This window comes from Punica granatum, chromosome 4 (assembly GCF_007655135.1).
Source record: "Punica granatum isolate Tunisia-2019 chromosome 4, ASM765513v2, whole genome shotgun sequence".
In the NCBI taxonomy this organism is placed as follows: Eukaryota; Viridiplantae; Streptophyta; class Magnoliopsida; order Myrtales; family Lythraceae; genus Punica; species Punica granatum.
Genome location: NC_045130.1, coordinates 29008578 through 29149584, shown reverse-complemented (window position 1 = coordinate 29149584; position 141007 = coordinate 29008578). Strand labels below are relative to the sequence as shown.

Here is a 141007-nt window from a genome sequence, read left to right as displayed (position 1 = left end):
AAATTGAAAAGGGATGTTACCCCAACCTCTTTTTTCTGCCTCTTTTAATATAGACTATAATTCTTTTCTGGATAGCTTAAAAAGGGGGATGAAGTCGAAAAATAGCAGTGGGGAGGACAGGACTATTTCGGGAGATTTTCTTTCTCGTTTTAGCGCGAATTGGTTGCGACTCAGAGTGTATTCACACTACTAAAATACAAGCAATTAGTGAGGGACTTAGAGAGGGATCCCTCGCTAAGTAGCCCTATCTAATCCCTTGCTAATCCGCCGGCAAAATATTCCGCCAGTAAAGTATTCCGGCGGATTAGCGAGAGAAACTTAGCGAGGGATCCAATCCCTTACTAGGTCCCTCACAATTTGACTCCGAGTTCATGATCGACATCGTCTTCTTCGACTGTCCCGAAGTTCGTCTTTCCTGACCTCGAGTTTGGTTTCGCCTTCATCTCCGAACAATCCGTCCTGAGGTACAAATTCCCATCACGGATTTGGTCGGGTCATGTAAATTTGTACTTTAGGGATGATAAAAATAATTCCTGGGACGGTTTTGGTTTGGTTTGACCGGCAAGGTGCTGTATTGAAATCACATTTTGAAACAAAGTCCAGCTTTTCTTCCGTATGTATTCATATACAAATACGTAGTAAGCACTTTCTTTCTTTACTTGTGGACTGGAGATGTTTGTCTGTTGTTTTTTTTCTTTTTCAATACGAATTTTGTCGCGTCGCTTGGGAGAATTAGAATGGTGCAACCAGAGACTTAACAGGGCAATTATCGATTCTTTGATTGCTTTACATCAAGTCAACAAGGCCCTTTCCTGCCTGATCACGTCAAAAACTGTTCAGACACCTAATTGGTAACACCTGGGATGATCCAAGCATGTTAGGAAGCGGTTTCAAGAAATTGATGTGTCACTAGCCGGCTCCACCGACATAAAGCTTGTACCACGGCCTCGAAAGTCCGCGGAATTAAACTGTGGCTAGGTTTCCAATTCAAAAGCAAAGTGTGTCTTGGACAATTCACAGCTCAGGGATTCAGCCGCTATGAGTTCTCCACTAAATATCCACGCACACGTCTGTATCGGAAAATATATAAGCAGCCCGCGAGCTTGCTAAATATTCTCGGCCAAGTCAACTCGATGAATGGAGTTGCAATAGGATAAAGGTCACTTGAATAAGTGTACCCAAGCTTTTGAGTTGCGATCTTCGCCTTGAACGCCCGCAAGCTCCAAAATCAGAAGTGGTTTCGAGCAACGGGGAATCAGTTGAAGGAAAGATAGTACAAGAATTGAAAGTGTGGTAAAAGAAGTGCACTAAATGAAAGTTCTTGAAAGGTAAAAGTGCAAGGAAAATAAAGAATAGGTAAATCGAAGTGCGAGAAATTAAAAGATAAATGAACGGTACGATTGATATGTTGGTCGGGAACCCTTACAATAAACTTCGACACACGTATTTATATGCGTTTACATGAAATGCTAAAAAATATAACGTAATCAGATACACCTATAAAATACGATTTCGAAATATTATTTAAAAGAGAAATTGACTACTTAAACAACCTAAAACCAATAAGATGGGATATTCTAAAAATATCGAAAAATATATCCCGATTATTCAGCTTCCTAAATCAAAGATAGCACGAAATATCACATACTTGATTTCCAACTACGCTACCGCCACCTTGATCTCTTCTCCCCACCGCCTCTGATGATGGGATGGACATACATATATATATGTCTTCATAATGGATCAGTATTGGGCTTTCTTGAATGGGCCTCTCTTTCACTTGGACCAACAATTAATCCGGCCCAAGCCGTGATGATCTCAGTCCGCTTTCTCAATCTGGGATCACCATGTCCAAAACCCAGGAAAATCATCGAAATTACCAATTACACGTCATGATTCGGCAATACTCACAAAACACAGAAAATAGGTGTAAATAATACTCTCCACATGTCTAATCGCGCAAAAGCTAATTGAGCGGGACTTGATATGTATAATAATGACTTGCCACACGAGCTCAAAATATGATGAACACCGAAAAGGATGAAGGAATGACTGCATCTCACGGTTGGATAGCCATTATAGTCTTATATGTTGTGGACATAACCGTGAGCCACGAAAATAGCACTAATGGCAGCAATTCTAAACCTCTGTTTCAACTTCACTTCATATTCAATTTCGAGCTACGTCTGATCCGAACTGGGAAAAGCTCGAAACATGAAAGATGTAGATCTCTCTATTTGCTTTCCGTAGCATCTGGAATCACCTCAATTCAAGCTCCGTAGAAAAATATATGAATTTTCATGCAAAACTGCGCGAATATGGAAATAATGGCCAAGAATAAGACGATCGGCCACCTCGTCCTCGATCGTGGCCTTACTGAGCATCTGTAGCGCCTGTGATCACATGTCTGCGAAGACAATCTTAGTTGACAGCATTATCTAGGCCGTAATTCGGCCCAATCTCCGAATTCACTTGTTCCGTATCCACTTCAAATGTTGCTTGAAAGGGCGGTACTCGGGTTTAATGGGAAGCCGATGCTCGACAAAATCACGGCTCAACACTGGCATCTCCGAATACTCCCATGTAAAGCAATCCTTAAACTTGTGAAGAGTATCAATAATTCGAAGCTTACGATCATTGTCAAGAAGTTGACTTACATAGGTAATTCTTGGGTTTTCCTCGGTACCCAGTACCTTTTCCGAAGGGTCTTGTATCTCGGCTTCAAGGTACTCGACCTTGCCCTTCGTCTCTTGTAAGTCCTCCCACTTCAGCTCTGGTGGGGCCTTCGAAATTTCAGCCTCTCGAGCTTCTTCCACATAGAAGGTTAAGAGACGTTGAATGGCAGTCGTGGCTCCGACCGCCATCTTATCGCCGTGAGTCGGCATATTCATTCTACCTCCTCGATAACAGGCATAGTCCTCAGCCGGGGTGCAACAAGCAACATGGGCCGACTCATAGGAATTATGGGATTGAAGGATACTTGATGCGACTCAAGCTTTCTCATGTCTGTAACTCTAATCGGCCTACCGAATGCATCAATACCTTCAAAAAGAATGAGGCCGACTTCTTCATCGTAGTACCTAGCTTCCGGAGCAAGAGAATCGATAGAAAATGACCTTGGCTCAGCTAAAACAACCCCGCGAGCCCTTCCGTTCCATTAGACCATCTTCGATCCCACCTTGATGTCAATTGAAAAAACTGTGCTGGTCGTAGATTATTTAAAGTCCATGATCATCACTCTCGTCTTTACGAGATCCTCGTCCGTGTGGTTATATCTAGCCACGGTGCTCATCACGTCCACAGTAGCTTCATGGTTGATCATAACCTCTGGAACTTGCTCAAACACAAAGCTTTGGCCATTCTCTTTGTTCTACTCCTCAGCTAGTAAAATCTTGCTAACTGGGGCTACCTATTCTTCATTCGTCTGTTGATCCATATCTAGCTCCCTCTTCAAGGGAAGCCTCTCTCCTAGGCGCTTTCCTTGATCAATGCGACCTTGTTGGTCGGCCATTTGTCGTCGCTGTTATTCACGGCGTTTTTGTGATCCAGTTAAAGGTTGAGGATCCTTTGGATGTTGAACCCTCTGCCACCTATTCTCGAGAACGTTTGCAGGCGATACGACGGGCCTTTCTTTAGCCAAAACACGTTGGATAATGGTGCACAACGCTCTCAGCGCAACATCCGAATGCATCCGCCTTTCACTTAAACTTCAGTAGCGCAATTCAGCTATGGAATGATGGACTTCTCCATGATTTGCAGCTCTGATTGGCAGCTCATCCTTAGAGTAAACATCATGAGGAAGCCCTGATTACTCCTTGGGAGCTGCTAGACTCGCGCCCAATCCCCGAGCCTTGCTTGAAGATGCAGGCTCAGCCTAAAAAATGCCAGTTTTGGCTTTGTGGTCAGCTCATTCCGCTCTTGAGCTTCCAGACCAGAGTTGAATGCACCCTTTTGCGAGATCGAGCAAACGCTTTATAGCTCCTTGACCACGGGCTGAGGCAAAGATTCAACCCCTCGAGCCTTGCTTGAGGACCCAAAATCGAACATGCACACAACTCCTCCAGAATTGGAGTTCTTGTATCTCGAATCTTGTGGTGGAGGCTGGAACTTACGCTCAACCTATCGAGTTTTAGAGTTCTCGTATCTTGAGTCTTGAATATTAAAGCCATCATACCTTCGCTCCCGAAACATAGGCTCGGACGTACGCTCGACCCCCGTGCTCTACATGCGGATCCAGGAAGGGACATATACCCGACCCCCTAGGTGTTGGAGCTCCTCGAATCTTTCTCGACTTCAAGTGGCTTTTTACCCGCTTGACTTCTACTTGTGCCGCTGCTCTGTGAAGTCCATTTCCCATTATTACGGCTCGTTGGTTCGACGTACATTGCTACCACAAGGCAACCTGGTGAAACTAGTGACCTGAACTTTTCTTGGAACACCGACTTGGAGCAAGTCCAACGCAATCTTTTCTTAATATTCTGCTTACGGAGTAGCCTAATAACTTCCTTGATGGTCTCCAACTAGAAATCTTCTTTCGATTTATGCTTTGGCAAGATGAACCCCAAGTCGGCCGGGCCAGCAAATGTAGGAGCCGTGGCCAGAGAAGGGTCGGAATCGACTTTCATAGGTTTCTCTTTACTGCCTCTGATAAACTTCATTGATGGAGAGGAAGAATTCTCATCCTCAAGACTTGATTTACCCACATTGATTCCTATACCGGCATAAGCTTGATCTTCAAAATTGGCTCGAGCTGATTTATGCTCAGCCTCTTCTCCAAGTTGACACTCCATTTTAGTGTCATCAACCCCCCAAGGCTCAAGTGCATCAACTCCCGATGAAAGCTGTGAAGAATTCGCCGTGCACCACTCTTCTGGCGAATCGATCTTGGCGGATCGATCTCATATTGCATCGACGATCTATGATCGACCGTTTCCTCTTCGATTAGATGTCCCTCACATGGAGGCTGAGTTGAAACTTCCTCCGTTTATTCAGTTTCTCATGAATCCTCTAACTCAATATGAAGGGATTGAGTTAGCTCATCCATCCTACCCTCTGAGAGTCAGTCGTGAAAATCTTAACCGACTTCTTCCTTCGGTAAGGACAATGGTAATGATAGAATGGATGGAGCTCGCACCGGAGGAAGCTGAATATGTACTAGAGGCTGAGCCTGTGCTAGAGGCTGAGCCGACGCTGGAGACTAAGTCCGTGCTGGAGGCTCAATTACAACATAGGGTGCCACATTAGTCGTGGTTCATTGCACAGGGTGCTAACCCGAATGAACTTGGATAGCCAACCGAGTTTGATGTAAATTCGACTGACTTTGAGATGGATAAAACTCGGCCAACAGGGGTACCTTCTCGTGAAGCAACTGTTGAATCTGAGGCTTTACGTACTGCTGCTGATGTAGATTAACCTGCCCTTGAGGCGGCAGATTATGGGATGTCACGGGTTGTTGCACTAGCATCGGCAATATGTGTCGAGGTCGAGCAGTAGCAGGAGGTTGAACATCAACAGGAGGCTGAGCTTGTGGGAAAGGTTGAGCCACAACAAAAGACGCCATATACAGCATGGTGTGGATGACATAAGGTTTCCACGGCTGGTTTTGGATGAAAGATTGAGTCGGACAAGGATAAGGATCGATTACCTGGGGTGTTTTCCCGTGTTGCGGTTGTTGCATGTCTGCCTCCGTACTTAGACACGTTTAGCGCCGTCGGCTGGTCTGTCGCTTGCGGCACTGAAGGGAGTACCTATGTAGTTGAGGCAAGGGTCTCAGTTAGGGTGTAAGCCGAGACCGTACGAGCACAACTCACCTAGTTAAATTACCCATACAGCGTGAAGGATGAGGGATACCACTTCAGGTACCACATTCCGATTGAGTATCTCATAAGGTTCGAGACTCAATGATCAGACGAAGGAGCTACCTTGGCGTCTTTATTGGTGATCATACTCAACTCCTTGTTAATCCTCTTCTCCTTCCCGTAGGTGTCATGTGAGACCGGTCTTTACCAGACATGCATACATATACATATACATATACATGTTTACATAGTATACATGCATATTATTTATTATAATTTTTGTGGCTAAAGTATCATAAATATTTAAAAAAAAAAAAGAGAAAAGGGGGTAGCAAGAGGCCCCACGTGGCCCTCAGTATTTCCCCAGTAAATCCACCGCCATTGACTATTTCTTTTCCTTTCTTGCTTTGTTTTTCTGCTGAAATGGTTGAAGAAAGAAACAGAGCATTAGAGTACTAAAGAGAATGAGAGAGAGAGAGAGAGAGAGAGAGAGAGTTGAGTTAAGAGGATACGGTGGAGAAGGAGAAGAGGAAGGATAAGTTCGGGGGAGTTCTTGATTGTAAGTTGATTCTCCATACTTTAGACATCTTCATTGCTGAGTATAGAGGTTGATTAGTTCATATTCAGTTCATTTCAGCTCAGGTTTAGGTTTGGTGTGTTGGGACAAACGTGTTTAGTTTGCTGTAAATTTGTTATTAGTGAATTGGGCGACCTTATGCACTGAGTTTGCAGGTAGATTAGGGTCTTACTTCAGTTCATTTCAGCTCATCTCAATCTATGTCTGATGTGTTTTCAAGTTTAGTTGATGAAGCTAGTTGAAATTAATTAGCGGTCTGTGTTGCAAGTTTGCATTCATGGCATAAGCATTCTTATTTGTCGAGTTTAGAGGCGGATTAGGTCATATTTCCTTTTGTTTAGCTGAGCTTATGTTTCCATGTGTTGCAAAAAAAAAAAAGAATTAGTTTATGCTCCAGAAATGTTCTTCTTGGCTTGGGCGTCATTGATCATTAGGCTCACCTATAATTAGGGGCTTAATTTAGTTCAAGTAAGCTTAGTTTAAGAAATATATTGTTTCTGGAATTTACTTAAGGAAGTGGGCTATTCATGATTTGCTTGGGTAAATTCAGAATGTTGCCATAATGAAAAGATGATATATATACGTATATATATGTACATGTTGCTAAGTTGAGTTGACATTTGTGTGAATTGGTTCTGTGAAAGTTGAGTGAGATTGGTTCTAATTACTACAAAGGTCATGGTAAGTAATATGATTGATACAAACATGTGTATTTTGGTATGAATTATCCTTGTTGAGTTGAATTTCATCACAAGAAGTCCATGGACATATTAAGTTGGAAATAATAAGAATATGTATATTGATTTATGCGGGATGTTCTAACTATGTCTATAATTTATAGGAGCCGAGGAGACCGAGACTATACACCCGGAAGGCTCGACTCGTTGAGTTATCATTTTGGGGGTCTTTGTGAGTATTTTTATTCCACTATAGAATGAAACTAAATCTTAAATTAAATATATAAATGCTTGATTGATTGAAATAAGTTAAATGAGGATAGTATGAGATTTCAAGGAGTTACCGTAAATGAATTCGGTTGATTGCGATGTGGTGAAATTATTGGTTGTAGCCATGGGACCACTGATCTGGCGGTATATAAATAGGACGCCTAGACCGCTGATCCGACGGGATATAAAAAGGGACGCCTAGACCGCTGATTCGGCAAAATACAAAAATGGACGCCTAGACCGCTGATCCGGCGGGATATAAAATGGACGCCTAGACTCCTACTGCCGGAGGATAATAGGCAGTCCCCGCTTATGAGAAATAAAAGGAGGAGTTGGTGGATATAAGTGCGGGGTCACGGTACCGTCGTAACTTTGTCGCAAGGATTGCGACCCTATGACTACTATTGCTTGTTGCTTAGAATGATTGTTTGAATTATGTCATATTGAATTGGTCGATAAGAGAAGGTTTCAGGTTGGAAAGTAGACACATATACCACTAGAAATTTTAAGATAGATGATCTTACTATAATTGTATTGTGAATGCATAAATAAGTTTGATGCTTCATTCTGTTGTGGAATTTAATACTCACTGAGATGCAGCTCACCCCCTGCATATATTTTTCAAATGAGTTAGAAGCTAGACTAACCGCTCAAGACATCTTTTGGACAACGGGGATCAGCGCAGAGGATCTTTTCGCAGTAGGGCCCACTCCTAGTATAAGTAGTAAGTTCTTGTAGAATGTTATAGTTATGTTACGACCTGAAACTTTTGTTTAGTTGGGTTAGTGATATAGTTGTGAAAAAGTACTCCCTTGAGAGTCATATACATATAAGAACTTCCTGAATTGGTTATACGCTTTTGTTTAGCTTGCTAAATTGGTTAAATATTTTGGGAGGTGGAAAGCAGGTTATAAATGAATTGTTTATGTGATAATGGATATCGAGAAAACATAAGAGCAACTCTACTGAAATTTCGGGTCATGACATGTCATCTCGGCTTTGTTCCATAGCCAAAGGCGAATCTAACTTCTCATCAAGATATTGGATGTAACATTTGATTTGGCCATTGATTTGCTTCATAAACTTCAACACCCACTCAAGCATGTTCTCCTTAGACGGCACAGGGTCGTCCACACCTTTATGAGAACGAGTTACCATCTTGAAATCTAGCACTTCTTCGGTGGAAAAGCGTGTCCCACCGGGCGTGTCAAAAAGATGTTCACGTCAAAAATAGTTCAAAATCTAATTGGCAACACGTGGGATGATCGAGGCGTGCCAAGAAGCGGTTCCAAGATATTGACGTGTCACTAGCCGGCCCTACCGATGCAAAGCATGTATCACTGCCATAAAAGTCCGTGGGATTGAACGACAGCTGAGTTTCTAATTCAAAAGCAAAGTGCGCCTCAAATAATTCACTGCTCGGGGATTCAACTGCTATGAGTTCTCCACCAAATATTCGCACATAGATCCGTATCTGAAAATATATAAGCGGCCCGCGAGCCTACTAAATATTGTCGGCCAAGTCAACTCAATGAATTGAGTTGCAATAGGAGAAAGGTCACTTGAATAAGTGTACCCAAGCTCTTGAGAGTACCTTCGGCCACCGTTGCCAAAAAAAATTGCGATCTTCACCTTAAACGCCTGGAGCCTCCAAGAACGGAAGTGGTTCCAATCCACGGGGAACCGGTTGAAAGAAAGCTAGTATGAGAATTGAAAATGCGATAAAGAAAGTGCAATAAACGAATGCGTTTGGAAGGTAAAAGTGCAAGAAAAATAAAGGATATATAAAAAACAAAGTGCAGGGAAGGAAAAGATAAGTGAATGGTACGATTGATATGTTGATCGAGGGACCCTTACGACGAACTTCGTTACATTTATAGGCATTTACACGAAACCCTAAGAAATATATAGTAATCAAATACGTCTGTAAAATACAATCTCGGAATATTATTCGAATTAGAAATTGACTTCCTAAATATCCTAAAACCTATAAGACACTAATTTGCTTGGTGATAAAACCTAACTTAATTTAACTTAACTTAACTTTACGCTCAATTTATTAAAACAATCATTACATTTTTATATTTTTCTTTAGACCCATAAGACACTGCTTTATTTGGTAATAAAGCCTAACTTAATTTAAGTTAACTTAAATTAATTAAATTTTTACTTAAATTCAACGACACAATCGTTATTTTTTTTAATCTTTTTCTTCAAATTTTCTTTTATACTTTTTCTTATCTATTATTTAAATTAATTTTTTAACACTAATTTCTTTCAATTATTCAATATTTTTTCCTCAATTTCAATATTTTTTTCCTCAATCTAACAGTGCAATCATTATTTTTTTATTTTCTTCATCAAATTCTTTCACATACTTTTTCCCAACTACTTTTGTTTTTTCTCTCTAAATCAAATTTAATCAAATTTAATTTCAATACTAAATCCAATAGAGATATTTTAAAAATATCGAAAAATATATCCTGATTATTCAGGTTACTAAATCAAAGATTGCACGAAATATCACATAGTTGATTTCCAACAATGCTGCCGCCACCGAGATTTCTTCTCCTCACCGCCCCTGATGATGGAATGGACATACATATACATATATACATACATATATATATATATATATATATATTTCTTCATAATGTATCACCATTGGGCTTTCTTGAATGGAACTCTCTTTCACTTGGACCAACAATTAATCCGGCCCAAGCCGTGATGATCTCAACCCGCTTTCTCTATCTCGGACCAACATGTCCAAAATCCGGGAAAATCACTGAGATTACCAATTACACATCACAGCTCGGCAATACTCACGAAATACGGAAAATAGGTGTAAATACTACTACAATTGATTCTTTTACATCTCCGGAAGTTCAAAATCGATAGGTCATTATATTTTGAACCATGCTGAATGTAGAATCCTTGACTTCTAAATCAGTGATCATGAAACGGAACCTAACATAATGGCGTACGTTAATTTCTTGCCATTTCATAATAGATTACCTATAGGAGGCATGGGGCCAGATCGAGGCCTCCGACACCGATGTGCAGCCATAAAATTCTTAGGTCAATCTATCTATTATTTGAGTGCTTACATCAAGTCAACATATCCCTTCTTTCCTGCCATGTAAGATTTTAATTTTTCCATAACTCCAAGAGCTCGAAAGTGACAGGGTCATTAAATTATTGAAAGTGGAATTTGCAAACACAGGGCAGAAAATTTATCATTTTCACCGAGGGTTAGTTCAGGTTGTTTGACACCTCTTCTCCTTAAGCAAGATCTTTGGTTTGAGTTTCGTGAATAAAAAGAATTTACAATCGGGAGAGTTTTATTCCTTATCATGGTTGTTAGAATCACGATTCAAATCGTAGAATCTTACGATTCTACGATTCAAGGGCTAGCTAGCGATTTCGATTCTGTGGCATGAATCGGGAAGATAGGATCGTGGCCGAATCGCTATTCGAATCGCAGAATCATAGAATTGAACCGATTCAACGATTTTGGTTTCAACCCAAAGTCGTATGTCCCCTCTCACTCCCTCCTCATCTCTCTCATTGTGCGACAGTATTGCTCATTGGTTCTCTTATTTTATGAAAAGTTTGAAACTTGTCCCTTGGCTGTAAGTGATAGGGATTTGGAAAGTTTCTGGAACTGCTTCGAATTGGGTTTCGACCAATTCCTGATTGCCATCTGGTTTGAGATGATTTAGGCTGGAAATTTTTTCGACTTTTTTAGGTCCAGAGAAAGATGATTCCAAGAAGGGACAAACCAAGAAGAAGTTAGGAAGGAAAAGCAGCTTCGCCTATAGGATCCGTGACCATGGTATTATGTCAATTTTCATTGGAGGTTGTTATAGTGAGAACGTTCTCTTGTAAAGACTAAGCACCATCTGATTTTGATGAACGAAGTAGGAGGCAGCAAGATTTATCATTTGATGTTTACTTCAACTATTTCTAATATGGGATTTGGTACGTGTATATATATATATATATATATGCTGCTTTTTTTAATTAGATGTAAAATCTTACTATTCACGATTCCACGACCCTCGACCGATTCTAGGTAGAATCACGATTCTGGCAACTTTGCTCCTTACTGAACTGACTAGTCCTAAACCTATATAAGAAGGGCTGATTGGGCTTTTGGATACGGGTGGTGCTGGAAAAAAATTTTAAAAAAAATTTTAATGATGCCTTTGGTTTCAGAGTTAAAGTAACTTTGATTTTGATTGTGGAAAAGGACAAATGTTGTGTAGTGTGTTGAGTTAAAGTTAAAGTTAAAAGTTTTTACTTGGGAAATGTGTATTTTTGTTGTGTAGTGGGTTGAGTTAAAGTTAAAGTTAAAATTTTTGTGATCTTAACCCTGAAATCAAACGGGTAACTTTCTTTCCTACCACGGTTGACTTCTCTGCCAGAGGTCTCAACACGGAAGCTGAAAACATAATGGCAATTTCTTAGTATGTTAGCTAGAAGACATTTCAACACCATCTTATACGAGAGCTGAGCTACCATATTTCGTCAAACACTAGAGTCTTCTTAGGCAACTTTCAGGATGTCCCGATCGATCTTCAACATTAAATGAGGTTTCTTGCATGTTCCACTGTATTATGGTCACTTCTATCTTCATTATTATTATACCCTCTTTGATGCAAGATTTTTGTGCATCCATGGATGCACTTAAAACAATCCCAACCGATGACTGCGGGCGACAAGTTAGTCAGTTCCAGCCGGGATTCTTCATTACGAAAACCCGAGCAACCATTATCTCGGGATTTGGTCCTATAATATCCCAAGTAGAACGGTTGTTGGGGTTGCAAATAGTGATACATTAACCCCTTGATGGCTCACCAGGTATTTTGAAGATCGAGGATGGGAATCTTGTCATCCAAGATAACTCAGGAGGAGCAATTTGGTTGTCGTATACTCGAAATCTATCCTCGAGAGCAGCATAATTGCAAAGCTCCTTGATTCAGGAAACTTGGTTTTGAAAATATGATAATTTGCAGAGCTGTGCTACTTCACTGGAAAGAGTCAGCCATGGCCGTCATACAATGGAGACTGAATTTTGTTTCTGAGAAGATGGGGTCAAAACAGAGATATGGGTTGAAGTGGCAATGAGTTGAAGAAGACGAACAAATTGTGCCAAAAAGAATATATATAAAAAAAAGGAAAAAGACATTTTTGATCCTATAAATTTAGGTTTCGGTCAATTTTAATCTTCTAAGTTTTAAAAGTGCCGAATTAGTCCTATGTATTTGCTTCGTAAGGCAATTTTTGTCATTTTAGTAACTTACAGGACCAAAAATATCATTTTCTCAAAACTTACAGGACCATATTTTAATTGAAAGTCACCTTATAAGACCAAAAATATCATTTATAAAGTTTATAGGATCAAAATTATCATACGGAGTAAAAGTATAGGGTTAATTTAGTAGTTTTGAATCTTATAAAACTAAAATTAACTGAATGTCAAACTCATAAGCCCAAAAATATATTTTTTATTAAAAAATTGTTCTTTATTTAGTTTTTGAACTAAAAAGAAAAAATACCAGATCTTTTCCATCCTCATATGTGCTTTTGCGGGTATTCTTAGCTTGAGAACAGCGTGGGAAAAGTATATTTCTATTCGCGTAGGTTTGGTCACTTTTTTGATTTCATCCTTTTTCTATTTTATTTTTCGTTATTTTCATACTTTACCTTATAGCGTTATTTTTCAATTTTGGTCCTTCCATCAACTCTTCTATCTAATATGCTGAGTTGGCTTACCTAGAATGCCATGTCAGTGACAAGTCATCCATTTTTCATTTCATCTTCCTCCAATTGAAACAAAGAGAGCAATCGAAACTAGTGAAACTCCATTCATTCTTCTCTTTTTCCGATTTATCTTAACAATGTCATAGAAAAGAAAAAATATATATAAAGGCCAAAAAAAGGGAAAAAGTAAAAATAAAATAAAATAAAATAAAAGGAAGAACAAGATCAACAGGTTCAACATCTCTTCTATATAATATACATATGTATTTGCGGAATCACCTTTAATGCAAAGAATTTCTGCTTCAAAATAATACGTATATGAGGATTCAATTTCACATTACACTTTGCCAAAGTAAAAAGAAGAAATGGCAGAGGAAGAAGTATGTTTCCAACATTTCATCATGCTCCTCGAATTTTTGTTGTGGGTGCTTTCAAGTGGGCATATTACCTCTTTTGGCCGTTTCCAATAAGATATTTGTGTTTCTCTTCGAGAAGGGGTCCCCGCCTGTTGTTTTTGTCCTTATTATTCTTAATCAGATTTGATATACATAAATTCAATTTCGTGTTTTTGTTCAAGAAGGGATTCAACATATCTTAGCTCGGGTTTGATAAATTCACCTCTTAATTCAATTTCTTATGTCTGTTCAGGTAAAAAATTTCTCGTTGCTGCTATTGCTTGTGTTTTACTAAGGAAGCGGACTTCAACAAAATTTGATTATTATTTGCAATGCAATAATGGAGTGGAATAAATTCAACATTTCATTTGCACAGAGACGCGCGCGTCGCGGAGGCGCTTGTGCCCACTCTCCAGCGGGGCGCGTCTCCGGGCAGGTAGGAGATTGGGGGCAGCATCCTTGCTGCACAGAGTCTCAGCAGTGGGGGGGGGGGGGGGGGGGGGGGGGAAGGGGGAGATAGGAATGGGTCACGGATTTGACCACGTATGCACGGGAAGGACATAAAATCGCCAGCTTTCCGTCCACCCTTTGACGAAAAGTTACATTATGCTGTCTGGTGAAATTTTTTTAAAATATCATCTCATTCGATGGAATGGTCACAGTATATGCTATATAACTAAAAAATCAAAAAATAATATAACAACTATTACAATCAATTTTTTAATAGAATTAACATTCATATATATATATATATATATAATTTTGTCTTTTTTATCATTTAATAATAAATTTTCATATTTATTTTTTTAATTATTATTATAATTAATTTTTAATAATAAATTTCTTATTTATTATTATTTATTTTGTCCGTACACTAATGGAATTATGACTGGCAATATTTTACACAACACGATAACACGACATAGATACGACACGAAGTTAAACGGGTTTGGATTGGACATTTTTTATAATCGGTCTAAATGGATCAAACCTGTTTAAACACAGTTAATAAGCATGTCTTATCGGGTTGAACCCGTATAACCAGATTATACACGATTAAACCTATTTATTTTGACATGTTTAATCGTGTTACTATAATCATATAACCCGTTAACCCATACATGTATTTGAATTTACCAAAATATGCTTATATAATTCTAACTTCCGAAATCCCTAACCTAATTTCCTTTCCTTTCTTTCATCCAATCCAACACATGTCGTGTTAACGTGTACACATGTCGTGTTAACGTGTTCGAAAAAAACGAGTTAATCGGATAAACATGTCGTGTTAATGTATCCGGGTAATTAAGTTAATCGGATAAACAAGTTGTGTTAACGTGTCCGGATAACGTTTATAATCGTGTCGTGTATACGTATATCTATTATGACACGTTTCGATAAACGAGTTTAAACGTGTCTAAACGGGTTGACACGAATATAAACGTGTCATGTATGGATTTCCAAAACCTAATCCGTTTAATAATCATGTCGTGTACGTGTTATGATTTCGATGACACGAATCCGTTTAGACACGACACGATATGAATTGCCACCTGAATAGAGTAGAATTGAAATCTACTCCAGAACCAAATGAAATAGGTTACGTTAATCGTGTCTCACACGAAAGCCCGAAGTTTACGCTGGCGGATCTCTTTTCCCTTTCTCCTGCCGTTCCATATACGAAAAGTCAAAGTTAGAGCAAACTAAAAGACACATACCTCCCACCAAGAACCCAGCTTCGACTGGGTTTCTTGTTCTGTTTACTTCTTTTAATAACCTTTTCTTTTTTAATTTTCAATTTTCTTAATTTTTCACTTTTAGTGATACCATGATGTGGCAATTACAAATCTGCTAGAAAATGCAAATGCCACGTCAGTTACAAATCAGAATAATTGATGATTATGATATAGATCTGAAACGAAACTGAAAATTCGTGTTTTTTAAGGTAAAATAAATTGGCGATAGATGTGAGGGGAACTAGTAACTGCATACTTTTATATGTAATTTTCGCTGAAAAATATTCAGTAGACATCTGCATCTTATTTGATTTTATTTATTTTTAGTAATTAAAATTTCAGAACATATTTTATAAATTACCAGAACTGATTTGTATATATTTGCAAAATTAAAATTTCAAATAAAATTTCGAAAAATTCAGAAGGTATTCATTGATGACAGTATCTTATCAAATTATATTATTTTGAAGAATTTAAATTTCAAAGATTCGGAAGATTATCGCATGATCTTATCAATTATATTTACTTGTGCAATTAAAATTTTAAATAACTATGAAAATATAAGAACTAAAAATGGAGATAATTCCCATCTAGGCGTTGTAGATATACTTTTTCTCTTGTTAACATGAAATGAGGAAAAAAACTATCTATTTACTGTCAGAATAGTCTTGTCTAATTTTCAACTCCACTGTTCTTCGCTTTTTTTAATTTATATTTCTTTATAGAAAGTTGTAAACATGTCTACAAATATCTAAAGTTATTTATAAAATTTTATTCATATGTTTCTGATAAGTGAGAACAGATCAAGTCCGTCTCAATATTAGAAAACACAAAAGTTCTTGGAATTGGAGGGAACGGAATTACGAACTCAAATGTTCGTCATTATATTAAAGTAAGAGATATTTCTCAATTCCACAAATTAGAATTGCAAAAAAAAAAATGAAGAATAGTTGATGATGATGATGATGATGATTAAATACTGTAATATAAATTGCTTATTTTGATTAGTCATATTGACTTAGTGCGAAATCAATGAAAGAATAAATTAATTGACATAAATAAATAAATGAGTCTATTAAGAAAAGATAAAATAATAAATAAAACAATATAAAAGAAAGAGGACGTATGATCAAAACCATATGATCATCATTCATCAAAACTTAATGCTATAAAAATAAAAATAAAAATAAAAAATGCTGTTCGCCATCTGATCAAGGAAAATAACTATTAGGTAGAATGCCCTAACCTCCCCTCAATTTTGAAGAAATCACATTAGCCTCATTTGTTAAAAAATAGACACTCAGCTCCATTTGACTTATTTGATCAAGCTATTATTTTTGGAAAAAGTATCAATTGGGTTCTTAACTTATGAATTTTTCCTTTCAAGGCGATTATTTTTTATCAAATAGAGTAACCAAATTACCTAAAATATTTGTGTAAGGCCTCTTTGATATATTCTTAAAGGCCATAATTTATTATCGAATAAAGTAACCATATTACATAGAATATTTGTATAAGGCCTCTTTAATATAGCTTTAAATTTTAGAAATAAAAAATTGAAAAATAAAAATAAAAAAGAATCTGGTCAAAAAGGGGGGAGAAAGGCCTCCAGTAATGTTTCCAAGGGCAGTGGTCATTAAACGAAACAAACTCAAATAGCATTGAGTATAATACTCGTCAAAACAAAAATCAACTTCAGATACAAACTCACAATCACGTAGAACAAATTTGGATATTTAGAAAACCTGCATTTTCGGGCCCTATCAGATTTTTCCAAAAACCCAATAACCGAATTAAGTTATGAAATTGTCCGAAATTGAAATATGGTATTCAATTTTTGGGTTGGGTTAGGTCTCGATTTTCGGCTTTTTACTTTCATCGTTAGTGCCCGACAACTGGCCACCCCCATCCCTCTTTTTATTTTTCCTCTCTGATCGAAGATTTTAACTATTTTTATTATTTATTTTTGAATTTTTACTCAATAAAAATAAAAAAATAAAAATTATAAGGATAATGTATGAATATTTTATGCAATGGGAACCTTATTCAATAAAAAAAATAGTGTATGGACTTAAAAAGAATATGACCCTAAATAGTATTCTCCCAAAAAATAGTAATTTGGTCAATTAAGTCAAATGGGAATAAGTGCATATTTTTTTCGCATATGGGGTTAAGGGTCATTTCTCCAAATTACAATGGAGATTATTGCATTTCACCTTAACTATTAATAAGGGACTAAGCGAGGTCGAAATGGACTTTTTAAGTTCCACCATAAGATGTCGATGAGTTCATTTGGGAGTGTTGTAAGAGGTTAAACAAGCGATTTTCCGCCATGCTTTAAGCAGAAGTGGTGTTTTGTGAGTATTTTTAAAACCAAGGTTTTGACTAATTTAGCAAGTGTAAATGCAATTTTCTCTAACAAATTGATAGATGCTTATGAAAATTGATTTTGCTTATTATCTATTTTAAGCACCTAATTTCAACATTTTTAAATTGGTGACTCCCAAATACTTTAGTTTATACTGAAAATAACACTTATTTTTCAGTAATTATGTCTCAGCACTTTTCCATCCGTAACAACACTCCCAAACGAGGCTGAGTTGGAGTATAAACTTGTGTGATTCTTGGTTTTGCGGAATCTATACGCTGGTTTAGTACAACAAACAATCCCATAACAACCACAAAATCTAATTATCTAATTTATGAAAATACTAATTTTTTAAAGAAATTAAGATTTATTTACGATGAGTTTTATTTAATTTTTCGTGAATACTTTTAATGTTTATTTGAAATATTTATTTATTAATTAAATGTAATAATTTTAAGGGGTTTTTACTCCAAATGGCTCATGGTTTACCCATTTTGTCAAATCTATCATATGTTTTTTTTGTCAAATCTATCCCATGGTTTACTTTTTGCATCAAATCTATCCCGACGTTATCTTTTCCGTCAACATCTAATGGCCGTGCTGACGTGGCAAGTGGAGGGATAGTGGACCACACTTGCCACGTGGGCGCCACGTCAGCACGGCCATTAGATGTCGACGGAAAAGATAACGCCGGCATAGATTTGATGCAAAAAGTAAACCATGGAATAGATTTGACAAAACAGTTAAACCATGGGCCATTTTAGGTAAATTCTCATAATTCTAATCCCCTTCTCTTTTACATATTTATACTAGTTATTTTTCACCTTAATTTTTTTTAACTATACTAACCCGCACACGCTAAGCGGTGTGAGATTATTCTCATGTTTTATGGCTGTTTTTTACCTGACTTTTTGAATCCTTTTAGAATATGCTTATTTATTTTTTCTTAAATTCACTGTAGAAGATAATGGAGGAGAATCTTGAAGAAATAGAGTAGTAGGTTATTTTAAATTTTTTAGTTTTCAATTTCTTCCTTGGAAATAGGAAAGATTTTTGTAGTTAGTGTATATATAATAAAGTTTTACATCAGGAAAAGTGTGGGCGGTAATAAAATGAAGTTTTCCCTTGAATAATAATATATAAGATAAGTTTATATATATATATATATATATATCAATATATCCATAATACTTTCATCAATACAAACACGTGAAATATAGTTCAAGAAATTTAGTACTTTTTCCACTAAAAAAAATTTATCAAATTAATTGTGTTAATTTAGTACTTTTTCCAATTTTAGTACTTTTTCCACAAGAGATTTAGTACTTTTTCCAATTTTATTTGGATTGTTCTTTATTTTTAATTTTCTAAACTTCACAATCTTTTATGTAGTGTTATTTTTTACTTCGTCACATATATTTATAAAATTAATTGTGTTAATAGAATTCTCCAGTGTAAACATGTTTGGAAGGATGAGAGAGGTGCAGCCAGACAATTCAACTACCCATTATTTGAGTACTTACATCAAGTCAACATCCCTTTGTTAAGCCATGTGAGAAAAGGAGAAATCCCACAGTGGCAACCAAAGGAGAATTTCATGGTTTATATGGACTTAATTCCATCATTTACAATTCGAGTTTTTAGATTGGAAATTGGTTTAAGTCCTTATAAGCCCCATGAAAATTTAACATGGTATCAGAGAATTCGATGGGTTATATGAAACTGCAAACATAAGGGCATTTTCGTAGTGGGAGGACATTTCAACATACAGAGCTGAGCTGCCCTTTTCCATTCAGCACTACAGAGCTATTAACTTAGGCAATTTTTGGGGAGTTCGGATCAAGCCCGAACATCAAATGACATTTCTTGTGTGTTCCACCATATTCTGGTCACTTCTAGCCTCATTATTGATGCTAGATTTTTGTGCGTCCATGGATTCACTGAACCAATCCCAATCGATGAGTGAGGACGAGACGTTAATCTCCCCCGGAGGAAAGTTCCAGCTGGGGTTTTTCAGTACAGACAACTCGAGCAAACGTTATCTTGGGATATGGTTCTATGATATTCGAATTAGAACGATCATTTGGGTTGCGAATAGAAATAAACCCCTCGAGAGCTCACCAGGCCTTTTGAAGATCGAGCATGGGAATCTTGTCATCCAAAACCACTCCGGACAAGCGATTTGGGCGTCGAATACTCAGAATTTATCCTCAAGCAGCACAACTGCAAAGCTCCTTGATTCCGGAAACTTGGTTTTGAAATACGGTAACTCCGAAAGTTACCTCTGGCAGAGTTTCGATCATCCTACTGATACAATGCTGACGGGAATGAAAGTTGGTTGGGACTTCAAGGCCGGAATGGAGAAGCAACTTATGTCATGGAAGAGTGCACTGGATCCTTCTCTGGGACAATTCTCCTTCAAATTGGATCCCAGTGGATTTCCACAGGGTAAGATGTTCGAGGGCAACATCACGAGGTATTATTCTTGGAGATTGATTGCAATGTCGTAGTAACTCCTCCCCACCCCCCCCCCCCCCCCCCCCCCCCCCCGGCGATTGCATGGTGACTTCGTTTCCTATTATTGTCATTTTTCTCATATACAACTGCAACTGATCTAAATTTTGCGCTTGTACTTCTCTTTTCATAAATATGTATTGAAGTATATCACATATTAGGATTACTATGTTCTTTTTCCAATTATTCTGGTGCATGACATGATCGCAGAGCAAAATCAAATGCTATTAATGATTTAAATGTTACAGAAGATGATTTAGGGCAGTGACATGATAAAAGAAAGGTCTTGCAGTATCTATGTTAATGCCTCACTCCAGTTCCTGTCTTAACATTTTAACAGGTATAGGAGCTTTCCTCATTTCGGCAGTGTCCATGCAGCTTTCAGTTCAGCCTACATCCCGAAATTGGTAAATGGTTCTGAGGGAGCGTACTTCTCGTATGATCTTCGTGACAAGAACACATTGCAAAGATATCTCTTGAATTACACAGGCAAGCTCCAACATTACATATGGATGATCCAAACACTTGATTGGATGCTTCTATATGAGTTACCAAATGATTCGTGCGATGAATATGCAAAATGCGGTCCTAATGCAGTCTGCGTCGAAGCAAAATCTCTCCGTACATGTAAATGCCTTCCGGGTTATGTGTCCAAGTCAGCTGAAGGCTCAGACACGCTCAACCCATGGTACTCGGGTGGGTGTACATGGAAAAGCTCGTTTAATTGTTCAGGTCCTGAAGGTTTTAAAGGGGTGAAGGGGGTGAAGTTGCCTGATTTGTTGCTGTTTGAGATGAATACTACCATGACCCTGAAGGAATGTGAGAACTTTTGCTCGAGGAATTGTACTTGCACTGCCTATGCAAGCACAAGTGAAAGCACGGACAAAGACAAGACAGGCTGCGGGTTTTGGTTTGGAGATCTTCTCGACATAAGGGAAGCTAATGACAACTACAGGACTAATGAAATTTTCATCCGGGTTATTGCATCAGAGCTAGGTAACCAATAATGCCATTCATTTATGAGTCGTCCTGAATCGTCCTCGTAATGTTCTCACTTTATCTTCAAGATATTTGGATTCATTTTCTGCATTCTGAGTTATCTTAACAGAAGGAGATTCCAAGAGGACGAAGTGGGTGGTTGCTGTGGCAGTGGTTCTATCAGTATCTTCTGCAATGTTTTGTTTGTGGGCTTCCTGGACTAGAAGAAAAGGCCAAGGTACCTCTGTCTTCCCTTTACTCTGGCTGTCCTTGTTTGGTTTCAAAGTATGATTTTTAAAATCATACTTTAACTTAATTCTACCCATAACAAAATAAAATAATTCATATAAAGTCAAAGGGTGGGTCTCATTTATATCACTTTTTTTTCCACAACAAAACAAAATAACTCATACAAAGTCAAAGTATGGGCCCTATACATAATCATTTATACCACTCCTTTTCAAAATCAAAATCTGATTTTAAAATCCTACTTTGAAACCAAACGCAGCACTAATTTCCTGATGTGTTCCTTTTTCTTTCAATATATGTTTTTTCTTGGTGACAAATCTCTAATTTATATATACAATGCTCATTCTATAAACAAACTGTTGACAGAATTGTCCCATTATGACAAATATCGAACAATTGGTATTACATGCTTTTTTATTTTTTGACAGGGGCAAATGTTGATGTTCATGCTGAAGAAGAGGAGAATTTCGAATTACCTGTGTTCAATGCAGTCATGATTTCACAAGCAACTAACAATTTTTCCTGTTCCAATCAGATAGGGAAGGGAGGCTTCGGGCATGTTTACAAGGTCATCACTTATATATCCTTCTCTAACACATAACCTAATCAACATTTTATCAGTGCCATGTATTTATGTAAATGCTCTAATAATACATAAACAGGGTGAGCTACCAAATGGGCAAGAAATTGCTGTCAAGAGACTGTCAGAGACTTCTAAGCAAGGCCTCAATGAGTTCAAAAATGAGGTCATGCTGATTGCAAAACTTCAGCATCGAAACCTCGTGAAACTTTTGGGTTGTTGCATTGAAGGACGAGAGAGGATGTTAGTGTATGAGTACATGCCCAATGGAAGCCTGGACTCCTTTATATTCAGTCAGTGTGATTCTTTCCAAACATTGTAATATTAAACTTTATATTCTGTCATTATCAACTAAACTCCCAGAAATGTTTCACCAGGTACAATGGAAGGAAGTTGTTTAGCTTGGAGGAGGAGATTTAACATCATTGTGGGAGTGGCCAGAGGACTTCTTTATCTTCACCGGGATTCAAGGTTGACGATTATACATCGGGACCTTAAAGGTGGCAATGTGCTGTTGGACAACAAGATGAACCCAAAAATATCGGATTTCGGCATGGCCAGGACATTTAGGGAGGATCAACTCTTAGAGAAAACCAAAAGAATAGTTGGCACTTTGTAAGTAATTGGCCAGATTCCTGAAAGCTTCCGGCCTAGATATTCATAGTAATCATTATGTGAGCCTCTAAAAGTGAAACTACGTAAAACATATTCTTTTCACAATGAAAATGCAGCGGCTATATCTCACCAGAATATGCTGCAGATGGGATATTCTCAATAAAGTCGGACGTCTTCAGCTTCGGAGTGCTTGTGCTCGAAATAGTGTGTGGCAAAAGGAACAGAGAGTTTCACCATCCTGACCACCATTTCAATCTTATTGGGCATGTGAGCTGCTTAATTACAAGCTAGTCATATTTTATAGATGCTTTCCTGTGTGATTTTCTTTTATCATATTAGATTTGCAGGCGTGGAAACTATGGGTCGAGGGGAAAGCATATGAGCTAATAGATGGACGGATGGAGGATTCTTTCCCACTTTCAGAAGTTATGAGATGCATACAAGTTGGACTCTTGTGTGTGCAAAAATGTCCTGAAGATAGACCGACCATGTCCTCTGTGCTCCTGATGCTGGACAGCGAGACTGCAACACTTCTTCAGCCCAAGGAACCAGGCTTCTACCTGGAAAGGATCCCTGATGGAACAAAAATCATATCAAATAGAAGAGAGTACAGTGCGAATGAGATTAGTATAACTCTAGTGGATGGTCGGTAGAGTTGGGATCGATCTTTTGTCTTTTCCTATTGGCGTGGAAAATATTTAGCTTATGGGGATTAAACTGAATAATATTTACCTATCCTATTGCTCAATTGGGTCGAGTCGATTTTGACAGTGAGCGAGGAAGATGCAAAAATATGTGCTACATGATTGACAACTTCTTGTTTGATTTTGAAGGAACAGAAAGTCTCCAAGTGAACTTTCTGTTATGGCATGTGATTGGGTTCCATTTGTAATATATAAATGGTCAAGTACATACTCAACTTTCCTAATTTAGTTAGCGATAAAGTGTTCTGGTCCAATGAAGCTTTCTTCGGTGCTCTGTCTTCTTCCAGTCATTGTTAGCTTCTTCGTCAGCTTTAGCCATATTTGCCACTGTAGATTCGCTCAAGCAACCAACTTGCAGTCTTTTCTTGTTGTTGATAGAATAACCTCCTCATTTGACTGACATTTTGGAGATTTTAAGATTGTAATTATACTTTCGGATTTGGTTGGTTTTGCAAATTTGTACTTTGTGGGTAATCGGACAATCAATTGAATTCCTGGGATGGTTTTGGTTTTTGGATTTGAAGCGAACAAGGTGCTGTATTGAAATTACATTTTCAATCAAAGTCCAGCTTTTCTTCTGTATTTTGCTTTGGGCAAAACTGAAAAGGAAGTGTTACCCCAACCTCTTTTTTCCGCCTTTTTTAATATAGAAGATAATTGTTTTCTAGATAGCTTAAAAAAGGGGGATGAAGTCGAAAAATAGCAGTGGAGACAGCAGGATTATTTCGGAAGATTTTCTTTCTTGTTTTGGCGGGAGTTTGTTGCGACTCAGAGTGTATTCACACTACTAAAATACAAGCAATTAGTGAGGATTTAGCGTGGAGTTTGATCCCTCACTAAGTAGCCCTCACTAATCCGCCAGTAGCGAGGGAAACTTTGCAAAGGATCCAATTCCTGGCTAAGTCCCTCGCTATTCCATAATATATATATATATATATATATATATATCAAAGTTAGCGAGGAATCGACCCTCGCTAAATAAAAAAAAAGGTCGACTTTTGACCGTTAGCTGGATATCAACCCTTGCCTTACATTATCTGTCTTCCCCTCCCTCTCTCTTCGCCTTCTCCATTGCTGCCTCCAATCGATCTTCGACCCTCCCTATAGCGCATGGGCAACCTCTATGTGGCTCCGATCCTTCGCTTCTCTCTCTACCGACACCGAATTAGCTATTGCTGCCTCCTCTCCGTCCTGAGCTGCTGATCGGCTCTCTAACCCCGAGCTTTCGAGCTCTAGCTCCATCTCCCAATAGGGAGCTATCCTTATCTGCTCCTCCGTCCCTCTGAGCATGCACGAGCCATCCCTCTCCGTCCCACTTTGCTCTTCCGCAACCCTTTCCTTCACTCGGCCATACATCCTCCATCCCGAGCTCCTCTCGGCCTCTCCTCTCCATGCGCTAAACCTGCTGCCTAGCTCCTCTCTAGCAACTGTCATCCCATGTGCGGAAGCTATTGCTGCCTCCTCTCCATCCCGAGCTATCAGCCCTCTACCCGCAAGCCCCCGAGCTTGAGCTCGACTCCTGAGCTGCGTCTGCTTTGATTTGCTCCTCCCACCGAGGCCCTAGAGAGCAGATATGCTAATCTCTGCTATCTTCCTCCCGAGCTCTCCCCTCCGATGATAGAATTTATTAGGCGCACTAAGCAGTTTGCTGCATGACGCGGCAAAAGACGTGGCAAATCGGTATCTTGAGAAAAACAAGTTATGACGACCGTGTCTCGAGGGAAACGGCCTCCAGAGAAAAACTCACAGCCATTGGCTGTGAAAAGACGAGATTTAGGCCGAATTCCATCATTTAGGGTCTCAAACGAGCATTTTTATGTTATTTGGGCGTTTTTACAATTGTTGGAAAAATTTATGTCTTTCGTGCAATTTAGACCTTTTTAATTCTATTTAAGCATTGTAAAACCCTAGGGTTAAGGGAGTTATCTTTTAATCAATTAATAAAAATTGGAGCTTTTGTACTCTTTGCCCATTCTCGTATTTGATTCGAGTTTGATGCCGGTTTCCTAGGAATTCGAAGAATCAATAGGAGATTAAAGGTCGTAGTTTCGGTATTCTGCGGAATCAACGAATTTGCGATAGGTTACTCGTGTGCACGCTGTGTCAATTAGTATCAGAGTCGCGTCCGTTCTTGGATCAGTGATACCGCCCTAAAGAGCGATTAATCAACGTCGTGCTGTAGAGGAGGACGAGTTGTATCGGAGGATCGAGCGGATCATTGATACCCGATTGGAGCATATGCTGAACGTTATTGTGGATCGCCTAACCGAAAGGATAGGAGCGCTGATGGAGGCCCAGCAGGAGGTCGACCCGAGGCGCAGACGAGTCTCTAATCCGACTGCAGACTTGGAGGATGTCGAGTATGATTCCTATTCTGAAGGGAATGCGAATATATTTATCGAAGATGATCCATCTGATGACGCAATTTTTTTAGCGAGAGGCGATGGAGAGCCCGAGTTTGACGGGAATGATGAGGGAGATGACAAGGGTCATGACGAGAACTGGACATTCAATGAATTTGAGGGGAATGATGTCGGTGTCTTTGCTTCTGTGAAGTATGATGAAGACGACAAGGAGGCTAATGCAGTCTGGGAGGCCATCGACAAGAGGATGGACTCGCAAAGAAAATATAGGAGGGAGGCGAGGCTGAAGCAAGAAATTCAGAAGTACTGTGCCTCGAATCAACAGATGAGGACGAGGATATCATATGTCTTTATCGAACCAATCACTGGGGCAGAGTATTTTGAGTCAGAATTTTTTCCAATCATCTGTTCTGGAGCATGGGCTAACATCGGTTTCCGGTCAAGCATGAAAGATGTGTATGTTTGTGTGGATAAATTTATCTCTGGACTCCTAGGGCGAATCGAGGGCGAATTCTCTCCACCCAGGGAAGAATGATGCGGCGGAAGACGTGGCAAATCGGTATCTCGAGAAAAACATGTTTTGAAGAACCTGTCTCGAGGGAAACGGCCTCCAGAGCAAAACTCACAGCCATTGGCTGTGAAAAGACGAGATTTAGGTCGAATTTCATCATTTATGGCCTCAAACGATCATTTTTATGTTATTTGGGCATTTTTACAATTTTAGGAAAAATTTATATCTTTCGTGCAATTTAGACCTTTTTAATTCTATTTAAGCATTGTAAAACCCTAGGGTTAAGAGAGTTGTTTTTTAATCAATTAATAAAAATTGGAGCTTTTGTGCTCTTTGCCCATTCTCGTATTTGATTCGAGTTTGATGCCGGTTTCCTAGGAATTTGAAGAATCATTAGGAGATTGAAGGTCGTAGTTCTAGTATTCTGCAGAATCAACGAATCTGCGACAGGTTACTCGCGTTCACGCTGCGTCACTGCGGAAAATGATCTAAGAAAAATTATCTGCCAATGTTTAAAGTGCCAATTTAAATGACGTTTCATATATCCAGATGAAGTTCAACTTGATATGTACAAGAATGATTTCAAGCCAAACTATTGGTACTGGACTAATCATGGGAAGGAGTGTCCTAACGTTACGGAGTCATCCTCTATTGGATACATATCGGATCCTCTTGCACTGGAGGAGTTTCACAATCCATTAAATAGGTACAAAGACATGATCTATGATGCGATGGGACAAGTTATGGCCATGACACATGTTCAAGATCCTAATTCGGAAGCTATGAAATTTTACCAACTTATGGAGAATTATAACCAGCCTATATGGCATGGTTGAAAGCAGCATTCCGCCCTTTCAATTGCCGCCGGATATCTTAGTGCGAAATGTGACTATAATATCCCCCCAGCCAATGTGGATGACCTTCTCAGCTTACTACGAAATGAGCTAGCTCCGAAGATGAATAATGTCCCTAAGAATTTCTATAAGGGGACGAAAGAAGGAAGACAAGTCACTCTCGTGGAGGTCTACGAAAGAAACCATCAAAGGAGAAAGGATGGTACTTGGGTTAGCCCATATGCACAAGAAAATATGGTAAGTTGCAATTAAGATTGAAAGGACTTGCTTTTTATACTTAACGAGAACTTTGGCTTGTTGTTTATCAAATGTTATTGATTTATGGATGTTCTTTTTTTTTCATTATCTTAATAGGAGAAGTTCACTCAGGCTTCTCAATTTATTGGCACCAAGCTTTCTAATGATGAAACTTCCAAGCTTTGGGCGAAGACGGTCAAGACAAGCAAGAAGGGTCGTACACGTGGGATGAACTGGTATCGCTGTAATTCCACTAGCTCACTACCCACTGAATGTGGACCATTTGGCACAGTGGGGATGAGTGGCGCATTATGACGCACGCCTGAAATTTATTGCTAGTTGCATGGCTGAACAAATGGGAAAACCCCTTCTCGATACCTCTAGGGGGAAGCAACATTGTCAATAGTGGCATGGCAAGGGGGACGACGAGGATCATGCATATGATGATGATGATGGTGGTGATGGTGAGTAGGTCATTTCTTTTGAAGATGTGTTAAGTGTATAATGGTTTGTATGCTGATAATGCATTGTGGGTGGATAATGTTTGAATGTGTATTTGGTTTGTTAGTGGATAAAGTGGATAATGGTTTGTATGTTTGGTTTGTTTATCGATTCGTAGACTTGGTTTGTATGTGGATAATTGTTTTGTTTGTAGGTGAATGTGGTTTGTAAGTGGATATTGTGGATAATGGTTTGCATGTTTGGTTTGTCTCTTGATTAGTGGACTAGATTTGTAATAGGAAATATTTTCGGTATTTAGGGAAATAAAAATAAATAATAGTAGTATAAATGTAAAAGCATAAGTAATATAAATATATTTAATTGTAGTAAAATGACAAGTGAAATTTGATATAACTCAACAGTTAAGGAGATTGGCATAGATGGGTGAGGGGCAAATGTGCAAAGGGCAGCGAGAGGTCTCAGTTTTGAGAGGGGTTGAAGACGAAAGGTTTTTATTTTGTTTAAATTTTTTTAAGGGATCCCTTGCTAGGAAGATAAATGTATTTTTTAAAATTTATTTATTAATTAGCGAGGGATAATTGATTTAGCGAGGGACTATTGATTTAGCGAGGGATCTGGCCCTAGCTAATGTCGAGTATTTTAGTAGTGTCAAAAGGGAAATCTCCTTAGTTGATTTTAACATTGGATATATCTTAAGGAATATTTAGGATTTTGTATCTATATACACACACGAGAGGATGAGTTTTGGAAGACAACATGTGGGGGAATCACAAGTAATTTTCTTGGGAACTTCTTAGCTTTTTGGAGTGGTTATTAGAGTGAGGGAGTGGTGAAAGTTGACAGAAATTCTAAGACTCTTCTCGGTTGGGTCCTGCAACTAGGCACTAGGAGTGATTTTAAGTGTCGTGGTGTTCGTGTCCTTTCTTTTCAGTTAAAGTTCCTTTAAAATGCATGCTTCCGTGACAAACTAGTATGTTCATTATCAACCATAGCCACTTCCGCGTTGGAGGTTTGAGATGATTGGAATGTAGTCATCTTAGGCAAAATGGAATTAGCCCTAATATCCTCCAGAGGAGGATGGTTGGAATTGGTATGAAATGTGCAGCAGGTGGAAGATCGGGAGATGAAATTCCCATTATTAGGATTCAATTGGTAGTACTTCATATTCATGGTCTCACTGGCGGCCACCACACCCATGATGAGGTCGCTCGTGCTTCCTGCGGTGATCAATGGCACACTAGCCTGGGATATGGGGCTGCAGTGTGGTCCCCATTCCTGAGCTACAGCCATACATCAAGTCAACATATACATATTCCTTACCTGCCATGCAAATTTTTCCCCAAACCTCCAGAAGCTCAAAACTTATGGGCCGTTATATTATTGAATGTAGAAGTTGAAAGCACAAGGAAGAATACAACGGTTGACTTCCAGAAGCTTGCAAACATGATGGCAATTTCTTAGTAAGAAAGTTAGAAAACATTTCAACACCATCTTATACAAGAGATGCGCCTCCCTGTTTCATTCAACGCTACAGAGTTACTAATTTAGGCAATTTTCTCGGTGTTCAGATCAATCTTGAACATCAAATGACATTTCTTGTGTGTTCCACTGTATTCTGGTCACTTCTAGCTTCATTACCGATCCTAGCTTTTTGTGATCCATGGATCAACTGAACCCGTCCCAACCAATGACTGAGGGTGACACATTAATCTCTGCCGGAGGAAAGTTCCAGTTAGGATTCTTCAGTATGGACAACCCAAGGATCCAGCTAGGATTCTTCGGTATGAACAACACAAGGAACCGTTATCTTGAACATCAAATGACATTTCTTGTGTGTTCCACTGTATTCTGGTCACTTCTAACTTCATTACCGATCCTAGCTTTTTGTGCATCCATGGATCAACCGAACCCGTCCCAACCGATGAATGAGGGTGACACATTAATCTCTGCCGGAGGAAAGTTCCAGTTAGGATTCTTCAGTACGGACAACTCAAGGATCCAGCTAGGATTCTTCAGTATGGACAACACAAGGGACCGTTATCTGGGGATTTGGTTCTATAATATTCCAAGTAGAACGATTGTTTGGGTTGCAAATAGAGATAAACCCCTCGATGGCTCGCCAGGTCTTTTGAAGATTGAGCATGGAAATCTTGTCATCCAAGATAACTCCGGAAAAGTAATTTGGTTGTCAAATATTCTGAATCTATCCTCGAGCAGTATCAACACAAAGCTCATGGATTTTGGGAACTTGGTTTTGATATACGATAACTCGGAAAGTTATCTTTGGCAGAGTTTTGATCATCCTAGCGATACAATGTTGGCGGGAATGAAAATTGGTTGGGACTTTAAGTTCAGGATGGAGCAGCAACTTACATCATGGAAGAGTGCACTGGATCCTTTTTCAAGACAGTTCTCTTACAGAATGGACTCTCATGGATTGCCCGCATGCTAAGATGCTTCCACTGCTATTAATGCATATTATTCACAAAACTTGCAGGACTGCTAGGTTACTTTATTTCCTATGATTCTCGTGTTTCATACAAAAAGTCTGAAAGAAAACGGCCGACTAAATTTAGATGTATGTATATCATGGCACATCTATAGGAATTACTAGGTAAAAATTTCGGCTATTGTTGTGGTGGGGTTCCATATGAAAATTAGAAGTTTGAAAGCCAACTGAGAGAACATTTACATTGTTAAATGGAAGCGTGTCAAATAAATCCATCAGTACGCTTTCCCTCCACACATGGATCGGAATGATCGCATGATGGTCAACTGTGCACAATGATCCATTATCAGGCAAATAATTCGATATTAACCGTTTAGATGTTAGAGGAAAGAGAATCAATGCAGTGGCACTTGTCATCGACTTGTAGCAAGAAGCTCTGATTCAATCCTCGGTAGTAGCATTTCCCATGCCGCTACACCACTTAGGTCATAAAATTAATGTCTTGCAATTTTCGTATTCATGCCTGGTTTTGTTCTTCTCTCAACATTTTTACAGGTACAGGACCTTTCCTCATTTCAGCGGTATCAGCACATCTTTCGACTCAGTCCTCACATGGAAATGGCACATGGTTCTCAGGAAGCTTACTACTCATATGATCTCTGTGACCATAACACTTTGTCAAGGTATCTTGTAAATTACACAGGCAAGCTCCAACAGTACATATGGAACAACCAAGCACTTGATTGGGCGCTTTTATATGAGTTCCCGAGCAATTCATGTGATGAGTATGCAAAATGCGGTCCTAATACAGTCTGTATCACAAAGAATACTGTTTGAACTTGCAAATGCCTTCCCGGGGTACGTCTCCAAATCTGCTCAGGACTCTGACACTCTCAACCTCTGGCATTCAGGTGGTTGTACAAGAAAGAGCCCATTTAATTGCTCTGTTTCTGGAGGTTTTAAACGGGTGAATTGGGTAAAGTTGCCCGACTTTTTGCATTTTGAGATGAATAGTAGCATGCCCATTAAGGAGTGTGACTAAGTGTGCTTAAGGAATTGTACCTGCACTACTTATGCAAGCATCAGTGACAGCAGAGACAGTAGAGGATGCAGTTTTTGGTTTGGAGATCTTCTTGACATAAGGGAAGTTAACAATGATGATCATGGCAATGAAGAACTTTTCGTTCAGGTCGTAGAGCTGGAGCAAGGTAACCAGAGATGCAATTTCATTTGTTTCTGCAAGATTATCCAAGTGTACCAACTCATTTTAATGCATACCGACTCATTTTAACAGAAGTAGGTTTGACGAGGAAGAAGTTGATGATTGCTGCGACGCTGGTCCTATCAGTCTCTGCTGCATTGTTCTGTTTATGGGCCTCTTGGAGAAGAAGAAAAGACCAAGGTACCTAACTCTTAAGAAAATCATTAAGTCTGTCCTATGGCAACTCAGAAATTTCATTAGCTCCTTATAAGTTGCTTTTAAACCGGGGCAAAATTTGATGTTCATGCTGGCGGAGAATAGGGGAATTTCCAACTGCCCACATTTGATGCGGTAATGGCCTCATAAGCAACTGGCAGTTTTTCCTATTCCAATAAGATAGGGGAGGGAGGCTTCGGTCCTGTTTACAAGGTCATCTCTTATCCTTATCTGAAACGTAAATGTAATCAATAACTTATCAATCATGTATTGAGATCAATATGGTCTAACCAATATTGAGAAATTGACCTGACTTAAAGGGGACCAGCTCCCAAACGGGCAAGAAATTGCTGTCAAAAGACTGTCGGAGACTTCTCAACAAGGCCTCAATGAGTTCAAAAATGAGGTTACGCTCATTGCAAAACTTCAGCACCGAAACCTTGTGAAACATCCTCTCTTCTCCTTCAATGCAACATCCCTCACAAGGTTTCGGTGCTGAAGTTTTGCAATTAGCATGACCTCATTCTTGAACTCATTGAGGCCTTGCCTAGAAGTCTCAGACAGTCTCTTGACAGCAATTTCTTGCCCATTTGGGAGCTGACCCTGTTTAAGTCAAGGTGAATTTTTCACAATTAATTAGACGATTGATCTCAATTCATGATGCTTATAAATTATTGATCCCAATACGTTTTAAAGAAGGATAACGGATGACCTTGTAAACAGGCCCGAAGCCTCCCTCCCCTAGCTTATTGGAGTACGAAAAGTCATTAGTGGCTTGTGAGATCATGACTGCGTCGAAAGTGGGTAATTCGAAATTCTCCTCTTCTTCATCATGAATATCAGATCTTACCCCTGTTAAAATTAATAATTTCTTAGGAGTTTTCTGGGTTTAACATAGAAACAGAGATTTTTTTTTCTTGAGATATATAACAAATTTTCAGTCAAGTAAAAGGGAGGAGTTGTAGCCAAAAAGAGAATAGTAAAAGGGAGTAGTTAGGTACCTTGGCCCTTTCTTCTCCTCCAAGAAACCCATGAACAGACCATTGCGGAAGAGACTGATAGAACCATCGCCATAGCAACCACCAACTTCTTCCTCATGAAACCTACTTATGTTAGAATGACTTGGTATGCATTAAAAAGTAAATGATTATCTTGATACTTGGATAATGTCACACGAACAAATGAAATTGCACCACTGCTTACCTCGCTCTGAAGCTACAACCTAATGAAAAGTTCATTCCGGTAAAAATCACCTTTAATAAGTTCCCGTATGTCAAGAAGATCTCCAAACCAGAACTGACAGCCGGTCCTGTCGCTGCTGTCCCCAGTACGTGAATAAGCAGTGCATGTACAATTCATCAAGCACATCTTCTCGCATTCATTAATGCTCATGCAACTATTCATCTCAAACTGCGAGAGTTCGGGCAACTTAACTGGCCTCACCAGTTTAAAACCTTCAGAAACCGAACAATTGAAGGGGCTTTTCCTTACATAGCCGCCCGAGTACAATAGGTTGGGCGTGTTTGAGTCCCGAGCTAATTTGGATACATAGCCAGGAAGGCATTTGCAAGTTCGAACTGTATTCGCTACGACACAGACCGCGTTAGGACCACATTTTGAATACTCATCACATGCATCGCTTGGTAACTCATATAAAAGCATCCAATCGAGTGTTTGGTTGTTCCACATGTATTGTTGGACCTTGCCTGTGTAATTTACAAGTAACCTTGACAAGGTGCCTTGGTCACGGAGATAATATGTGCCGTAAGTTTCCTGAGTATTATATACAATTATCAGGCTGATGATTGACTCGAAATATGTCCGGATACTGCTGAAAGCGCTAAAATGAGGAAAGCCCCTGTACCTGTTAAAATGATAAGACAAGAACAGAGCAAGGCATGAACATAAATAATACAATGATGAGAACTGAAACTGGAGGCTGAACCATTTGGTTCCTAGGTGAGGGCGTGAGGCACTGCACTATGTCCCTTTCTCTGTGATATATATGCTTTCGAGTTTTCATCTAATTGGCCTAAAAACTTATATATATTTAATAATTACGAGAGATGATAGGGGGAGGTGAAAAAAGGGTCGTGGAAACAAAAGCTCTTTGGTTGAGGATACCTGCCACTACATTCATTCCCACGACAACTGCGGTCCTTCCGATCCATGCCTGAAGGGAATGTATACTTAATAATTTATTTGACACGCCTCAGCCTAACATGACAAATATTCTCTTAGCTTTTCCTATCGAACACTACTACAAAAATAGGGGAAAGGATCGGCTAGCTAGTAATCCTTAGATATGTGTCAATTATATAAATCAATATTTAGGAAAAGAGATCCACCAGTGTAATCTTTACATTTGTTGGCAGTTGTCTTTCGTCAGACTTTCATACGAAACACGATAATAGTAGGAAAGAAAGTAACCGAGCAATCGTAAAAGATGTTCCAAAAATATACATTAATACTTATGGAAAAATGATAAATACCGTGTGATGTTGCCCTCAAGCATCTTAGGCTGCGGTCCCCGGGGATCCATTCTGTAAGAGAACTGCCCAAGAGAAGGATCCTCTGCACTCTTCCATGACGTAAGTTGCCGCTCTATCCCGAGCTTAAAGTCCCAACCAATTTTCATTCCCGCCAACATCGTATCGGCAGGATGATTGAAACTCTGCCAGAGATAACTTTCCGAGTTATCATATTTCAAAACCATGTTTCCTGAATCAAGGAGCTTAGCGATTGTATTGCTGCTCGAGGATAAATTCCGAGGATTCGACGACCAAAACTCTCATCCGGAGTTGTCTTTGATGACAAGAGTCCCATGCTCGATTTTCAACAGACCCAGTGAGCCATCGAGGGGTTTAATTCTATTTGCAACCCAAACAATCGTTCTACTTGGGATATTATAGAACCAAATCCCGAGATAACGGTTGCTTGAGTTGCCTGTGCTGAAGAATCCCAGCTGGAACTTTCCTCCGGCGGAGATTAACGTGTCGCCCTCAGTCATTGGTTGGGATTGGTTCAGTGAATCCATGGACGCACAAAAATCTAGCATTTTATAATGTAGCTAGAAGTAACCATAATACAGCGGAGCACACAAGACATCTCATTTGATGTTCAAGATTGATCCGAACTCCCGATAGTTGCTCAACTCTCGTATATGACGGTGTTGAAATGTCTTCTACTTACTCAGGAAATGCCATTGTGTCTTGCAGCTTCCGTGTTGACATGTCTTCAATTACAAGATTATGACGGTATGGAAGAAAAATCAATGGTAGGAAAGGAGTATTTTTTGATGGGTCAGGAAAGGAATATGGTGACTTGAGGTAAGCAGTCAAGTAACTGATAATTAGCCTAAGAAGTGTGTGGCGCTGCTCTCTCGACCTTCCATACAATGAGACCGACATTTGAAACCCTTTTATCTTCTCGTTGAAATACGAGACACCCCAAACCTATTGGCCGATCGAGATTATCAGTAAGGCATAATTCCAATGAGTTTCAATAAAGACCGAGTACTGAGGAAGGGAATTTGGTGCAGTGGCACAAGTTGTCGCTTGGAACCATAAGGTCTCAGGTTTGATTCTCGTAAGTTGTGCCCCTTTTATTTAACTTTATTGTTTCGATTCCTGTACTAGGTCATAGGGTCTCTTATAACCCGAAAAAATAAAAAATAAAACTCTAACAACACAATTTGCCAGTTGCGGTCACATTTTTAGGTAGGAACAAGTACAATCTGATTTTCTTAGGGATCTATAAATCTATATCTATACTAGTAGTGGAGTCTGTACGTTGCACGGGGTAAAACGTGATTTATTTTTCCTTTTTGTTAATTATATTATATATCATACGCGTGTTTAAAAATTCGAAAAAAAGTCCAAATTGTTCTACAATTTCAAAACTCAAAAGTTTGTAATTTATTAAATATCATGTAACTCACAGTACACGCATATGATATATGCTATAAAAAATTAGAAAATATATTATTTTATTCAGATTTTATCATGAAACATCTTCTTAAGAATAACTTCCAAGAATTTTTAAAAATATTTTTATGAGAAATTATCATATAAATTATCTAAACTAAGAAAAGGGAGAAAATTCCATTCAGTGATCAATATTAGAGAAGTTTATAAAATTACAGTATGTTAATTTTTAATATTCAATATTAAAAATTAGAGAAACTCGAAATAATTTTTTATTTTAAAAGTTCAAAAATTTGTGATGTATTAAATATTATGTAATCAACGTTATATTATCAGTAAATTAAAAAAATAAATTTCGTTTTATTTGGCTCTTATCAGGAAATATCTTAGAAAGAATAAATCTTTTTTACTAAAAAATAAATCTTTTTTATTAATAATGATCATAAAATTTAAAAAATAAAAAAATTGAGAAATTTTCTTTCAGCAATTGAGCTTTCTGAGGCCGTCTGTTTGGGTGCACCATGTTCTTACTTTCATATATATATATATATATATATATATATATATATCTTATTTAATATGAAAGGGAAGGTATAGTGTGCTGCTGTAAATTTGTAATAGTGACCTCGGAATAGCACAGGATACTCAAACAAATCATCCAAAAACTTAAATCTATTTACTTTTGGAGAATTTTATATTTTTTTAGGAAATTTCTCTAAAAAATAGAAAATTGCAAAAAATATGCTTACTTACATTGAATTGAATTAATTTTCGTAAGAATTTTCTTCTCCGTTATTCAAAATAGTATATATATTAGAGAAGCTCTTTTTTTTTGTTTTTAGTTCTCCAGATTATTTCTTTGTTCATTATTTCCTTTTTTATACTCTATTTAATAGCTTTCCTTTTCTATTTATGAATTTATTTTATATCATCTTTGTAGTGACAAGATACTTAAAGCACAAGATGAGGTACTAGAGAAATAAAATCGAACACTGGATAAACACGGTAAAACCCTAAAACCGAAGGAAACATACATGAACAGAGTAGAAGAATCTACTAGACAAATAATCCGGTCACACCATTACACAAACATCCATGGACAGAGTAGGAAAAGATCACACCGTCATAGTCCTCGCGATTCTAGACTCTTTCTCATTAACCCACGACGGGTCAGGGCTCTGTGGCTCTGAAGCACTTTCTACAACTCGAACAAGACCCCATATATAACCTCAAAAGAATATATCCTAATATCTCTCCCTAGAATATTTCATTTTTTGAATACATTACGAGGATACATGAAATCTAGAAAATACAAAAGAAAATCTCAACGAAATCTGAGATTGTAGACACCTTCCTTTTTCGACCGATTTCGTCCTTGCTCCGGGTCTTCCATTTTCCGAACTTGATATAAGACATCCCCAACAATCTTTTTATGGTGATTACTCCAATTATTCTCATATTAGATAATTTTCTAATTTAACATTACTAAACATATTTTTATATTATTCTATGGAGAAGTAACTTTAGAAAAGGAAAAGAAAAATATAGATAAAAACCAAAAATTAATTTTCTGAAAATAAATAGGAGTATTTTTTCCCAATTCCATAAAAACTAGATGACCACTTGCGCGATGGGATTAAAAAAAGAATTTTAATAATATCTAAAATCTATATAAATATATCTTCTACATCTATAACTATATATATCTATATATATATATATATATATATGAAAGTAAGGACTAGATGGGCCCGGATAAATGGTCTCAGAATGCTCCGTGAATGGAATTTTTGAGTTTTTTGAGTTTTTAAAATTTTTAATTTAATTATTTCTTTGTTATAAAATTATTAACAAAATTTTTCAAAATTAAAAAAATCTTCCGAAATTGATAATATCTTAAACTAAACAAAATCATCCAGAATTAATTATTTTCGGTTATAAAATTATCAACAAATTATTCCGAAATTATTTACCCAAAAATCTTTTGGAAATTAGAATCTTACAAATTTGAGTTCACCAACACTTTGGTCCTCCAATTTTTCAATTGCCAGCACTTGACTACATGAATTTTCAAAATCGAGAATTTGGTCGCTGAATTTTTAAAAATAATAATAATAACGTCCTTTTAGCCATTTTTTTTCCAACAGTTGGTCCCTAAAAGGACCATTTTGTTATGGTTCTTAAAAATTTAGGGACCAAATTCTCGATTTTGAAAATTCATATAGTCAAGTGTTAATAATTGAAAAATTGAAGGACCAAAGTGTTAGTGGACTCGATGAAATTTTCAAAATATCAAATTACAAATTGTAAAGATTCTTTTTTGTACATCACAAATACGAAATCGTTTTCAAAATCACCCGCTCAGCTCTGAGAAGTTTAACTGGAGACAATTTAAGCACTTTCTATCAATTAAGTTATTCTCTGAATTAGGAGTTAGTCTATGGATTCCGTGTGTTACATACTGCAGAATTTGAATGTTCTACGGTAGAGATAAGATTTCCGTGTGTTAGTCTATGGATTTTCGTTTGTATTGTTTTGAGTATTCAAATTTGGAGAAGCGGAGAATTTCGAATTACCAATGTTTGGCGGTTGATCTGTTTTGACTATTCTGTGCTATTCTGAGGTCATAATTACAAATATACAGCAGCCCACTAAACCTTCCTTTCATATTAAATAGATAGATATACAGATATAGATTTATAGATCCCTAAGAAAATCAGATTGTGCACTTGCTCCTACCTCAAAATGTGACCATGTATGGTGCAATTGGCAAATTGTGTTTTCAATAGTCGACTATATCGAAACTTAGTGGAAGCATCGTGGGGCCAGAGCAAATTAAAGCTGATGCCCAACTGGAATCTCAGCGAATAGGTTTGCTTGTGGGGGACCTCGTTTTTCAACGGGAAGATAGAAAATGTTTCAACGCTAATGGTCTGTTAATTATCAATTACTTGACAGCTTACATCAAGTCAAGTCAACATACCCCTTCCTGCCAGGTTTAATTTTTCTTCCATCTATATATATATATATAAAGTTATAACACATGTAATCAATAGGGTTAGAATGGTAAATATTTATTGATATAAGGCTAGAAAGGTAAATAAAGCTGAAAATGTAAATATTTATTGATATAGGGCTAAAAGGTCAATATCTAAATAAAATTTATCTCTATATAATTTAGATTAAGATTAATTTGATAATAATAAAATTAGAAAAGAAATTTTACTTGAATTAATTTATCTAAATATGTTTGCCCCCAATCTGTAAAATTTTGTTTGTATTTAAAAATAAAAAAAATTAATAAAAAGACTTTATTTGGATTATTTATATAGGTATTTTGGCTTCAATCTGTAAAATTTTATGTATGAAAAATTAATTTTTAAGTGATATGGAACTATACAATCTATAAACGAACTAAAATTTATATTACAAAGTTCAATATATTATTAGATTGTTGCAATGCAAATCTCATATGATTTTAAATTTATGATAAAAATTTTACTATAGCAAATAAAATTTAAATTATATATAACAAATTAATTATTCACGTGCATAAAATGGCGACATAATTGTACTTTGGATATGCATAATTTATGGAAACTATTTTGTTCAAAATTAAGCTATAATTAATTTTAAAAAATATAAAAATTCTCCATCAAGGAAAAAAAAAAGGAATTATAATCTTACAATAAAAAAAAAGTCCAACAAATCTCCATTAGGAAAAATTATATGTGCAACGCACAAGTAAAAAAGTCTAGTACCTCCATAATCTTTTAATTGAGAGGTCATTAAATGAATATGATAGTAGAATTCGAAGACATTTCAGCACGGAAGCTGCAGACACAATGGCATTTCCTGAGTAAGTACGAAGACATTTTAACTCTGTCATACACGATAGCTCAGCAACTATTGAGGAATTTGGGTCAATCTTGAACATCAAATGAGATTTCTCGTGTGTTCCACTGTATTCTGCTCACCTCTTGATTCATTATCGCTGCTAGATTTTTGTGCGTCCATGGATTCATTGAACCAATTCCAACCGATAAGGGAGGGTGCCACATTAATCTCTGCCCGTGGAAAATACGAGCTGGGGTTTTTCCAACCGTTATCTCGGGATTTGGTTCCATAATATCCCAAGTAGAACGATTGTTTGGGTTGTAAATAGAAATAAACCCCTTGATGGCTCACCAGGTCTTTTGAAGATCGAGCATGGGACTCTTTTCATCCAAGACAACTCCGGACGAGCGTTTTGGTCGTCGAATACTCAGAATCTATCCTCAAGCAGCAGTATAATCGCTGAGCTCCTTCATTCAGGAAACTTGGTTTTGAAATATGATAACTAGGAAAGTTATCTCTAGCAGAATTTAGATCATCCTACCGATACGATGTTTGGGGAAATGAATTTTAGTATGGACTTTAAGCTCGGGATAGAGCGTCAACTTACGTCATAGAAGAGTGCAGAGGATCCTTCTCTAGGCCAGTTCTCTTACTGAATGAATCCCCGCCGACCGCACTTGAGGGCAACATCACATGGCATTTATCTTTTCTTGTAAGTTTTATTGTATATTTTGGCACATGTTTTTTTTCGATTGCTCACTTACTTCGTTTCCTATTACTATCGTGTTTTCGTATGAAAGATTGATGAAAGACAACTGTCAACTACTCTAAAGATTTCTTTTCCTAAACATTTATATATATCATGACACATCTTTAAGCATTACTAGCTGATCCTTTCTCCTATTGTTGTAGAGGTGTTCAATATGAAAAGCTAAGAGAATATTTTTCATGTTAGATTGAGGCGTGTCAAATAAATTCTCAAGTACAGATTCCCTTCATGCGTCGATCGGAAGACAACGGCCATCCTGTATATATGCATTGCATGATCAAATAAAAGGCAAATCAATTGATATTAACTCATTTAAATGTTATGAGATAGGGCATGAATGTAGTTTCCACGCACCTTTTCTCACCTCCCCCTATCATCTCTTGTAACTATGGGGGAACAAGAACTATACAAGTTTTTAGGCCAATTAGATGAAATCACAAAAGCATATACATCATAGAGAAAGGGGACATGGTATAGTGCCACACACCCTCGCATAGGAACTAATAGGTTCAGCCTCCTAGTTCAATTCTAGTCGTTGTACCATTTATGTTGACGCCTCACTCTGTTTTTATCTTATCATTTTAACAGGTACAGAAGTTTTCATCATTTCAGCCGTATCCGCACATATTCCGATTCAATCATCATCCCGATAATGGTTTATGGTACTCAGGAAGCTTACAGTACATATTATCTCCATAACCAAGACATTTTGTCAAGGTATGTTGTAAATTACACAGGCAAGCTCCAACACTACATGTGGGACAACCAAACACTAGATTGGACACTTTTATACGAGTTACCAAACAATGCTTGCGATGAGTGTACAAAATGCAGGCTTAATGCAGTCTGTGTCTTAGCTAATCCAATTCAAACTTGCAAATGCCTTCCTGGCTATATATCCAAATTAGCTGAGGACTCTAACATGCCTGACCTATGGTTCTCAGGCGGTTGTGTAAGGAAAAGCCCGTTCAATTGTTCAGTTCCCGAAGGTTTTAAACGGGTGAAGCGGATGAAGTTGCCCGAACTTTTGCAGTTTGAGATGAATAGTAGCATAACCACTAAGGAATGCGAGAAAATGTGCTTGAGGAATTGTACATGCACTGCTTATTGAAGCACTAGTGACAGCAGAGACAGGAGCAGCTGTCAGTTTTGGTTTGGAGATCTTCTTGACATAAGGGAACCTATTAATGATGATTATTACGGGAGTGAACTTTTCATTTGGGTTGTAGCTTCAGAACAAGGTAACCGGTAATGCAATTTCATTTGTTCATGCGAGATTATCCAAGATAATTGATTTGTTTTTAGTGCATACCGAGTCATTTTAACATAAGTAGGTTTCAGGAGGAAGAAGTTGGTGGTTGATGCGGCGGTGGTTCTATCGGTTTCTTCCGCAATGTTCTGTTTATGGGTTTCTTGGAGAAGAAGAAAGGGCCAAGGTAACCAAGTCCTCCCTTTAACCTTTTTTTTTTTTTTGGCCACAACTCCTCCCTTTTACTAGAGACAGAAAATTTGTTATAATATCTCAAGAAAATCCTGAAATCTCTGTTTCGATGTTAACCCAGGAAAGTCCTAAGAAATTGTTAATTTTAAGAGGGGTAAGATCTGATATTCATGCTGGAGAAGAGGAGAATTTCGAATTGCCCTCGTTCGATGCAGTCATGATTTCACAAGCAACTAATGACTTTTCCTACTCCAATAAGATAGGGGAAGGAGGCTTCGGGCCTGTTTACCAGGTCATCCAATATCCTTCTTTAAAGCGTGTTGGGATCAATAATTTATAAGCATCATGTATTGAGATCAATTGTCTAATTGATTCTAAGAAATTCGCTTCGACTTAAACCGGGCCAGCTCCCAAATGGGCAAGAAGAGAGACTTTCAATGACTTCTAGGCAAGGCCTCAATGAGTTCAAGAATGAGGTCATGCTGATTGCAAAACTTCAACACTGAAACCTTGTGAAACTTTTGGGATGTTGCATCGGAGGAGAAGAGAGGATGTTAGTGTTCGAGTATATGCCCAATGGAAGCCTGGACTCTCTTATATTCAGTCAGTGCGATTCTATCTTAGCTGTTTAACCGTGAAATATATGTCATTATCAATTAAACTCACAGAAATGCTTCTCCAGGTACAACTGAAGGAAGTTTAGTCTGGAGGACGAGATTTGACATCATTGTGGGAGTGGCTAGAGGACTTCTTTATCTTCACCAAGATTCAAGGTTGACAATTATCCATCGCGACCTTAAAGTTAGCAATGTCTTGTTGGATAGCCAGGTGAATCTAAAAATATCGAATTTTGGCATGGCCAGGACATTTGGGGAGGATCAGTACTTAGAGCAAACCAAAAGAATAGTCGGCATATAGTAAGCCATCAAAGATTAATGAAACCTTCTCGTCTAGATACTTCCAATTCATATTAATTGTTTTATAGTCTCTAAAAAAGAAAATACTTAAGTATTTTTCATGATTGAAATGTAGCGGCTACATGTCCCCGGAATATGTTGTTCATGGGATATTCGCAATAAAGTCGGATGTCTTCAGCTTCAGACTGCTAGTGCTTGAAATAGTTTGCAGCAAAAGGAACAGAGAGTGTAACCATCCTGGCAACTATTTCTCTCTTCTCGGGCATGTAAGCTTCTTATTGACAAGCTAGTCATGCATTATAAATGCTCTCGTTTGGGATTTTCTTTTAATATATTCAAATTGTAGGCATGGAAACTATGGGTCGAAGGAAAAGCAAGTGAACTGATATGTGAGACCCGGCAGATTTTTTTTCAAACATATGACTTTTATGTGGCTGAAAAAAAAAGAAAAAGAATGGAGGCATGGACTCTGGCTCCAAATTCTTCCCCTCATTCTCCCCTCAGCAACCCCCACTGCCATTGACTTCTTTCTTTTTCATTTTGTTCTGTTTTTGTTTAGGAAGAAAACGAAGAACAGAGGGAGGGAGACGAAGAACAGAGAGGGGGAGATAGAGAGAGTTGGGGGAAGAAAAAGAGGAAAACGAGAGCCTGCCATTGACGACCTTCTCGAGCTTCGTCAAGCTCATCGGAGCTTCTCCTTTTCTATCTCACGAGCTTCTAATTGATTCCCTAGCTTCTAGCCACTGCCGATTTCATGTTCCTCTTGCTTGTTCTTGCTGGTTTGGCTTCGTTCTCATGTCGAGGAGTGATCAGGTGAGAGAGAGACAGAGAGGGACAGTAAGAGAGAGAGAGAGAGAACAAAGGAAGAAACGAAGGAGGAGAAGGCTGGACTTCGGGATCGGTTGGTAAGTCGGTGTTCTATAGTCTTAGCATAGGTATTTACCGAATTAAGTGGAGTCTAAGGCTCTTACTTTCTTATTCGATTGAATTTCATTTCATTTTAAGCTGGAGGAGTTAGAGTGGATGAGATTGCTTAAGCTTGATTGCATTCGATGGAGGATTGAATTTACGTTCTAATTTTATATTTGTTGATTGCAATTAATGAGTTTGGTTGGATGAGAACTAGAGATGCAATGTTGAACTCTGTTTATAAATGGATTATTTGGAGATTTGAGTGAAAGATAGGTAAATCTGAAGGTTGACTTCTCTTAAAATTGTTTTGAGCTGAAGGAAGTAGATTATATGAGATTGTTTAAGCCTTATGAGGGTTATGGAAGGATAGAGTAGTTGAGGAAGACACATAAGACTGGTGAGAACTTAGTAGGCTAAGAGTGTATCGGGGTTGGAAGTAGGAAATCATTTCAGGTTTGTAGCTTGCAATTAATTAGGTTGTGAGCACCTTAGGTATATATTCGTTTGCTATTTCTTTGAGCTTTGCTTAATTAATTTTGTCATTTTTCTTTATGAAATCAGAAGTAAAGGGCTGGTTAATCTTATCGGGGTATAGAAAAGGGAAGGTGATATAAAAAGGAGCAGGTCAAGGGTGGAGAAACCGAATAGAGAGATGAACGAGGCAGAGAAGATTGAGGGTATATTGAAATAAGGAAATCAGAGAACACTGCAAGGAAGACCTAACCTCGCGTTCTTGTCCCGTTATTGACGGGTTTTGGGTATGTATTGCTGATTAGATTTCTCTTTTACTTAGCCCTATTGTGTTATAGCAAATCAGGAAGTGGTAATATGCTTAGGTGCGGAGATGAAGTTGCTTTAATAGTTGATTTTAGGATCTCTCTGAGTTTTGTTAAGTGATTTAGCTTCCCTTTGCTGCTATAGCTTGGGTAATGTTAGTTATGTTATTAAGTTGGAGGTTGTTGATTGACGATTTAATTAAGCATGAAAATGCTTTATTGGGCTTGATGATGGATTTAATCTTTTACTAACATAACTGTCTTAGCAATTTAATCTCCGTTAACTAATTGTTTGACATTGTGAAATTGAAATGATGATTTGAGGAAAAGATTAAGTCAATTATCGATCGGTTCTTATTATTGCAAAAAGATACTGATGGGAAGTAAATGGGATGGAATGGAGGTAGAACAATTAGAAGAAGTTGATTGTAATAAGTTCCTACGCTTAGGACTTCTATTTTAACTTATGTGAGTTTATAGGATTTCAGTATGTTGAATTATCAGGATTGGGTTGTTAAGTTCATTAAGAAGAACTTGCCGCCTTAATATACCTTTTGATTTGTTGACCTTTTTATTGATTATATGATTGACCATTATGGCTGCATGAGTGCCTAGAATTTAAGAGCAAATGTCTCTTCTCTTGAGAATGGCAAATGGTAACTCTAAGAAGTTTAGCTTAGTGGTAAGGAGGAGCTTAAGTATCCACCCGATCCTGGGCTCGAAATCCTTTGGAACCACCGGAGCGCCTTTGGCATGATTGCCCGTTTCATGCGTCGTCGGGGTTCACGGAATCTCGGGGATTAGTCGGGCGAAACCTAGACACCCCGGGTTAGCAAAAAAAAGAGAAGAGAATGGCACATGGTTAGGCATGATATATATATACATGGATGGAATTATATGATATATGATTTGTTTTCGTCTTATGCTTGCATTTGGTAGGACTAAGGAGACCAAATCCTTGCATCCGAAGGCTTGATTCGATGGACCATATGTTAGATGTTCTTTGAGTACTCTATTCCCTTGTGAAATGATGTATTATGATTATATAAATTATTTAAGAAGAATATTGTGATAGTTAGAGATTAAGAAATGGTTCTTGCTGGGTTGTGTGAAAGGATTTGAGAGAAATTGCCCTTTTATTTTTTATTTTGACTTGAAATATGCGGTGTGATTGTATATGTTGATTGTGTTTGAGATATATGATACTATTGTAATGTGATTGGAATTGTGCTTGTGTATACTGATACTGTTTGACTATAGTCATGGGACCGCTAGACCCGGAGGATTATAAAATGGGCCAAATCGGTGACTAGACCCGGCAGAATATAAATAGAAATTTGATCGGCCACTGGACCAGGCAGAATAGAAGAAGGAGCCCGATCGGCCGTTGGACCCGGCAGAATATAAATTGAGGTCAACTCTTACAGCCAAAAGTTAATGGGCGGCTCCCACTTATGAGATATGAGTATTGGGAGTTGAGGATGCTATGGGTGAGAAATGCAGGATTACGGTACCGTCTTAACTTGTCGCAAGGAAATGCGACCATATGGCTAAGTTGATTAATTGTGTTATATATTGTTTGTCTGATTTGATTGCTATAGATGTGATGATTATTGAGATTGTCTGAAGTTGTTTTGTGAAAGCTGTGTTGTTGCTAGAGCTTGATTTAGGCAGTGTATGAGTGTTAGGTGATGCTGAGGTGATGGTTAATTTTAATATTATTATATGGTTATAAAGATAATTGATTGTTTCAGAATGAATTTAGTAATTATTTGTATATATTGTATAATATGTTATGTTGGTGAATTAGATTATGGATTTGGGTATGCTGGTATTATCTATATGAACACTTGGTCATTTAAAAATATATTTAGTTCTTAATATTAATTCATTTTACTTCGAAATATAGTATTTACTGAGATGCAGCTCACCCCCTGCATATAATATTTTCAGATGAGCTAAGAGCTAGACTAGTAGTACAGGAGAACTTTTTGGACATCAGGGATCAGTGTAAAAGGATTTTTGTAGTTAGACCCATTCATAGTATAAGTTGTAAGTTCATGTAGAATGCTATAAATATGTTACGACCTGAAACTTGTGTTTAGTTGGTTTAGTGATGTGAGTGAGAAAGAGTACTCTCTTGAGATGTATATACATATTAGAGCTTGCTGAATTGGTTATATATATTGGGAAATTTATGGAAAACAGATTTTTATGTGAATAGTTTATGCGATAATAGAGATCGAGAAAATATATGGGAAATTCTACTGAAATTTTGGGTCGTGACATGATAGATGAAAGGATGGAGAATTCTTTCCCACTTTCGAAAATTATGAGATGCATACAAGTTGGGCTTTTATGCATACAAAAATGTCTCGAAGATAGATCGACTATGTCTTCTGTGCTCCTGATGCTTGACAGTGAGAGCATGACACTTCTTCAGCCCAAGGAACCAAGCTTTTATCTGGAAAGGATCCCCGATGGAAAGGACCTTCTAATGAATAGACGAGAGTACAGTGTGAATGAGATTAGTGTAACTTTATTCGAAGGCCGGTAGAGTTGGGTACGAATAAGTCCCTTTCTGCCCAGATTCATTCTATTATATCTCCAGAAGTTCGAAACCAACAGGTCATTATCTTTTGAACCATAACAAATCGACAGGTCATTATCGACAAGAAACCATTAGATCTTTACCTATCCGATTGTTAGCATTTGATTGAATCATGTGAGAGTTTATCTTTTAAATGATCTCAATGATCATTTTTATCCCATATTGCTAGCTTGGCTACAATAAGTTATGTCTATCACCAAATTCAAATTGATAGTGTTATTAAACTCGATTTGTGCTACTAGTCAATCAAAATGATCTCTGGATTGATCAAGAGATCCTTTTTACTAACACCAATATTCTGTGCGTTAGTTTCCAAACTCATTTTCTGAACTAGCTTGAATGTGTTCTTCTCTGATTCATCGCAATTTCTTAAGCAGTGATTTGTTGAAATTTTCCATCAAGTTGCCATAAACTCTTTGGCACATGTGGACCTGTCTCGACCAACCAAAGGGGCGCTTTGATTTTTCTTTCCTGCCGCAAGATCGACATCTGAGAAAAAGAACATTAGTTCAGACAATCAGATTTGTTTCGAACAAACGTGACCTCTGAGAGTCATGAATATTAAGTTCAACACGCCCAAGAAGCTAATTGACTGATCTCTGGGTCCATCTGCGGAAATCTCACATAATTGCATCAAACGGTGGTCTCTAAGTGAACTCTTCTATTTAGAGAACAACGACATATGTATAGCATGGCTGAGTTAACCATCAAGGAAGCTTCTCTGGTCTTCCGATTCCTTCCAATAATTGTTGGCTTTGTTATCAGCCACAGCGACTTTCGCCATCTGCAGATTCACTACAGCAACTTGTTTGCACTGCTTGATGGGTGTGTCGGAGGTTTGAATGATTGGGATCTGGTCATCTTAGGCAAAGTAAACAAGTCCTGATATACTTTCCTCGTCGATGGTTGGAGTTGCAGTTGAGGGAGGAATATAATTTCTAGCGCAAATCAGATGTTATTAAGGGAAATTTGCCTACTTGCTTTGAGTTTGTAGATGAGTTTCCATGACAAATCACTCTAAGATATAATAACCACCATCATTAACCGACAATTTTGAAGAATCTCACTCGAACTCTTTATGAAACTGTCCATTCTCACCAATTAATTTTTTTGTAATAATGATCTGTTGGCTGGATGTTTTCTTTTCATAAACTCTCCATTGAACACAAGTCTATTAAAGAATGGATACGTCTATTAATTTGTAATTTTTATTTTAGCCTCAACAGATACATCTCCTGCAAAAGGAGATGTCGATTATTTAAAAGGCTCACTTCTTGGTGGGTGAATCACCAACAGCCTATCAGCATCCCATTTTGGTCCACCCTAATAAAAGGATGGCATTTTTATTTATTTATTTAAAAAAAAAATCTCTCTCCAAGGGTCAAACCGGTCAGATAGCGTCAGACCGGTCAAATCGCGTCAAATCGATCAGATCGGATCAGACCGGCCAGATCAGCGTCAGAATTTTCTGACGCGGGTCAGAACTTTCTGACCCTTTCATTTTCGCCCCTATCCTTTCCTTCTTTCCATTTCGCCCCCTATTCCTTTCTTCCTCTTCCTTTTCGACCCCGCATTTCTTTCCTTCTCTTCTCTTCTTCCCCCTCTTCTTCTTCTCTTCTTTCACTGACGTCCCTCTGCCACCTCCGACACGCCGCGGTTGCCCACCCACCGCGATCGCCTGCCACGGCTGACACGCTCGTCCACCACGGGACCGCTCGTTTCTCCGGCACGCTCCCTCGACCGATATTTCTCCCGGATAGTCCCGCTCTCTTTCGGACGAAAAAAAAAAAAAAAACCCTCCCGACTCTCGGACCTCCCGAAAAAAGAAAGGCTCGAAATCCCTCCCTCTCGCTCCGATTTCTCCCCGGGAACGGACCAGCGACACTCCCCGGAGTAAAACCCCTATATTTCCCCCTCTCAATTCCCCCGATTTCCGGCAATTGAATTCGGAAAATCCCTCGTCGGAAAACTCAAGAACCTCGCCAAAAACCGAAATTTCCCCACGATCCTAGCCGACCAGGGCCTCGTGACGCCCCTCCCGAGCACGGCGTAGCCCAGGCGGTACTCGCCACCGTCTCCCGTGCCGTCGCCGCGGCGCCCAGAGGCGGGAACCGCCATCCGCGGCCGCCGGACTCCTCTCCTTCGCCCAACTTCATCTTCTCCGCTCACACTCCTTCTCACGGGCTCAGCCCATCTTTTTGGTTTGTGCAGGTCCAGCCCAGCAGATTCGGCCCAGCCCGCTCTGCCTAGTCCAGCCGAGACGATCCGACCCATTCCGCCTCACCTCGGGTTCGGCCCGGAACGCGCGACCCGTTTCGCCCGCAAACTCGGCCCATCTCCCGCGCGCTCGGCCCAACTCCCGCGCGCTCGGCCCATCTCCCGCACATTCGGCCCACCTCCCGCGCGTTTAGCCCAGTTCGCCCGCGCTCGGCCCAGCGCCCGTCCAGCAGGTCTGAACTATACAAACCGCCTCCTGCCAGTCCGACCGCCACATTTCCGGTTTGAACCGGGATTAGGTATATTACTCCGACTTAGTGACATGCGTAGGTCTTAATTCGTGGATAAATTTGATGATTGCGATGATAAACTTTGTGATTATCTTGTCGAAAAATTGAATAAAAAAATAAAAATAAAAATAAAAATAAAGAAAAGAACGACAAAAATAATAATAATAAAATAATTGTTTTAATTAAATCAACAAAAGCACGAATTGGAATATTTTAATTACTCGACATTAAAACCGGTTGTTTGAAGCGAGAACGAATTCACACGAACCAATCTCATGTTCACTCGGCTTTAAGAGAATTAAATCGATTAAATACATCAAAATTGGTTTAATTAATTATTCGGACTTAAAATTGACAAAATTAAGTTCTGCCGTGACTGATTTTGCTTGTTCATATGCACATGTGAATAATTAGATACGCTTTTGATCGAAATCCCGCACGAATCGGCTAATCACGTAAACACGACATTAAAAGACACAACTCTATGTTTTCTGTTTATTTATTGCAAGTCGAGCCCGGATCCCTAGGATACGATATACACAGGGTCCAACACCCTCTTTTGTCAATCAGGGGGTCCAACGCCCCCATACACCTAGCGTGCGCAACCTGAGTGCGGAATCGAGTCCTATTTCGACTTACTGCTTCGCTCCTAGTAGTGTTTATGTGGAAGACGACTCGGATCGAGTAAGTAAGTCGCGGCCGGACATGACCCGAGAGCTCGACCGATCCTACTGCTATCAAGAGAGTCACATGATTCTTTCGCCATCCGTTGGTTCGATTGGACCCGACCCCCGGCTCTCTGAGCCCGCGTTGCTTTAATTTCGGTTTCGGTTACTCAAACCACACGGTGAGCCACGAGTGGAATAACAACCGAACGCGAACCGACCGGGATTCAATTGTTGTAATTTGTATTTTATTTATTTGAGAGAACAAGGTAAGGGTTTACATTGTACATTTATTCATGTAAGAATCCTGGTCGGAGAGTGGACTGTCGGAGTGCTTTTTCGAATTTACGGTGTCAAAACGCGTAAGATGAGCGGAACTTAATTAAGTGGTAATTAAATTAAAATGGCAAGCCTAGACAAGATAGAGTACTAATAGGGCATGCGAGATATAGGCGCGCATGTAACATAACCTCCGAATTAGGAACCTCGGGTTTCGCATACCATATGCCTTAGCAATTAGGTGTACCCCGTACCCCTAGACCCAGGTAACTTGCCGGCCCTCGACCTTCGGGTCGTAAAATGACAAGTGGCGACTCCTTCTCACATGCGTCCGTCGCGCATCCCTGGAAAGGTGGACACTCCCAAGCCGCATTGCATAGGCGCGCGCATGCGTGCCCCGACGAGATAAAATTCGAGTGCGCACACAGCCCTCACCGTGGACTTCGCTGTCCCCCTCGCCACTGGCCTCTGCCTATTGGCCTCTGCCTACCGGCCCCTTTGCTGCTCCATCGTGCCCAACCCAGCAGCGATTGGGCCTCGTTGTTGTCTGTCTCTGACTTTCAAATGACCACAGTCCCTTTCAACGGTACGTTCCTTTTCACCAAAACCATCCTGTCCATTCTATTGTTGCTCTAAAATTGGCCTTTTATACTAACCTGCAAAAATGTAAATGAACCCTCTTTCTCCCTCTGTTCCAGCCCGTCTATGATGTGTTCTTGCTCTTTACCGTTGCTGTTCTGCCGTTTCCAAAGTGCTTGATCCTTGATCAAATGCCTGTTACGATCATCCCAATCTCCACTGCGCGAGGTTATACATCTTCCCACCAAACAGGCCGGATGTCACCTCTAACAGAAGAAAGATTTTCATTGTCATCGATGAGAACTTGGCAGAACTTATCCTTCATTATCTCTAGACTTATCAGGGTATGAGAAAGGTAAACGTAAAATTCTTGCGGCCATTAAAACTGAATGTCTGCTTGTGCAAATGGAAAATCTGAAAGATATTGCACTGCCAAATGAGGAACTTTACAGTTTACAGTTTGTGTTTTCTTTTATCTGAGCCAAAGAAACATGGAATATAGATTTTCTAGAGAAAACCAAAAGAATAATCGGCACATAGTAAGCCATCAAAAAAATACATGAAACCTTCTCGTCTTGACACTTAAAATTCATATCAATTGTTTTGTGTCTCCAAAAGTCGAAAATACTTTCACGATTGAAATGCAGCGGCTACACGTCACCATAATATGCCATTGATGGGATATTCTCAATAAAGTCGGATATCTTCAGCTTCGGAGTGCTCTTGCTTGAAATAATTAGTGGCACAAAGGAACCGAGAGTTTCACCATCCTGACCACCATTTCAATCTTCTTTGCCATGTAAACTTCTTATCAAAAGCTCATCGTATTTTACAGATGCCCTTCTCTGAGATTTTCATTTAACATATCAGGATCGTCGGCGTGGAAACAATGGGTTGAAGGGAAGGCATATGAGCTGATAGATGAATGGATGGATGATTCTTTCCCGCTTTTTGGAAGTTATGAGATGCATACAAGTTGGGCTCTTGTGCATTCAAGTATGTGCAGAAGATAGACCGACAATGTCTTCTGTGCTTCTGATGCTGGATACCGAGAGTGCAACACTTCGTCAGCCCAAGGGACTGGGCTTCTACCTGGAAAGTATCTCGACAGAAAAAACATTGTAATGAATAGAAGAGAGTACAGTGAGAATGAGATTAGGGTAACTCTATTGGAAGATCGGTAAAGTCAGAACAATCTCATTTTGTGTTTTCCTACCGGCAGGGAAAAGATTTATCTTGTGCAGATTAAACTGAATAATAGCCAACTCGGTTCAAACGAAAAGGAGTTTCGAAACCGATGCCGAAATATGTCCAGAATGACAGATACTTTGTATGGATAGAGTGGTCTTCTACGGAAATCTCAAATAATAGCTTCTCTTCTGGTTTGACATCAAAGTATCATATCAAAAGATCTCTAAGTCAACTTTTCTGCTATGCCATGTATGGTTAGGTTCCATTTGTGATGCATCAATGGTCAAATGAAGCTTTCTTCAGTCCTCTGTTTTCTCCCTGTTAACTTCTTCATCAGCTTTAGCAATATTTGCCACTGTAGATTCCCCGAAGCATCCGATTTGCAGTCTTTTCTTGTTGCAGAATTGAAACTTCTATTATCTGTATTGGATTTGTGATTTGCGTATTCTTGGATTTGTGAGGTCAAATACATATTTTAAGGTTGCAGTAATATTTTGCCACAAAGTATTACTACAATAAAAAAAAAACTATACTTGAAAGTTGTAGTAATATCTGCACATTTTTTAATCCTCTTTTGCATATTCTTCATTCCACAACGTAAATAAACAAAAAAATAAAATAATATTTTTTTGCCACAAATTCTAATATTAACAGAAGGCTTGCATATATACCAAATAAAATTTATGAAAAAAATCATTTAAAGTATTTCATGGGGAAACTAAAATTCTAGATATAAACTTAGAACCCAACAATTGAGACCTACTTCTTTGAACCAACAAAATATAATATCCCACTTTACACACATTCGTTTTTAAGTAGAAAGGTTTTGGGATTTCAAATAGACTAATTCATTTATCAGAAATGAATCTCATCTAATAACAAAAGTATGAAAAAAAAATTACAATTATAATGACCATCTTTATTAATTTGACTAATTTTGTTGGTTATATGGTTACTAGATGCTTACCCGCACTACGTGTGGAGTTATTTAATAAATTATGTTGTTATTAATGTATGGGCTTAATGCATGAATTTAATAAATTATGCTGTTGGTTATTAGTGTTATTTTTTAATTAAAATGTAAAATAATAAAACAATAGAATAAATCAATTGAATGAAAAAAAAATGGAACACATTTTCAATAAAATAGAAAGAAGTGTGAGAGGGGAGAGAAAATAGTGAATGTGAGATAATGAAAAGTGCATTAACGGTTTAATGGGTGTTTTTTATGAAGTGTTAATAAGTAGTTTAATAAAAAGAAGATATAGCGCAGTGGTGCATGTCCTCACTTGTTGACCTAAAGGTCATAGATTCGATACCTGATGAAACTACCCGTGTCCCTTTATTAGTTATTTATGATTTCTCTTTAATTGTACTGGGCCTTGGGCCTCTCTTATAATCGAAAATGGATATTATTTTTCATATCTTACAATTGTGTCCCTTAATTTAATGATTGTAATAAATCTAAATATATAGAGTAAGGGTAATTTCGGGAAGTAAAAGTTAGACAAATGAACTTGTTTCTCACAAATATATAATGTAGGTAAATAAAAATTAGTAAGCTTTATTACTTAAGTACTTGCTTATATATTTCGTTATAGTTTGTGACCAATACTCCTATTGTGACATAACATTATACAATAAATTTCGGATACTCTATTTCTCTCAAGGTCCTTTTTTGGATTTAAGACTAGTTTGTAGTTTTCGGTGCATATTCTGATATCCAGAAGTGAGACAGGTAATTCAGTTTGAGTCCAGTTAGCCTATTAAGGAGAAACTCTCACAGTATGGATTTTTACTACTTACAAGACTGAATCCTAAGATTTTATTTAAGAGAAACAAATGTCGAAATGTGTGAACCAACGCATGTTATTTAAAACTAGTTTTCTTTTATTTTAATGAAAAAGGAGGTCCAAGAAGAACTCTCTTTTGACTTGACAAGTGACCTAATATAAAAGCCACTTCTCTACTTTATTTATTTTCAATTTTTTATTTCCTTCGTCATAATTTGATCATTCAAGATTAAATTCATTTTAGTCTGATTTCGACAAGCGTCTCTCTAATTAAATACTAGTCATATGGCCCGCTCTTTTGCAAATTGAATTTTAGAATTTATATTTTGGATATTGTTAGACTTTTGTCAAGTTGTTCCATTCAAGTTATGAATATGTCCCATAATAATTATTTTCCTCAAGTAAATGTGATATAATCAATGTAATTTATATCCTAATAACATTCAATCTTCTTCCTAGCATGGGAGATCTAGAAGTTCCGAATTGTTTGTGCTTTCATGTAATTGATACTTTAATAGACACCTTCCTAATGTTTTTTTGTTTTTTATTTCTTTTATCCTCTTTATAAGCATGAATATTATAATAATATTAATAATAATAATAATAGAAATAATAATAATAATAATAATAATAATATTTTATTAAAAGATATTCATTAGATACTAAACAATAACAAGGTTTTTTATAAGAAGATATTCATTAGATATTAAACAATTCTCAAGAAAAAATTAAAAAATATTTTGTTTTATTTAGAACTTATAGAGTACCTTTTAAAAATTTGAAAAGTCATTTTCAATTAAAAATTGTTATATAATGTTATTAAAAAAAAGAATCTATTTATATCTATATCCATATCTACATCTATATAAATATTAAAAGCTAAGGCGAAACACCGGATCGTGCCACATAGAATAAATGAGGGATTACATTGACTGACTATTCATATGCTCACAAATCGATGATGAACACTTGGCATAATATTGTAATAACATGTTATAGTTCATTAATATATTAAAGTAATTATATTATGAAAGAAGGTGTAAGGTCCAAGCGCTATATTTGATACAACCTTCCGAATTATTCTATAATTCTGTATTAAAATTATAAAGAAAATCTTCTTGATAAGTGATTCTAAAAGGAAATTTGAAAAAATAATATATGAAAAGTATCTAATTGTTATCTTCTTTCACGTTGACTCTTCTTCTTGTATTGCTCTCTCAATGAATAAAAATTGACCAACAAAGATGAAAAAATTCGAGAAAATCAAAGATTATTGAATAGCGTCTTTTATTACAATTCAAATTTCTACACTATCGGAGGCTCGTCGACTAGTTCCATTAATTCAGCAATCGGGCTGGTGCCTCCGAGTTTTTTCTTTCCTACTGCAAGCCTAGGGGCTCGATTGAAGAAATGGTGTCTTTGTAGCAGCACTGGTTATGAACTTTAGAATTTTTGAATTCGGGACTCCCTCAGTCCATTGTTGGTTTTAAAATCTAAAGATATTCGAATGGAATATGTGGATTAATTTTTCAAAGACTTAGGATGCCTTTGATTTGAAATTCGAATAAGGAAACTAATGTTAAAATGTAGTTGGGGAATTTATTTATTTTTTTCCCTTTTGGGTGAGTAGTTGGGAATCTTTTTTTTTTTTTTCTCAAGGGGAGTTCAGCAACCGAGTGGAGGCACCCGCCGTTTGGTGCTTTGAAATTGGAAGGCACGACCAACCAAAGGAGAAATTTCCAGAAGACGGAAGGCCGCAAGGCTTTGTTTTGGGAACATACGGGATCTTTTCATTCTCAGATGATATATTTCTTCCTAAAACCATGAACTCTTTCTTCTCTTTTTCCGCAATGAAATTTAATATTCAATTAAAAGTTGTGAACGCTCTCTTTTTGTTATTGAATGAATTACATGCTTAATATAAATTAGATGAACTTGGAAAGGACCTTTCGATTTAGCCGTAATAAGAGTAACCTATACTAATCTTTTCTTAGAAAACAGGATTATTAGATAAAAGAATTGGATTATACCTAATCGCCTTAGATAATCAAATTAGGGTTGATTCATAATGGGTTCTCGCTAATTAACATGTCTAGGAATAGAATGAAAAGTTAGTTACAAGATAGTACATTTCAATGACGCTCGAGAGAGGCACGGAGAGATGAAAGAATTATAGATTATAGATTAACAATATAGTCAGTTGATAATATGGGAGAGGAATCATCTTGAGATTCAATGTTAGGGGAAATTGTACATCCTAGGAGCCTTTGTCCTTGATTTCAATCAAGTTTAATGTGCTGTACTTTATTTAGCTTGCTTAATTTAGTTGAATTACTTGAATTTGTTGAAATAAGTTTAGTAATTATAATTAGTCAAAGATTTCGTATGAGCAATACTCTCATTACTAGTTCGATAGATGAACTTGGTAACATATGTATCTTATTGGTCATTAGGCAGGCCTAGTGCTTCAGAGTCCCGACCAAACACTTTGGGGCTGGAGTTTCTATCAAAATGGTTTATCCATTAACTGGATGAATTTACTATTCAACTTATCAATTCATTATAGGCCGGGGCTAAATCCACAACCAAATTTACTATTTATTATTGATTATTGATTGCTTCACTAAAATATCTCCATTTAATTTCTAAGCAAGTTTATGGTTTAATCCTTAGCTAGTCTTCTTACTTACGCATTCCGCGAGTGATTTCATATATATATATATATATATATATATATTGTATTTAATTTTTTTGTGAAATATATTTTAGAATTTCAGTGGAATGACAGCTTAAAGTATTATTGATGATGGAGATCATGAAATACGGTTTTTCAAATTTTTCGTAGATTGAATTAATTAAATGAATGTGGGAGTTGAGGACACTGATGTGGCACGTCCTCATCGATCCAAATGGAAGACTCCCATCGGTTCAATGGAAAGTTTTGGGAGACTCTCATGAGAGTACATTGAATTGAGCGAACAATTTCATTTATATATTTTATTTAATTTTTTGTGAGATATATTTTAGAATTTCAATGAAATGACGACTTAAAATACTATTGATGACGGAGATCATGAAATAAGGTTTTTCAAATTTTTCGTATATTGCATTAATTAAAAGTATGTGGGAGTTGAGGAAACTGATGTGGCACGTCCTCATCAATCTGAATGGAAGACTCTAGTCGATTCAAAGGAAAGCTTTGGGAGACTCTCATAAGAGTATATTAAATTGCACAAGCGATTACATTTATATATTTTATTTTATTTTTTTGTGAGATATATTTTACAATTTCAGTGGAATGACGACTTAAAATACTATTGATATGGAGATCATGAAATACAGTTTTTCAAATTTTTCGTATATTGCATTAACTAAATGTATGTGGGAGCTGAGAATGTTGATGTGGCACGTCTTCATCGATCCAAACGGAAGACACTCCTTGATCCAAAGGAAAGTTTTGGAAGACTCTCATCAGAGTATATTGAATTACACAATATATAGATTTCATGAGTCTCTCCACCAACAAATTGTTTTTTTTTTCTTTTTACTAAGTAAATCATGTTCTATCAAGTGTATAATCGTTAACTTTTCACCCCTATAGTCTATTTTTTCTCTTCTCCGTTGAATCCATTAATATCTTATCTTTACTTTACAAACTTATTTACTGTTTTTGATGATCTTTAATTTTTATGAATAGATCATATATATTCTGTTATTTTTTCTAACGATCATATATTCCATAACCCGTAATTTATATGAGCAGATGATGAACTTCTCTTCTCTTCTATTTGTGACAGATGCAATTTCTTTTTCTTTGTGAAAGACTCGGTTACTTCATAAATCATGACATATATTAATATTTTGTATTAATTAAAATCTTAGAAAAATAAAAAGAATGTCGAATGATGAGGAAAAGATGGATAAAGGTAATTTATATTTGAATTGCAATATGGAAACAAAGAAATTAGTTATTTGCTCAAATAAACTAGGAGATGGAAAATTATATATGTGACCAAATGACTTCACTAGTAGTGAAAGAAAAAGTAGGAATTGAAATTGTATGTGTCGCAAAGTAAATATATAAATAAATAAGGGGTATTTACCTAAAATGGCCCATGATTTGCCCGTTTTGTTAAATATATCCTATATTTTTTTTATCAAATCTATCGTATGGTTTACTTTTTGTATCAAATCTATCACGGCGTTATCTTTTCCGTCTACATCTAACGACCATGCTGACGTGGCGCCTACGTGGCAAGTGTGGCCCATTATCTCTCCACGTGCCATGTCAGCACGGCCGTTAGATATCGACGAAAAAGATAACGCCATGATAGATTTGATGCAAAAAGTAAACCATGGGATAAATTTGACAAAAAAAACATATGATAGATTTGACAAAACGGACAAATCATAAGTCATTTTAGGTAAAAATCCCAATAAATAAAACAAAGATAAGCTCTAATAGGATCGTGAAATTAAGGAAGAGATAATATAATTTGATGAAGTAAAATAGCAAAAGATATTGGTGGAAAGAGAGTATCATGATATTACAGATCCTAAATATTTGTGAATAAGGATATTTTTGTCAAGGAACCAATAATACTTGTGGAAATGGTACATTAGGTTGTGGAAATAGCGTCGGCCTTCATTATATTTGTCAAATATACTGCACAAAATATTAATTATTAAAATATATAAATATAAATATAAACTAGTTGTATAGGAAAGGTAGAGGATTTGTTGTTGTAGTGGTAAGTTCTTCTATACAGTGTTATCAGAACCGGACCGGACATTGAACCGGCCGAGGCATGGGTTCATGGGTTTATAGGTTCAATTGGGGGTTCGATAGGTCGAACCGCACGTTTAATTATAAAATAAATAAATAAATATTATTTTTTAAAAATAATATAAAATACAAAAAAATAGTAATATACATTAGATAATAATTAATATGATGTGTCAAAAAAATACAAGAAAAAAATTATTTGCATCTGATTGTAAATGACCCATCGAAAAGAACTGATAGTCATTTGACAGTGAAGTCACAACTAACCAAAAAAAAAAAATTGAAGTCCCAAACTGGTTTTAACATCGGTAGCACAGAAAGGGTAGTTAGCTTCATGGAACCAGCAGAGAAATAATCCATAGATGGAGAATGTACAAGTAACAGCATTCGACAACTAGTATAATTTCACTAAAGTGCATAGAATAGCAAGTTCACATGATAACTACCTCATCTAAAATTCAAACACAACATATCACAATAGCTTATTGCCGTGCTTACCAAGGTTTTTATCCAGTGTCTTTGTGAACTGGTTAAGAGTAGGTGGGACCTTCAACCTCTGCTTCAGAATCCTCCTCTTCCTCTAGATCTGAACAGTCTTGGGGAATTTGACGAATCAAGTCAAGTCCCTCTTTGGAGGCAGAGCCCCTCCAATTCCAAATTGCTTTGGCCTCTTTTCAAACAAGGGATTCGTCACCTTCTCCTGAAATAAACGACAAATTCATTAGACAAGCAAGCCAAAGTTTTGAAACAACCCCAGCAATGGCTTCCACTTTGAGCGGATGATCATTCTACAAGAATCACCTAAATTGAAGATCATGCATCCATGCCACATTCCTATAGCAGTAGTGAATGATGGAGTATGCACGTTTCCATGACAAACTATCCTCACAAACAAAAATCGAGACTTCAGATTCTCTAAAGCAATTTCTTTTACCAAGTTCAAGTTCTAACTCGACAAGCAGTCGTTAACAACCAACATTATGCATTAACGTATCGATATTCCTATCACTTCACAGAACATTCCGCTTAGCATCTACATATGATCTAGCCAAATGATAACCAACTGCTTGTCCTGTTAACAGCAACTCTAATTTTGTATAAGTAACTACAATTCCTCACTAATTTCTTCGCAAAGCATGACAGTAAACTTACCTACTTCTTCTTAGTAGCAAAAGAAGAAGCAGAGTCAGCAGACGCGTCGGAAATCGAGGATAGAAGGGAGGATGGTTACCGGTTGATTGAAGAACAACGAGTGAGATCGAGGAAACTCGTTTGGACTCTGCCTCTCAAAGGAGAAGTGGAATCAACTGTGCTCAAGCTCGAAGGAGAAGAGCCGACTGAAGTCACTGAAGATGAATCCGATGAAGAGGAGTCGATGATTGAGCTCGAAGATGAAGAGGAATCAGATGAAGAGGAGCTCGAAGAGGGAGATTGAGTCACCGAGCTGGAACTGGAAGTCGAAGGTGAAGAGAAGACTGAGCTAGGGTTTCCTTCCAAGTCCAATTAGGCCGATTTCGATTCGGGTCAAGATATTCGGGTCGGGTTTTTTTAATCCAGAACCCATCCAACCGGTCGGTTCGAATGGGTTCGATGGGTTTCTCAAAAACCGGCCGATTTTTTGGGTTTACCGATTTTTTTGTGCATTTCCGATTTTAATAGAACCGGACCGATTATAGGTCCAATTTTCGGTCCGACCGGTCGAACCGGCCGGTCCGAACCGGTTCTGATAACAATGCTTATATATGAAATATCACCTCACCAAATATGGAGAATTTATTTGAAATAGAAATAAATAGAAGTACTTTATATTTATTTTGAAATTCATTGACATTTTTTTGGGTAGATGAAATCAATTGATATTAATGGGGTTTAATGGCTTTGATGCCAAAAAAAAAAAATTTAAAAATCAATTGATATTAGAGTTAAGACCGTTTGACTTCCTTTCTCAAGGTCGTCTCTCCCCCCAACCCAGTCCGCCAGACTCCAACCACGCAGCTTTCATACTGTCTGGCAAGAGAAGAGAGCTTTGGCCTCGTCAATGGCGCCGAAGCGTTCCTTCCGCGATGATCCGCCCTCTGCTTCTTCTTCCTCTTCAGAAAGGGAAGTAGAAGAAGAGACCCAGGAAGAGGAAGAAGAGGAAGAGCCACACAAGGAAGACGAAGAGGAAGAGGAAGAGGAAGAGGAAGAGGAAGAGGAAGAAGAAGAAGATCAAGAAGAAAAGAAGAAATCACAAGCCCAATCTTCAGACTCTGAGACCGAGTCCGAGCCCGATCGCGACCGAGCCGTCAAGCAGAGTGGCAAGCCAGTCCCCGCGAAACCCGCGGAGCGGAAGAAGCGCCGTGCGGAAGAGATCGTCTCGAATGGGGAGGCCGCGCCGAAGTGGGTCAAGACCGAGTCGAACTCGGAGGCGGAAAAGAAGCAATTTTTCCAGCGGAAATGGAGCGAATCGGATGAGATGGAGGTGATGAAGGGCTTGGTCGAGTTCTCCGAGCGGAAGAAGGACAACCCGGTGTACGACTACAACGATTTCTACGAGTTGATCAAGAGAAAGATCCAATCTTTCGTCACGAAACCGCAGCTGAGGAGCAAGATCCGGAATCTGAAGAAGAAGTTCAGGAGCTGTGAGAAGAGGGCAAAGAAGGGCGCCAAGCTCAGCCCCCTGGAGGTGAATTTCCTCGAATTGGCCCGGAAGGCGTGGGGATCTGCCGAAAAGCCTGCGAAAGAGAAGACTGCTGCCGAAAAGCCTGTGAACGAGAAGACTGCCGCGGCTCGTCGGCTTGAGGGGCAGGAAGGGACTTCGGTTTCCGCTCTGTCTCATTGGTTGTTGAAGGGGATTGAGGATTTGGGTGGGGGCGGGTCCATTAATGAGGAGTTTATCAGGAAATGGACGGGCTTTGTCGATGAGAGGAAGAGGGTGGAATTGGATCAGAGATGGAGGAGGCTTCAAGAAGAGGAACTGCAGCTCGTTGCGAAGCGCGCTAGGTTGACTCACGAGCTGACTGCTCTTATTCGTCAGGCTTATAACTCAAATGTTCTTTAGCTATGAACTCTGACTCTGGCTTTTGATGGGGATTTTTGGGTCACTGTCTACTCTAGTTTAGGTATGGGTTATCACCCACATTTTGTTGCACCGACGGTTATGCGGAGTCGGCGGTTTACTGGTCTGAGTGTGACCTCTGATGGATTATAAGTGCCTAGCTAACTAGTTTCAGTCATTTTCCTTCTGCATTGTTCTTCAAGTGCACATGGATCTTCTGAGTTTTGAAACTTCTTTGCTTTATGAGTTGCCTTTGCCTAGTCTGCTTGTCTGATGTTCAATGCCATATCGACTTGGAGGTCTTTCTGAAGTGATCAATTGGTTCTTTGATTTCTCAGAATCTTCAATCTTGTTCATAGTTGTTCAGTGACCGATGAATCTGATGATTTCCTATGCAATTAGATAGACATGTTTTCATTGTCAGCTTATTTTGGAAGTCGAAAACAGCAGCTAAGGAGGAAGACAAGATCTCTCAGGTTATATCACAGGTTGACTTTCGTTCGTCGTTCATTTTCCTTTCAGTTTTTGCTGGTTGTGGCAGAGACTTTGCTAGTTCAAGGCTTGTATATGAAGATATCATTTGGAGTCTGTTTAAGTTTCCTTCACTCTACCCTGTTTGTTAAAACGAGTGAAAACATTTGTGATTAGAATTGCAATGTCAAGATAGACCCGTCCCCATGTTGATTTCATGTCGATCTCTTTACTTTCTATAGAACATGGCTTTGCCAAGGTGAGGTCTCTTGTTCCTATAGTAAAGCTGGATAAGGACCTATACTGTGGTCACTGCTTTCATCGAAGAAGGAACCATTTTCTCATTGTAGAAGAGATGGAAGAGACGATACTTAATAATTGTAACCATTTATGCCTTTGCTCGGAGACTGACTGCATCGCTCTCTTGTAATAAAATTGTTGATGAGCTGAAAAGGCTGGCCATGCTGATTTCTTTATCGTCAAAGTGAGGAGATGTTCTTTAGTGTCTCCAGTTCTTCATGCTCATTAACCAGTCCAACATACTTGTTTATCTTCTGTCTTTTAACTACATATGCAGCAATTTCAAACATGGAGAGTAATCAAATATGGATGGTTATCGTTAAAATTCTATAGTAAACAAGCTGTGCAATTCTGTCCCTGGGGACTGGCATCGTTGACATAAACCAAAATTTGGGCTGCAGAAAGTGGTGATGAGAAGCATCTGGAGAAGAGGCTGAGCAATGAAATTGACAACTTTTCTCTATTTCGTCATTAAATTGATTATATATGTATTATATCTCGCTGTTTACATGATCAATCGGGCGATAGCTAAAACTTAAGAACTGACAGAAACAGCAGATTCTATTCCTAATGTTTTCAAACTGAGAAATACAAAGGTTTCAACTTATCTAGACGATTGTTGAGAAGAGTAACTTGTTGATATCTTCAGACTCAGAGTCATCATTCTCTTCCCCTGCACTCAGAAACACAGAAATAGTCGAATCAACGATAAATTTATTGGATTTACAAGGAGAGAAGATGAGTCTTTGGGATCAAGTCGACCCTCAACTTTAACCAAGTCTGAGAATTCCTCGGGAGAGATACTATAAAATGAACTTTATATTGAAGCAAGCCATCGCACAGAATGCAACAAAACAACAAGGCGTTTCATGATGCATGCTATCCTGAAGATCGATTCAACAGCTAGGGAAGTATACCCTGAAATGCAAAGTTCTCCATGATGCCTACTATTTCCTTTCACAACTAGAGGACTATCCTGAGTCGAATTTATTTGTGCCTACAGAGTTAAAAACTTTAAAATCAACTTACTTGCTCGAGATCGAACTTGGGCTGTCCATTCATCAATGATCTGCAAAAATCAAGCAAACAAATAATTAGACTGCCTTTGGATCAGAGTGATTCTATGCTTGTGCATGTTTGTGCGGGTAGACTGGAAACTTATGTAGCACGGCTCATAATGAAGCAGAACATTGGCTACCCAGGAACCCTCTATCTGGGTAGTCATGTTAGAGAACCTCGCCAATTTATGTCGGTTGCTTGCTGGCAAATGGAGCAAAAACTTCACACTCCACTTGGAAAATAGACAACCTTCCCATCACTAGGAACAGGATTGGAATTTGAGCAGATTAGACAATTTAAAAGGAGAATATATGAAGTTCACCAAAAAAGAAAATGAGAAAAAGGTTAACCAAAATGTCAGGACCAATAACAGTTTAGGCATGTATTTTAGTGAAATTTAAAACTCAGCACTTTAATACCAGCTATTGCCGATTAGATTACCCCAGTTAACGAAGTACTCCAAGAATATAGTACCAATTTACTAGGGGTCATACATGTTGAGCTGAATGATTCATTTGTCACCAGAAAGCTAGAGTTGAATCAGAAAAGGTTCGAAAAAGAATAATGTTCCAGAGTAATTAAGCGACATGCTTATAGTGTTCATCAAGTAGCACAGAGACCTTAAATATGCTTGCAAGAAATTGTAGCTCATAGTTGGATCATTTTTCATGATTCTTAGATCACATTGACAGTATTATATGACCCATGAAACTGTGTAAAACCCCTTTCATAACTTTTAGATGAAAAAAGAACTCGGATCATCCTAAATGAAAAGGTGAGAAGGAACAATACCTGATTGAAGTTCGCAAACGCAGGATCATCATAATCACTACTTAGGGGTATTCCTGCAGATGCCTGCATCTTTCGAATCAAATTTCTATTTCCAGCAAGAGTTCTCTGAGCCTTATCAATCAAATCCTACATATTTCAAAGAACAACATGAACCATCCGCACAACATGGCATCAAGTAATCTATCCGTTGAAATGAAACCACAGTTGGCAAGATCTTTTCGAGAAAAAATAAAACATTTGCTTTGCTGACTACTGATGCTGTGTTATGATGTCTATCTTGCTTCCTCATAAGGCTGCCCATAAGTGATCGTAAACCAACACAATATTTATCATTTGAATTGAAGTCCAACTGGATATCAATCCGTCAAGCAGAAAAGTTATTTAAGGGTTGGCGGGCGTTGGGCAGAAAAGAAAGGGAACCTGTTTGGCAGCAAGAAGTTCTTGGCATTGATCTTTCAGTGTTGATAGATCGTCCTGAATTTTCTTTATCCTGGAGACAAGTTTTCCGGGATTAGCCTGCAAAAGACAAAACCAAATAACACCATATTGAACTTGGCACCAATCCTTCTGTTCTCTACCTTCCTTTCCGGCATATATTCAAATGAAAATCCGAGGAAATGAAAATCCAGGGTGGGGAATATGAAATACAGATGTTCTTGTGTGCGCTAATTTTTGGGAATATGAAATTTCCATCTTTAGATGAAATTCGTAAAAACAGAAACTATGTTCCCATTGTTTAATGTGTCATCTTCAGTTTCCACTATACAGTCCCTCAGACAACCACATAAGAAGTTTATCATCAAAATCCATTCTTTCCCTAAGCCCTGACACCAGAATTCGGCAAAAAATAAAAAATGAAAATCCAAAGCTTGAGTTCCTTCCATGGATGCTGAAAACTATTCCATTTGGTCAACGGGAAGCAGGTAGACTCATATATAAACCTATGACCTACTCCATCTCGAGCAAATCGAAATCCCTAGTCGATACGCAGAAGAAAGGGCAAACGGAGCTGGAGATCCATGAAATGAATCCCGTCCGGAATCTATGAAATCACAGGATAGGCAAATGAGGATCTGCTTACATTGTCGGGGTAAATCTGCTGAAACTCCCTCTCGAGGCGGTGCTGGACCACCGTGAGGTCATGGCTCGCCTTCGTGAAGAGATTCGTCAGGTTGTCGACCGCTTGGTGACCCATCTTAGTTACACCTATGGAGCTCCCCGGTGAAGGTTGTGCGGTGAAGCGGAGATTGATCTCCACAGTGGAGAGCTTCGATTCGGACGGAAACTGAGGGGAGGGGATGGAGCTGGAGAACGAAGCAGCGGGAGGGTGTGGGGGAAGCAGAGGTTTTTGAAAATTTAAGGAGGTTTTTGTTTTGTTTTTTTTCAGTTTTTTTTTTTGGGAGAATTTTGATTTTAGAAAAATACATCGGACACTTCAATGTTTGACGTCATTCTCAAACCGAGTCTATCCTTTGAAAATTACTTGAGAAAGCCTCAAGTATTTACTTTCGTTCCAATTCTAATCCATAGTCAATTTTACCGACAAGACGTGGCACGTAGGTGGAACCCAAGTTAATATAAAATAGGTATATTTCAGGAATTTTTATTCTAAAAATTTTAAAAATTAAAGAAAATAAAATCACATCCACATTGAGGGTGGTTGGGTGCAAATACGTAGAACAATGGTCGCCGGCAACGCTCCCACCTTGATAATGTTGGCCAACATTGAGATCCCGACTGGGATCTTTATCTCGAGGGTGGTGGCCCCATCGGTGATCACCACCATAGACCATCTCCACTGGGCATTTTGGACGTGTCTTTCCATGTCACGTGTCGTATAGAGAGACGCACCCACTGTTTCTCCCTGATGGAGCACACCACGCTCGTGGTCTGTAAAGAGATTCCACATAGCCACTCACGTGGAGGCTCGTGTCGAAAGCTACTCAGCAACTTTTACTCTTTTTTTTTAAGAGACTAGCAAAAGACGGCTCTTTTTGCCTTATGAGGCCCTCTGCTCTAGTCACGTGGCATGTAACAGGTCACACGATTACTCTTTTTTTTTTAAGTGTGAGGGCTTTTTAACTATCAAAAAAAAAGAGTGGGACTATAATAGTGACCTGATTAGAGACCGATCATTGGAGTTTCGAGTCTCTTCTTTTTTCGGGAGTGTCTCTCATCTATGTGGGGATCAAAAATCAAGCCCACTTTAGAGACTATTGTTGGAGATGGTCTCAGGAAATAAGCTAGCAAGTGTATTTAAGAGTCATTGACGACCTCATTATCCAAAGTGGTGACTGGCACCGAGGCTACTACCCTCAAGATTATCCCTCAATCTCAACAAAAATATTGGGGTGGGGTTCTTGCCTACAGCCGCCACCCCCGGGAATGAGCTAGCCGGGGACTTGAGGATGGCAATCATTCGGGAGATTCCCACCCATGGCAAGCACCCACCTCAACAGAAACAAGCAAGAATGGGTGTGTTTTCTAATTTCTTTTTGTTTTCAATTTTGGTATTAAAATATATTAAATATATGTATATTACATTAAATTGAGCCCTACCCACGTGCCACGATCATTTTTCTGCCAATTCTATTGGAGAAAATGACAATGGCTAGATTTTGAACGAAAATGAACTGTTGAGTATTTTATATAATGTTTTTAAAGATGGATTAAATTTATAACAAGCATAAAATTTGGATTGTACGGTATAATTTTTTCTTTTGATTTTGCACCTTAAAGTTTGAAGTTGGGTCTATTACACCCCACAATTCCCATTATCTCTAAATAAGGTGCATTTGAGTTCAAGTATTGTTGAATTACTGGGGATGATTAGAATTTGGAAAAATTGAACTGCTATCAAAATACCTATAATATTGGTCGGAATGCGAAATTTGTTGTCTTTAGTTGGTATATTGGATTGCCATAAAAATATAAAGAGTAATATGATATTACAATGTTTACTATGCATAATAAATTGATGGAAAATTGTTATGATTTTATACTAATTCCCGTCTTTAATAACTGCAACATTCTTTAAGAATTATCACGGCATTGCTCTTCTCCGTTGACGCGGGCCACCATAAGGCCCGTTCGAGACTATGGCTTGGTTTGGGATTGCACTTGCAGATGAAGAAGTATTGAAACAAAATTATTAAAAAATAAGTATTGGTTTTAGAATAAATTAAAGTATTTTTAAGAAATTAATTTAAAACTACTGAAAGTAAAAAATACAATTATTAATACTTGAAATAAAATAAGTATAAGCAAATTTCATAAGCACATATTCACTTACTCGAGAAAATCATGTTTACAACCGTAATTTCAACCCAAATCATAGTTTTAAAAACTATCACCAAACACCAAATATGTTTAAAATTATAAGGAAAAGAGAGTATGAAATCTCTTACCGCACTCTCAAACGAACTCATAGTTGCAAACCCTTGTGAGAGTGTCATTAATCACGCAGGACCAACAAAGAAGGTCATTTATACTTAGTGGTGTGTCCACCCAAAATGCCCCGCGGGAACTCTCTGGCACACGCTCGTGGCAGTTAGGTTGTTAGGCGTGTCAGGGCGCAATACTAAGGTCGTGAGGTGGCAGAATCGCCAACCATCCTCATCGATCTAGCGCGTGGCGCCTCGTTCCCTGAGGTCCGAAAGACTAATCGGCGGCTGGGTTTTCTCATAAATGAGTTGGTCGAGTGCGTGATGGTTAGATGAATTACAGACGATGTCGCGGTCAGGAGGGAAATGCCGTTTCAGTTCTCCCAATGTGCGCATGATTGTATAGCCTGACTCTTGAAAGGAAACAACCTAGAAGCTGACCTCGTAGCTAGCGAGTCACGGTCCAAGGAGCCCGTGATTAGCACGGTTTCGGCTACGGATAGCGGAGAGAAGTAAGCTAAAGGCCGAAATCTTAGCTTAGTAACTAATTCTACCCGGAAGCCAATATTAGCCCTGAACAACGAATCGGTAATTGGGTGACCTCGAAATATCGATAAGGTTATTCCGAAAAGCGATTTAGTGCATAGAAGATAAAATGTGGTGAGGAATTTAGATATTAAAAGTGCAGTGGGATAAGTAAAGATAAAAATAAAAATGCGTGATTGACTAATATGCCGAATGGGATAATACAATAAATGTACTTAGCTTTTATAGGCCTACCACTAGAGTGCCGCACATGAAAACGAAATCGGAAAATAATCTAGCAAACAAGCAATTAGCTAACCCTAAGACAATGTGGGAAATATCTTCCACTTATTTCTAATTAAGCAAAGCAAATGGAAGGAAACAAAATAAAATCCAATGCCGCACGCCCACATTCCCATGCAATATTCCTTCGTATATATCTCTTTTGTTTGGCCACAAGAAATCTTCCAGGCAACATCTCCTCCTTTCCAATTTGCAATCTTCTGCCCGTGGGAAGCAAATTAAATTCCAATCTTCGTACGTGTCCAATAACTCGTCCACGTTCATTTTTACCTTTACTTGGAAATGAATCTGATAATTTCCATCCTTGCATCACCCACCCATTCGGGGTTGTCTAGACTGGGTTGTGCCACGGATTCGGGTCGTTTCTATCGTGGGCTTCAATTGCGGGCCAGGTCTAATAGGTATCGTGGGCTTAAATCGATCTATTTACATGTCAAGGCTCAACTTATCGCGAATTGCAGAAAATCAGTGTAAATACGGTGTTAATTTTTTGGGTAAATTGTACCAGTGGTCCAAAAAGTTTTATAAATATTTCAAGTTAGTCCAAAATGTTTTTTTGATAACTTGTTAGTACAAAAAATTTCAAAACCATTTCAATGTAGTACATTTCGTCAATTACCCCTTACGCCGTTAACATTTTGCTGACGTGGCGCGTCCTATGTGTCACTTTTGTTACGTGGAACCAATCATAGTGCGTCACGTCATTTAAGAAAAAATAAATTTTGAAAAAGTAAAAATTAAAATACATAAAATAATAAAAAATACAAAAAAATACAAAAAAAAATTTAGAAAAAAATTCAAAAAAAATTATTTTTAAAAATTTTAAAAATAATAAAAAGTTTTAAAATTTTAAAATTATTTTAAAAATTGTTTAAAAATAATTTAAAATTTAAAATTAAAAGTTTAAAATTATTTTAAAATTTTTTAATAAATTTTTTTAATTTTACTATTTTTTTGTATTTTTGTATTTTTTATGTATTTTTATTGGACTTTTTCAAATTTTATTTCATCTTAAATGACGTGGCGCACTATGATTGGTTCCACGTAACAAAAGTGACACATAGAACGCACCACGTCAGCAAAATGTTAACGGCATCATGGACAATTGACGGAATGTATTACATTGAAATAATTTTGAAACTTTTTGTACCAACAAGTTACCAAAAAAACATTTTGAACCAACTTGAAACATTCATGAAACTTTTTGAACCACCTATGCAATTAATCCTAATTTTTTAGGTTAATTATGTACGACCATATACTATGAATTTATAACTCATACGGGAATTTGTGATTCCAAAAGTGGTTCATGTTATAAAAATCTGAACAAAATGTAAGCACAAATTAATTAACAATCCATAGCATCAATAATTAGACATGAAGCCCTCAGCAGTACCTACTAATTAATCTCCCCTATAATTCGACCGTTTATCCAACTAATTAATCATAATGAATCTTGAAAAAGAAAAAGAAATGTGGATATGTAATTTCTTGCCCGAACTAATTGCAGATCATGTGTTAGTCCTAAGCGTGGCCACCGTGCTGACGAGCCGCACCTGCATCGGCTTCTTTCCGCGTAGCCCTGGCTGATACGTAATAAGCAATCGTGAACAATCCATGGATGAAGCATAATATTCCACCGATTGATAGAAGTCGATGGTGTGATATCCCACATGATCTCCTCGATTTGGAGTTGGATATTGCCCCAACGATCAGCATCGAGAATGCAACAGCCAAGATTATCCTGCATTTTTAATAAGTTCACGACATAATTCAGGTCACAGTTATGTATGGTCATAGGACTTTTAATCTACGAAAGCGATGAAATTGACATAACCAGTTAGATATACTTTTCGTTTTCTGTTCAGAATTAGTAAAAATCGATCATCGTAAAAGAACATATAGCCGAAACTATAAAGAAGAGCGAGCTGAAAATATATGTACCAAGAGAAGATGAGGGATGCTACGGCTAGTTGCTTGTTGGCAGAGGTGTTATCCAAATCTTTCTTGGACCAGATGCAAATGCAACCTCCGAGCAAATTCCCGATTGCATGAGCTACGGCAAGGAGTACGGCGGCAGCCAATCCCAGCTTAAAGGCCTGGTAGCTCGGGTCTCGGCATTCGAATATCCACACTTTTAAATGTTTGACCTGCAGCGTTTAAGGAAACTAAAACCCCTAGTCGTATGTTCCAAAAGATCGCTCTTCGGCGACTCGACCGGTGATATACGATGAGGCTATAAAAAAACTTCATCATCATATTTTGTGAATTTGGAAATTAAATTGAAGGTAAAAAAAAAAAAATCTGTGACATCCCACTTTTCACAGTTTCGCATTGGAGGGGAGGTTTATTACCTTGTTCTGGGCAATTTCAGCCTCGATGCCAAGTATACCGGCAACAACATCCATGGCCATTATAAGCAGACAGACTAAGAACCCGGCGTTCTTCGGCATTATTTCTTTCTACTATGGTCAGCTTGAAACTTTGGAAGAGAATCTTTATCCCTACCCAGAAAAGAGTGAAAGAAAAAGATGTTCTTGAAGAGGCGACAATGAGTATGATCAGCCGATTGTGAAAAGAGCGAAATGTCTGAGCAGATATCTTATAGTTCAGTCCTTCGCCTTCCCCAAGTTACCTAAGCCTCGACTTAGGCCGCCGGAAAATATGATCACAAGTGGATTCAAATAAAGCAAAATATTACAGAAGGAAAAGGTAGTCATTAGCTGTGAAATGTGAGATTTGTTTAAAAATGAAGAGAAAAGGTTTCCTTTGGGGCTTTCCTTCTCCTTTATTCTCTTCTGTTGCTTCATCCTTTTGCCTGGACATTCCGATTCCTTCCATCAAGGAGAAGAAAAGGAAAGGAATGGAAAGCAGGGCATCGATCGGTGACTTGACACCCACTGACTACTTTCCTCAATTCTCAGGCAGATCAAACCAGTTGGTTTGATTCGATTCATATTTGTTGAAACGAAAGCTTGTTTATAACATATTTGCAGAAGCTTGTTGAGTATACCTTTATAGTGAACGAATAAATTCTTACACGCTCATGTGTTCGAATTAAAAGTTACTGTTCAGCCACTGCATCGATACGGACATTCCAAAGACGATATCGGCGGCACAAGAATGCCAGCATCAAGCCAAGGCAAAACAGATGCAGTTATCCCTTAATAAGAAACATGAAGTTTTTAAGCGTGACAACAGTCGGTCATTACTCAAGCGTGCCTCGTTAAATGATGACAAACTCGATTGATGTTATCTCACTTGTACTAAATACGGATTGCCGACTGTCGTCTTATGTGTAACACTTTAGAACTATACAGATGTGATTGTAAAAAGTCTCTAGACCTGTTGACACCATATTTTGGATTTTTCTGACATTAAGGCCCAATTGATGAGGTTGAGGTAAATGACCCATTGCAATTTGAGACCGAACAAGTTTTTGGACCTTTTGAATTTAAATTGAAGTCCAACTCAATTGAAGGTTATATCTAGCGCCATAGAATTGTGGAAGTCTGATAGACTTTTAGAGCCCAACCCAATTATATCAAGAATCAAAAGATAAGAAGAAAACGTCAGTTTTAAATATGGTCATACCATGTAATTAAGTGTCCTAGAGTTTCCTTTTGTGCTCGTCAACTAATAGTAACATAACTTAGCTTTACCCCACCTTAATAACAAAATAACAGTTTTAAAATAATATTGATAAATAGCGATAGTAATGACAATGACAATAATAATAAAAAAGTAATTAGTAACTTCCAGAAAAGCAATTGAAAATAAGCCAACTCTCAATTCATTTGTTTCCTTTCTCTGCATCTAAGGTTATCAAAACAAGTTTTCAGGTAGAAATTATCGACAATGTACAAATTGTAATGTAAAAGGAAACGATATAGAATTATAAATTTTAATGAAAAAGGAGCCATGCTTAAATGATATTTTAATACCAAAACTCTAGCTAAAATTAGAATCAGTATACATTTGCTGACTTAAAAAAAATCGTGATGCGTAGTTACGTGTTGCAAGCGTGCCAGAGATGATAGATCTCAAGAGAAATAAACGCAAAACTCTAATCTCTAATAGAAAACGATCGGTTTAGGACTTCTTATGGCAAATGACTTAAAAATCTTGTGAAAATTTAAATAGAACTCCAGAAATTAAGCAAGTGCAGGAAAGTAATATGGTATGAAATGAAACTTATTCACCAACAACGAGTATTTACAAAGAGTACTGCTTGTCGAGATATTGAAAATATGGACAGATTGCTTGTTGGAACTGAAATGAACGAAACAAATTACTTGTCGGAACACCTAATAGGATCTAAACAACTGAAAACGAAACTGCCTGAACGAAAGAGTGCTGCTGAAGAGTTTAAGCTTCGTATGTCGTCTAATGTTTGTCGTTGGTTGAGTGTGTCCTTCAGCTTCATGGAGCCTCTGTTGATAGAGCTTAAACCCTTGATTTCAAGCACTTGGAACTGACTTCCAGTGGCACCTCTCAGTGGGCAACTGGCTTCCTATTCTCGAGGCCCAAGTGAAATTTTCAACGTAAAAAACCTGTGCAGATAAAACCAATATTATCCACAATTTTCCTTATTTGGGCTCGGGCTTTAATTAACTTCTTTGACCCGATCATCTCTTCGGCCCAAATGTAAACGGGTTTTAATCCAATTGCATGGACTGGGCTGCAATTTCGGGAATCCCGAAGTATTGCGTGAACAACATTAAAGCAAAATGGATGCTTTCTCCTATTTATAAATTTTCACACTTTGCGCCCGGTGAGAACAAGTGAGAATAGAGGAAATCACGAATTTCACGTATTTTTTGAGGGGGTGTTCTTTATTGTTTTGAGCTAACTAACATTTAGTTAAATGCTCTTAGATTAGATTTAACGGGGATAATAAATTAGCTCAGTATGTAGCTCGTGCACTTGAGCTTTCATTATTTTTATTATGCGAGTTTGCAAAAAGTTAAGTTTCAGTGTCAAGTTGACTCGCTATGAAAGTGGAAATATAAAATCATAAAAACATTGTAAGAGTTGGAATTGGCATTTTGGTTTAGAATCAAGCAACAATATGCATATAAACATACATAGAGCTTAAAGCGTTGCTCTATAAAAAAAAAAAAGAGTCATATAAACGTAATTTTAATCCGTCAAATGCCATCTAAGCGAAACAGTAGTATGATATATCACCATGAAAAATGTGCAATATTGTATCACCACGTAAGCATCCCACTTTCCTTTTTTGCAATTGTCAACCTATAACAACAACGATTTATCTTTACGATTGACGATAATAATAATAATTATTATATTAATAAATAAAATTTTATGATTAATAATAAATAAGAATAAGGGTTAATTCTAAGACAAAACCCATACTTTACTTTTTTTTTTGCTCGAATAAAAAAAACTCATACTTTAATCTCTTCTTAAATATAGTCAAAAATGATATTTTTTGAATTTTAAAGCACATGCTTTGAAAATTATTTTGTTTATAACTATCTGTAACTTCTGTTAACTTTTTCATTAGAAAATATTTTTATTTTATTTTTAAAAATGAAAAGTAATTTTAAAAATACAAAATTGAGGAAGTGAAAAGAAAAAAAAAGCAATAAAAAGAAAGATGGTCGAAGTGGAGTAGGGCTGGTAGTAAGAGGCCCTCAGACTACCACCACGCCAAGATTTGAAAATTTGTTCAAAAGAAGAGAGGGAGGACAATATCTAGAAAGTGTTAGGCCAAAAGTTCCAAGACATCCTGCTCCCTCTGGCCTCTACTTGTTCTACCATCGTTATTGTGTCTGCTTTTTTTTTTTTCAACAATATTTTTCATAGTTTATAAAATGACCATCGACACCTCCTCCTTTATAAGCCACGCATAATCCCTTATTTCGTTGATTTCTATTGTTTTTTTTCTTAAATTTGGTCAGATTTGGTTCAGATAAAGAAAATAAGTAACCGGTCGATTTGTGCAGTTTTATAACGTATGATCCACACAACAAAGTGAATATTTTCTTGATGTCACGTCAGCAAAAGGAGTAGTAGGGTGTGACTAATTTTTGAAAGGAGAGGTGCCACAAATCAATTTACAAACTATATGAGTGTCGTCGAAATTTACCTTTTTTAATTAATTTTTAATAATGATGAAACGCATAAAACTTAATGAAAGAACGAAAAATACGCCATTGGCTATAAACAAACAAATTTGAAACTATGTGCTTTAATTTATAAGAACTTTCATTTTTAGTTATATTTATGAAAGGATAAAAGTATTGTGCTTTTATTTGAAATTAATAATAATAATCTATACTGTTACATATTTTTCTATCGATCTCACTTTCACTTTCCCATATTACCCATATTAATTTTCCTTCCAATGTTAAGGGACATAAATTTGAAGTTAAAATAGTAAAATTATTCATTTTACCAAAAAAAAGGTAAAATTATTCACAATAACCATTTCATTGATTCGTTCTCTGGCTCGCTCTCGCTCGGTTTTTCAATTTTTTTTTCTCTCTCACCTCTCTTGTCCTCCTATTAGATGTCTATTCCTTCCCAAGAAGATGAAGTTGAGCAATATTTTTACTGTTTTAATGATAATTCTACTATTGCGATTCAATTTTTATAGAAAGTATTAGATATGAGATATAGAGGGTACTGTAAACATTTATTATGCTTAAAGCGATATTTTTTAGCCAAATTGATAGTTAAATATTATTTTTTCATGTTATTTCACTTTCAGTGCGGGTATATTTCTAATAATAGTGATAATAATAATAATATTTTAGAGACAAAGCAATTAGAAATGGGGGAAGTCCAATTTTCGCATGCCTCCTGCGCCACTTCTCTTCGCATCATCTTCGTCCTCCCGCTGCTGGGAACTCTCTCTCTCTCTCTCTCTGTGCTGGCCGATATCAGAGAGAAGCCCTAGACCGCCATATCCAACACCCGAACCCCTCCGCCGGATTCCTCTGCAAACCCCCTCAAGAAACACCCAGAAAGGCGGCCGGCTCACCGGAACCGGGGAGAGAGAATGTCGAAGAAGAAAGCCGGGGGTAGCACTATGACGCTCAAGGACTTCCATGGCGGCTCCATCCCTTCCGATCTCCCCCTCCCCTCCGCTCCCGGCTCGTAAGCCCCTACTCCCCCCCCACACTCCTTTTCTTTCCCTGTCCATTCCCTTTGGTAGTTCTCGTTCCCATTTCTGTGCATGTGAAATGCCCCTGTTCATTGGTTCGTGCGATTTGGCTATTCTTTCGCATCCATTCGAGATCGATCCTTGTTATTTAGCTGTTAGATCTGTTCTTCTTTTTAATTGTGATGGTTCAGTCTACACTCAACTAGAAGCAAATGCGACGTTCAATGTTGATTTCTGTTCTTCTGTGGCCATTCTGTTGATTCTGATGAAAGTGGATCTGATACCATTGGGAAATCACTGATTGAACTCTTAACAGGCCTGTGAGGCCGTCGGACCGCCCGGGTTATGACCGTCCTGCTTCATGGGGCAACCCTGCTGGCCGATCTGATCTCAGGTCTCGACTCAATACCGGGACTAGGAATTTTGATGACAAGACCCCTTTTCTCACCCCTATTGGCCGTAATTTCGACGAGGATGAACGGAAGCCTCTTGATGGGGTATCAGCCCCTCGGCGAATGATCAGCGATGACAGCTTTCGGGCCTCTGCTGGACGTTTGGAGCTGAAGCCCCAGCAATTCTCGCCAGGGAGACCATTGGGGCAACAGGGGCCAGCTCAGGTTTCGCCATTGCCGAGTCAGATTTCTTATTCGGGGAGAGTTTCTGGGGGTCAGCCTGGGAGTGTTGGTTCTCAGAATGTGTACGCAAATAGTGGGCCGGGGGTAACGGGGTCTGTCACCAACCCATGGGCAACAAGGAAGGAGCCTACAGGTGTTGCTGAATCAGTTCAACCTGCATGGTCTGCATCAAGTGCTACTTCAAAGCTGATTCATGCTAGTGCACTCGAGAAGGTTTCATCGGGCAGATGGCAGTCTAAACAATCAATCCCACATGAGGCAGATGTGGAAGTTATCAAACATGCTGAAGAACCTGGATTGACTTCCAAGGGCTATGATGATGCCAAGTACAGCAGCAGGGTTGATGCAGTGGGAGTGAGGGAATATGTTGACGGAGCATTGCCTAGGCAGATGGAGAGGAGTCTTACTATTGGTGAAGGGGTTCGTGGTGCTAGAAGAGAGATGTCAGATGGTGAAATGCGTGAAGAGCCTTTTTATTCTGATGAGAAAGAAAGGAATGCAGTTATTTATGGTGAAGCATATCAACTGGGGCATGCAGAGGGTAGAATTGTTCGGCCAGAGTTCCAGCGTCCAATGTCTGCAGAAGCTGTGGAGAGACCGAGATTGAGGCTTCTTCCTCGGACAAAGCCAGTGGAGAACCCTGAACAACCATTTGCTGAGCTTAAGCAGGTATAGCTTTTAGTGGATCTGTGGCCCTCCCTCTTTCACTCCCTCATTCACATGACTTTTGGCATTTTGATTGACTTGGTGTTTCAGAGGCCGGAATCTGCTCATTCTGAAAACATCAGCGCACCTGGTGTGGAGAGTGGAAGTCAGACAGTAGAGCGGCCAAAGTTGAATCTAAAACCAAGATCACAGCCAGTTGAACACTCGGAAGGGATTGCTGATCGGGATAGGTTGGTAATATTATACCATGTTGTTCTTTAATGTGTACAAGTCTGAGCTGTTATATACTGTTGATGAATGTCACATCATTGGGGATCTGCGGTCTTGCATAAATTGTCATTTCCCTTTTATAGTAGATTTTAACTCTGAGGCCCTTAGTTTAGATTTTCATAACCATTTCATAAACACTATCCATTGACTGTTACAGGGGAGGACGTCCATACATAGTTCCTTTTTCTATGGCCATTTCAGATCAGCTTGCCATGCATGTCCAGTTAGCATCCATCTGTTTGGTATCGGCTCAGAGATTCTATCTTTGCTGTAGCATGGGAGCTACATCTTTTGTCTTCAAATTTTTGTTCATGTGCTATGGTAAATTGTTCTTTTGGAGTCGTGAGATGCCATCACATGCTAGGGTACAGTTAATTCAGTATTGGTTGGACTATTTCCTGCTCTGAACTTTTGTATATGGTCAGATAAGAGAGGTTGGCAGATAATGGAGATTCCTTAGTTACTTTTTGTCCTCTTTTTTTTTTTTTTTTTTTTGGGGGGGGGGGGGGGGGGTGGGGTGGTGTCTTTTTGGCTAGCAAATGAGGAAAAAATTGAGGGAGAATGTTGGAGATTCACTTTTCCCTGGAGACTTTCGTTCATGGAATTGATATTCAGTTATCTGTTCTGGTCACATTTAAATAGAGTTCATGGAGATTATAATATTGAACTGTGATCTTGGTGCATTAAGCAGTACAAGATTGAGAAAGCATTGATTTTGTTCATTAATGTGCTGTAGAAATCCTTTTTATGCTTCGTGCTTTTATGGTTCGTGAACTTTATGAGATTATCCTTCAACCTATATTGGCGGTTGCCTATTCATCATGGACCTTGGGATAGTTAGATTTTGCTGAAATATGAGAGAGCTTGCTGCTGGTTATCCTTTTCTTTTTGTGGATAAGTAATTGCTCTGATTATCAGTTGCTGTTTGTTAAAGATTGCCAAGCCTGTGAACTTTATTGGATCCCTTTAATGTGGCCAATTATTCATGCTCTTTTAGGATGTCTTTGCATTGCTTTAGTTTTGCTTTCTATTTTCTACTGGAGTTTTTTTTGTTTGAAGCAGTCGGTGTTGTTAAATTTGACGGCTTTCATTTGATTAATTATTGTCCGTGATGACACCGGCTTGTTGGTGTTGCAGGAGTTCAGTCTTTGGTGGTGCTCGTCCACGGGAGCTGGTGAGTATCCCTTTACCTCTACTTTTTAGGGTTTCATGTAATGAAAATACCATTACAACTAGTAGGGAAAAACTTCCATCACTTAGAGTTCTTCAAATCTGTTATAAGTGCTTATTCTGTTGTCTGTTTCTGGTTTGGGTCGGTATTGCTGGATCCATGTATCAAAATGGGTGAGGAGATATCTGGCTATTTGAGAAGTGTTGCTTTTTGGTTCTTCTTGACCTCATGGTGATCTTTATCATTTAATATTGTTCTCTCAGGTTCTAAAGGCGAGAGGAGTTGATGATGTCAACATCGACAACTATGATTTGGGCCAAAGTTCTGAGAGGTAATGACTCTTAACTCTTTTACCTTTTATTTTTTGGGCAATCAGTCCTATTCTGAATATATCTAAATTGCTTCCTAAAGGGCTAAACAAGTTGGCACAAAAACTGAGCGGGCCCCTGGGAATGTGACACCTACCCACTACGGTGAGAAATCCGAGAGGCTCTCTGTGGATCAGAGAAATGGACGAAAATTTGAGAGGAAGGACCAGCAGGCAGAAGATAGAAGTGATGCACAGAGGAGGAACTGGCGAAATGAGAACAGGAGGAACACGAGGGACAACACAGACAGGCAGCAGCAGCAGCAGCATCACCACAACCAGCAGGAGCGGCGACCTTCTCCTGAGATCTGGCGAAAGCCAATAATGGATGAGCCGAATTCCCAATCTCCTGAGCCAGGGGTGAGGTTTGGGAAAGCGGCCTCAGCTGCTGAGCTGGCACAAGCGTTCTCTCGGCCTTATTCAGCCCCAAAGGCTCCCGATCAGTTGAGGACCTTCCAGGGACAGAGCCAGGGACAGATACCTTTTTCCAGACTCACAGGCCAAGCACCTCGAACACAGATCAATGGGTACTAAGAAAGGTGTGCGTGTACGAGGTCTCCTCTGATTTGGCACTGTTTGGTGTCTGGAGTAGGATTGAATTTTGTGCAATGTGGAGAGTTGGGCCTAAATGGGTGGGCGTCATTTAGAGTTATTTTGAGGTCTCTCCCTTTCTATCATGTTTATTGAAAGGACAAGTGGGTTAACTGGATGCACTGGTTACTATACTGTCTGATGCCCTATTTTCGGGCTTATTAGGCTTTACTTGATGTAGTGGCAATTGATTTGCTCGATTACAAACGGAAGTTACAATCAGTCGCCAAAATCTATGTGTTGGACGAGCTGCTTCTAAGTTATCTCGAGGAATGAAATGTTGAGCCAGTTGGACTAATAATAATCCCACGAGTGAGCGTGGCTGCTCTGTTTGGGGCAGTTGCATGTGGTCTTTACTCACTGTCATAGTGTCATGCTTTGGATGAATTCTTATAGGCCGTCCTTTGAGATTTTATGTTGAAAATTATAACCAGTAGCTCGGAGCTAGTGTGGAGTACGAGGATAAAGCCATATCATATATACATATATTCTAATAGTATAATACTTTATAGGGTTACATATCATTTGCAAATTCAGGTAATCTTTTTTTCCCCTTGATTATGGTTTGGGAACCAAGTTTGATATAACTTATCTTATCTTTACTTTTTCATCAATTCAACAACACAATCATTACTTTTATATATATATATTATATATATATATTGATTTAATAATAAATTCTCTCATATAATTTTTCTTATCTATTATTATAATTAATTTTTTATTATTAAAATTTCCTAACCATTTATTACTTTTCATACAATTCAACAACACAATTATTATTTTTTTTTATTTTTTTCAATTTAATAATAAATTATCTCACATATTTTTCCGAACTACTTTTGTCTTCATCTCGTAAAATCAAACTCTACTTCATTACCAAACACATACTTATTGTTTGTTTTTTGTCTCTGTATACAGGAAATCTTAAATATTTTTTCGATTCATCTTTTCGTATTTATTTGTCTCTTCTAACAATCAAATTATACTCTACAACAAGAAACTATCTAAGTTAAAATATTAGAAAGGAACACTCCGTGATTGTTAGATTCCCTTAGTTGGGATAGTCACAGAGGGCTAATAGCCCGACCTAGCCTTTTTAATTATCAAAAAAAAAAAGTTAAAACATTAGGAGCTCAAGTAAAAAGCTGAGCCAGAAAAATTTAAAATAAAAAAGAGCTCAAGAAATTAAAGAAATGATGACCGTCAAAAGAATAAATACATTTATATTTTTCTGTGTCTCGTCTGAATAAGATCACCGAGTTCATTTTCCCCCCTTGCTAATATTAAGTTCACGCCCTCATATATCTTCTAAAAATCGACAGCTGTATTTAGCTCAAACTTTTAAAGTTTTATTTGAAATTCGTGTTAATTGCGGCATTAGTTATGAACTAATTTGACTGTTTTTACCACATCTAGCAAGAACTTTTTTTTAAAAAAAAATCATAGGATTACATGAGTTATGATCAATTGTACAGTACACACAATATAATTGTTCGGGTACTTCTCATTGATTGTACCGAGTACATTGTCATAGCAATATGTGCACGATAGTCACACTTGATACACACCGCTGGTTTTATGAGCATCAATTGTGACGGAGCTTTGGATACTGGGAGTGATGTGGCAAGAAGTTTAAGCTTGCGCGGGTGGCTGTAACTCGAGAAATTGGCCCACCCATATCTAATCGTGCCTTGGCAAATCCCTAAACTCGGGCTCAGTATGGATTGGTATGAATACTACGAGTAGTAAGGTCCATGCATCGTACATGCTAATGCACATCATACATTTTATCTATCCGCCACTCCTCCCCTCCAGCGTTGCAGTGGCCCATCGATTCACCGGTGACATTGGCCGGGACGGAGGATTGGCTACCTGCGAGTCCCCTTCCAACGCCCTCTCTTTCTCCCTTTGAACTATCGAGTTTCATTTTTATTTACTTTTTAGTTTTTTTTTAAAATTTTATTAAGAATACTTTTCATTTAAATAAAGTTTCACATCAGTATTTTTAATAAAAATAGCAGGACCAAAAGTGAACTAATTGGAGAATGTCGAGAACTATATTCACCCAAAAATTATTAAGTTCATAGCTAAAATAAGAAAAAGGTTAAAAGTTGAGAACTAGAATAAACTTCTTTCCTAAAATTTTACAATTTTACTATGTTTTATGAAAATTAGTTATTATTTAGGTGACTTATTACTGCAACCGCCCACCCTCGGTTCTGAATTTAACCCCAAAAAAACTAAAATAAAAAATAAAAGGTACTCTAAATATTAATTCCTTTGTGCTTGGTGGCACAAACATTAACGGCTCTCTTAATATCGAGTTCATTAGCTTTGGCCGAGAGTTTCGCGTTCGACTAGCTCATTATACTGTTTCTACACTTTCATACACAAGAAGAGTCGCCCTTACCGGCTGCTAGCTCTTTCTTTCTCTCTCTTTTAAAAAAAATATATATTTATAATCCTTTTCATAGAGAGGATCGAGATCTGTGAGTATGGAATATTTCACGAGATCCTTCCAGCAAATTAAAGTTTATCGAGCAGAAGGTCTTAATATAAACCTTCACTCTGAAAACGTACGGCTACATTGGGGGGCAAAAGGCTAAGAAGAAAGGGGTACATTTTAAGGTCTTGCCGCCAAATTCAGTCCAACAATAGTATTTTGATATTAAAACGGCTGATTAATTGATGCATAAGAAGTACAAAAATCCCATTGTGGTTTGGGGTCGGGATAAATTGTATCCCGTGCTTTTGTTAGGGACAATTAGCCCCATGTGATGTACCCTGTTAACCATAAGAGATTACGACGTTAACTTTTTTTTTTCATTTTTAGTCCTCAATCTTTAACATTTTAATCATTTTAGTTTTAAATATTTTTTCTTTTTTCATTTCTCTTGAACTTTTCATTTTTTTTAATTTTAGTTCTAGAAAGAAAATCGAAAGGGAAGGGAGGGGTTGGGGTCGCCGATTGGCGACCCCAACCCCCGAATCGACCGGGGACTCCGAGTTGGAGTTCCCGATTGATTCGCGAGCTGGGGCCGCCAATCGACAACCCTAGCCCCTCCATAGAGGTCGCCGATACCCACAGAGGTCACCGGAGATCTCAATGGAAGGGTCGGGATCGCCGATTGGCAGCCTCAGCCTGCAAATCGATTGAGAACTCCGATTTTGAGTCCCCGGTCGATTCGGGGATTGGGGCCGCCAATCGGCGACCTTGACCCCTCCACCGAGGTAGCCGGTACCCACGGAGGACGCTAGCGGCCTTGGTGGAGGGGTCGGGGTTGCCAATTGGCGACCCCGACCCATCATTCCCTTTCGATTTTTTTTCTAGGACTAAATGAAAAAAATGAAAAGTTGAGGATATAAATAATAAAAGAAAAAAGATTTAGAATCAAAATGATTAAAATACTAAAAATTGAGGATTAAAAATGGAAGAAAAACTAACGTCGTAATCCCTATAGCTAATGGAGTACACCACACAGGGGCTAATTGTCCCTAACAAAAGCACATAACGCAATTTGTCTCGACCTCAAATCACATGGGAGGTTTTGTACTTTTCCCTAAAAATAAATATAAGCTATTTTCTATCAATGTGGGTTGGTTTAAGCGGTTTGTTACTTATTCTGCTTAAGTAGGTCTCGAGTTCGAATCTTTATAAATGCATATCAATTGAGCTTCCGGATACCAAAATTCACACTGAAAAAGCAAAAGCTATTTTCTTAATTAATCACATAGTAACCTGCCTAGGAAAAATGGCATTTTCAATTGCAAATTAACCCTGACTATGATTTTAGAGTATGATTCAGAAAAACTTGCAGTACCAGAGCCTTCAACACGTACCCGGACACGGATGGATCTAGGAGTTTGGTCCAAGGGAGCAAAACTCAAGAGAAGGCAAAGGATAGTACGGGGCCGTTTGGATTCAGAGTTAAAGTTATTTTGATTTTGATTTTAATTTTGATTATGGAAAATGACAAATGAAATGTGATTATAAATTTAACTTGGAAAACGTGTGTTTTTATTGTGTAGTGTGTTGAGTTAAAGTTAAAATTTTTGAATTGAGAAATATGTATTTTTGTTGTGTAGTGTGTTGAGTTAAAGTTAAAAGTTAAAGTTAAAGTTAAAATCAACGAACTCTCAATCCAAACGGCAGATTCTAAAACCAATGGGGGGCGAAATACCATATTTTCGTGTAAAAAAATGATAAACAAATTATACTATAAGTTCTATAATTTTATCCGAGTCTAAGGGGGTGATGTACCTCGGCCTCCCCTAAATCCATCCCGGCCAGAACACGATGTAGATAAGTACTCGTGCCAAAAATCTCACCGTTCATGTATCATTTAAATGTGGTGGAAAATTAATATTGAATTGTGGATGTTGTATCTTTCAAAATTAATATTCGATTGGGTATGTTTGTCCATGTTTTTCTCATATATGGCACTCATTCAAAAGTCAAACCAGCAAAATAAGGTTGTCGTCCTCGTGTCGCGCACATTAGTATAGTCAGTGGCTTGGGTACACGAGGATTGTCACTCAGTGGGCCTTGTTCCATCGAGAGCCATATTTTCATTTAGAATAATTGTCCAAGGGAAAGGAAATTGTGGTTTCTTCAAATGTCGTCTAATGGCAATAATTTCTATTTTTCTGGAACGCTTACGTGCCCTTCATATATATATATATATAATGCTGAATCATTTTTCTTTTTTATCAGAATCATTTTGAAGTCTTTTTTCAATTCAAAGGGGTGACTACGTCACCCCATGCGTCCCTCATAAACTGGCCCTTTGGATTTTCTTACTATTGAGATTCGACTTGGGTCCCCTCTCATTTAACAAGATGTGCTATCTTTCGAGTGTTCATGCATTGGACTTTTTTGCCATAACTAGTGAAAATTTTAGCTGTCTCTTATACGCAGCAGTCTTTTCTATAATTTCATGAAACTTCAGAGTTGTGGTTTGATCTTTCATCCGTTTTAGTCAGCAGAGTATGGCGGCATCACTATTGTTGCATAACTTCTATGTTCATACAAGCCTATAGATACACGAGCTGTCTTCGATGTCTCATATGAAATCTCTTAGTAGACAGCATTTCATTTTAATGTCTTTTCAGGAATAAGAATCCCAACGTGAAAAATTACCAAAGAAAGCGATAGATAGAAGAAATTTGAGAGTAGAATATTGGTACGATTGGCGGCTGGTCTATGCAAGCTCGATGGCCAGTTAGCTCGGATAGAGAAATATGACTAGGTTAATGTGTCCAAATTTAAAGGCCGAGTTGTGATACAACAGATTATATTGATTGAAAATTCTAACATAACCCCTGTTACGGTGACATATTTGATAATTGAATTTAAATATTTAGTATTTTTACTATTTGTTATAAACTGTACAAAATACAAAATACTTAAACTCGTGACACACTAAATACTTGGATTGAAAGTAAAAATAATAAACACTAGTAATCACGAATATTAAAGTACTAATTACTTGAATTGAAACACTAAAAGCTTGAACTGAAAAAACGAAATGTATTATCTTCGCAAATTGTCATTTTAGGCGGATCATTATTTATATATACTAGTTGATACTCACATGTTAGGCGATAATATTTTGTCAAATTTTAAAGAGATAATTCACAAATATGACATATAAATGAATATAGACTGAAAAAAAGGACATGCTAAAAACTATGCATTTTATCAAAGACATAGTTAGGGTGAGATATTGATAGAAGAGCTAGGGTGTAGGAAGATATTGCTAGGAAAGGATAATGGGAAAAAAAAATGAATTTAGATGCCATGAATTTATTGGCATTTGGCACATAATTAAAAAATATCTCATATCTTAAATTATCGAAAAATATTTAATTTTCCAAAAAAATAATCTATATGTATATGAAAATGAAACACAAGCCGAATTTTCACGCCGTCATCTCATCAAATAAAACTCTCTCGCTTTGTCATATCGTCACTTGAACTTGATATTTTTCTTTTGATTCATTTATCTTTTTAATATATATATATATATATATTATTGTTGATTTTGAGACGCTAGAATGGTTTATCACACGATAAAAGAACTAGATCCTGAGAAAGACACATGGACAATTGGAGTGAGATTGACAAGACTATGGAATGCTGTAAACACAAAGATTAATGAAGTCATTAGTCTTGATATAATTTTCCTGGATGAAGAGGTATGTTTGGGTACTTTTGAGTAATTATAATATTTATTTAATTATTATTGTAACTAATGAAATCAAGATTCTTTAATGCATTCGAGCGTAAGAAAATCTCAAATCGATTTGTTGAAATCGTTACTTCGCGAAGAATGCTCATACACCATCAAGAACTTCAAGAATTTCAAGATCATCCTATTTGAAATTCAAAAACATAATATATATAGTCTAATAAAAGTACTTCATGTCATTATGAACAATATATATATATATAATACATGTATATACTCAGCAAACTGAATATATAAGATTATACTAGAGAGGATAATATCTTAACAATTTAATTATCTGGTATATATATTTATATTTATTGCAAATAATGAATTATTATGTACTATATATGCTATACATATAATCTATATATCTTTAACATTTTAAATATTAGGAAAAATATTTCGTAAGTATATATGTATTCAAACATATATATATATGTATATATATAATATAATATAATAGAGCTGAATTGAGTATAAAAATTGACGGAAGTTATAACGGAGGTCATTTTTTAGACATTTTAAAAAACTTATGGTTTGTTCTGTTACAAAACAAAATTTAGGACAAAATTGAGACATTTTACAAAATTTGAATTTTTTTTTGTAATTTACCTCAATAATTAATATATATATATATAAATAAATAAAAGCTGATGCATACAGAGGAAGAGTCAATTTTTTTTTTTCATATTCTTAACTCATAGTGACATGACTTTTTGAGTGATGGTACCTCCAAACTCCTGAGATCAAAAAAGAAAAAAAAATAAATCTAACATTTTACAGGATTTTTTCCAATGAAGGAATTTAAACTGGTAAAACTATGAGAGCTTTGTTCCATATTTTGTCCATAAATTCATGTTACCCAATTTCTCAAATAATCATTTCTGTACTAATGAAATTAAAAAAAAAATCAAATTACTAGAATCATCATTTCGTTTTACTATACGCTAAAACTCTTCTTTCATCATTTGCGCATGAGAAGCTGCCACGCCTCGCATCTCCATTTTTGAATGAATTGAAAGCAGAAAAGATAGATTGGATTGGTGTGATGTGGTTGACCTTTCCCAGCTTACCTGAGTTCGAACCCCGTTGCTCCTTTTTTTTTTAAAGTAAATTAATGATTTGATCTTCATATATTAAGTGTACATTAAGTCCGATTTCAAAATTTTTTTTACATAATATTAAACTTTGAGAGCGTAATTGTATATCAAATTGAACATTGAAAAATTAACTGTACATCAAATTAAACCTTAAGAGATTAAGTGAATATCAAATCCGACTTTTCATCAGAATGCAGTCTAAAAATAGATCTGACATTCAACAGCTGATGTGACATTATTTGATTGTTTTCTTAGAACATATTGTCTCTTCCCATTACTTTATAACATTATATATTCATTTTATTTTAATTTTAGTTTATATATTTATTTTATTCAATTTTAATAATTTCCTCTCTTATTACTCATCTTCTTATTACTCATCTTACTTCTGCGCAATCATATTTTTCAACAAAATTAAATTAAAGGTTAAAAGCACTGCGAACTAAAAGAACAGTTTGATTGAGTTTTCTAAACCCACTTATCAAATGTATTTACAAACTAGCTAGTAAAAAATTTCTTGAGGTCGAATTTGATATACACTTAATCTCTCAAGGTTCAATTTGATGTAAAAAATTTCTTGAGGTCGTATTTGATGTACACTTAATCTCTCAAGGTTCAATTTGATGTAATATTAAGGTTCAATTTAATGTAAAAAATTTATTGAGGTCGAATTTGATGTACACTTAATCTTTCAAAATTTAATATGATATAAAATTTTTTGAGGTCGGATTTGATGTAACGTGCATCTTTGAAAAACCAAATCATTAATTTACTCCTTTTTATTTTTTTTATTTTTTCTTTTTAATTTTGGATTATAATAAAACCAACGCGGCAAATTAAAGGCTCATGGGCTTTTCTTTCCTTTTTTATAATTTCCCCATAAACTTTGATTGTTTCCTGTTCTTATCCCTTCTTTTTTTTCCCCTTCCAATTACGGAAAATGCTGATGAGCTTAACCCAAGAAACATAAATTTAAATAAAGAGATCCGGTGTTCGACTTACTGAGGGCATTCTGTTGAGATGAATTAGTAGATGGACGGGTAGTTTTTCGCTTTTACCATATGTTAATGTTGTATCTCTTTCAGTTTATCAATTAAGTGCTCTTCTTATAAAATAAAATAAAATAAAATAAAGCGACCCGGTAAGACCATTAGCAAGAATTGAACCCATAATTTTTGGGTCGCAAGGAGAGCACGTACTATTGTATTACGTTTTCTTTCTCTTTCATGTCTATTCTTTTTATTTCTTTTTATATCACCCGAAAGAATTTCAAAATTGCCATGCCTTAATAAGTGTATTGAAATATATTAATATCAACTTTTTACTTTTTCTACTGTTAAAAATTTGTTGATAAATGGAGTTATAGCATGAGCAATTAAAAATAGAGACCAATTAAATGAAAAGCTTTCTCCTTTGTTGAGAGCTCTCCCCTCTTCCCTTTGTTGGAAGCTCCCTCCCCCCCCTTCTTCTTCTCTTCTTCTCCTCTTCTCCTTTACTCCTGCTCCTTTGCATAGATCTTCAATGGTGCCACCCACCCCTCCTTTACGCGCACTTACTGCTACTCTTAATGATGCAAGCTGCTCCGAACTACTCCCTGAGCTCCCCCCACCAATCGTGTACTTTATTCTTACGATTACACTAATGGAACTTCAACTATCCATCTCATTCCCCTTACATTCCCCTGCGTTAGCTCCTTCAGCAACTCCCAGTACTTCCAATACACTTCTGACCCCGCAAGACACCCCACCTCCAAGTAGAGCAACCACAATGGGCCCTACTGAACTCAGCATTAACGCAGGGATTTTCAATGCCCACATGTTCATGGCCCCATCAGCAAAGGTGCTCGAGCTCATCGCAAATGAGGAAGAGCCTCCTAAACCTGTCCCGCCCACCCTCCTTGTCAAGCCTTTTGGCTTTAGAATCCCCCCCCCACCTCCTTAAGCTCATCATCCCACGACTCATCCAAATCTGGGCTGTAAAGAAAGGCGTCTCAATAATTCCTGACGACTGTAACAAAGAAATACTGGTCTGCCTCTTCAGGGACCAAAGGGACCTCATAGCAGTGGAAAATAGAGGAGCTTACCATGTCCAAGGCGCCCATATGATGCTCGAAAGGTGGGACCGGAGCCTCCCGCTCGAAGAGATCAATTTCTCCTCAGTCCCATTCTGGATTCAACTTAGAGGCATCCCACCGGAGCTGCTTTCGAAACAAAACATTACTTAGCTTTCTCAACAGGCAAGCACAATTATAGAAATTGATTGGAAGAACAAGGGTAGCACGTCTAAATGGTTCGTCACCCCCCGAGCCTTGGTTAGAGTCCCTATTGCTAAGCCATTTTGCCCTGGATACCTAATCGCCAGAAGGAACAACTCGGCCTCTTGGGTCCACTTCAAATACGAAAACCTAGCAACTTTCTGCTACGATTGTGGTGCCCTTAGCCATGAGCAACGGAATTGCAGCTCAGACCTGGCCGTCACCCCCGACAAATTTGTCCCATGGCTCCATTTCGACCCCAAGAGCGACATTCCCCCTCCTCAGGTCGCAAATGTGCCCGAAACTGCCCCAATCAGCCCAAATCAACCTCAATTAGCCCAAATCAGCCCCTCTACCACCTATTACCCCCCACCCCCAGACCCAATCGACTCCCTGCACACCCCACACTGTTCCCCCAAACCCGCTACTCTCAGCGGAGGCTCAGCCCCTAAGAAACCGAAACCGAAGTTCAAATTATTTTTCAACATCCCTAACAATCTGGCAGCCTTCGCCCCCGATTTTGACGTCCCTCCAGAGCTATCCCCTACCCCTAAGGCAGAGGAAGGAGCCGTTGCTGATGGCGACATATGCAGAAGAAAGGGGAAGAAACCGACCTGGGACCAAATTGGGGAACAAGCCGGGGACTCAAGCCCACCATCTGTTGGGCCTGATGGTAGCCCAGCCTAGTCGGAGCAGGCCTGGGATTTCAGCGTCCACTCCTGTAGCCCGATGGACTCTCTCCACTTGGGCCTCACCAGCGCTCTGGCACAAGATTCCTCCCTTGCGGCCCCTTACCACCTTACCTCCCATCCCCCTGCCCAATCGCTCTCGGCCCATTAAACCCCCTCCCCCCTGCTAGAAGATCCCTAAAGTCACCTTCAGCCCTAGTCCGAAAAAGAAAAATTTAATTTTCTATGGAAGAATTCGCCAAGCGAGCTGCCCTAATGTCAATATCCTACGACGGGACTATTAATGAGGCCCACCAATTCCATGCAACCTTCCCAGGGCAAATCCCATCCTACGGAAGTCACCTCATCTCCTCATGGCAACAACCCGATCAATCCTATTATGTGGAGGAGATGGATGATGATGATTCTCCCAATGACATCCAAATGGCCGAGGAGGCGGGCTAAAATATGCCCCTACCTTACCCATGAGTCTTCTTGCTTGGAACTGTCGGGGTATGGCAGGAGACCCGACAGTTCGTGCCCTAAGGCTCCTCCGAAATAAATACCAGCCCAGCATGATTTTTATTTCTGAAACCAAGATTGACTCAGAACGATGCAAGAAGCTTGGCCGACGATACAAACTAGATGGAATTTTCTCTGTGGATTCTTCAAACTCTGCAGGAGGCCTCTGCTTGCTATGGAACACCGAGCTCAAGGTACAGATTCTCCAACACTCCCCTCATTATATTCATGCTCTTATTGACCATGCTATCTTGCCTGCCTCTTGGTGCATTACTTGTGTTTATGGTCCCCCTTATGCACACTTGAAGCACAACTTCTGGTATGATCTAGCAAATCTAGCAGTTGGTATCAATTGTCCCCGGATGCTTATCGGTGATTTTAATGAAATCTGTTCTAGTAATGACAAAAGTGGAGGAAAACCTTTTGCTTCCTCAAGTCGCCCCTATCTCGATGACTTCATGAGCCTCTCAGGGTGCATGTTTTAGGTTTCTCCGGTAACCCCTTTACCTAGAGAAACAAACGAACTGGAATTGCTCACATTAAGTAGAGACTAGATCGTGCTATTGCAAATGATGAATGGCGTCTCTTATTCCCTAAAGCCGGTGTCAAACACTTACCAAGCCTCAAATCAGATCATAACCCTATTTTGGTAAAGCTTTGGATGGAATCTGCAAATCGCCCAAAACCTTTCCGGTTTGAGGAAGCTTGGACTCGTGATCTCAGTAGCTATGAGGTAATCCAAAATGCATGGAAGATGGTTGTCAAAGGCTCGAAGGCTTATCAATTTTCCTGCAAGATCAAAAACATGAAAAAGGATTTGAAAAATTGGAACAAAACTTGCTTTGGTATATGTGATTCTAAGATTGCAGGCATCATAGAAGATCTTGATGAGCTACAACGGCATGACCCAAATGCCGATACAAATCAGAAGGAGAACTCCCTCCTTGTTGAACTTGATGAGATTCTCTTAAGAAAAGACCTAATCTAGCAGCAAAAATCCCGGGAGCTCTGGCTAAAAGATGGCGATAAAAATTCCAAGTTCTTCCATCTCTCCACCATCATCAGAAGAAGAACTAATCACGTTGCTGCTATAAAGGGGGAAGGGAACCAATGGATTGAAGACCACGAGGGGATCGGTGACTATTTTCTTAAGAACTTCAAAGATCTTTTCACCTCAACTGGCCCAAACTTCCCGGACGATCTAGAAGGACTAGTGGAACCTATTATCACCTTTGAGGAGAACACTCGTCTTATGTCCCTCCCTTCCTCAAAAGAGATCACCAGGCCCTGAACTTCATCCCTAACCTCAAAGCTCCTGGTCCTGACGGCATCCCATCATTAGTCTACAAGCACTACGACAGCATCATCAAACCTCTCCTCATCTCGGCAATTCAAAACTTCTTTAGCTCAGGCAAAATCCTAAAGGAATGGAATAACACATTCATCACTCTTGTCCCTAAATCAAAAAAGGCATCCACTTTCAAGGATTTCCTGCCTATAAGTCTCTGCAACGTCTGCTACAAAGTCATATAAAAAATTCTTGTAGAGAGAATCAAACCCCTGCTTCAAAAGCTAATCTCGCCGAATCAGACAGCTTTTATCGGAGGAAGATAGATAAACGAAAATGGCCTTCTCGCCCAAGAAGTTTTGGGTACACACAATGAAGAGATTAAGAGCTCGAAGAGGTTGGGTCTCCATGAAAATCGATTTCATGAAAGCCTTTGACAAGTTGGAGTGGAGTTTCATTTTCACAACCCTCAGGCAATTTGGCTTCCACGAAATATTCATCGCCTGGATCTACCAATGTATTTCCACCTCCACTATGTCCGTATTAATAAATGGCTCACCTCATGGATTCTTCTCCCTGAAAAGAGGGCTAAGGCAAGGTGATCCTATTTCTCCTTACCTCTTCATCATCTCCATGGAGATTTTGTCTTGTCTCCTCTATAGGGCTGAAGCGCAAGGGGCAATCAGAGGAATTCAAATCAGTAGAGCTGCCCCCAAAATCACCCACCTTATGTTCGCTGACAACTTGCTAATCCTCTCAAGAGCTACCCTTGCTGACACTGATAATATTAAAAGAATTCTTGACAAATTCTGCTCATGGTCGGGGCAAGAGATTAACTTATCAAAATCAGGAGTTTACTTCTCAAGGAACACTTCGGTCACATCCCGAAGAGATATCAAAGGTGCAATGGGAATGAGGAAGCTCAAAGAAGACTCTCGCTACCTTGGCAATCCGTTCCTATTGAAGAGAAAGTGAAAGGAATCTTTCCAGCTCATTATTGACAAAATCAAAAACAAACTTTCAGCTTGGAAAGCAAAGTCCTTATCTTGGGCGGGAAGAGCTACTCTGATAAACTCTGTAATATCCTCCATTCCCATCTACACAATGTCCCTATTTTGGCTCCCTAAATCAACCTTGAATGAAATTGATCGAGCTACAAGTCGCTTTTGGTGGGGGAATACAAAGGAAGTGGGCCATTTCTTCACTCCTAAAAGCTGGGCCTCCTTGTGTCAACCAAAATCTTGCGAAGGCTTAGGCTTCAGAAAGGCGGAAGATTCGAATTGAGCCATGCTCTCCAAGATTGCTTAGGCTCTCACCTCCAATTCAAATAGCCTTGCGTCCCGTGTCATGAAGGCCAAATATGGGAACTTCATCGCGCCCCTCCAATGTTCAGCGGCGTCTGCTTCGAGCATCTGGAAAGGTCTCAATTGGTGCAAAAGCACTATGCAGGAAGGTACGTGCTTCTCCATTGGAAACGGCGCTTCCACCTCTACGTGGCAGGACCCTTGGATTCCAGGTAACCCGCTCTTTAAATCGGCCCCAAACATAGGTATTCTTGCAGAACCAGACACCAAGGTACGTGACCTAATGCTCTTCCACCCCAAAAGGTGGAACATCCCCCTGCTCCACAACCTCTTCGAGCAGACCATGGTAAGAAATATCTTGAAAATCCATATCCCTCAAGATGAGACTGAAGACACTGCTATTTGGACTCCAACCTCTTCTGGCTCTCACAGTGTTAAATCCTTCTACCTTTTGGACCAATATCACAGATTCGACCCTGCCCCATCAATGATCTGGAAGAGCCTTTGGAAGCTCAAGATTCATGACTGCTTAAAAATCCATTTATGGAGATTTGCCAGTGAATATCTCCCCTGGTTCTCTCAAAGCGGCACATCTTGCCCGCTTTGCCGAACCAGTTCCGATAACTTTGCACACCTCTTCCGAGAATGCATCTTTTATCGTGTGGCTTGGAGGGAATCATTATGGGATTTTCGCTCTGAAGCAATCCCATGCACGACACTCGCTGACATAGTCAATTTCATTGTTAACCCGCCTGACTCTATTTCCCGGCTCTTGTCTAATTGTCTTTCCTTTTCTCTATATGGCTCTATCATTTTATACCATATCTGGTCACTAAGGAATGAAGTTTCGTTTGCAGGGCGCACTGCAGACTTATCTGATTGTCTTCGCAGCATCAGATGTGCCTATAAAGAATTTAGTTCCTGTCAGGCGCCTCAGCCCCATTTTGATCCTGTTCCTGACTCTGGCCAATGCAAGAATGTTGCGCCCTACCTCACTGAAGAGTGGAGCATCATCCACACCGACGCTGCCTGGAGTACTAACTGTGCCAATCTCGCTGGCACCAGGAATAATCCAAACATGCCAATCTCTCACTCCTGGGTCGTCATGGCTGAGACCTCTTCCCCCCTGCAAGCTGAAGCCAAAGCAGCCTCACTAGCAATTTCACTGGCCCTCGACCATGGATGGCGTAAGGTCTGGATTAGGTCCGACACTCTATTGCTAGTTGACGCCATTATTTTCCCGCATCAGTCGTCGTGGGAAATCAAAAGCATCGTTTCTGATATTTTTGCATTATTACCTAAGTTCTGGGATTGAAAATGTACTTGGATTCCTCGTTCGGATAACTCGCAAGCGCACAACTTATGCCAGATGGGCATTAAGTCAGATTTTCCTCCCTTTTGTATGTTTGAGGGTTATCCATGTCTTGATGTACCGTCTCTTCATTAATATTACTCCTTCTACCTTATTTATATAAAAAAATAAAAATAAATGAAAAGCTTTTGTACAGTACAACAATTTCTTTATGCAGTAGTATCAAGTAATTATGAAATTTATAAGAGCTACTTTTTATATGAAATTATGCTCCATATTTATAAATTATAACATAAATTAATAAATTACAATATTATTGATCGAAGAATTATTTTAGCTCCGAGGCATCGAATTAAATGAAAAGCTTTTGTACAGTATGCAACAATGTCTTTATGCAGTAATATCAAGAATTTATGAAATGCATAAGAGCTACTTTTTATATGAAATTATGGTCCATATTTATAAATTATAACATAAATTATAAATTACAATATTTTCAATCTAAGAATTATTTTAACTCCGCGGCTCGCGCAGGATCTTTTCCTAGTCCAATTATAATAATGCATGGCATTCTGAGGTTAACGCAACAAGACATTAGATAAAACAAAAAGATCTAGTAGTGTTTATATAATTAATTAATCAATTATAAGCGTCCTAGGAAAGATAAGGTGGAATATAATCGGAAATGGTGGATTAACGACGGATACTGAGAGAATGCTTCCCCGATAGTAGCAAGAATTCTAGCAGTGAGACACGGTTTATCATATAAGTGTTACCCTATGAAGATTTTTATTTTTTTTTCGGACAGGTATGTGAGTCTAGTATAATAAATTAAAAATTTTAATAAATGAACACATGTAGTCTGACTACGAAAATCGAGCATAAAATCTCTTATTTATTAGGCAAAAATGTGTGTCATTATTTTACACTTTACACCCCTTTTCTATTCTTTTTTTTAGTCTATATACCTTAGTATCCGAAAGTTCAACGGGTCTCGACTAATTCAGTTCGAGCTGGATCGATCCACTGAGAGAGTAAAGCTCTCCTGACATTGATGTTTTCTCTATTCAAGGGACTCGAATCCGATATCTTATTTAAGAGAATAAGAGCCAAACCGCTATAATTAATCTGTGTTGCTCTTTTGAATTTCCTTGCATTATCGTATTTGAATTTCCTGAACGTGCAACGCATGGACCGCTTATTTATCTTCGTTTCAGATTGGGGAAAGGTCACTTTCAGGTCCACAAGAATAAAATCATCAATTGCTATCTACACGCACGAAGGTCTCCTATAAATATGAGAGACTGTCTTCCCGTTTCTTGTTGTAACATAACTTAACGACCTCTCTCTTTCGTGTTCTTGTTTGTCTTCTTTCTTCAGGTAGCTTCGAGGACAATCTTAATAGGCTTCATCGTGTCCATGGCTTTGTCCCGAGCCTGCTTTTCTTGTTCCCAACAACAATTTCCACCTGTGAGATTATCACGGTCTATCTCAAGGTCTAATTTCCAAAACAGCATATCTCGATCGATCGGCCATGATAAATGCAGGGATTATTACGGGATATGCCATGATTTCCGAGATATTTCCACATATTCTCCGAGATTTGTTACATTAGAATCTTCTTGTATTCTTAGAATATTCTAGGATATTCTTAGGATATTCTTTGTATAGTTTATACAGTATCCTTTTTGATTTACTTACCGTAGGTATCAATGAGTTATTCTGTATATATACGGTTGTCACATCAATAAAGATTATCACCTTCAATTCAATCGATTCTCCTCTTTTCACATGGTATCAGAGCATCAAAGCCTTGAAACCGATCAAATCCTTGTTGATATTCGTTTCTTATTCTCCAATTATCCCATGGAAGCAAACACTGGAGTAGGAATGGGATCCATCATCGCTGTTTCACCTTATACTGTCACCTCATCCGATGCACTAGGAATCAAGATCATCGCCTGCACTTTGAATGGTGAGAATTATCTCACTTGGTCCAGGCTAATGACTAATGCACTTCGAGCAAAGAATAAGCTTGGATTCATCGATGGCTCAGTACAAAAACCAGCTGAGGGAGATGCCAATGAATTGCAATGGATCATGTGCAATTCGATGGTCGTGGCGTGGATAACCAATACTCTCGATCAAGATTTGCAATCGAGTGTCGCATGTATCGAAAATGCGAAGACTCTCTGGGATGACCTCAAAGAGAGGTTTTCGGAAGGTAACGAAGCAAGGATATATGAATTGAAATCTCGTTTATGTCTGATGAGACAGGAAGGTGAAACCGTCGCAAAGTATTATTCCAATCTCAAAGTCTTGTGGGATGAGCTAGAGAATTTTCTCACGGCTCCTACTTGTACTTGTGCGGCGGCAGCATTCGTGACTTCACATCGCGAGAAAGAAAAAGCATATCAATTTCTCATGGGGCTCAACCCAGAGTTCGGTATGGTGCGCTCCAATATCCTGAGTCTTGATACACTTCCTTCTCTTAACAAATTTATTACATGGTGATTCATGAGGAGCGACAAAAGATTGTGGCTCGTGGACATGAGTCGGGACCAGAGGCAGCAGTTTATTATGTCAAGGAGGGAGCTGGAACAAATCAACCCGACGCACGATCGGGAGGACGACCTTACTGTGATCACTGTGACCGAATGGGCCACACTCGCAGCACATGCTGGAAACTTCACGGAAAGCCCACGGATTGGGAGCCCAGGAGCAAAGGCAAAGGCGGGCCCAAGCAGCAAAAGAAACATGGGCCGAGTTATGCAGCGACTGGGCAGAGTAATCTGCAGGCCCGTTCAAATGCAGTCCAGGCCGCCAGCTCTGGTCCGAAGCCCAGCAAAATTTCAGAGCTGTCCACAGCCCAGTTCGAGAAGCTTCTTGACATAGTCGGAAGAGATAATCACTCAGCTGAGCCTCTTGTCGGTAATAAATTAATTTCCATTAATCCAGATGATCAATGGATTATTGACACGGGTGCTTCGCGCCACATGACAGGAAGGGTTGACTTATTTAATTCTAGTCGACTTATTGAGAATTTCAGGGTTCGATTTCCTAATGGCAATTCTATTCTTGCCACTAAGGAAGGAAACATTCATATCGCTGGGGATCTCAATTTATCGAATGTCATACTAGTTCCATCTTTTGAGTGCAATTTAATATCAGTTGCTCAATTATCCACTGATTCTAATTGTCGGGTGATTTTTCATGGTGACATGTGCTTATTACAGGACCTCACCACGAGGAAGACGTTTGGAGTGGGTGAAATGCTCGGGGGGTCTACTATTTACGGCGTGTGTCATCATCGTCAGTCATAGCTTCCGCAGTCACATTTGAAAATAATGAGCTTTGGCACAACCGTTTGGGGCACCCGTCACGTCGTCTTATTTTTAAGGGTATTACATCTAATTCCAGTTGTCATAAGGACTGTGATGTTTGCTATAGGTCAAAGCAAACTCGTTCTCCATTTCCAATAAGTCTCAATAAAGCGAGCTATTTATTCCAATTAGTTCATTGTGATTTATGGGGGCCATACAAAATTAAATCACTTTCTGGGGCTTATTACTTCATGACGATTGTTGATGACTATAGTCGAGCTATTTGGATATACCCTTTACGTGATAAAGCCGAGGCCAGATATAACCTAATTGAATTCATCAATCTGGTACAAAATCAGTTTGAAAGATCAGTGAAAATTCTTCGGACTGATAATGGGTCGGAATTTCTCTCCAAAGAAATACAAAATTTCTTCTCACAACGTGGCATCATACATCAGACTTCCTGTTCCTATACTCCACAACAGAATGGGCGAGTAGAAAGGAAACATCGCCACATATTAAACGTGGCACGGGCACTCTTATTTCAGGCAAGTCTTCCAACACGATTTTGGGGAGAATGTGTAACCACTGCTGCATACCTCATCAATATAACGCCATCATCGATTTTATCGGGTAAAACTCCGTTTGAGATGTTATTCAATAAACCACCTGATTATTCTCACCTACGAGTATTTGGTTGTCTTTGCTACGCACATAATAGGTCAAGCGTAACAGACAAATTTGGAGAAAGATCACGTAAGTGTATTTTCGTGGGATACCCATACGGTAAGAAGGGTTGGCGCTTATATGATTTGAAAACACGAGAAATATTTGTCTCTAGGGATGTGAAATTTTTTGAGGACACATTTCCTTTTTCTCAAGAGAGGTTGGACAATAGAATTATTGACAAGAATGACACACCCTTGTTCTTGGATTTTGTGCCCGGTTCAGATTATGGAAGCAAGGGGGAGAATTATGAGCTAGAAAATAAATTCATATCAGTTCAGCCCAATGATGAATCAGGACATGCCCAGCCCGAAGTTAATTCAGCAGTCCAGCCCGTTTCTTCTGATCATCGGCCCGCAGAACTGGAGAATATTCCAGCTCGGCCTGCAGTCCAGCTCCCTTCCTCTGAGGCCCAATTCTCTTCCTCCGAGGCCCGGATCACTTCCTCCGAGGCCCAGCTTCTTCCTTCTGCGGCCCAGCTTCCTTTCTCTGTACACAGTCCACTGATTCAGCCCATGGATTTTGGGCCTCTTTCTCCTACCCATGCTGATAGTACTCCAGCTAATCAGAATATTCAGTTACGAAGATCAGACAGAAATCGACATCCTCCCAGTTGGCACAAGGATTTTCTTTGCCATACAGTTGAAATTCAGCCCCCCCTCTCCAATTCGAGCACACCCACTTCATCGACTTTCTCGGGTAAGTCTTATTCAATTGAGCCATGTCTATCATATTCGAAATTTACTGATTATCATTTTGCATATACTGCGGCATTGGACCATGAGGTTGAACCTCGATCCTACCAAGAAGCAGTACAAGATTCTCGATGGCGTAATGCTATGCAGGCTGAAATACGAGCTTTGGAATCTAACAATACTTGGCGAATAGAACCAGTTCCCGAAGGCAAGAAACCCATTGGTTGCAAATGGGTTTTCAAAATTAAACGTTATGCGGATGGCAGCATTGAACGTTTCAAGGCTCGTCTTGTAGCAAAAGGATTCACACAAATAGAGGGTGTGGATTTTCATGAAACTTTTGCACCCGTCGCCAAGCTCGTTACGGTACGTGTTCTGCTTTCTCTCGCAGTAACTAATAATTGGGAAATGCATCAACTAGATGTCCATAATGCATTTCTTCATGGGGAACTTGAAGAGGAAGTATATATGAAGTTACCCCCGGGATTTTCTCATCGACGCCCAGGTTATGCGTGTCGTCTTCAGAAATCCCTTTATGGTCTTCGCCAAGCGTCTCGCAATTGGTTCTCTAAGTTTACGAGTGCCCTACGCAATTATGGTTTCTCTCAGTCTGAAGCCGATCATTCTCTCTTTACACTACAGCGGGATAAGAAATTTCTTGCGGTACTAGTCTATGTGGATGATATGATTGTCGTTGGGAATAGTTCTGAAGACTGTACATCTCTTAAGAGATATCTTGATACTCATTTTCGCATTAAAGACCTGGGGTCTTTAAGATACTTTCTCGGGATAGAAGTAACCCGCATGGAGAAGGGCTTATTTCTTAATCAAAGGAAATATGCACTCGACATCATCAATGAGTGCGGCTTACTTGGATCGAAGCCCTCCTACTTTCCTATGGAACAACGTCATGGTCTATCATCGGACTCGGGCTCTCCAATATCAGAACCGACTAGATACCGTCGTCTGATCGGTCGTCTAATTTATTTGACCATAACTCGTCCTGAGTTGTCTTACTCGGTTCACATCCTCTCCCAGTTCATGCAGGACCCACGAAAGGATCACTGGGATGCAGCATTAAGGATCATTCGTTACCTCAAATGCTCACCGGGACAGGGAATATTCTTACGACCTGCTTCCATGGATTTAGTAGCATATTGTGATTCCGATTGGGCTAGTTGTCCAATGACTAGACGATCAGTCACCGGATATTTTATCACACTTGGTGGTAGTCCAGTATCATGGAAAACAAAGAAGCAAACCACAGTCTCCAGATCATCTGCAGAAGCTGAGTACCGAGCTATGGCAGCAACTGTTAGTGAGGTCATATGGTTACGTAGTCTTCTATCTTCTTTGGGCGTCACAATACCTGGACCTACACTCTTGTATTGCGATAATCAAGCCGCTCTACATATTGCGGCAAATCCTGTATTCCATGAACGAACCAAGCATATTGAGATCGATTGCCATTTTATCCGGGATCATATACTGTCAGGCATTATTTCTACAGCTTATTTATCGACACATTCACAGTTGGCAGATTTGTTCACTAAAGCTCTCGGTCGAGATCGCTTTCATTTACTCCTTCGCAAGTTGGGAATTCGGGATCCTCATTCTCCAACTTGAGGGGGAGTATTACGGGATATGCCATGATTTCCGAGATATTTCCACATATTCTCCGAGATTTGTTACATTAGAATCTTCTTGTATTCTTAGAATATTCTAGGATATTCTTAGGATATTCTTTGTATAGTTTATACAGTATCCTTTTTGATTTACTTACCGTAGGTATCAATGAGTTATTCTGTATATATACGGTTGTCACATCAATAAAGATTATCACCTTCAATTCAATCGATTCTCCTCTTTTCACAGGGATGCCCCTTATCAGGCCGTTGCTTCTTCCCCTAAGGAATCCTCTCCTCTTCCAAATGGGCTCGACAACTTCACGGTTAAGTACCAGGCTGATTACAATGCATGATTTGTCATTGCCAGACAATAAGATACATATATAATTTTATTACATGGTGATGACCTAGACCACATGATTCACTAGTTATGCTGAGCTGTAACTTGAACAACATAAATATATTATCATAGTTGTGAAACCAGAATCTGGAGCGGATAGTACAAGCCTCAGCCCTCGAACTATCAACAGTTTCTTAGTTGTGTATCCATGATGCTTGCGCAGGATTGTTTCGAGAGTTTACATGCGAGGACATTGAGGGAAGTGAGGCATTTGGTTGGAAAAGTGGAAAAGGGCTCTTTGGAAAGTCTATTAATGGCGGATGCTCTCCAACGACTTGGCATTGACTACCACTTTGAAGAGGAGATGCAGAGCCTCCTGCGGGAACAATTTTTCATCTCCACCTTCGATGGCCATCGAGCCAGCAATAACAGTCTTCACGAGGTCGCGCTTTGTTTTCGACTTCTGCGTCAAGAAGGCTACTACGTGCCTGCAGGTTCGTCATTAAGTACATGCAGCTTTTGAAATTATTACCACGTTCAGGTTCTATTTACATGGTCCTTGATGGTAATGTACCATAGACCAACTCCATTCCTTCAACTATAGTAAATTTCCTTTTCCCGCATATCCTTGATTATGCAGATATCTTTGAGGACTTCAAGAAGAACAATGGTGGATGTGCGTTCGACCCGAAGTTGTCCAAGGACGTTTTTGGGCTGATGAGCTTGCATGAAGCTTCCCATTTGGGCACACATGGGGAAGGTGTACTCGACGAGGCAGCGGACTTCACTAGAACAGCCTTAAGTGGTTTAGCAGATAAATTTCTGTATGTTGGTAATAACCATATTAACGGCATGAGTTCTCAACTGTTGGGAGAGCTTGTGAGGAACACATTGTCGAATCCCATACACAAGAGCTTGCCAAGGTTCACTTCCAAGAGCTTCGAGGTTTATCTCAAAGGGCACTATCACTATGAGTGGACCGGAGCATTTAGGGAGCTGGCGATTTTGGATGCCGACTTGACCGCTTCCATCAATCAGACCGAAATCCAACAAATCTCCAAGTGAGTTTCCATCAACTCCTCGGCCATCTTAAATTTTGTGGGAGGCCCGTGGGCTCCAGACTTCCTGAAGGAGATAGGAGAAAGAGGGTGTAGTGTACATAAAGTAATCTACAAACTCACTCCGATTAAAGAGGTTTCAATTGTATTTTCGATTTGAAGGAATGCTTGTGAATCTATTATAGGAATACAAAATAAAGCAAAAAAAGGGCACATAAGTCTTACTAATAAGAATCGGACCAAAAACTTCTTAATTTCAAGTCGACGCCGTATGTTACTGCAATAAAGTTCTTAAATTTGATTTTCGCTAGTTAAAATTTTTGTTCCCTCCTTATTTCTTTTTTATACTCATTTACCAGTGTAGACACTTGAAACCAAAATAACGGGAAAAGGAAAAAAAAAAATCTAAGATCGGAAAGATAAGCACATCAAAGGGTCTTATCCTGCGAATACGTAACCCGAGAGACTGGGTCTTCTTCTTCTTCTTTTTTTTGCTAAATAAGGTCTTCTTTATAAAAGGAAGCAGAGAGCGTGAACTTCAACCCCACCCCCCACCCCCCCCCCCCCCCCCCCCCCCCCCCCCCCCCCCCAAAAAAAAAGGAAAAAACAAAATTGAATAAATACAAATAAAGACGAATATACTCACGGAACAAAAATCCAAATAAGTGACTGATATGGATTGAATTAAACAGTATGATTTTTTTTGTTTAAATAAAGTCTCAGATTTTAATTCTTTTGAATGTAAAAAATTCAAATTATGAGAGTTTTATTTCTTAGTAGGTCGACCCGACTTGACTCAATTAATTGGGACTCAATTAGACTTCCTAAATACTAAGATTCACGTAAAAAAAAAAAAAAGAAAGAAAGAAAAAGAAATTTTCCAAATAAGCTGAGAAACTTGATGAATGACTTAGATATTTTATACCATGAAAAGCGGCGCTGAGACACTTGATGCATGAGTTGGCCCAGCCCTTAGATATTTTATATCACAAAAATTGGTTTTATTGTAGCAATTCAATATTTATTTTTTTAAAATAAAATTTTGAATTTGAGTCTTGTAAATAAATAAAATTCATATTAAAAGAATTTTATCCCATAATGAATCCACCCGACTCGAACTGAATTAGTTAAGACTATAACATTTTCAAATATCATGGTGCATATTGGAAAAAAAAATATCTTCCTCACTGAACTGACTTTAATAAATTGAAACAAACTAGAAGACTAATTATTGTCACCCTAGACCCATCTTCATATATAAATGTCATTATTAATTTTTATTTTGATAAATGGCCCTGATAATCAGGATAATGCGTGCAAGGGAGATTTCGCACTTATGACTTTATGCACTGCTTACAACTCGTATTGCACATATCTCTTACTTGCATTGGCATGGATGAACATGTGTAGGTGGTGGAGTGATCTAGGGTTAGCAAACGAGTTAAAATTTGCGAGAGATCAGCTGCTAAAATGGTACTTCTGGCCGATGGCAGTACTGAGGGACCCAAAATTTTCACAAGAGAGAATGGACATGACAAAGCCCATCACCATGGTCTACATCATTGACGACATATTCGATGTCCGTGGGACGCTTGATGAACTCACTCTCTTTGCAGAAGCCATCACCAGGTGATTAATTATATAACACTTCGTATTATCTTCATCTTCATCATCTTCTTTCTTCCATATATATTAAAACTCTTTTTCATTGATGAAAATTTGCAACAATTTTCACATGATTTTATGATTATATTTTTACCGTAATAGGTGAATTGATAGTGTTCTACTGTATTTTTTCCCTTTAATCATGAGTATTGATTTGGAAATTTTAATCATAACTTCGATATTTCTACGCACTCAGATGGGAATGTGTCGAAGAACTACCGGATTACATGAAGACATGTTTCAGGGCTCTAGGTGGCATTACCAATGAAATCTGCTTGAAAGCCTATAAAAAGCATGGTGGGAATCCCACTGATTTACTCAGGAAATCAGTAAGTTTTTTAGCTAATTTCTATTTTTGTTTTGGGTGAAAAATTGTAAGCGACATTATTATCACAATTTTAAAAGTTGATTATTAAAAGTTATTCTTCCTTCTCATAAGTACACTTATCGAGATTCGAACATATATTTTCATTCTTACATGAACTGATATTGTGCTTCCCATTTAACCAACTTTTTGGTTAATTAATTTGCTTTTTAAAGGTCCATATTGTGTAAAAACTCAGTTCGAAAATTCTTGCAGATTTTCCAAAGCTTGTATTACTTATATATTCATAGTTATATTTAGTCAAATTATTCGCGGCAATTATGTTCCTTCCATTTCACCGACACCCAGGTGTGTTTGGATTTTAAAATTTTTTTAACTCAATTCCACTTATCTTCAATTCAACAACACAATTATTACTTAATCATTACTTTATCTCAATTATTCATTACTTTTTCACACTTTTTTTTCATAATTCAACAATACAATCATTACTTAATTATTTTTTATCTAAACTATTCATTATTTTTTCACACTTTTTCTCATAATTCAACAATACAATCATTACAAACTAATTAAAACCAAAACTCAACTCAACTCAAAATTCAAACACATAAAGTTTCCACTTTTAGAAAGGCGAATATTTTTTGTACTTTTGTCGAATATCAACATAAATATATACAAATCAAAAAGTGGGAGAGGAAACCGTCACATATATACCCAAAAGGCACATTCTCAACTTTTCATTTTTATGAACATTTTATTATCAAAGTAATCACTTCTTAGAAAATGTAAAAAGAAATTTAAAATTTTTAGAAGCTTAGACATTATGCATGCTTATGTTAGATGCACTTTTAAAGTACGAATAAGAATTGTTATTAATCAATATTATCAACGTAAAATTGATATTTCAAATATTTTTTCTGTTAATTTTATTGCTAAATTTTTATTTACACATAAATATATATTTATGAACTTATAGTAAAAAATATTGGTTAAAAATAAAACTAGTTACCACTCAATTAATTGTCAAATTAGAAGTATGTTTGTTATTAGATTTTCTGTTATGGTACTCTAAACTTGAAAGTTTAGATTGACTTGCTAAAAGAAATTGTCTCAGATAAGCACGTGAACAAATTTTCTAGTTTACAAATATATATACATATATATATATATATACATTTGCCTTTTAAAAATTAGCTAGAAGCAACAGTAAAGAAAGTGTAATATAGTAATAAAATTAAAGAATTACGTTCGAATTCCAGGTTACAAATATGAGTAAATAATGTATTTAATTTGTAACAAAAAATTGTACTGTTAGATCTTATATATTTTAAAATCAAAACATAATTTTATTGCTAAGAATATAAGACCTACTAAAAATTTGAATTTCAACAAATATTTATGGCTTGTTTGGTTTCAAAGTGTGATTTTAAAATCACACTTTAACTTAATTCTACCCGTAATAAAATAAAATAACTCATACAAAGTCAAAGGGTGGACCCCATTTATACCACATTGTTTCCACAACAAAACAAAATAACTCATACAAAGTCAAATGGTGGACCCCATACATAACCATTTATACCATTTTTTTTCAAAATCAACTGATTTTAAAATCTTACTTTGAAACTAAATGCAGATATAATTTCACACTTACTAGATCCACAGTGACAAAATTTGACTTTTCTTTTCAACTCAAATACTTAAAGTGGGTCGATCTGACTCGAACTAGATTAGTCGGGGTCTGTTAGATTTCTGAATATTAGGGTATACACCGAAAAAAAATACTTGAAGTGGAAAAAAGTTTTCATATTAATATAAATTTGACAAGCAAGTATTAGAAATTGACTGTCTTCACAATTATTTTCTTCTATCTTAAAAATGTTAGATGTATATATATGTATATATATATACATATATATATTAAGAAACATAACTCTAAAAAATATAATGTGATAATTTATATTCTAATTTTCTCCAAAATCAATCACTTAATAAATTATTAATTATCACATATAAATTCTAAGGGTGCGTTTGGATTCAGAGTTAAATTAACTTTAATTTTGATTTTGATTTTGAATGTATAAAATGAAAAATGAGATGTGATTATAAATTTGACTTGGAAAACGTGTGTTTTTGTTGTGTAGTGTGTTGAGTTAAAGTTAAAGTTAAAATTTTTGACTTGAGAAATGTGTATTTTTGTTGTATAATGTGTTGAGTTAAAGTTAAAGTTAAAGTTAAAATTTGGTGTTTGGGAATCCAAACATGCCCTAAGTGCCGCAATTAGGAAACACTATTTTCATTACTCTTAACTCGCTAAATCCTTCGAGTATTTCAGTTTTAACAAAAGCTTCACACTTATTGTTTTGTATTGTAAATCCCGAATAAAACTAGTATTTTTCTTAAAAATAAAGGATTTTCTTGATGATTTAAAAATTTCAAGATAAATAACGAATAAGTTAAGTCGTTATCAATTCCCTCACAAATTCGCATAAAGACGCAGGCCTCTACTTAACGAATAAGTAGGATAAACCCATGCAAGTGTTTTTCTCACTCAATTTTGCACTCCTGTAAAGGATTATATCTTCATAGTTTTGCCGGTAAAACTGTTTCCTCGTAATGATTCTAAGTGCAGCTTATTTTATTTTCAATATTTTCCTAAAGGAGGAGGATTATTATTGAGAACATATGAGGATATCATTCGACAGTTTTTGCTTTGAGATTGGTGGTGATGATTCCGCATACCTATTGGGAAACTCTTGTGCGGATTGGTTATTGGATCATGCTTTATCCTTTTTGGTTGGGGTTCATTGGCTGACTGATTGCCCTTAGGGTTGTCTCTTTTACTTTTTAGCTATTTAACTGGGGCCTCCATGCCCTGACATTGTTATGCTTAGTTTAATTAATTGTATTTAGGGCTCCCGCCCCGTCGGTTCCCAAAAAGAAAAATAACAAATATATGAGGATATCTATTCATGTGCATCCTGTTTAATTATTGTGGCAGTGGGCGAACCTGTGTGATGCATTCCTGGTGGAAAAGAGATGGTTCACTTCCCGACACTCTCCTTCGGCTGATGAGTACTTGAACATCGCAATAGTTAGCACAGGCGTCCACTTAGCAATGGCTCACTCATTCGCACTCCTTTGCGGAGGTACGAATAAACAGAGCCTCCAGGCACTCAACAGTTTTACGGGTATGTCAGCCTCAATAGCGAAGATTCTACGTCTCTGGGACGACCTTGGAAGCGCTAAGGTATGTTCACTAGATGATAAAACAATGTGTGATCCAAATTATATCTTTCATACAATAAAGAGCATCAATTTTTAAGAAGGAACATGAATAAATCGAGATGCATCAAAGTTGTGCCCTAGCTGATGTGGGAGAAATTGCTGGGTTTCCACTCAATACAGTTAGCCAGATGGATATAGCACGGTTGATATGAATCAAAGTCATAAACAATTAAGCCAACGACAAAAAGAAGACTAGGACTCCTCTGGTAGGAATTAAGCACGGGCGTGTTCCCTCTGTATCGTATCCCATCATTAAAACTGTGCTCATACTACCTCTGATGTTCTCAAGAGATCCAACGAAGCGATAGTCATTCTCGGCCCCAATATCATGAGATTTTGAATCAAATTTTCGCCAATATGACTCTTCGGCCCGTGCTCTTTATTTTCCTTTCACCCATCTCCTCTAATTAGTCCACCGGCCCTCTCTAGTACAATTTGTACAAATTGTATACTCATGATGCCATATGTATGTGTGTGCATAAGTTTCTTTTTTTTACAAATTGTATACTCTTGTTTGGCCTGTTTCACACATTCACCAGTCACTTACAAAGATTTCTAAGTTGTTGTTGTTTTTTTTTTTTTGGCATGTATAGGACGAGAATCAAGAAGGGCACGATGGGTCGTACGTGGACTACTACATGAAGGAAAACCCTAGTTGCTCACTGGAGGGGGCAAGAGACCATGTGAAGGAGATGATCTCAGACTCATGGAAGAGCTTAAACAGAGAGTGCCTCTTTCCCCATCAATTCCCTCCTTATATGGCTAAGGCTTCACTCAACACGGCCCGGATGATCCCTCTCATGTATGAATACGACGAGAACCATCGCCTCCCAAGAATCGAGGAGTATATGAAGTCACTGCTACTTAAGCGATCAGCTTAAAAGAAATTAATTACAGTCACCTCACTATACACTTATTTATATTTAATTACTCATCCGTTTGGTCCTAGGCTTATGTCGTTAGTTAAATCTATGTAATGAGTTGATTATTTTAAAGCGCATGAGTTAATCCAAATCAATGATCAAAACTAGCAGATGTTTTACTTTACTATTAATAGGTAATAGAAAATTATGAATTTTTTTCTAATCAATATGAGAAGCAACTATACATTTCAGAAGGTATATATTATTACTCTCCATCTCTTTGTATGTCATTTGTCAACCTGCTTGGATCAATCCCGTTCGAGGCTGGTACTCGGCAGTGAACTTCATCAGTATGAACTTGCATAAGATAGATGTAATCGACATATTTGACAACTGGGGCTTTGAGGCAGTGCGTATGGCCATGTCCATTTCCCTAACTTTTACAAAACATGTTCATCGAAAAGAAACCACAACCTTAATGACTGCCTTAGAGTATATTCCGAGTCACTGGCGAAGCATCGGGTAACCTGAGGATAATACGTCTATATAATCAGGAGCAAAATAAGGAATATGGACTAGAGATAAAAAGAGAAATCTGGCCATGTCTGCCTGCCTAGTAAGTGTATAATGCGATAATATGAGACTAATTCATAATTGCGAAATAATCTAAATTTTAATTTATTGAGTAGGGGGACTTATCAAAAAGTAGTACATCGATACTACTCTACGAGGATACCCCATTGGCGCCAGCCCACATTTTATTTTTTCAACAGATTGGTTCAAATTGATTCCATATGTATCGATTTGTCCTAATCACGAAATACTTTCAGTGAATTTTAAATTTTTTTATTGCACATAAAATCCACCTATTAATAGCTCAATTTTGTTGTTGAGTCACATTTTCATAGTTTCGATGCATGCCTTTATAGAGAGCATGTGCTTGCCTAGAGAGTGTACAAAGTGAGAAAAGAGGACTAATTTAATGGTTGGATATGCAAAATGGCTATTCATGATAAAAAATTGTAAATTTTATGATTTTTAATTGAGTCTTTAAATATATTAATTATTTATAATTATAAAATTAACTCTTTGATAATCTTCAAATTAATAATTGTACTTTATCTACATAAAAAATATATTATTTCTTAGAGAATATTTTCTTTTTTTCTTAGAAAAAATAACTTCACACGTCTCAAATTATTAACTTTTTTTCAATTTTATTCTAAAAAACAATTGCAGACACATCCCAAACTCCCATTTCACTATCAGATCTATCATGCCGTCACCCTTCCTGTCAATATTTGACGGAGATGCCGGTGGGTCGCCATTTAATGGTTAACGGCGCCATTCAAACAAAAAAAATGACGATACGTGTACCTTCGACCCACTAGCTATTTAAAAATATCCCTATATTTTTCATATTTTCAAAAATGGACCCCAACTCTCTCTTTCTCTTCTCATTCCTCCTTCATCCCCCCTGTCTCTCTACTTGTTCACAGCTCTCTCTTGCACTGTTTCTCTGTTCTTCTTCCTCCTCCATCAATATGTATCCACTGCTTCCACCCGTTCTTGTTCCTTCACAGCTACTTTTATTGGAGACAATGGCGAGTTTGTTGATTGAGGCAATGCTACAACTAGAGATCCCGATTGCAGACCTTCTTCTTCTTCCTTTCCTTCCCGCGGTTCAATCTTTGCTGCCATTACTCTTTCTTGTTGCACCATTAACTCTCACTCCACCGTGTTCTTCAACTCTTCCATGGATTCATCGTGCCCAACCCTTTCCCTCCTTTCTTCTTGCACCGGTTAATGCGGCTCGATTCTTTCTATCCTGTCACCTTCCACCGCTTTGTCTCCTTTCTGCTCGATTCTTGGCTCGACTCTCCCCTCTTCCGCCAAGTTGTTGTTCTCCATTCTGCCTCTCTCTTTTTCCACCACTTCATCCGTCTCCATTCTTCCCTTCTCTTCTTTTCCCACCAATTCCTTGGACTCGATTCTTCCCCTCTCTCCTTCCACCGATTCATTGCTTTCCGTGCTTCTCCGATCGCAATGCTCTCCTCCTTGTCTTCTGCCAATTCCCCAGACTCAATTCTTTCCTTCTCCTCTTCCTCCAATCCATTGCTCTTCGTTCTGCCTCTCTCTTCTTCCGCCTCTCTATCGGCCTTCATTCTCTCCTTCTCGCCTTCTTCCATAGCTTCATCAGTCTCCATTCTTTCCACCAGTCTTTCCACTGATCTGTTCCTCGCCGTTCTATCTCTCACTTCCTTTATCAGTCTATTACTCTCGTTCCCGTTAATCTCTTCTTCCACAAATTCCTCGTCCTCGACTATGCTTCTCACTTTACTTACAACTCCATTGCTCTTCTTCTTGTTATTAATCTCTTCTTCAATTGATTCATTACCCTCGATTCCGCTCCTCACTTGGTCGACCACTCCATTGCTCTCACACCCATTGTTCATCACCGCTTTCGCTGCTTCCTTACCTTTGGCTCCATCCCTATGTTGTTCTTCCTCTCTCTGGATTCCGTCTTCTACCTGCTGTTCTTATACCAATTGCTTGCCATCGATTCCACTGTTCTCTTCCTCCACCTCCTCCTCGTACCCAATTCCGTCTCTCAATTGTTGCTCCACCGTTTCATCGCCTTCGATCGTGGCTCTCACTTCTTCCATAATGTCCACGCTTTGGAACAGAGGTAGAGAGAGAGAGAGAGAGAGAGAGAGAGAGAGAGAGAGAGGATGGAGGAGGAGGAAGAAGAGAGAAAGAGTTTTGGGGTCAAATTTAAAAATATGAAAATATAGAAAGGTATTTTTAAATAGCAAGTAGGTCCAAGGGACACGTGTCTTCGTTTTATTCGTTTAAATGGTGCCCTTAACCATTAAACGGCGGCACATCAGCATCTCCGTCAACTATTGAGGGGAAGGGTGATGGCATGATAGACCTGATAATGGAATGGAAGTTTGGGATGTGTCACAATTTTTTTGGGATAAAACTGATAAAAAGTGTGAATTTATTTTCCCTTTTTCTTATTAATTATTTTTCTAAAATTAAAATAATAAAGAGCTTTCAATGAAAGGTTGCCATAAATTCATCCAAGAAGAGATATTTTTTTTAATTGAACGAAATGATTGGTGGAACCTTATTCGGTTCCCTGTTGTTTTATTCCATATGATCTACTTGAGACAAAGATATGTTTGACAAATAATTTTTTTTATTGGAATATCGTTGGAAACACACTTTTCTACAGAGTTTTAACAATTTCCCGTTAAAAAAATAAATCCGTGTTCTTGAAACTCTGAATTGTTTTTTAAAATAGCAATTCAATTAGGATATATGAGGTTGTTTTAACAACATACAAATCGCTTTGTCCCTTGACCTTTAGACTTAGAAAGGTTTGCCCCCAATCTTTAAAATTTTACACTGTACCTCGGAGCTTATGAAAAAAAAGCACTTTGCCCCTCTGGTCATTTTCCCTCGCAAAAACGAGTCATGTGCCTGACATATGACTTCTTTAAGGGAAAATAAGACATTTCACCCAATAAAAATCATAAATTGTTTTTTGAAAGAAATTGGAGAATCCGACACTTTCAAATAGGGAGTTAGGGAGGCTCTCGACAGCCACGTACCCACCTCCCAATCAAGGTAGCTGATGAGGTCTGACCTTGTCGGTGACCTCGATCAGCGGGTGAGAGGCCGGCGGGCTCAAACCTTGTTGGCGACCTCGACCTCGTCAGCAGCCTCCCCATTCCCCGATTTCGGACCGTCAGAGAAAGGGGCGCCCCCACCCCTTTCTCTAATTTTTTTTTTGTCTTAACAGTGAAGCTCCCAGTTTCCCTTTGTTTTCCTTGTCCCATCTATGCCTTATTAAGTCCATGAGTCACTTTATAAAAACTGTTCTATCTGATAGATTGTAAGTGTGGCTGGCAACACATTGAGCTCTCTTTAATTAATGTGGATAAAATTTATTTTCACTCATATTCGGCAGATATGTGAGTATAATCCGGTACTGCCCTTGAGAATTACTTAAGGGCTAGATTAATTCACGTGTGTGATGCACAAGTCTAAACAATAATTTTTAGATTACATTTGTTTTTTAAATTTACATTGTCAAATTTTTTTTGGGACAAGTGTTAAAGATTATAATTAATCAAAATGGGAATGTACACATTACATTTATCCAAGTAACCATTGAGAACTATATATACATCAAAATTCAAAAAACTCAACAGTTAATGAAGTCTCGAGTTTGGCCTCTAGATTAGGTATTGTGGCGCACTTTCAGCTTCACGAGACTTAACATCTACTGAACAAGTGAATGTCCAGACCAAGCGAAGAATTAATATCCTAATCTAGCCTTTTGCCTTTTAGCAAGCAGACCGAGTTCCCTTCGGAATTTCGGTCCTGCACCTCTCTTTGCACTCCAAACCTTCCAAGAGGACTCTTCCACAGAGCACGAGTTACGTGACAAGTGAAGAATAGATGGTCCCTCGATTTGGTTACTAATTGACTGAAAAACTCACATTTAGACGTGAAAACTGAAATGCCCTACTGCAACAGTCTTGCCTTAGTAGCGAACCTGTCCTTGAGCGCCAACGAACAAATGAATGAAGCACGCGTGATATACCATGGAAATCATATAGCTTTCCTCCATTGAACTTTTAGTCTCTCTTAGGCGAAATTGTTCCCATGCTGAAGAAACAGAGAATTGTCCAGTGCTGGAAATCGACCAAATGATTTGATCCGGCTGCTGAAGTTGCAGCGCAAAAACCTGGTCCTTCAGCTCCTCAGACTGCAAATCCGCTGTTCGAGGCCAATCCCAGCAGCCATGCTTAAGAATAGCACTTACTCTTGCATTTTTACCACAGTAGGAAAACAAACAAAGCCTCTAGTTCCATTTCACAAAGTTATAATTATAAGATATGTGTAGAAATTCACTGAAGCAGAATCTGGTCTACTAATTTTTAAAGGACTAGAGGATAGATATTAGGTGCTTAATTGAGACAAGAGTGAAGGGGGGGAAATCAAAAGATATTTTAACAAAGTGGGCTGACTAAAATATCCTTTGTAAATATAATTTTGCGGGGAAAGTCGTATTTGGGTAATGTTTAAAGGGCGTTCTTTGCAGCTACTCCGGAAAACTGATCAATTAATGTATTGTTTTGCCTCTGTTCCTGAGTATGGAAAGTTTTAGGTCAGTTTTGCATATGGATCAAATGAAAAGCAAGAAAAGAAGAGTTTGTGGAGGGATTTGACTTCTTTGGTCAATACTATCAATGATGCTTGGGTTTTAATGCGTGACCTTAATGCTGTTTGATGCCTTGATGAAGTAAAGAATGGCAATTCAATGTACAAGGATCTCAGTGTGGATGAATTTGATGAATATCTCGCGTCTCTGTGTTTGTTTGATCATCCATTAGTAGTGTACATGCTAACATGGAGCAACACAAGGTCAGTGGGTTACCAGGTCAGGAAGTTTAGAGTCTTGGTAAATGAACGCAGGAAGCAACGGGAATGGAGATTAGCAGTGGAATTATTGGCCCAAGGATTATCTGCTCATATTCCGGCTAATCTTTTGTGTCAAGCAGTTTGAAAATGCAGGTCCGATTCTTTAATTTCTGGACTCAACACATGAAGTTCTAGGAGATTCTAGAGGAATAAGGGTATGGTGAATTCTGTGGGAATCATTGTGAGTCATTAATCAGAAGCCTCGTGCGCTGATTAGGGAGTTTAAGGGGTTTAATAAGAAGTTCTGCAGCGATATTCAACAAAAAGTAAGTCTGCTGAAACCTAAGCTTGAGGAGGTTCAGCTTGCTCTTAGGTGGGGGCTCAGTGAATGCACTCTTCAAGCAGAAAGCTCAAGTTTTATGGTTAAAGGATGTCATCAGAATAATTCTTTTTTTCATAGATCGGTCGAGGCTCATTTTACAAAAAACACAATTCGTGTTTTGAATATAGCTGATGGGTCCAAGGTGGAGAAGATTAGTGATATAAAAAGGGTAGATGTTGAGTTTTATGAGGCTTTGCTCGGCTCTTCTGACCCGAATATGGCTCTCCCAGTATCATTCATTTCTAATGTTCTAAAGCTTCATCTTCCTGGCCCTCTTTCGGATTTATTGGAAATTGATGTTTCAGATAATGAAATCAATGATTCTTTATTTTCGATGGATGGCTCTAAAGCTCCAAAGCTGGTTGGACATACCTTTCGCTTTTATCGATCTTCCTGGTCCACTGTCAAGGATGATTTTATGGTTGTTGTGCATGGTTTTTTGAGACTGGAAGTATTACTCCAGAGGTCAATTCAACCATTATCACATTGGTGCCGAAAAAAGATAATGCGGATAAAATGAGGACTTCAGATCTATCTCTTGTGGTAATACCTTCTACAAGTGATCACCAAGGTTATTGCTAACGGGTTGAAGAAGGTGCTTCCAATGGTGATTAGTCCTAATTAGTCTGCATTTATAAAAGGCAGGAGGGTTGTGGACAATGTTCTGTTAGCACATGAATTAGTGAGGAATTATCATAGGGTGTTCCGTTTACCCAAATTATGCTATAAAAGTTAAAGCTTTGGATAGTCCTGACTAGAGTTTCTTATTGAATACTCTTGAGGCCATGAGATTTCCAAGCAGGTTTATCGAGTGGATTTAAGTATGCCTCTCCTTTTTTCTCGGTTGCAATCAACGGGGTCTCGTACAGTATTTCCTGAGAGTATAAGAGTATGGCAAGGAGATCCACTATCGCCCTATCATTTAGTAATAGCCATGGGAGTTCTCACCCAGATGTTAAATGAAACTGCTACTGCAGGTCATATTGGTTTCCATCTGAAGTGCAAGCCTATTTGGCTAACTCACTTGTGTTTTGTGGATGACCTATTTTGTCTTTTCTAATGGTACTAAATCCTCTCTTGTGACTGTTGTAAATATGCTTCATTGATTTTATAATGTTTTGGGTTTAAGGCTGAATCCTCAGAAATCTGAGTTATTTTGTGGGGGTGCTTATTGCTTCTCAAGATTCCTTTTTGTTGTTGTCTGGTTTTAAGGGGGTGTTGCCTGTGAGATAGGTAAACTCTTCCATAAGGAATGTGTTGTTGTGGTTAATAAGAATTAAAGGTTCGGCTGTAAAATATTTATCATATGCTAGGAGAGTCCAACTTCTTAATTCTGTAATCTTTAGTATGGTGAATTACTTGTGCTCTAGTTTTGTCCTGCCTTAAAAGGATAATTATGCTGGCGCATTAGAAATGGAAGACATTTTTATGCAAGGGTTAAGATGAGTTGCAAAGAGGAAGGAACAAGTTGAAGTTGGAACAAGTTTGTCTTCTTAAACGTGAAGGGGTCTGGGGATTAGAAATCTCAGCAGATGGACAATGTTTGTGTTATGTAGAATACCTGGACTATACTTCTCAACTCGGGATCAAGGGTCTAGAAGTTCCTAATTAAGCAAAGGAATTTTCAAGCCTCGAATATTCCGGCAGATTGCTCAAGGAGTTGGCGAAAAATATGATAGGCAAGGCCACTCATCGCACCTTTTATCAAGTATATGGTGGGAACAGGTGAAAGGTCACTATCTGAATATTGTGAAAAGTCTAGAAGTTCTTTTGGTATGATGCATGGGCGCTTGATAGGTCACTATCTGAATATTGCGTCAGAGGCTTTCTATGTTTCCCCAGCTATTACTAAGGATGCTAAAGCGAGTTACACTGTCAAGCATGGAGATTGGCCTTAAAATTTTATCGAGCTTATACGAATTTCGGCACAACTCCAATCCAAAGGTTTAAGTTATTAAGCTGTGAAATCCAGACTCCATGTTAACCAATGGATTTTGTGTTCACTAACCGATATGCGGTTGTCTTTTACTATTTTCTATCCAATGTATATATTGACTCTCAACACCCTCCTCATATGATGCAACGTGTGGCCTTTTCCTCATTAATTTGCTTACACGTTGTCATGTGCCTTTAAAGGCCCACCCCCAACAACTGACCTCGAATAGGCTCCTTTTCTATTCTCGGGTGAGGGCGGGCTTATACTAGATGCACTCTTGATTGCTCTCGAACATATTGGGCTTGGTGTGGTGCAAGTGCGCATGGATGCGTGAAACTGTGGCTCGGATACCATCTTAAATTTCATTCAGGTTTATACAGGCTTGGTCTTATCTCCAATTTAAAAACTCAAGCTATTAGGTTGTCGAACTACTTAAGCCTTATATTAACCCATGGATTTTGTCTTCACTAACTGGTGTGGGATTGTCTTGTACTTTTTTCTATCTAACCTATATATTTACTCTCAACAAGATTTGCCGAGAATCAGTTATCCTCAGGTGAGGAGGTAAAGCAATTGAAATCTACTTTTCGGCTAGTTCAGCATGGGAGCACCTTCGTGCTAGAGAGGGCAAGGTACGTTGGAGAAGAGCAATATGTTTTCCATGGAACATTCCCGATCTTCGTTTATATGTTGGTTGGCTCTAAAAAACATGCTACTCACAAAAGCGAGGCTGGTGATATGGGTCTGTCTATATCCTCTCTTGAGTGTGAGTATTGTGGCCGAGAGATTGAGTCTAGGGAGCATTTGTTTTTCTCATGTATTGTAACCCACACTCCTTGGAAATGTGTTCTCAACAGATATGGAGTGCAGAAAGTTGTGGGGCACTGGCATTCAGAGGTTGCATGAGTTATCCTATTCCATGGCCGGATGTTAGGCTCCATCATCCTTTGCTTGGCATGGCCATGCCATTAAGAGGTTCAAATTTTTAAAAAAATAAAAAATAAGAAAAGGTAAAAAAGCCAACCCCAAAATCTGTTTTTGTCATGTTTGTGGAAATTTTAAAATGCGATGTTTCTCAAACAACTCAACCAATTTTGATTATTTAAAACCCTATAGCATCGGAGTGATCAGAACAATGAGAACATCTAAAAATTTTGGTCATAAACAAAGCTATAATGATCTGCCAATAACGAGTGAACAAGCTTTCTCTCTCAATAAACTAATTGGACCAAACTAAAACAATTCTGGCAATCAAAAAATGAGACAAGCTTACCGGAAAGAATGAAAGCGACGTTTCTAAGGTCGTCACCTCCGTTTCTCTCCATCTCCTCTCTCTTTCTGCTGCAGTAATGGATCGGCATATGACCATAAGCTGATACAAATTATGACTGGAACACATGAATGCCATCTTTAAAATAGCATTCATGCCGTATTACACGTCATGCTCCTTTCTTTCATTTTTACCGTTGCAAGCTATGCTATAGAGCTGTGTAAATGTGCTATTTGTATATTCTCTTTTGACTTCTCCAATTGGTCCCTTAAAAGTTCTTCCTTTCAATTTGGTCGTTCCAAATTAAACTTTAGCCCCTATGCTTTTCTATAATTTCACGATCTGAGACAAGAGTTTCTAATTTGATTCTCAGCATTAGGGCTTCCCGCTCCTCTATATTTTTCTTTTTCAATGTAAACCTTGGTATCCGAAAGCCTAATTGAGTCATGACTAATTCAGTCGAGCTGGGTCGGGCCATTAAGGAGTAAAAATATCCCAGCATGGATTTTCTAGGTTCACAAGGACTTGAATCCGAGATCTTATTTCAGTGGAGCAAGCGCCGACCTGCTTGAACTAACTCACGTTAGTCACTCCTCTAGATTTTCTCCCTTCTATCTATCCCAATGTAGATCCATAAGCTCTCATTTGTTAAAAAAAAAGTGTAATAAAGAAAAGAGGGAAAAAGGATGGGAATTAAGAAAGCTGGGGTTTTATGTAATTTGGTTGGAAAATCCATGAGTCTACTTGAACTTTGAACCAATCCGCGACATAAAAGGTTAAATCAATAAGTTGCCAGACTAAAGTCTTATTTAAAGACATAGATAAATCCACTCAGTTCCATACTGGACCACCCTAGAGTTACAGGCACTGCTCGAGGTTACAATGCTTGCAACACTCGAGCCTAGGCCTGGCGTGGTGCGGTATAGGCACGTATGCACGTTACCTAGGGTTTGATATCATTTGTTGAGAAATTCATGGGACTATTTGGACTTTGAGTTTATCTGCGAACCAAAAACTTAAGTCAATAGGTTTTAGACTCAAGTGGTAGATAAACTCTTTGATTTCCTCTCTTATTTCCAATAGGGGACAATCTTTTTGTCCCTTACTTCTGACAAATTCGTCTCTACAGTTCGTTCATAATAATTGGAACATCTTGTTAGCAATTATTGAATAAAATAAAATGGTTGAAAAATAGAAATAAACAATCACTGTCGCCCTCCACTTATTCATTAGCAACCATATTTGCCCCTGACATATTTTTGCCACATATTAGCCCCAAAAGTTGGCATTCCGTCTCACATTTATACCCTTCTATGACCGAAAAGTGACGGAAAACATAATACCGTCCATAAATTTTCCGTCACGGAGGTTAACGGAAGGGTATAAATGTTGACGGAATACCAACGTTTGAGGCTAATTGGTGGCAAAAATATGTCATGGGCAAAAACGGTTGCTAATGAATAAATGAAGGGCGACAGTGGTAGTCCACTCGAAAAATAATTTAAGACTATTGATATTAAAATGATTGTCTAGTTGAAAAATGAATAAAACATCTCTCTTTTCCTGATGCCTTCCAATTTACTAGAAAAACTCACGCTCTAAATCACGAATTTAACTGAGACTTTGATCTTAAGCTATTTATGGGACTGATTCTACTTTATAAACGATAAAATATGCCTAAACGACCTTCCATCCCACATCTGAACACCGTATAAATAATTTATATAATTAAGTACTTGTATAAAAACTCACCCGTTCTTCCCTGTTGATTGCAGTGGAAAGACTTTAATACATTTCAATAATTTCTTCTCGATGCCATTAAATTTTCTGGAAATTAATACTGAATTGCATATAAGTTTCTGAGAAATCACTGTCGGAGACCCGGTGGTCGGGCGGTGACCTTGGTATGTTCGGATGGTGACTTGTTTCAGTGAGAGCCACATCTTCAAAAACCAGTTTGCCGTTTTATATTGGAATAATTTAAAGCTTATGAGCTTGAATGTGCCTACCTAATTGGACATTGGAGAAGAGGAAATAAAGGTACATAAAATTTTATTACTGAGAGTCGAGTATATAATCTCTTATTTTTCTGGCTCAAAATCACGTGAAAAGGAAGATTGTACTGTTAACACAAGACTTTCACGCAACACTTTCGTGAAAAATGGGATTCAGTGCAATGACATATACCGTCGCCAAAGAGGTTACCGTGTGCCTCCTTATTTAACTTTTTATTTTTTTATATTAGGTCACAGCTCCCTTTCAATCGAAAAATAGCACTTTGGTATAAAAACTAAAAGTTATAACTATTTCGGACATAAATTTTAAATTTTGTTGCAATATTAGATAAACAAGTCAATTTCGGATTAGCACCATTAAATTTTATTGACATGACCCGCACTGTCTATTGAAGTATTAAAACATTCTGTTTGTTAACGGAGGAGTTAAGTGCATCTTAACTTAACTTAGCTACAGTAATGGCGGGTGCGAACAAAAACTGAACAGTTCTCGAGTGGTCAAAAGTTTCTTTATCGTTCTCACCAGCTTGAGCAGCAACGGTAAGGGCCTTGTCGATGAACATAAGCGCACTTGTCCTCCTCGCCATTGTCCATATCCTCCATGTACGGTTCTCTCCATGGACGATCAGCTCTGAGACGAATCTCTGCCGAATCGACAAGCTCAGCCCTCCTCCTTAAATTGAAACTCGTGAACCCTACGATGAAGAGGTCTGCAGCAGCTACTGCAAGTAGTAAAGGGTTGCTACTATTAAAGGATGTCAAGATTCAGGATTGAGCGGAAGAACTTGTCTTATTTTCATTCATTTGACCGGTATGTATACATGCAGGTCTGGCAAATAAAAGGAAAATAATATCTACGGCTAAACTATGGGTGCCTAAGTATGTTATATATGGATATGCACATAAAATACAAAGGGAAATAAATCTTTCCAAAATACCCCCCTCAAGTTAGAGAATGAGAATTTCGAATTCTCAACTCAACTTGCTGAGGAAAAAATGAAACTGATCACGCTGTCAGCACTCAATTTTGGTCCACCGGCTTCAGAGGGGCAGAATCGTCATTTTGCCACCTGTGAGGGAAGTATTTCCAATTAATTACTCAAGTATTCACGACTTCGCGGAAATATGACATTTTCCTAATTTAACAACAATTTTATGATTTTTCAAAAATAATACTATTTGTGACATTTTCGAATTTCGCGTACATCGACATCAATTTTCAAAATTCGGGACAAAATTCGAGATTGAAAATAATTTTATCGCATAATATCGATCAACGAATTTTTCTGAGCACGATAGTGGTCTCAAATTATTTTTCCAACGTCCGATCAAGAAGACGGAATTTCACCCTTTCCCCCACGTTCCTGTTCTTCTTCCTCCCCTTTTCTTTCTTTTTCTTTTCTTTTTTCCTTTTTCTTTTTTCTTTTCTCTTCTCCTGCTCCCCTGTTGCCCTCACCGGCGAGCCTGCTACGATCCGGACCCGAGCCTGCCGCCTCCTCTGCACACACCAACGTCTTCCTCTGCACACGCGAACGGAACCGTGCACGCCGTCTCTCTCTCTCTCGATTTTTCGGAGCAAAAACCCGCAGCTCACGATTTCAGCCGAGAACTCACGAACGCAAAAAAAAAAAGGAAATCCCGGAGCTCACCAATTCTCTCCGAAAAAAGAAACCCTAAGCTCGAATCTTGAACAGCCGGAACTCGGAAAAAACTCTCGGCCCACGCACTCTCGGGATTGGACGCTCGTTCTCGGGGACGATCTCTCTTTCTCGGACCTTGGTTTTCCGGGAGCTCACACGCTCTCTCCCTCTCGATTTCCGAAGAACGGAAAACCCGTAGCTCGAATACCCTCCCTCAAACCCTCAGCTCGCGGTACCCCCTAGCTCCGACTCCGAAAAAAATCATTCGCCTCCTTCGGTTCGGATCCTGGATAGAACCGGATCCCAGACTCGATTCCTCGTTTCGGCTTTCTCCTCCATGCGGGCGGACCCGATCCCCCAGTCACCAGAGCCTCCCCAACAGATCGCCGGAACTCCCCGAAGTCGAAAATCGCCACGACCAGTCACCACCGTCCCCGAACCACGTCCTTTCTCCTCGGTTTCTCCCTCTCGTTCTAACTGGGTCGATTTATTTGTTTTCAGGTTGAATAGGCGTGCCGCCCAGCAGCCCAGCTCGCCGCTCCACAGCCCAGTCCAGCAGCGGCGGCCCAGTCTAGCAACGGCCCTGCCCAGTCTAGCAGCGGCAGCCCGTTAGCGTTCGGCCCAGCCTAGTCGCGTCCGGAAGCCCAGCGGTCCATTCGGCCCAATCCGACCCATTCGGCCCAACTCGACCCAGCAACCCACTCGGCCCAATCCTCCCTCAGCGGCCCAACTCCCCGGCGAAATTTTCTTATTTTTTTTTATTTTTTTATTTTACAGAACCGCCCCTCAACTAACCGAACTAGGTAAATTCTCGACTTAGTGACATGTTTAGGACTCCATTCTTGAATATTAATGTTTGCTTTGAAGAATATGACGTGAAATAAGCATTATTGGGTTGCGTGGGTGATCGGATTTGTCTCGAACTCGATTTTATGAACTTTCTATTTTGTCTCACTTCAGTCCCGAGGATGCATTTTTATTTTTTCAGATCTGTCCCGAATTTTAAAATCCATGTCATTCAAGTCCCAGCCATTTTTACTATTGTTCCAATCAGTCGTTGAATTTTTCGGAATTTTCCAACCACTCCAAGAAACTTTTCAAGTTGTTTCAGTTTAGTCCCGGGACCATTTTTCACCATTTTCAGATCTGCCCGAATGTTCAAATTCGTTTCAAACAGGGACATTTTCAGCAATTTTTACACTGTCCCCAATTTTTTCAGAATTTTCAAACGAGTCCCCCGAAACTTTATCCGAATTTTCAAATCAGTCCTTACTCTTTCAAAATCGTTCAAATCAGTCCCTGGGCATTTTCAAAAAATATCCAACCCTTTCATACTTGGATCCCCGACTGACAACGTATGTGCCCCGTTTAATTATTTTATTTCTGTAATTATATGTATACAACATGAGAATACGTGCTCTTTGCATGATTTTCCGCTTCCATGAGTCGGTGCCGTTTTATCGATTCCGTTAATATTATGTTTGTGTATGTTTGTATGTGTTTATCATGATCATGGAGGCACAAATTGTGTAAAATATGTATGTTTGTCGTGCTTGACGTGATAATGTGCTCTTGATCCGTGTTTCAACCGTTTTATTTTCTCGCTTTAATCGAAACCTCACACGAATCGGTTTAATCATGCAAACTCGACCTAAAATTAATTTTTAAATCCCCAAGGTGGTCGGGAATTAGGATTCGCATCGGACGGTCAATCAATGATCGGCTCGACGGTCTGAAACCCGCATATTTAGAGCATTTGGCAAAACATTAATTAATTTTATCAATAATTCCACTAACAGGGTAATTGGGACGTTCATGCGATTAATTAACTCACTTGGCCCCAATAAACTTTGCACGATTTAGTAATAAACTGGTAACACGCGTCGATAGGTTGCAAACATGCGTTGGTGCCCTTCTCAAAACTTGCAAATTTTATAAAATTCAAGATACGTGGCTCGATGTGACATGGACGTCTAGGAAGGACTTACGCGTCTTGACTCGAGGCCTCACCTGATTTCAAGAAACTCAGATCGGGGCTTGGAAGTTCTTCTTAGATCACTTCCGGATAGATTAATTGATCCTTTGGTTTTTTTAGGGTTCTTGACAACCCTGGAAGTTCCAGGGGATCGGTTAGCGCCGGTCACAGGCCGAAGTGGCCCGCACTGCGTAATCTCACTTTTTCGAAAATAATCTTCACCTCAAGGGCAAAATCTTCTATTTGCAACTTAGTGACACTCCTAGGGTTAGAATAAGAGAAACACTATGGTATCAGGGTAGGGATGGGCTACCTGTCTAGGCGCAGGTTCATCTGCATAGCCCGCTCTATCCGACCGATGAGTTTTTGTCATTCTAGCATAGTCTGGAGTAGTTAGTTCGGGTGGATTGGCTCAAAATACAAATACCGGACTAATTGTGTACTTGGTTAAGACAAAAACGGACAATAGCGGGATAGGCACTAGGTTCTAGGACTTACGGGTGGAATCCATGTTCGGTAATAACTTGTAACAACCGTAGTATCACAACGTAGAACAATCCTAAAAGCAACCCACAAACATAAGACTTGACAATAGACGTCACGTACGTCAAGTCTTCGGAAAATAATGCCAAATGCGAAATACCCTCCCGAGGCGATCTCTGATCGATTCACACCCTGTACCCACTTTGTCTGCTTTAGGGTAGGATTTGCATGTCAAGATACCCCGTTAATAATCGGTTAATTCACGTAAATTCGACAATAACAAAACCCCATTGTTTGTTTATTTGTGTCCGCTTGTTATATTATTGCACTTGTTTGTTATGCGGATCAAGCCTGATCCTTTAGGATACGATCCATATGGGGTCCAATGCCCTAATCGTAGATCACGGGGTCCAACTCCTCAACACTGAGCGCGCATCTTAATTTCAATTCCAGTCTTTTCAAACCACACGGTGAGCACGAGTGGAATAATAACAGAACGCGAACCGACCGGGATTCAGTTGCTGTAATTTGTATTTTATTTATTCGAGAGAACAATGTAAGGGTTTATGTTGTACATTTATTCATGTAAGAATCCCGGTCGGAGAGTGGACGGTCGGAGTGTTTCTTCAAATTAATGGTGTCAAAACGTGTAAGATGAGTGGAACTTAATTAAGCGGTAATTAAATTAAAGTGGCAAGCCTAGACAAGCTAGAGTATCGATAGGGCGTGCGAGATATAGGCTCGCATGTAACAGAACCCCCGAATTTCGGAACCTCGGGTCTCGCAGACCATATGCCTTAGCAATTAGGTGTACCTCATACCCCTAGACCCGAGTAACTTGCCGACCCTCGACCTTCGGGTCGTAAAATGGCAAGTGGTGACTATTTCTCACGTGCGTCCGTCGCGCGTCCCCGGGAAGGTGGACACTCCCAAGCCACATTGCATAGGCGCGAGCACGCGTGCCTCGACTAGATGAAATTCGGGTGCACACAGCTTGGCGACTCCACTGGAGAAACTTAGAGGGTTCGGGCTCGTTCTCGCTTGCTTTGCTTGTTTGTTTATTTAACGCTTTCCGTAATTTTCCGCTTATCTACCTTACCTATTTTTATTTCCCGCACACGCATTGCATATCATACTAGCTTCTAGGTACCTATGGGTCACGTCCCACGACCGGTAATAGGAGCGTAGGTTAGATAGGGATTCAAAATAGGGGTACGGCGCGCAGTTCGACTGCCGCTTAGGCCTTGAAAAGAATCCCGCTCGATTTCAATGAATTGACACCCTTGAATCGGGGACCCTCATTCCTAGATAGCACGGTCCTTGTATTACCGAAACCATGCACCGTGCTAAACCTCCATGCTAGCCTCCAACTCGACTTTAACAACAGTCCATTGAGTCGACTTGCGCGCCATTTGAGTCTTTTTCCATTTCGAGAGACATGTACATACACCTTGTAATTTAATTAAGCCGTGGGCATTTACATTTCCGCATGCATACATCATGTAATTTTCAAAATTAGGGTGTCACTCGTATTGATAAGTCCTAAGCCGATCTTCCTTTCATCTTGGTAAGGGATGTCGCGCTCAGCCTCCTTCCCGCGCCTCGATAGGGTCACACCACCACTAGACGAAATCAACCGCATATGGATAAGTCTGCGTCAAATTGATCGGGACTACATCACTACCTTCATAGGAGATGTGCCTCTATTGTCCACTCGACTGGTAGACTGGAATTTCCTCGGAGCAGCCGTGACGTTTTGGGATCCAATCCACGCCTTCTTCAACACCCAAGGCACCGAGCTCGCACCCACTATTGAGGAATATAGGACCCTCATCGGCCGGACCACAGTCACCCATGGTATTATAGAGCCCAATCTCCGAACTACTCGACCGGCCTTAGTTTCGCGCCTACTCGGGGTGCAAAGGTCTTCGCTGCACACCAAGCTCACATATTCCGGCGGTACCGAGATAATAACTGCGAAACTACTCCGTTTTTTTGATTCACAAGCACGCGTGGTCCAAGGGGATCTTTTTCAAAAGAATTTGTGTCATGCAGTTTTACTTTTGATTTTTGGGACTCTTTTATTCCCTTGCACAGCTGATCGTATATAGGCAGCTTTAGCTAGCGTCGTCCTCCAAGTGGTCGGAGGCCGCGAGTATGAGGTAGGCCTAGTGGCTGAGACTATTCGGTCCCTCGACCGCGTCACACGAACAGCTGATCGTAGGTTGAGAGGGTCTTTAATCCTCTTACAAATTTGGCTTCAAAGTCATGCAAACCCCTTCGGCCTCGTGAGGCCAGTCCTGTTTTTCAGTCGCTTGGGGTCGATCATTTCGCAGTTATTATCTTTGATACGTGTGGAAGAACGCAAGGTTTTTGAGCGGATCAAAAATTTTCGCGAAATACCACCTAGGGGTTTTAAGTGGCGAGCCGCGTGGATGCTACCCAGACTCGCGGCCCTTAGGTGTCCTGATTTTAACGGAGTCCCACTCGTAAGCCATGCGGGGTCCACAACATATTTCCCGGCGCGAGTGATGAGGCAGTTTGGTAGCTTGCAGACAGTCCTCGAGGACACGGCACGGGCTAGATTCAAACATACTTGGTGGGAGGATCAGACATTCGTGGATCGCCAAAGAAACATTGAACGGGTTTTGGACGCGTGGCGAACCGTGGTCATCGAACTTCCCTATTTCCCCAAGCATCCAACCCTCGAGGAACAAGATTTCCAAGCTACCAAGGAATATGTCCTCCGCTTCTATTGGTGGGTCCGACATCACACGAAGATTTCGCCGACTCTCCACGAGCCGAAGATAGCGGACCAACCGGAGCAGCCCTCACCTCGGACGCGGCCATCCAAGTAGAGCTTGCTAACCTCAGGGCTAAGAGAGATCATCTTCGTCGGAAAGTCGCAGAGAAAGACGAGCAGTTTGTAGATCAGCGGCAATTACAAAGAGAGCTCGCCCAGGCCCGCGCCGAGATACAGAGGCACGAGCAGGAGTTGGCACGAGCGAATGTCGCCTTGGAGAGGTTCAGGAAGAGGGCCCGTGGAGGTCCACGCATCCCTTAGGTTAAACGCCTCCACCAGGTCCTCACCTGAATCGGTGCTCTTCACGGCCACAGTCACTCGCACCCTAAGTGCGATGAAAGAACGACTTAGGGCTTGTTTTTAGAAATTGCATTGTATTTTGGAACCATTTCGAATCAATGCGAATGACGGCATTAGTTTTCAAATCCATGCATCTCATGGACGTCACCCCCATATTTATTATTTCACACGTTTTCATTTTAAACGTAACTCATTTGCGCCGCAATTTGCACACTTGTTGAATACAGGTAACCATAACTGGCGCCACACTGTTATCTCACTCGTCTGCAATTGAAGATGGCACAAAACAATCAGCCCGCTAATTCCAAGGAGAACACTCCACCGACGCCGGTTTATTATCAACCGTCCATGACTCATGCACTGCCACCATCAACCCCTGCAGGCGCACCCCCGGCAGACTCGGGAGAAATTCCGCCACTAGTCCTAACGCTGGAAGCCCAAGCACCGTCCACCTTTACTGAGGGTGCGGCCCGCATCGTCGCACTGGAAGGCGACATTTCCGCACTGAAGGGCACGGTCAATCAACTGGCCGCCGACATGGCCGAGGTCATGGCCCTACTCAGAGCCCTAAACCGCACCTCCTCGAACTCTACTCCGCCTCCAGGGTATGGGCCAACGGTCGACCCAAACCCTTGGGTCCCGCCGACCCATGCTCCGGAAGGTATTGAAGCGCCCGCAATGCACGCGCCGGCGGGCCACCCGGCCAACGTCCCTCCGCCATCAGTGACTCTCTCGGCATGTTCGGAGAAGCTACAACGCACGGATGGACTTGCAAAGGCACGGACATGCACGGAATATAACTCAACAAGTCGGGGACGTTAGCACGAATGTATGGACATCGAGGAAGTGTGGACGTGCATGGGCATGCATGCATGCAAGCCAAAAGGACGTTAGAGAACGGTTGGTGGGCACACGGACGTGCAGGCGCGAGGGAGGGGAGGCGCGCGGGGCGTGCGCGGGCGCGCGGATACCGCTCGGCTGGCACTATTCACCCGAGAGTGACGATTTCGCCCGAAATGCACTAATTGACCTGAAACAATAATTTAAAGACTTCAAATGGAAAAACCAACTTCACTAATGAACTCCATGGGTCCAAAATGAGTGGGATATGGAGTTTGAGAATTTTTGAACTTAAATCGGGATGATGATCATCGGCTTCCGACTTAAGGACTCAAAGCTTTCTTCGGGTTTTCTTCGGTCTTTCTCTCTTGGTTTTGAAGTGTTGAAGCTTGCTGGTTTTGGCTATGGAGTTGAGAGCTTTTCTTGAGGGAGAAAGCTTGAAGAGAGTGTGCAAGAGGAGAAGTCATTATCTTAATCACTTTTGGGCAATTTATAGGTAAAGCTAATGACACAATTAGCAAAAGCAAGTGCTCTTAACCCCCATGCTTAGCAAATTTCGGTTTGATTAAGAAAATATCAAGCCTCATCTTCTTCCATTGCATTAATGAAGAAGAGATAAGACATTGATGAGCATTGATGAAGAGTTGGAGTGTTGTCTTCAAACTCCTTGGATATTTTCATGCAAGAGTGCAAGTTGGCTTCTTGCATTGAAGAAGAAGAAGCCGAAACTTCTAGGGCAAGGGGTGACTCATCTTGGGTAGCCCATGGGTCCCATGACCGAAGAGGAGAAACCGGGAAAAAGCTCGGGTCTCAATTGATCGCGTATTCGAAGTTCGTGGTTTGAATTGAACGTCGAATTATCGATATTCGCGATGAAACAGATTTAATGAGTCTGAGATTGGCATTTTCCATGAAAAATTGCTAAATTTCACTATGAGGCTCGAAAGCCGGTTTTGCTCCTTTTACGCATTCAGAGCGAGGTTATCCACTTCTAACAGCATATCTTGTATCTGCATCCCACGTCGGTCATTTTGATATAAATTGTCAAATTACGTGGGCACTTGACCCTTAAGCCGGTAATGCAAATATGGAGCCGGAGAACCAGAACGCCCTTTCGTGCGGGCTTATATCCCGCACGTCCTTTCGATACTCTGGTTTGCTAGGCTTGCATGTTTTATTATTTACCGCTTGAATTAAGTTGCACTCAGCTCGCACGTTTTGACACCGGAGATTCGGTGAACCAAAAAATGTTGGTTGAGAAGCCGAGAGAGAAGTAAACCCGTATGTCGGGGAATTGGTTCACAATCTTGCGTTACAGTTCATCGAACCATGGAGGTTGAATCCCTGCGTGAACCAGAACCACGAATTCTTGGATTTACTTTCCTTTGGGATAGCATTAAACCGATTCGATTAATTCAACTCTCGGACCGTTCGCTTACCGACTGGAATTCTTATAGAATGAATGTACAAAATAAAAGTCCTTACAATGCTCTCGAAAACAATAAATATAAATTACAAATGGCCGAATTCCAGTCGACTCGCGTTCGGTTATTATTTCACTCTAACTCACCATGAGTTTAGGGAAAAGACCGAAGAACTGAAATTCAATACACGCTCTCACTGAATAGGGTGTTGGACCTTGTGAGTTTTGATTAGGGCGTTGAACCCTGTGATCGATGATTAGGGTGTTGAACCCTAATATCATTCGGCCTAGGGATCAGGCTCGACCCGCATGGCAAACAAGTGCGAAAAGATAACAATCAACAGGTAAATAACAGACAATATGTTTGTATTCACCGAATGTACGTGGATTAACAAGTTTATTAATTCAAGTGTGTTTTTGCAAGCAAATGCCATATGCTAAGCAAACAACGCATGCCAATGTTTTAGCATTCGGTTTTGGTTTGAGAACCTAACATATCGGGCGTCCGTAGTCAAGTTTCGTGTGTGTGTATTATTTTTACAGTGATTCGGTGTTGTGACACTGAATTACCACAGAATTAACCCAACTCGTGTTTTGACTCTAGATTTGGAACCTAGAGTTCCACCTAACCATTTTCTAGCATTTGGTTAAGTCGAATGAAATGATTAGTCAGGTAATTGTAATTTTGATACAGAATACCCAACTGACATCTTAAACGATACTAAGATGACACCAAATCACAAAATGATGTTCTTGCCCTTGATTTGAAAATTTGTTTTTTCAGAAAAGGAGAACAACACAATACGGATTTAAAAGTATGAGGGTTTTGAAAAGGGCATTAACACCGTTTTGTAATTCGTCGACATGAGTTACAAATTAATGTCAAATTCGTGCAAAGTTGTTTAAATTGAATGAATTAACCACGTGAACGTCCCGATTAATCCGTTCGTGAAATTAATGCTTAAGGTTATGCCGAATGCATTAATTATGAAAGCGATTCGTGACTCGGCGACCAAGACGATTACATAAGGATCGAGGATAATTTGGTCCAATGATCGAAACTACCCTCGTAATCGAATGGACCCGAATGAGTCATCGATACCCGAATCCATGCATGCTTTGTTTTGAAAAGACATTTTCATGCGATATTGCGACGATAATGTAAATTGTAAATTACACGAAAGCCGAGAACGGACTCAAAATGGGAAGAGAAAGCCTCATGCAACTCGTACGAGTCTAAGAGGCTCTCGGTTACTTCTCCTTGGAGATAGTCGAGAGGTCCCATGGCCCGAATGGGGTTCCACGAGGTTTCCCCGTCTCGTTTCGAATCATTTCTCGCATGCTTAAATGACAAACATGATAAATGACACGATTAAATGAAAGTCGGTGTTGTCATGATTTGAATAACACATTCGAACATGCAAACATGCATAAACAAGTTATTTAAGGAATCAATAAAACAATATCGACTTCATGCATGTAAGAAAACACGAGAAAACTCGGGAATCGAATTTGGATCGGGCTAAGAAGGCCGTTCTTAACCCGAGGAAAGCAAGCCAAGTCTCGGTTACCTCTTCTTGAGGCAAACCAGAGAGCTCTTTTGCTTATTTCGGTTCGGGAAGGTCTTCCGAGGGTCGATCCAAATGTTTCCCGACATGCTAACATGTTATATGATGACAAGCATGCATAATATAACATGAAAGTGTATAAAAATTAAGTCTTGCAAGTTAAACATGAATAAAATGTCATATTACTCCATAGCCATGCAAATAATGTAAAAAGTCCTAACTTCTCTAAGTCAAGAATGTTATACCTTGCCTCGGGATATGAGGAAAGAGTCGGAGAAGTGTTCGAGAGTCGGGTGACTCGGTTGAACGCTTGGATGAACGTTCGGGATGCACAAAGTGCACGTTCGGAGAAGCTACAACGCACGGATGGACGTGCAAAGGCACAGACATGCACGGAATAGAACTCAACAAGTCGGGGACATTAGCACGAACGTATGGACGTCGAGGAAGTGTGGACATGCATGGGCATGCATGCATGCAAGCCAAAAGGACGTTAGAGCATGGTTGGTGGGCACACGGACGCCCGGGCCCGCGGCAGATGCGCAGGAGGCGCGCAGCAGGCGCGCGGCAGGCGTGCGCGGGCGCGCGAGCCGGCGCTCGGCTGGCATTATTCACCCGAGAGGGACGATTTCGCCCGAAATGCACTAATTGACCTGAAACAATAATTTAAAGACTTCAAATGGAAAAACCAACTTCACCAATGAACTCCATGGGTCCAAAATGAGTGGGATATGGAGTTTGAGAATTTTTTAACTTAAGTCGGGATGATGATCATTGGCTTCCGACTTAAGGACTCAAAGCTTTCTTCGGGTTTTCTTCGGTCTTTCTCTCTTGGTTTTGAAGTGTTGAAGCTTGTTGGTTTTGGCTATGGAGTTGAGAGCTTTTCTTGAGGGAGAAAGCTTGAAGAGAGTGTGCAAGAGGAGAAGTCATTATCTTAATCACATTTTGGGCAATTTATAGGCAAAGCTAATGCACAATTAGCAAAAGCAAGTGCTCTTAACCCCCATGCTTAGCAAATTTCGATTTGATTAAGAAAATATCAAGCCTCATCTTCTTTCATTGCATTAATGAAGAAGATATAAGACATTGATGAGCATTTATGAAGAGTTGGAGTGTTGTCTTCAAACTCCTTGGATATTTTCATGCAAGAGTGCAAGTTGGCTTCTTGCATTGAAGAAGAAGAAGCCGAAACTTCTAGGGCAAGGTGTGACTCATCTTGGGTAGCCCATGGGTCCCACAACCGAAGAGGAGAAACTGAAAAAAAGCTCGGGTCTCGATTGATTGCGCATTCGAAGTTCGTGGTTTGAATTGAACGTCGAATTATCGATATACGTGAGGAAACAGATTTAATGAGTCCGAGATTGGCATTTTCCGTGAGAAATTGCTTAATGTCTGTATAAGGCTCGGAAGCCGGTTTTGCTCCTTTTACGCATTCAGAGCGAGGTTACCCACTTCTGACAGCATATCTTGTATCTGCATCCCACGTCGGTCATTTTGACATAAATTGTCAAATTACGTGGACACTTGACCCTTAAGCCGGTAATGCAAATATGGAGTCGGAGATGTCCTAGGAGGCCAAAATTGGATTGCTCATATTGCTTTCTGAATTGCTTGGGCGATCCGGAAATCACTGTGATCTCTGTTTGTTGAGATTGGGCCTCTAAGGACATGAAAAGTGCATCTGAGACCCTTAAAGCACTGCTCGGGGGGTCTAGATGAGTTGTGTGATTTATTCCGACGATTCCACATTGAGCCTTGAGAAGGCTAGCACTGTGTAAGGTAGGCATCCGGCGTCAAGTTTCCCCAAAGAGGACCTCCGGATATGGATTTCCATTGAAAATGGCCTTTTGTGCTCCTCGAAGGTTACTCGGGAAACCGAGAAGGGTTTTGCTGTCTGTTTTGCCTAATTGCGAATGTCCACTGGAGTTTTCAAGGCAATGCAGTATGAACTTCGTTTGCCGTAATTCCGTCAGACCAATCTCTGGTTATGCTCTTCCGAAGAGGGGTATGTCGTTTTGTTGCTTGAAAGTCATTGGGGGTGTCTGTATGGCTTCTAAAAGACAATCTGAAGCACTGCTCGTGCTCTGTATGATTGTAGGGCATGGCCGCATCTGATAATTGGAATTAACTTTTCTCCGAGAAATTAGCATTTTTGGTCTTCCATTGAAAAGTTGTCTGTATACAGAAAGTTGTTCTGTATAGAGCAAATGATTTGCGAAATGCGTTTGAAGACACTTTTCATCTGTTTGGCATCGATGTGGATGTTTGAAGTCCAATATTGGCTATCTTCCGATGGACGAGCGAACTATCGGAAAGTAGGATTGTCCATGTAGTACACTGAAAATGCCGGTTTCGGACATTGTTGAGCTCTCTGGTCGCTCTATTAGCTTCTGTTGATCAAGGCCGCTCATCTGTCATGTGCATATGTCATCTGCTCAATTTTGCCGACTTGAGGTGAATAGTGATTTCTTGCTCTGCCGAGCCATTTTCTGTATTCCTGCTCAAGTTATGGTCTGGACCATTGCTGATATCGTTGTTTGTAATGATGAGCCAAAATGGGGTGCTGACAGCGGCCATTCCTCTTCCACCGCCGGACCCGACCACGCTTGTACCGCCGCCGTTGTCCATACCGGTTCTGGCTCCTGTTTACGCAGCTCCTCCGCCGATGGTCTTCCCGGCACCAAGCCCCCACGTTCCTGCTCACACATTCAAGCCTCTCCCATTCCAAGCTCAACATCCCCATATAAGCTTTTCTTACCCAACTCTACCTCCCCTAAATATTCCCATCCCTGAATCGGGCATGCCAACCCAGGCTGTCCCCATAACTCCACCGACAAACTTTCTCCCAGAAACGGGGACTGAGCAGAAGCAGAGATTGAAGAAAATGGAAGAGAACATCAGAGCACTACAATCAAGTGGCTCCCGCCCTGATACCGGCGATGGCGATTGGAGTCTTTTCCCGGGTATGCGGCTACCCCCGAAGATTAAGGTGCCTGAATTCCAAAGGTACCACGGCACGATCGACCCTCGTCACCATCTCTGCCACTATAGAGGAAAGATGTTGCAATACTGGGACTACGAAGAGTTCGTCATGCACACGTTCCAGGACAGTTTGGTGGGAGCGACTCTTAACTGGTACATGTCACTGAAAGTCGCGGACATCCCTACGTGGGTGGATCTCTCGAGCAAATTCATCGACCAGTACAAGTACTGCGCAGAGATACCCCCGACTCTGTTGGAGCTTAGTACGATGGAGATGACCGAGGACCAGGGTTTCGAGGCATATGCAGTGAAGTGGCGGGCTAGAGCGGCGAAGCATGTCCCCCCGATCAGTGAGGCGCAGCAAATCTAATAATTCCACTCCACTCTCAAAGGGGCTTACTACTTGCACCTATTGGCCCACACGTCTTCGTTCTCCAACATTACTGACGCAGAGAAAAAGCTCGACATAGATGTTAAGCTCGGCTAGATAGAAGGACCAGCCGAGAAGAAAGATGGAGAGTTCTCGAAGAAGGCTGTTGTTGGGACACCCTCCGCGGGAAACAGGAGAGGAAGAGACGCGTCCGTCAATGCTGTCAACTCAGGGCGCCAGGCCCCCCAACAGTATTCCATTAATTACACCCCCGCACCACCGGCCACTCAGGCGTATGTTCCACCTCTGACGCATTATCAACAACAACTCCAAATGCAGCAAGTTTACTATTCCACCCCGCCGTTTTTCCTTTCCGTCGCCGGCCCCGCAGCAATATGCCCACAATTACGCCCCTGCTCCTCCTCCGATCCAACAAGGTAGGCCCCCGGCTTCGAGAACTCCTCAGCCGGTGTAACGGCTCCGGCCCTGCAGGACCAACAGGGCACCGCGCTGCGGCGTAAACAATTCACACCCTTGCCGGCCTCGCTCTCCCACATATACCGACAACTCCTCGAAGGCAACAGGATTCGATCGATAGCGCCTAGCCCTGATTTCGACCCCAACATTCATGATCAGAGTCGGCGCTGTGAGTACTATCAGGGCGCACCCGGCCATACCACCGACAATTGTTGGAAGGTGCTTGATGACAAGCAACTCACATTCAACGCTGTCAAGCCCCCGAACGTGCAAGCCAATCCTCTCCCCGACCACGGGTCGAGCTTGGGACCTAGCATTAACATTAGTGTTTGCGCCATAGGGGAGCACGAGACCAGACATGAGGCATCCGCCCCATTCGTAATCGAATATGTTCTCGCTGAAATCGCTGTAGGGTACGCAGGGTTTGGTGCCACCCCCGCCCATTCGTGATAGAAATCCCTGTGCGAGAGCCATTTCAAGATAGCAAGGTCCCGTGGACCTATGAAGGGAGTGTCGGGAACTTCAAGCGTCAATTCAGCGTCATGGGCGTGACACGCTCGGGTCGGGTGTACGAAAACCCGGTGGCCGCAAACAAGGGGAAGGCGCTTGCTGTGACGTTGGGAATCGCCCCGGAGGCTACACCGATCCCACAAAAGAAAGTGACGGAAGAGGATGCCGAGGCTTTCATGAAGATCATTAAGGCAAGCGAGTACAAGGTTGTTGAACAAATGGGCAAGTCTCCGGCCCATATTTCACTACTCGCCCTTCTCTTGGGTTCAGAGCCACATCGTGAAGCGCTCCTGAAGGTCCCGTCGGCGGCATAAGTCCCCAAGGAGACGGCTCCAGATCTCATTGAAGAGACAGTTGGATCGATCTTCTCCAACAACATTTCATTCTTGGATGATGATCTTCCCTCCGAAGGGTACGCACACTCGCGGGCGTTGCACATCGTCTGCAAGTGCAATAACTTCGTGGTAGGCCGGGTCATGATCAACAACGGTTCGGCTCTCAATGTATGCCCTGTTTCCACGCTGAAGCAGATGAATGTGGATTTGAATCATATTCGTCCGTGCAAGACAGCGATTCGAGCCTTCGATGGCTCGCGGAGAGAAGTGAACGGAGAGATCGACCTTCTGATCGAGGTAGGTCCTTGTTCATTCAGCGTCACTTTCCAGGTACTCGACATCCCGAATGCCTTCAGTTTACTGCTTGGGAGGCCGTTGATCCATTCAGTGGGCGCAGTCCCTTCCACCTTGCACCAGAAGCTTAAGCTCATTGTTGAAGAGCGACTCATCACGGTCAAAGGTGAGGAGAACTATGCAATTTATAAGGAGACGGCTGTCCCCTACATCAGCATTGGAGACGATCAGAATCTCCCATTCCACTCGTTCGACACCATTTCCGTCATCCGAGACTACGGAAAGATCGGTCCATCCCGCGACGACCGTATGGTGGGGAAGATCTTGTTGCACCATAACTACATTCCGGGCTCGGAGCACATGGGCAAGGGATCAACAGCCCCATTGAGATCGAAGAGTACAAGAACAGGAGGGGACTCGGTTTTCGCCCTTCCTGCCACGAGATTATCGAAGCCTGTAGAGGCAAACACCTCCACCGTCTCGCAGCGAACTACGGGAAGATCAACAGGGGCATCCCAGTTCTGCCATTCTCCCACTTCTTTTCAGGACCACAGCACATCGTCGGAGGTACTCTTGACGGCCCCTCCTCGGATTCAGACGACGCGCTTGTCGATCTACCAGGCATATGCGCCGTCACCGAGGAGACTCCTTCAGGGGTCTACATCAGCCTCGCGCAGGAGAATGAGGAGCTCAACAATTGGACCTCAGTCCCGCGCTACTCGGCTGTAATCACCGATGTGTAAGGCTATCTTTTTAGACGATGTTGCCCACGTGTCGGCAAAGTCATAAGCCACACGACGGAAGAGGGATTTTTGTTATGGCAGCAATGTTCCCATCTTCAATGAAATCCCTACATGCATTTTTTAACTTCAGCGTCTCATTCTTTCTCTTTTCTCTTACTTATTCGCTGCATTTTAAAATTTCTAAGACGACTCGTTTAAATTTCTAGGCTTCGACAGGTCGATTCGAACCCATCCGAAGAACTCCTCGAAGAGCCCCAACTCATATACTTCGGGGAAGGGCTCGACGAGGACTGTCAAGTGCCTGAGATAGAGGAGAGTTTGCACCGCCTCGAGAACCGTCAACTCACCTCAGTCGAGCCGACAGAAGAAGTCAACATGGGCACTAAAGAGTAACCCCGCACGCTAAAGATAGAGACGGGACTCAATCCAACTCAACGAGTCCGGATGATCGATTTCTTGAAGGAGTACCAAGAGGTTTTCGCCTGATCCTACACTGACATGCCGGGCTTGGATCCATCGATAGTTAAGCACTTTCTCCTGCTCGATATAGAAAACTTCCCGCCCAAACGACAGCACCTACGGTGGCAGCGAGCCGACCTTCTCCTCCGCATGAAGGAGGAGGTCGTCAAGCAAATAAATGCGGGATTCTTAGAAGTCTACAATTACTCCGAATGGGTGGCAAACATCGTGCCTGTGGAAAAGAAGGACAAAAGGGTCAGGGTTTGCGTTGACTACCAGGACCTCAACAAGGCTAGTCCTAAAGACAACTTCCCTATGCCTCACATCGACGTCTTGGTCGACAACACAGCGCGCCACAATCAGTTCTCCTTCATGGATGGCTTTTCGGGGTATAACTAAATTCGGATGGTCGAAGAGGACAAGATCAAAACGACTTTCATCACGATGTGGGGCACATTTTGCTACAAGGTCATGCCCTTCGGTCTCAAAAATGTCGGGGTAACCTACCAACGAGCAATGGTCATGCTCTTCCACGACATGATGCATAAGGAGATCGAGGTCAACGTCGACGACATGATCGCTAAGTCCAAGGAGGGAGAGGATCACCTCGTCAATCTGAGGCGTCTCTTCGAACGTCTCAAGAAGTACAAGCTTAGGCTCAACCCGGCCAAATGCACATTTGGCGCAAAATCCGGAAAACTGCTAGGATTTGTAGTCAACGAACGAGGCATAGAGGTCGATCCCGACAAGGTGAAAGCAATCAGGGAGCTACCTCCGCCATCGACAGTGCGCAAGGTACGGAGCTTCTTAGGACGACTGAACTACATCATGCGCTTCATCGCGAACCTATCAAACAAGCGCCAACCCCTCTTCCGCCTGCTTCGTAAAAATGCAGCAATTGAATGGGACGATGAATGTCAGAAGGCCTTTGACGACATCAAGACATACTTAGTTCAGCCACCGGTGTTGGTCCCGCCTACACCGGGTCGACCTCTCATTCTTTACCTGACAGTGCGCCGACAGTCCTTGGGGTGCATGTTGGGGCAAGAGGATGAGTCCACACGCGCAGAACATGCAATCTACTACCTGAGCAAGAAGTTTACTGAAGGGGAATCCAATTACCCGGAGATCGAGAAGATATGTTGTGCACTAGTGTGGGTCATGCAGAAACTTCGACAGCTATCACACTATCCGCTTGCTGTCAAAAGCGAATCCCCTGAAATATCTACTTGGTAGCCCATCCTCCATGAGGAACATCGCAAAGTGGCGTTGTCAGTTGACGGAGTACAACATCGAGTATGTGCCCCGCACATCAGTCAAGGGGCAAGCAATTGCAGACCATTTGGCGAAATTTCCGATTGAGGATGACACACCGATCAATTCCGACTTTCTAGACGAAAGGATCCTCCAAGTGGATGAGGAGGAAGATGGGACCGCGTGGAAGATGTATTTCGATGGCCTAGTGAATTCCACAGGTTCTGGTATCGGCGCAGTGCTGATATCCCCGGACTGAAGTTATTATCCGATTGCAGCAAAAGTCGATTTTCCCTGCACCAACAACGTGGCCGATTACGAGACATGCATCTTTGGCCTGCAGGCGGCGATCGATTTCAAGGTGAATGAGCTAGAAGTGTTCGAAGATTCAATGCTCACAATCTTCCAGACATTGGGGCAATGGAAGACGAAAGACGCGAAGCTAGTACCATATCACGAGTATCTCGAGGAGTTAGCGGAGAACTTCGATGGTGAGCATCACAAAAGAAAACCTCATCGAGCTACTCGAGATCGAGATTGCCAAAGGACCGGCTCATTGCAATGCAATTAAGGCGACCGATGAACAACCATGGTAAGAAGACATCAAACATTTTCAGCAAACCGGCCAATACCCAGCATTCGCCAACCGTCGGGATCGGAAAACACTTAGGCGACTCGCAGCACATTACTTCCTGAGCGAGGAGACTCTCTACCGCCGTTCCTTCGACGCTACACTGCTCCGGTGTGTCAACGAAAACGAGGAACAACGCCTCATAGGAGAGATACATGAAGGGAGCTGCAAACCCCACATGAGCGGTCTCATGCTCACCAAGAAACTCATGCGCCTGGGTTACTTCTGGTCCACCATGGAGGCCAACTGTGCCAAACACGTCAGACATTACCACTTGTACCAGGTCTACACCGATCAGATCAAAGCACCCCCCCCAATGAGCTACGCCCAATGGCGGCTCCGTGGCCCTTTTCAATGTGGGGCATCGATGTGATCGGCCCTATCAATCCCAAAGCATCCAATGGACACATGTTCATTTTGGTGGCAATCGACTACTTCACCAAGTGGATCGAGGCCACAACACTCGCTTCGGTCACCGCAAAAGCCGTGGCACGTTTCCTTAAGCGCGACATCATTGCCCGATATGAAGTCCCCGAGACAATCATCACTGACAATGCCAAGATCCTGAACAACAGGATCATCGACGAGCTCTGTGAGCGTTTCAAAATACACCATCACAACTCCACGCCGTACAGTCCCCAAATGAACGATGCAATGGAGGCTACGAACAAAAACATCAAGAGAATCATTGAGAAAATGACGGTGACCTACAAGGATTGGCACGAGATGCTCCCTTTTGCGCTCTTAGCATATCGAACATCTATCCGCACCTCAACCGGGGCAACTCCGTACTCCCTGGTATACGACATAGAAGCAGTCCTCCCAATCGAAGTGGAGATTCCCTCCATGAGGGTCCTCGCCGAGTCCAAGCTCGAAGAAGTAGAATGGGCGAAGCAGCGCTACGACCAGCTCAATCTTATTGACGAGAGACGGTTAACAGCGCTCTGTCACGGTCAATGCTACCAACAAAGAATGGCCCGAGCGTTCAATGCAAGGGTTCGCCACCGCGAGTTCTACCCCGACGATCTCGTCTTGCGAAAGGTCCTGCACATTACACATGACTCTCGGGCAAGTTCGCATACAAGTATGACGGGCTTTTCGTCATCAGGGAAGTCTTCTCCGGAGGGGCAATTATCCTAAGCGACATGGACGGGACTGAAAACGCGCTCTCAGTCAACGCTGACGCCCTCAAGAAGTACTACCCTTGACGGTCCTCTTTGTCATCCGGCGGTCTCTTTGTATCCCCCGCAAGCTTCAGACCACCCTCCAGACCTTCATCTTCCTATATTTTCCTTCGGGCTTTGTGCCGTTTCACCTCATCACATTTTCTATTTTTCATGCACGTGCCATGTCCATTCAATCCTTCTCATCTAAGAATACTTCAAAGAGAAAAAGAATAATCTTCCCGCTAGGTCGAAAACCTCCTTGAGGCGGCCTAGGCAAAAGTTAGGGAACGAGGGGCACGGCTTAAAATCTCGCAAAGGGGAGTCGTGGCGAAAGGAGAGTACAAATCAATTCCTCGCTAGGCTGAAAACCCACAAAGGGCGGTCTAGGCAAAAGTTAGAGGAACCGAGAGGTACGATCGGACCCGAACAAGGGCGATCGTAGCAAAAGGTGAGCACTCATGTAAGAAAAGTCAAATAAAAATACCCCGCTAGGTCGTCACGCATCCTGCGGCCTAGGCAAATATTAGGGGCAATTATCGGCTTAACCACGAAAGAACAGCGGCACTTCGTGTGAAGCTACAGCCAGTAGTGGTTCGGCAGTCCTCAGTGCAAGCAAACTCTCTTCGACTCTCTAGGCTCGAGACACGCCTCGAAACGGGGTCGAATCGTCGTATCCTTGATTTGGAGGATCCTAAAGATCCCTCCCTTTACCTTTGCTCAAAAATCTGCGGGCTATGCCCCATCTTGTGAAAAGTCTTTCATTTAGTTAAGTGCGTGTCACAATTGGGGACACGGCCGCCCCTCAAATGGTCACTGTGTCGAAGTCCCTGAAGCATCGCTACATAGATTTCTTTTGCACATCGTAATTCCAGCGGTATCGCGTAACTGACAACGACCGTTAGCTGCCGTTCCTTGTGTGTAGGTGTGAGCATGTAGATCCTAAAAGGTTGTGTCTTCCTAACGGACTCATGTCTGCCTCATGCGACATGACACAATCCCAATCCGAGCGAGTGGCCCTCAATGAGACACATAACGCCCAATCATGCGACGAGCGGCAAACAACACTTGCTATTGCACCGTCATAAGCACAATCTGAACTCAAATCCAACGAATCATAGTCTTCTCTTTCCGGCGCCCCGCGCCGTCCCCCAACATTAGTCGTTGCTTCTACATCCCATGCACTTTCGCACCATATCAACATTTACTGCTTTTCGGACTCCGTGTCCATCTTTACAGCTTTTCGAACTCCGTGTCCATCTTTACTGCTTTTCGAACTCCGTGTCCATCTTTACAGCTTTTCGGACTCCGTGTCCAAGACTCAGTGTCCATCTTTATTGCTTTTAGGACTCCGTATCCATATTTACAGATTTTCGGACTCCGTGTCCATCTTTACTGTTTTTCGGACTCCATGTCCATCTTTACAGATTTTCGGACTCCGTGTCCATCTTTATTGCTTTTCGGACTCCGTGTCCATCTTTACAGCTTTTCGGACTCCGTGTCCATCTTTATTACTTTTCGAACTCCGTGTCCATCTTTACAGCTTTTCGGACTCCGTGTCCATCTTTACTGCTTTTCGGACTCCGTGTCCATCTTTACTGCTTTTCGGACTCCATGTCTAGGACTTCGTGTCCATCCTTACTGCTTTTCGAACTTCGCATCCACTTTTACTACTTGCCGGACTTCGCGTCCATGTTTACCGCTTTCTGGACTTCGCGTCCACATTTATTACTTTACGAACTTTATCCCTGCATTTGCTGTTTTGAGTTACAAATTTACGTCGTATCATTTCCTTGCCATGACTCTTTTGTCTTTTTCCTTCCACAAACAGGTCCATTGCATCTAGGAGAATGGCCAGGTGGTTGTCAAGACCGAACGGGTGCTACTCATAATTTTTGGCTAC

At 39.6% G+C, this 141007-nt stretch overlaps 8 protein-coding genes, 2 long non-coding RNA genes and 1 pseudogene across 15 annotated transcripts; 7 read left to right on the top strand and 4 right to left on the bottom strand.

Annotated features, from left to right (window-relative positions):
- Nucleotides 1–19332: 19332 nt before the first annotated feature.
- LOC116203997 (G-type lectin S-receptor-like serine/threonine-protein kinase At4g27290) lies at nucleotides 19333–23393 on the top strand. Of its 6 annotated transcripts, none has more exons than XM_031536004.1 (8): nucleotides 19333–20063; nucleotides 20442–21097; nucleotides 21210–21317; nucleotides 21757–21896; nucleotides 21991–22201; nucleotides 22286–22523; nucleotides 22640–22790; nucleotides 22863–23053. In XM_031536004.1, the coding sequence occupies exons 1-8, from the start codon at nucleotides 19444–19446 to the stop codon at nucleotides 22908–22910; spliced, it is 2172 nt and encodes a 723-aa protein (XP_031391864.1). In that variant the 5' UTR covers nucleotides 19333–19443; the 3' UTR covers nucleotides 22911–23053. The 6 variants fall into 6 exon arrangements, 5 of the variants coding, with proteins under 5 accessions (XP_031391864.1, XP_031391867.1, XP_031391868.1 ...); XM_031536007.1 differs by having other exon boundaries at nucleotides 22669–22790; nucleotides 22871–23010; XM_031536008.1 differs by having other exon boundaries at nucleotides 22669–22790; nucleotides 22863–23001.
- A 5921-nt stretch (nucleotides 23394–29314) lies between these two features.
- On the top strand, nucleotides 29315–30106 carry LOC116204299 (S-locus-specific glycoprotein S13-like). The gene has a single exon (XM_031536392.1). The coding sequence runs from the start codon at nucleotides 29315–29317 to the stop codon at nucleotides 30104–30106; it is 792 nt and encodes a 263-aa protein (XP_031392252.1).
- A 179-nt stretch (nucleotides 30107–30285) lies between these two features.
- Nucleotides 30286–34881, bottom strand: LOC116204000 (G-type lectin S-receptor-like serine/threonine-protein kinase At4g27290). Its single transcript, XM_031536011.1, has 2 exons — nucleotides 34013–34881; nucleotides 30286–33384 (listed from the first exon to the last, which is right to left on the bottom strand). Exons 1-2 carry the CDS (start codon nucleotides 34234–34236, stop codon nucleotides 32736–32738), a joined length of 873 nt encoding a protein of 290 aa, XP_031391871.1. The 5' UTR covers nucleotides 34237–34881; the 3' UTR covers nucleotides 30286–32735.
- A 5823-nt stretch (nucleotides 34882–40704) lies between these two features.
- LOC116204298 lies at nucleotides 40705–42796 on the top strand (annotated as a pseudogene).
- A 63-nt stretch (nucleotides 42797–42859) lies between these two features.
- On the top strand, nucleotides 42860–44323 carry LOC116204003. The gene is made up of 2 exons (XR_004156329.1): nucleotides 42860–43315; nucleotides 43884–44323. It is a non-coding gene; the product is annotated as an uncharacterized LOC116204003 (long non-coding RNA).
- A 6810-nt stretch (nucleotides 44324–51133) lies between these two features.
- Nucleotides 51134–59996, bottom strand: LOC116204002. Its single transcript, XR_004156328.1, has 3 exons — nucleotides 59741–59996; nucleotides 59008–59209; nucleotides 51134–51831 (listed from the first exon to the last, which is right to left on the bottom strand). It is a non-coding gene; the product is annotated as an uncharacterized LOC116204002 (long non-coding RNA).
- Nucleotides 59997–60445: 449 nt separating this feature from the next.
- On the top strand, nucleotides 60446–61963 carry LOC116203999 (STOREKEEPER protein-like). Its single transcript, XM_031536010.1, has one exon. The coding sequence runs from the start codon at nucleotides 60548–60550 to the stop codon at nucleotides 61547–61549; it is 1002 nt and encodes a 333-aa protein (XP_031391870.1). The 5' UTR covers nucleotides 60446–60547; the 3' UTR covers nucleotides 61550–61963.
- Nucleotides 61964–62751: 788 nt separating this feature from the next.
- On the bottom strand, nucleotides 62752–65556 carry LOC116204001 (spindle and kinetochore-associated protein 2). The gene is made up of 5 exons (XM_031536012.1): nucleotides 65250–65556; nucleotides 64589–64684; nucleotides 64169–64294; nucleotides 63347–63386; nucleotides 62752–62990 (listed from the first exon to the last, which is right to left on the bottom strand). The coding sequence occupies exons 1-5, from the start codon at nucleotides 65361–65363 to the stop codon at nucleotides 62926–62928; spliced, it is 441 nt and encodes a 146-aa protein (XP_031391872.1). The 5' UTR covers nucleotides 65364–65556; the 3' UTR covers nucleotides 62752–62925.
- Nucleotides 65557–69670: 4114 nt separating this feature from the next.
- On the bottom strand, nucleotides 69671–71120 carry LOC116202918. Its single transcript, XM_031534555.1, has 3 exons — nucleotides 70734–71120; nucleotides 70324–70529; nucleotides 69671–70123 (listed from the first exon to the last, which is right to left on the bottom strand). The coding sequence occupies exons 1-3, from the start codon at nucleotides 70830–70832 to the stop codon at nucleotides 69904–69906; spliced, it is 525 nt and encodes a 174-aa protein (XP_031390415.1). The 5' UTR covers nucleotides 70833–71120; the 3' UTR covers nucleotides 69671–69903.
- Nucleotides 71121–75183: 4063 nt separating this feature from the next.
- Nucleotides 75184–79512, top strand: LOC116204099. Its single transcript, XM_031536184.1, has 6 exons — nucleotides 75184–75507; nucleotides 75831–76818; nucleotides 76906–77045; nucleotides 78223–78259; nucleotides 78520–78587; nucleotides 78668–79512. Exons 1-6 carry the CDS (start codon nucleotides 75410–75412, stop codon nucleotides 79155–79157), a joined length of 1821 nt encoding a protein of 606 aa, XP_031392044.1. The 5' UTR covers nucleotides 75184–75409; the 3' UTR covers nucleotides 79158–79512.
- A 15730-nt stretch (nucleotides 79513–95242) lies between these two features.
- On the top strand, nucleotides 95243–107970 carry LOC116205592 ((3S,6E)-nerolidol synthase 1-like). Its single transcript, XM_031538224.1, has 8 exons — nucleotides 95243–95445; nucleotides 100518–100593; nucleotides 100834–101104; nucleotides 101251–101671; nucleotides 103079–103297; nucleotides 103530–103662; nucleotides 106663–106911; nucleotides 107543–107970. The coding sequence occupies exons 1-8, from the start codon at nucleotides 95318–95320 to the stop codon at nucleotides 107828–107830; spliced, it is 1785 nt and encodes a 594-aa protein (XP_031394084.1). The 5' UTR covers nucleotides 95243–95317; the 3' UTR covers nucleotides 107831–107970.
- The last annotated feature ends 33037 nt before the right edge of the window (nucleotides 107971–141007 follow it).

Excerpts from the sequence above, each read along its gene's own strand:
- LOC116203997 (XM_031536003.1), top strand. The coding sequence starts at position 19,444 with ATGACATTTCTTGTGTGTTCCACCATATTCTGGTCACTTCTAGCCTCA. Across the intron at positions 21,318-21,756 it reads GACTAGAAGAAAAGGCCAAG|GGGCAAATGTTGATGTTCAT; the intron begins GTACCTCTGTCT and ends ATTTTTTGACAG. Across the intron at positions 22,202-22,285 it reads CCTGGACTCCTTTATATTCA|GTACAATGGAAGGAAGTTGT; the intron begins GTCAGTGTGATT and ends ATGTTTCACCAG.
- LOC116204299 (XM_031536392.1), top strand. The coding sequence starts at position 29,315 with ATGGATCAACTGAACCCGTCCCAACCAATGACTGAGGGTGACACATTA.
- LOC116204000 (XM_031536011.1), bottom strand. The coding sequence starts at position 34,236 with ATGGTTTTGAAATATGATAACTCGGAAAGTTATCTCTGGCAGAGTTTC. Across the intron at positions 33,385-34,012 it reads CTTGAGGGCAACATCACACG|GTACAGGGGCTTTCCTCATT; the intron begins GTATTTATCATT and ends TCATTTTAACAG.
- LOC116203999 (XM_031536010.1), top strand. The coding sequence starts at position 60,548 with ATGGCGCCGAAGCGTTCCTTCCGCGATGATCCGCCCTCTGCTTCTTCT.
- LOC116204001 (XM_031536012.1), bottom strand. The coding sequence starts at position 65,363 with ATGGGTCACCAAGCGGTCGACAACCTGACGAATCTCTTCACGAAGGCG. Across the intron at positions 64,685-65,249 it reads AGCAGATTTACCCCGACAAT|GCTAATCCCGGAAAACTTGT; the intron begins GTAAGCAGATCC and ends TGTCTTTTGCAG. Across the intron at positions 64,295-64,588 it reads AACTTCTTGCTGCCAAACAG|GATTTGATTGATAAGGCTCA; the intron begins GTTCCCTTTCTT and ends TGAAATATGTAG.
- LOC116202918 (XM_031534555.1), bottom strand. The coding sequence starts at position 70,832 with ATGCCGAAGAACGCCGGGTTCTTAGTCTGTCTGCTTATAATGGCCATG. Across the intron at positions 70,530-70,733 it reads CTGAAATTGCCCAGAACAAG|GTCAAACATTTAAAAGTGTG; the intron begins GTAATAAACCTC and ends TAAACGCTGCAG. Across the intron at positions 70,124-70,323 it reads GCATCCCTCATCTTCTCTTG|GATAATCTTGGCTGTTGCAT; the intron begins GTACATATATTT and ends TTAAAAATGCAG.
- LOC116204099 (XM_031536184.1), top strand. The coding sequence starts at position 75,410 with ATGTCGAAGAAGAAAGCCGGGGGTAGCACTATGACGCTCAAGGACTTC. Across the intron at positions 76,819-76,905 it reads CATTTGCTGAGCTTAAGCAG|AGGCCGGAATCTGCTCATTC; the intron begins GTATAGCTTTTA and ends TTGGTGTTTCAG. Across the intron at positions 78,588-78,667 it reads TTGGGCCAAAGTTCTGAGAG|GGCTAAACAAGTTGGCACAA; the intron begins GTAATGACTCTT and ends TGCTTCCTAAAG.
- LOC116205592 (XM_031538224.1), top strand. The coding sequence starts at position 95,318 with ATGGCTTTGTCCCGAGCCTGCTTTTCTTGTTCCCAACAACAATTTCCA. Across the intron at positions 101,672-103,078 it reads GAAATCCAACAAATCTCCAA|GTGGTGGAGTGATCTAGGGT; the intron begins GTGAGTTTCCAT and ends GAACATGTGTAG. Across the intron at positions 106,912-107,542 it reads ACGACCTTGGAAGCGCTAAG|GACGAGAATCAAGAAGGGCA; the intron begins GTATGTTCACTA and ends TGGCATGTATAG.